The following is a 144179-nucleotide window of genomic DNA, read 5'->3' on the forward strand; positions in this document are numbered from 1 at the left end:
TGTTATGCCTCTGTCCCAACACTGCACCAATGGCATGGTCACTGGCATCACACATTAGTTCAAATGGTAATGTCCAATCTGGTGCAGAGATGACTGGTGCTATGACCAGCTTAGCTTTCAGGGTCTCAAATGCCTGCAGACACTGTGTGTCAAACACAAATGGTGTGTCAGCAGCTAGCAGGTTACTCAAAGGTTTTGCAATTTTCGAAAAATCCTTTATAAACCTTCTGTAGAATCCTGCATGCCCCAGAAAGCTTCTGATTGCCTTAACATTGGCAGGTGGTGGTAATTTTTCGATTACCTCTACCTTTGCCTTATCCACCTCTATTCCCCTGCTTGAAATTTTGTGTCCAGGGACAATTCCTTCAGTCACCATAAAGTGACATTTCTCCCAGTTTAAAACCAGGTTAGTCTCTTGGCACCTTTTCAGGACAAGTGATAGGTGGTTAAGACAGGAGCTGAATGAGTCTCCATATACTGAGAAGTCATCCATGAAGACTTCAAGAAATTTCTCCACCATATCAGAGAAGATGGATAGCATGCATCTCTGAAAGGTTGCAGGAGCATTACACAGACCAAAAGGCATCCTCCTGTAGGCAAACACGCCAGAAGTGCAAGTAAATGCTGTTTTCTCTTGGTCCTGAGGATCTACTGCAATTTGGTTGTAACCTGAATAGCCATCCAAAAAGCAGTAATAATCATGACCAGCTAGTCTTTCTAGCATTTGGTCTATGAATGGTAAAGGAAAATGATCCTTTCTGGTGGCTGTATTGAGCCTTCTGTAGTCAATACACATACGCCACCCTGTGACTGTTCTTGTAGGAACCAGTTCATTTTTTTCATTATGAACCACTGTCATACCTCCCTTTTTGGGGACAACCTGGACAGGGCTCACCCAGGGGCTATCAGAAATAGGATAAATAATCCCAGCCTCTAGTAATTTAGTGACCTCTTTCTACACCACCTCCTTCATGGCTGGATTTAGCCTCCTCTGTGGTTGGACCACTGGTTTGGTATTATCCTCCAACAGGATCTTGTGCATGTATCGAGCTGGGCTAATGCCCTTAAGATCACTTATGGACCACCCAAGAGCTGTCTTGTGTGTCCTTAGCACTTGAATCAGTGCTTCCTCTTCCTGTGGATTCAAAGCAGAGCTTATAATCACTGGAAAAGTATCACCCTCTCCCAGAAATGCATACTTCAGGGATGGTGGTAGTGGTTTGAGTTCAGGTTTGGGAGGCTTATCCTCCTCCTGAGGAATTTTCGAAAATTCCTTTGTTTCCTGTGGTTCTTCTTGATCAGGTTGAGCATCCTTGAAGATGTCTTCAAGCTCTGATTCTAGGCTTTCAATCATATTGATCTCTTCCACCAGAAAGTCAATAATGTAAGCGCCCATGCAGTCATTTGGTGTGTCTGGATGCTGCATAGCTTTCACAGCATTCAACTTGAACTCATCCTCATTGACTCTCAGGGTTACTTCCCCTTTTTGTACATCAATGAGAGTTTGTCCAGTTGCTAGGAAAGGTCTTCCTAGAATGAGAGTTGCACTCTTGTGCTCTTCCATTTCCAGCACCACAAAGTCAGTTGGAAAGGCAAATGGCCCAACCTTGACAATCATATCCTCTATTATGCCTGATGGATGTTTAATGGAGCCATCAGCAAGTTAGAGGCATATCCGGGTTGGTTTGACTTCTCCAGTCAACCCAAGCTTTTTGATAGTGGATGCAGGTATTAGATTGATGCTTGCTCCAAGATCACATAGGGCTGTCTTGGTGCAAGCGCCTTCTAATGTGCATGGTATCATAAAGCTTCCTGGATCTTGAAGCTTTTCTGGTAAGCTTTTCAGAATGACTGCACTGCATTCTTCAGTGAGAAATACTTTTTTAGTTTCTCTCCAATCCTTCTTATGACTTAAGATCTCTTTCATGAACTTAGCATAAGAAGGTATTTGCTCAAGTGCCTCTGCAAACGGAATCTTTATTTCAAGAGTCCTTAGATAATCTGCAAAGCGGGCAAATTGCTTATCCTGCTCCGCTTGGCGGAGTTTCTGAGGATAAGGCATTTTGGCTTTATATTCTTCAACATTAGTTGCTGCAGGCTTGTTCCTTACAGAAGTGGTTGAAGAATCCTTTTTAGAGGGATTACTGCCAGCACTCTCAGGAGTCTGATCCTCCCTTGGCATCTGAACGCCAGGATTGGGTGGAAAATGGGCGTTAAACGCCAACTTTTCCCCCTTTTCTGGCGTTTGAACGCCAGAACTGGGCAGGGAATGGGCGTTTAACGCCAGCTTTCCCTCCCTGTCTGGCGTTTGAACGCCACTAGCATTCCTCTCTGGGCTCTTACTGTCCTCAGAGGGATTTTGAACAGTGGTTTGGTTATCCTCTGTCAATTGTTCCTTATTTGACTTTTTACTCTTTTGAGTGGTGTTGTTCAGTATCTTCCCACTCCTCAGTTGAACTGCTTGACACTCTCCTGTTATCTGTTTAGATATCTGCTGTTTTGCTTGATTCAACTGCAGTTCTATGTTCTTGTTAGCAACTTTAGTTTCATGGAGCATCTCTTTAAATTCTGCTAACTGTTCTGTCATCAGGAGCAATTGTTGATTAAGCTCAATCATCTGTTCTTGAGGACTAGGATCAGTGACTACTGCCATGACTTCCTCTTTTGGAGAGAACTCATTGCTAGAGTATAAATATTGGTTTCTAGCAACAGTGTCTATAAGCTCTTGAGCCTCTTCAATTGTCTTCCTCATGTGTATAGATCCACCAGCTGAGTGGTCTAAAGACATCTGAGCTTTTTCTGTAAGCCCATAATAGAAGATGTCTAACTGTACCCACTCTGAAAACATTTCAGAGGGGCATTTTCTTAGCATACCTCTATACCTCTCCCAGGCATTATAAAGGGATTCATTATCCTCTTGTTTAAAGCCTTGGATGTCCAGCCTTAGCTGTGTCATCCTCTTTGGAGGGTAAAAATGATTCAGGAATTTGTCTGATAACTGTTTCCATGTCTTTATGCTTGCTGTAGGTTGGTTATTTAACCACCTTTTAGCTTGATCTTTTACAGCAAATGGAAACAGTAATAGTCTGTAGACATCCTGATCCACCTCTTTATCATGTACTGTGTCAGCAATTTGTAAGAACTGTGCCAGAAACTCAGTAGGTTCTTCCTGTGGAAGACTGGAATACTGGCAATTTTGCTGCACTATGATAATGAGTTGAGGATTTAGCTCAAAGCTGCTTGCTTTGATGGGAGGTGTACAAATGCTACTCCCATATGCAGCTGTAATGGGGTTGGCATATGACCCCAGAGTCCTTCTGGACTGATCAATCCCACTTAGGTCCATAGTGGATAAAGGGAACTGATATGGATTGCAAATAGATAATAAATTTTTTTTTGAATTAACCGAAAAATAAAATAAAAACAAAAGGAAAATAAAATAAAAAAATTCGAAAATTGAAAGAAAATAAGATAAAAGCAAATTAAAAACTGAATCAATTAGTTAATTAAAAAGATTTTTGAGATTAGCAATTAGAAAGATATGATTGAAAAATTTTTTTATGAAAAAGATTTGATTTTTGAAAAGATAAAAGAGAAAAACAACAAAATGACACCAAACTTAAAATTTTTAGAAAATCAAACACTAATTTTCGAAAATTTTTAAGGGAAAAACACAAAGAGGACACCAAACTTAGAATTTTTACGGATCAGAAAGGGACTAAGGACATGCAAAATCGAAAATTAAAAGAAAAGCAAAAGCATGCAATTGACACCAAACTTAAAATATGAAACTAGACTCAACTAAAAGACTCTAAACCAACAAAATTAAAACAGTCCTAATCTAAGCAACAAGATAATCCGTCAGTTGTCCAAACTCGAACAATCCCCGGCAACGGCGCCAAAAACTTGGTGCACGAAATTGCAATCACACTTTTGCAACCCCGCACAACTAACCAGCAAGTGCACTGGGTCGTCCAAGTAATACCTTACGTGAGTAAGGGTCGATCCCACGGAGATTGTCGGCTTGAAGCAAGCTATGGTTATCTTGTAAATCTTAGTCAGGATATCAGAAATTATCAGGGTTGATTGTGAAAAGCAAAAGAACATGAAATAAGTACTTGTTATGCAGTAATGGAGAATAGGTTGAGGTTTTGGAGATGCTTCATCTTCTGAATCTCTGCTTTCCTACCGTCTTCTTCATCAAACACGCAAGGCTCCTTCCATGGCAAGCTGTATGTAGGGTTTCACCGTTGTCAATGGCTACCTCCCATCCTCTCAGTGGAAATGTTCAACACACCCTGTCACGGCACGTCTATCCATCTGTCGGTTCTCAATCAGGCCGGAATAGAATCCAATGATTCTTTTGCGTCTGTCACTAACGCCCCGCCCATAGGAGTTTGAAGTTCGTCACAGTCATTCAATCATTGAATCCTACTCAGAATACCACAGACAAGGTTTAGACCTTCCGGATTCTCTTGAATGCCGCCATCAATTCTAGCTTATACCACGAAGATTCTGATTAAAGAATCCAAGAGATATCTACTCAATCTAAAGTAGAACGGAGGTGGTTGTCAGGCACGCGTTCATAGTTGAGAATATGATGAGTGTCACGGGTCATCACATTCATCCGGGTTAAGAGCAAGTGATATCTTAGAACGGAAGCAAGCATGATTGAATAAGAAACAGTAGTAATTGCATTAATCCATCAAGACACAGCAGAGCTCCTCACCCCCAACCATGGGGTTTAGAGACTCATGCTGTAAGAAGTACACAAAGAAACGTGTAAAGTGTCATGAGGTACAGATACAATGTCAAAAGATCCTATTAATAGTGAACTAGTAACCTAGGGTATACAGAAATGAGTAAATGACGTAAAAATCCACTTCTGGGTCCACTTAGTGTGTGCTTGGGCTGATTATTGAAGCTTTTATGTGTAGAGACCTTTTCTGGAGTTAAACGCCAGCTTTCATGCCAGTTTGGGCGTTTAACTCCAAGTTTTATGCCAGTTCCAGCGTTAAACGCTGGAAGTTCTGAGGCTGATTTGCAACGCCGGTTTGGGCCATCAAACCTCGGACAAAGTATGGCCTATTATACATTGCTGGAAAGCCCAGAATGTCTACTTTCCAACGCCGTTGAGAGCGCGCCAATTGGGCTTCTGTAGCTCCAGAAAATCCACTTCGAGTGCAGGGAGGTCAGAATCCAACAGCATCTGCAGTCCTTTTCAGCCTCTAAATCAGATTTTTGCTCAGATCCCTCAATTTCAGCCAGAAAATACCTGAAATCACAGAAAAATACACAAACTCATAGTAAAGTCCAGAAAAGTGAATTTTAACTAAAAACTAATAAAAATATACTAAAAACTAACTAAATCATACTAAAAACATACTAAAAACAATGCCAAAAAGCGTATAAATTATCCGCTCATCAGTATACTTGCCGGTTGGATATGTGTGTTGGAAATTCGTTTTTCCACAAAAACACCATCAATAACCATCAAAACTCTTAACCCTCTTTACAAGATACAATATTAATGGCGAGGTATAAATAAATAATAACTAAAATAATATAACAATATCGTATAAGCAAAATGCAATTAAAATCTTCGCAATCTTCTTCATTCGATTCCTGAAAAGGTAAAGTTGTACGGGGTGAGAACCTAACCACATCTTTTCACTGACGGAGGAATTAATGTCGATGTAGAATTTCTCAATAGAATTTTATTCCAAGCACAGTCCAAACCAATAATTAACTCTCAATCAAAGTTTAAAAGGTTGTCACAATACAAACCAAAATAACCAGGAGTAGAATCCCGGATCGTTCTCCCTAGTAATTGCAATCGAGTGCTTAATTATTGGCTATGAAAAAAATCGGGGGTGAGATAGTAATTTACACAAAATTAAATAGCAAAAAAATAAATGGCAATTAACTAACAAATGAAAGGAAGCTCAAATGGTAAAATATCTTGGCAAGGGTTGATAGTTAAGGATAACTTTCCTTGTTACTAACCACAACATGATAATTACATGAGCAAACCCACTTTATCATCCTCAACATCGGAGGAAAGTCAAATGGGCTTAACTAATTCTAATCCACAAGTCCTAGCCAACTCACTAATTAACTTAGTGAAAGACTAGTGTCAATAGAAACAAGACTCGTTAAGATATCCAAATTATCAATCAACTTGGACATTAGTAACTCAAGGTCACCCAAGTTACCAACCCAAGCCAAGAATACAAAATATACTCCATGATTGAAAGAGACATTTTAACAAACACTTAGAATGCATAACAGGAAAAACATGGTAAATTGCAATAATAATAAAATCTAAACTACCAATTGCAAGAAAATAATAACAATAGCTAAAACTAGCATCAAAGGAACATAAAACATCAAATTGCATTAAAAGGAATCAAAATTAGCAAGAGTGTTCATAAACTAAAAAGTGGCACAAATGAAAAATTAACACAAATCATAGAAAGAGAATAACACATACAAGAATGAAATAGTGATTAATATGATGTAACCACACATTAAGGCTAAAAAACTCACAAGATTATGTGTTCTAACTCCAAAACTATGTTCCACAATATATTTCGAGCAAGTTTAATAAAAAATATTTTAACTCAAATCAATTGGGATGCACTGTAGATAAATTTCTTAGAAAAATTTATTATTTTGACTAAACTTATTATATATATGTATATACGAAAAGAAATTCACTAAACTAGGAAAGAGATAATTAAAGCTCTAAAATATATACAAACCAAGAAAATGCAACAAAAAAAAATTAAAAGACATAGTAATAGCAGAAAAAAATTGAAATGTGAAAGTTTTTAGATTAGAAATTTTTTTCACCCAAGATTGTCCGATTAGTCTGACAACCTCCCGACACTTAAAAGTTTGCTCGGTTCTTCGTGCATTCAAAGATGAGCAAGGGGGTACGAAGACATCACAGATCGCCACCTTCAGCTGGTGGGTCATCCGGCTACTGCATGTTCTTTTCTTCTGCTTCCTTTTTTGCTTATAATAACTCCTCCTGAAGAATATAAAACAGACTATAGTAAGATGAGTAAATTTGAACACAAGGAAGCATATATCGTTGGAATGAGGTAATAATCACTAAAATGAAGTGAATTAATAAGTTTTTGACATTAATGAAAATAGTGTGTGAATTCTAAGTTGTGTGCGGTTTAGAATACATGCAGTAGCATTGAAAGCTATGTCACATTTACCCAAAAGAATTATGCAGTTCACTCATTCTAGTGTGCTTGAGATACTTTAAAGACAACTTGTAGGTTAAGATAAACAAACAAGTAATAAAGAAAGATGAAAGAACTCAAGCAAAAATTGAGCGATAGTGAAATGGATTATAAATGTAAATTGGTTGATTTGCAAGAGAATTTAATAAACCAAGGAAAATATGAAACTCACACATCAATCAATGACATACTCGAGGTATGGGGAGATTAGAGTCTTTGTGGTAGAGGTTAGAACCAAAGGCGCAGCATTCTCTGATCCGAAAGATTCTACCTTGTCTGTGGCATTTTGAGTAGGATCACTAAGGATAATGAACTGCATGAGCTTCACCCTCAATTAGAATGGATTCGCACTAACCCTGGGGTTCAGATCTGGAGGAGCACTGGCGACCTCTCAAGAAAGGTGTTGATCACATACAGCCTGCCATAGAAGAAATTATTCACAGTTAGAATATACAATAAGACCGGATTAATCCAGAAGAACAAAGCATCTCCAAGCTTTAACCATCTTCTTATCATTGCATTCACCATCAATTGAGTAACTTTATCTTTATTTTATTTTTGTGCATTTTAAACCAACAAATAACTTTTCTATCCGTCTGACTAAGATCTACAAGATAACTATAGCTTGCTTCAAATCACAATCCTCGTAGGATCGACCCTGACTCACTCTGGTATTACTTGGACAACCCAGTGCACTTGCTGGCTTAATTGTGCTCAGTGTAATTTCGCGCACCAGAAATCCATTCTCAATATTATTCTATTCATTCAAAATCCATATTTTAAAATCAATCTTCATCATCCTTCATTCAAATTCAATCATCATCATTCCTCCGATTCCGTTCATGAATAATTCATACTCAAAACATAATCCTTTTATTAATAACTCAAAATCAAATCATAAAATCATTAAAATTCAAATATTTCTAAATAATTACTTCAATGAAACCTCCCATTTTTATAAAAATTTTAGTAGCATTTCCTCTAAAATTCAGACTATGTCACCCTTCATGGGTCCAACTAAACCATTTCTCAAACTCCTTTCAAATCATTTATGATAAATCAAACAATCCAAATGTAATATCTCAAACCATTTTCAAGTCTTAATATCATTTTCGATAAATCAAAATCATTTTCAATATCAAAACATTTCAAATCTCAAGAAAACTAATTCTACAAACGCCAATTTAACAAAATCAATCAATAACCCAAAATATTCAATCTTCTCAAATAATCAACAATTCATCCAAACAAACAATTACAATAATCCAGAGCAACTCAATCCAATACGTAAGACTCATGAAATTATAAAAAATATATTTTTCACATCAATATATATTTATAATAATTCTGCAATATAAAATAAGGTTTAAGAAAACCCCTACCTCGAAACTCGAAACCCGAAAGCTATACAATGCGTCAACCCCCCCCCCCTTTTCTTGGTCCGCAACAGTGGCAGCCACAACTACAGCTTCATTACATTTCCGTGACAACCGTATCAACTCTAATCGTTAGATGCAACCTCAAAAACTCAACCTGTACCAAGAAAGAACCAAGAATAGAATAACCGTAACTCCAATGACCGACTTTGGCAGCGTTTCCTAGCGACCACAACACCATTTTCCGGCGACAGAGACGCGAAGGCCGTGACAGCAGCAGCAACAGAGCTCCAACAGTGGCGGAACCACCCCGCGACCCCTTCTTTCTCCATGCATGTTATGTTTCTCTCTCTTCGAGCTTCTCTCTACGAACTCTCCTTCTCTAGGCAACTTCGGCGACTACGAGGTTTGGTTACGGCAAGGCAGCGACACGACGGAGCTTTAGTGGCGGTGACCGCACATGCAGGGACGGCTTGCGGTGATGATGGCGACAAGGTTAGCTCCACAAATGGTTGGCAGAATGGTGGCGAGGCGTGGCGATAGTTCTCCCTCTTCTCTCATGTCACGCTTTCTCTCTTCCTCCGTGGGTTGGCGTCGACAATGGCAATGATGACACGACGACCCTCCCTGTGCACAGCTCCCTCTTGCAGATCTCTTTCTCTCTTCCTCTGCTCTCTCCTCTCTTCCTGTTAGTGTGTGTGGGTGTGTGCTAAGGAAGAAAGGAAGGGGAAATGGCGGCTAGGTTTAGGGGGGAAAGGGTGAGTGTGTGTTGTAATAGATTTAGGTTAGGGTTAGGATTTCAATTTGAAATTTTCTAGGTAGTTTGGTAATTTTAATAAAAATTAGGGATATATATTAATTGAAAACTAATTTTAATCCAACAAAATTATATTTAAAAAAAAGGACTATTTATTCATAAACTTACAAATTATTTTTAAATAATTACTCTAATTCAAGAATTAGAGATAATAACAACTTAATTTCCTTTAAAATCATAAAATAAAGCTTAAAATCTAATTATTCAAATTTAAGCATATAAAATTCACATTATTTTTTAAATTTTAAAGTTGTAAATCATAAACAAGAAAATGTTTAGTTTAGCATAAATATCTCTGAAAATATAATTGCGATTAAATATATTAAATCATAAATAATTTATTATTTATTTTTTTTTTCAAAAATCTGGGGCCTTACATCCTTTAAGGTCGGATTTACCAGCGGAAAAATTTTACGGTAAACCCACTTAGTGAAACGCTGCATTTTGGTAACCCGCAATAGTTTACCGTCAGATTTTTTCGATGGTAACTGGGCCGTAGATTCAAAGCGCAAACCCTCTTTCCATCTCATTTGAATTTCACTCTCTCTCTCTCTAACCCTCTCGCCTCCTTCTTTCTCTACCCACTACCCCTCTGCCCCTTCTCTTTCTAACCCTCTTACCTTCCTTGTCGCCGTCGGCCATCCTAAGTCGTCGCCTCTCCCTTCTCTTTCTTCCTTTCTCTCTCTAACCCACTCTAGCTCGGCTCCTGTCACAAAGCCCCTGTTCCTAGCTCATTCCAACTAGCTTCCAACTCTGGCGATCGTTCATTTTCCGCTTCTCGCACCGGCAACATCATAGTGCTGCTTTCATCTTCTTCGTTCCGTTCTATTTTGGCAACCCAAGTTACTACTCTGTTTTTAGTTTCTGTTTCAGTAAATTTTAGTTTCATTAATCTGATTTCTAGTTAGTTAGTTAGAATTAGTTTTCTGTTAATGGATTTTACGTGGTTAGGATAGATTATATTAGGTTATTAAGTTCTGAATTACTTAAAAATATTTGGATTATTTGGATTATGCTTAGTTGTTGCCAATTTTGGATTATTTTTTACTGGTGTTGATTTGAAATTGGGGCTATCAGTTGCTATTTGATCATGATTTTGCATGTTTAATGTTTGTACATGCCAAGTGTTCGTTAATATACCTCTAAGCTTTTAATCCAATTTTTCGTCTAATTCTTGAAAATCAATACTCGTTTGCATGTAATGATTGTTATTATGCATTGATAATAGAATTTTTATTTTTAATTGACAAAAAATTTTAAATTTTTCAATGATTGAGGCATTTATTTAATAGTACAAGGTTAATTAAGTTGGTCCTTTTTAACCCGATTAGGTCATCCATGTATGTTAAATTAGTTTTGGGTTATACTAGGAATAAATTTAAAATGTTGAAACTAATTGGTTCTAATTTCTATTCCTTATTTAGTTTTAAACTTAGGGTACTAAACTTATTTTGGACTTAGGATTTTCTAAAATATTGAACTTAAGTTACTGAACTTGTTTAGTTTCAATTTTTATTAGAACGTGTTTTGATTTCTGTTCTTTATTTAGTTTTGATTTATTCTGATTCTAATTAAAACATGTTTTGATTATTGTTAATTTGTTCTAAACTAGTTATTATATTTTATAAGGTTGATTTATTTTTTTAATTTCTGATTATTGTTGATCATTGTGTTGGTTATTGTTAATTTGTGTTAATTATTGTTGATTTAGTTCTCTTTGTTGGATTTCTAAACTAAGTTTAACGTAGTTAATTAGTATGCTATTTGCAGATATAAAAATAGGTGGAGGTTCATTGGATCAGACTACTGGCCATGGACGTGGTCGTGGTTGTGGTAGAAGGAAGGTTTCTTCTGGAACCCCTGGTAATTTTGGATCCTCTCCCTCTACTCCGACTATCCTGATGACATCACAGGTTGCGGGTTTAACGAACCAACCATTCATCATGGTCCCTAACCCCAACTACATCTCTCCATCTACGGCGACAACGCCTCCTCTAACCGCTCAGTAGCCTGCTGCCATGGTGATGCCACATCCAGTAACAGAAGCTACGACCACAGAGTCCTCTCACGGAAGTGAGGGAGCTCATGCCCCTACACCACCTCCCATCGTACGGTTGACGATTTAGCTTGATGGCGGCATAAGGTAAGTATTACTTTAAGTCTTCTATATTTTCTGATTATTGAATTGCTAAAAATGTCTAATTATTGATTCTAGTTTAGTGGATTTAGGGCTGTAGGTTTGAATGGATGAAAGTGTTTCATGTTTCCTGATTATTGACTTGCTGAAAGTGTCTGATTATTGATTCTAGTTTAGTAGATTTAGGGCTGTAGGTTTGAATGGCTGAAAGTATTTCATGCTTCCTTATTATTGAATTATTGAAAGTGTCTGATTATTGATTCAAGTTTAGTGGATTTAGAGCTGTAGGTTTGAATGGCTAAAAGTGTTTCAGGTTTTCTGATCCATAGAATTAAACAGAGCTCCTAACATTAACCAAGGAGGTTTAGTGGCTCATGACTCACAGAAAAAATAAGGGGTCTGAAAGTGCGGAAGTGAGAAGATCCCCCTAAAGGGTGAATCTTTTCCCTTTTATATCTAACCTAATTTGATTTGAAACTAAAATAAAATAATAAATTCTAAAACGAAAAGATATTGTTTGTAAATAAAAATTACAAAAAAAAAGATAGATAAGATAGTAATTAAAGGCTAAATCCAACAAGAGATGCTATTTTAAAGAGATTAAGTTTGGATCCTTGGAGCTAAACGTGGCGCCCCTAATAGGCAGAGACATTTCTGTTTTTGTAGGCTTACTGGCACTAAACGCCAGCTGGGCGTTTAGCGCCCAAAGAGGCAACTCCAATTCTTCTTCTTTTTGCATAAAACTCTGCCAAATTGCTCCGAATCTCACCTGAAATAAATAAAACACTAAAACTTTCAAAGTATCATTCAAAGAGAATTTTAGCACTAAACTTAAAAATAAGGGAAAATAGGGTAAAGATGCTCACGCATCACAACACCAACTTAAATTGTTGTTTGTCCTCAAGCAACTAAAAACAATATAGGACTGAGAAGAGAAAATGCCCAAGACTCAATTGTTCGTTTAAGCTCATGTCTAATAACTGAGTGGGGCTAACGACACTCTAATTCTGAATAGGTTTTGCATCTCACTATCCTTTTGCTCAGAAATACTGATATCCTTAAGCACTAGAACTCAGATGATATTATGGATTCTCTTCTTTAGGCTCTAATTGATCCTTGAACACAATTTTTTTCTTTTCTTTTCTTTTGGTGCTTTGCACCTTGAGCCTAGCCGTGACTCTAAGTGTTTTGTCTCAAGCTTAGCTTGACACAAGAACACCACAAACACTTAATTGAGGAACTCCTTGAGTTCTAATTTTTCTTTTAATTTCTCTCAGTCAGTGGTGTTCAAAGCCTTTGGCATACTCTGTAATTGCATTTGGTCACAACTCTTAGTGTTCTATATTAAGAATTACTTGACATGTTCCACCACAAGCATATGGATAGGGAAAACCACTATTTTGAGCTTTAGATCATTTTTTACCCTCCTAACCCTTGATGCACAGAGCCTTGGACTTTTCTTTTTCTCTTTTCTTTTTGTTGTTTGTTTTGCTTCAAGGATCAATGTCTTAATTATTTTAGAGAATTCACAATATGTCTCTAAATTCCTGTGCTTCAAGAACCAATATTCTTAACTTCAATATCAAAATATGTATTATTCAGTCATACATTCAGAATTAAAGATAATGCCACCACATCAAAGCAATTAGAATACTCATAATATATAACTCAAGTCTCATGCATTTTACTACTTTTTCTTGGGAATTTTTTAAAACTCAGTGAGCAATACATGAGACATCTTTCAAAATAAACATAAACTATTAAAACAAATAAATAAACTAGAAAACAATAAAAACTCTACTAGTGATCATGTAAAGACTCAAACAAATAACAGGAAATATGATAAAATACTAAAAAATAGAAAATAAGAAAAGGCATAGGGTATGAAACTCAACCACCTCAGTCATGGCGGCTGCTGCTCCCTCCCGGGAATCTTCTCTGGCGCTTCAGCTTCTCCATCTCATGCATGTGTCTCTAATGCTCCTACCTCAGCTGATCCATAGAAGATATCTGCTGTCCAATGGATGTCACCAGCTGAGTCCAGTACTTGTGCAGAGGGAGATAGTTTCCCTGACATAACTCAGGGAGCTCCTGTTGAGGATGAGGAACCGACTCCTGAGGTGGTGCTTATCCAAGCTCCCGAGCATACTTCATACCCCTCCTAGTGATCAGTCTATCAACTGCAATAAGAGTGTCTCTGTCAATCCAGACATTAGTAGCCTCACATAAGAAGAAGATGAGATAAGGGAAGGCTAATCTCGTAGAGGTGGATGCCTTTGCTGCTATGCTGTATATCTCCAGAGGGATCACACAGTGAACCTCCACCTCATTGCTGAGCATGATGCAGTAAATCATCATAGCTCAGTCCACAGTAACTTCAGACCGGTTACTAGTGGGGAGAATGGAGCACTGAATGAACTCTAGCTATCTTCTAGTAATTGGCTTCAGATCGTGCCTTCCCAGCTAGTATGACTGACGCTTGCATCCCTCCTCCATTTTTAAGGACTTAATCCAGTCTTTGATGAACTCTGACCCTCCTAGTGTATGAGTGAGGGTCATCTCTAGATGGAGGCAGTCAAAATATCTCCCTTACTCTCTCCATATTGAACTGTAGGGTCTTCCCTCGGACCATGGTGTGCCAAGTCTTGAACTCAGAATTTGCATCCTTGATGTGCTTGTCAGTCACCCATAAATTAGAATAGAACTCTCTGACCTTCAAAGCTCCAACCTCAGTTTCAGGGGTGGCCAAAACTTTCCAACCCCTACTTCGGATCTGTTTCTGGATCTCAGGATACTCGTCCGGCTTCAAATTAAATCTCACCTCTGATATCACTCTTTTCTTGCTGACAATCTTATAATAGTGCTCCTCATGGACCTTAGTGCAAAACCAATTTACATCATGTGGTATTGTGAAGGGAGATTTTCCCTTCCTCTTCTTTGAAGAAGATTTTCCAACTTTTAGTGCCATCGGAAATGTGGGAAAAGTGAAAAGCGGAGCGCCGCATCACCAAACTTACAGCCTTTCCTCATCCTCGAGCAAATAAAAAGTAAAAGAATGCGAGAAATAAGTAAAGAAAGAAGGAGAGGAAAGGGAGACGATTGGTTAAAGGTGAGAGGAGAAATGATATTTATAGGGGTAGGGGTGCAAGGGTCGGTCATGGGGGGATCTTTGTTGGTTGGAGATATGAAAAAAAAGATATGATGCGAATTTGATGAGATATGATATGAAAATAGATGGGAAAAAGGTGATTTGGTGGTTGAAGATTAGCAGTGAGGAGAGAGAGAGAGAGAGAGAGAGATAGAGAGAGTAAACGGTTAAAAAGTGGTGAAAAATGGAAAGTGACCATATGGAAATTCAAATTGCCCATCTTTTGAATTTAATGTCCCTTTGTTGGCGCTAAACGCTAATGTCGGCGTTTAGCACCCAAATGCTGAAGAGTGCATCCCCTTAATAGCGTACGTAAAATGCCAGAGAGTTTTTTTTAGTACGAGTATGGGTGGCACTAAACGCCCATCTGCCGTTTAGCGCCCTCGATGGGTTGGCTCTCCTTCAAAAATATGCCCTTCATGGGCATTAAATACCCACCTGGCATTTAACGCCAGTCTCTGCCTTCCATCCTGGCATTTAACACCAGCCCCTGGTTGTCCATTACTGGTGCTAAACGCCCAGCTTGTCATTTAGTGTTAGAGCCCTTCCAATCATTCTTACTCCAAGGTGTTCTGTTCTTCCTTATGAGTCTTCCTATCCTTGTTCTCAGTACTTTGCATGATCACAAACAAAATTAAACCAAGGAAAGTTATAAATAATGCTAGAAAATAAATAGAAAATCAAGCTAAATAAATAGAAAGTCAAGGTTGGGTTGTCTTCCAACAAGCGCTTCTTTACCGTCACTAACTTGACGGTCATTTCTGCTAAGTCAGCAGATGGTTGGACCTCTGGCGATCAATCTCGCCCCCAAGATAGTGCTTCACCCTCTGGCCATTAATTATGAACCTATTATCTGAGTTTTCTTTTTGAAGTTCCACATGACCGTATGGTGATACTCTGGTGACCACAAAAGGTCCTGACCACCTGGACTTGAGCTTCCCAAGGAAGAGCTTGAGCCTAGAATTAAAAATTATAACCTTTTGCCTTGGCTCAAATACTCTTAAAGCTATCTTTTTATCATGCCACTTTTTGGCCTTTTCCTTGTAGAGCTTGGTATTCTCGTAAGCAAAGTTCCTGAACTCATCAAGCTCATTCAGTTGGAGCAGCCTTTTCTCTCCAGCAGCCTTGGCATCAAAGTTTAGGAACTTTGTTGACCAATATGTTATGTGCTCCCACTCCACTGGCAAATGAAAGGTCTTACCATAGACTAACTAGTACGGAGATATTCCAATAAGGGTCTTGAAAGCAGCTGGAAACCTCAGCATGTCTACTTGTCTGACGGTGATATAGGGTTGCCACTTTATGATGGACTCCATATCTTTGCAGGAGTGAATCTAACTGTTTATTGTAGAAGTGGCTTCCTCCATCACTAATCAGTGTCCTTGGGACACTAAACCAGCTGAAAATGTATTTTTCTAAGAAGCTCAGCACGACTCTGGCATTATTGGTGGGTAGCGCTACTGCTTCCACCCACTTGGACACATAATCTATCACCACCAAGATGTAAGTGTTCGAGTATGATGGAGGAAAAGGTCCCATAAAATCAATTCCCCATGCATCAAACAATTCAATCTCTGGAATCCCTTGTTGTGGCATCTCATGATTGTGAGGGAGATTTTTGGCTCTCTGACACTTGTCATAGTTTCGTACAAATTCATGTGACTCTTGGAAGAGAGGCGGCCAATAAAAATTACTCTTAAAGATCTTGGCAGTTGTCCTTTCACCCCCAAAGTGACCTCCATACTCAGAACCGTGACAATTCCAGAGGATCTGCTGTGTTTTCTCATTTGAGACACAACGCCGGATCATTCTATCTGAGCATCTCTTAAAGAGGTAAGGTTTATCTCACAAGTAGTATGTAGCATCATTCAAAAGCTTTCTAATTTGTGGCTTAGTATACTCCTTGGGGATGAACCTCATGGCCATATTTGCAAACCATTGAGCCCTTTGAATCATGAATAGCTGCTCATTCAAAAAGGTCTCCGTTATAGTAGTAAGGGGTAGCATTCCTTCTTCAGGTTCAATCTTGGATACATGATCAGCTACTTGATTTTCTGACCCCTTCCTGTCTCTAATCTGTATGTCAACCTCCTGAAGAAGTAGCACCCACCTGATCAATCTTGGTTTAGAGTCCTGCTTGGTTAGAAGGTACTTAAAAGCAGCATGGTCAGTATAAACAATAACCTTAGAACTAATCAAGTAGGACCTAAATTTATCAATTGCATAGATAACAACTGGTAATTCCCTCTTTGTAGTAGTGTAATTCTTTTGCACGTCATTCAAAACATGACTAGGGTGCACGAAATTACAATCACACTTTTGCAATCCGCACAACTAACCAGCAAGTGTACTGGGTCATCCAAGTAATACCTTACGTGAGTAAAGGTCGATCCCACGGAGATTGTTGGCTTGAAGCAAGCTATGGTTATTTTATTATTCTTAGTCAGGAGATCAATTATGATTATCAGTTTGAATTACTAAAAATAGAAGAGCGTGAAATAATTAATTGTTGTGCAATAACGGAGAATATGTTGGAGTTTTGGAGATGCTTTGTCTTCTGAATTCCTGTAACATAATATTCCTCTCATGCAAAAGTGCAAAGTTCCTTCCATGGCAAGCTCTCTGTAGGGTGTCACCGTTGTCAATGCCTACTTCCTATCCTCTTAGTGAAAATGGTCCAAATGCTCTGTCACAGCACGGCTAATCAGCTGTTGGTTCTCGACCATGTCGGAATAGAATCCATTGATTCTTTTGTGTTTGTCATAACGCCCAACACTCGCAAGTTTAAAGCTCGTCACAGTCATCCAATCCCAAAATCCTACTCAGAATACCACAGACAAGGTTTAGACTTTCCGGATTCTCATGAATGCCGCCATCAATTCTAGCTTATACCACGAAGATTCTGATTAAGGAATCTAAGAGATACTCATTCAATCTGATGTAGAACGGAGGTGGCTGTCAGACACACGTTCATGGATTGAGGAAGGTGATGAGTGTCACGGATCACCACCTTCTCCATAGTGAAGTGCGAATGAACATCTTAGATAGGAACATGCATGTTTGAATGGAGAAACAGAAATAATTGCATTAATTCATCGAGACGCTGCAGAGCTCCTCACCCCCAACAATGGAGTTTAGAGACTCATGTCATCAAAGAGTATAAAATTCAGATCTAAAAATGTCATGAGGTACAAAATAAGTCTCTAAAAGTTATTTAAATACTAAACTAATAACCTAGGTTTACAGAAAATGAGTAAACTAAGATAATTGGTGCAGAAATCCACTTCTGGGACCCACTTGGTGTGTGCTGGGGCTGAGACTTAAGCTTCTCACGTGCCTGGGTTGCTTCTGGAGTTGAACACCAAGTTGTAACCTGTTTCTGGCGTTGAACTCCAACTTGCAACCTGTTTCTGGCGCTGAACGCCAGACTACAACATGGAACTGGCGTTGAACGCCAGTTTACGTCGTCTATCTTCGTGCAAAGTATGGACTATTATATATTGCTGGAAATCCCTGGATGTCTACTTTCCAACCCAATTAAGAGCGCGCCAATTGGACTTCTGTAGCTCCAAAAAATTCATTCCGAGTGCAGGGAGGTCAGAATCCAACAGCATCAGCACTCCTTTTTCAGCCTAAATCAGATTTTTGCTCAGCTCCCTCAATTTCAGCCAGAAAATATCTAAAATTACAGAAAAACACACAAACTCATAGTAAAGTCTAGAAATATGAATTTTGCCTAAAAATTAATAAAATTATACTAAAAACTAACTAAAACATACTAAAATCTATATGAAATTACCCCCAAAAAGCGTATAAAATATCCGCTCATCAACTAGCATAGTAAATGACATGCATAAGCTTGTCTTGCCTCTGCCCCAAGATAACCCCTATAGCATAATCACTTGCATCACACATTAGCTTAAATGGCAATTCCTAGTTAGGATGGACTATGATGGGTACAAAGAGAAGCTTTGCTTTTAGAGTTTCAAATGCATGAAAGCAATCATTGTCAAAAACAAAAGGAGTGTTGGCAACCAAAAAATTAATTTGTTTAAAATGAAAATAATATGATTAAGTGTACTTTACTTAGATACGATTAAAAAATAATTGAATACTATGTATAGTAAAAAATTGATATTATTGAAAGATAAAATTAAAATTTATTTCTATGCATCGTTTTTATCCCCAACGTTTTCGTCCTATTTAAATCCCTAATGTTTTAAAATCGTCTCAATTTTGTCCCGCTGTTAATTCTGCTAACGGATTTCTAACGACAAGATAACATTGAGTCAATTTTAAAACATTAGAAACTTAAATAGGACGGTTAAAACGTTAAGAACAACTTTGAAACTTGCTCTAAATGTTAGAGACAAAAACGATACTTTACTCTTAATTAATTGTCTAGGTTAAACATTCACTTAGACCGAACAATATTTGATAATCTTATCATATATCTTAAAAATACATTGCAGATCAACCCTTTAAAATATTTTCATTAAAATTAATAATAATTATTCTCTTCCATTCCGTGAACATGTATATTAGTATATATACTAACGGTATAACCTTACTTATTTCACAGGTAATGATTCTATATATTACAGGATCTCTTAACGTTGTTTTAGGAGCAGAACATAAGAAGAAAATTATTCGGTATTTGTATAATCATCAGGTAATTTAAGTAATTAATTGTTATGGGTAAACTAGCTACCAAGTGCTAATAAAGTATAAGGGGAATTCGTCATTCATTGTTGGCATTTGATCATGAAATATATAAACAGAATGAAGACGGTGGATGGGGACTGCATCTACTAAGTGAGAGTGGAATGTTTGCAACAGCATTGAGCTATATCGCATTGAGAGTACTCGGAGAAGATCCTGAAGACATGGTATTGGCCACAGCCAGAAAATGGATTCTTGATCATGGTGGTTTAGTTGCTATTCCATCTTGGGGAAAGTTTTGGGCCTCAGTAAGAACATCTTTTTTATTTTATTTATTTATTTATTTATTATGATTTTTTTTTTTTTTTGCTAGGGCTAAGTATGGAAATATGTCAAAAATAAATAAAAAACCATTAAATAAACAAAAAATTACAAAAAAAATCATTATTTTCTAAAATAAATAAAATATATATTAAATATTCTATATTTTTGGTGATACTACTGTTACGTGAGCTAATGAGTCATGTATAATAGTTAGTAAGCTAATTAGTTAGGAATTGCGGATATAGGCAGATTTTGTTAGTGAGTGATTAGGGAATAAGTTTGTTAGAGTGCTGACTAGATAGTTAGTTATGCAGCTCATTAAGTTGCTGCTATTTATTAGCTAAGAAAGGTGAATTGAACCTGTTTTTTCTTTATGCAATCAGAAATGAATTCAAGAGTGACAGAGTTGTGATAGTAAACACACTCTCTTTTGTTTTCAAGCTTCGTGAAGTTCTCCCCTTCATCTCCCCTGAACTCACCATTTTAACATGGTGCGGTGAGCGTGGAGGGGAATGATGATAAAAAGGCTGAGGAACTTCGAAAGAAGTCTGCAGCACATTTCTTCATTCTTTGTCTTCTTCTTCTTACAAAATCAATTTTCTCTCATTTTTCTCATCTAATTCTTCTCCTCTTCCCTTAAACTCAATCGATAGAGACTGATGAGATTTGCGTTGTCGTGTATCAATCCGGCACTGGCAAACATTTTTGATCAGCAAGATTGAGGGAAGAAGTTCTGAATCTGCATCAACAAGATTCATTGACTTGATTCTGAAATTAGCGTTTGCGAACAAGAGGCGATGGAACGTGAAGGTATTCCATCGGTTCCTTCAATAGACATTCATGCACTTGCTGTGTTGGTAAATCAGATCAACATGATGAACCAATCAAGCACGAACAAAGGTCAATCAAATCCAGCATTGGATCCGGTGAGTCCTTATTTCTTGCATCCTGGAGAAAATTCAGGATCAGCCATAGTTACTGTTAAATTAGTAGGGAGTAATTTTTAATAATGGGAAAGAGACATGTGGAGAGCATTGAAGTCCAAGAACAAGCTGAAATTTGTGGATGGATCGATTCAAAGACCATCAGAGGATGATGCATTATTTGAAGCATGGGACCGTTGCAACACATACATTGCTTCTTGGATCAATCACTCTCTAAGCCTTGAAATTTCTCAAAGCGTCATGTGGATTAATTCAGCCGAAGAATTATGAAAGGAATTGAAGCATAGGTACAATCATGGTGACATGTATAGAATAATAGAATTGGAAGAAGAATTATTTGCAACCAAACAAGGAGATGCATCAGTAACTGCCTACTATACTAAGCTGAAATCGATTTGGGAGGAATTGAAAAATTTACGTCCAACTCTAAACTGTTCAAGATGTGTGGAGAAGTGCAATTGTGAGGTGAACATAATGAGAGGTTACAAGAAAGAATCTAGAACAGTTAGGCTTTTGAGAGGTCTTAATGAATAATTTTTAACTATGAGATCTCAGATTATGCTGATGGAGCCGTTACCTACGGTGGATGTAGCCTTTACGTCCTTGTTGCAACAAGAACGGCAGTTGAACCTGAATGAAGTAATGGAAGAAAAGGCATTTTTAATCAATTCAAGAAACGAAAATAGTGGCACAAACACAAGAGGAAGAGGTAGAGGCAGAGGGGGAAGAGGCTATGGCAACAATGCAAAGAATGAAAGAGGTTCCAAACAATGTTCTCATTGTGGCAAGCATGGTCACTTGGCAGACACATGCTACAAAAAGCATGGCTTCCCCCCCTCATTTCAAGAACAATGTAGCCATGATCAACAACATGGTTGCTGAAGATGATAATGAAATAAGCAATCAATCTCAGAAGGAAGAACTTGGCAAATCTGAGCCATATTTCACCTTAGAACAAAAGGAGGCTTTGCTTGCTCTTCTAAACAAACAAGATGCACACCTAAAGCATAGCATAGATCAACTTGTCACCATAACTCTACCATCAAACCAATGTATCTTTTATATAATGTCACTTTTTACATTCAGTCCTAAATCCTGGGTCATTGACTCAGGAGCAACCAATCACGTGTCATATGCCAAAAATTCATTTCCAAAATTATACCAAATCGAACCCGTACTAGTCAGCATGCCTGATGGCACAAATACATTAGTCAATACTGCAGGAACAGTTGTGTTTTCTGATCAATTTTCTTTGCTACATGTCTTTTATATTCCAAATTTTAAATTTAATTTGATCTCTGTCTCAAAATTGACAGCCGATTTGAAATGCAAATTGATTTTTGATGAAAATGAATGTGAAATCCAGGACAAAACTACCAAGAGAACAATTGGTGTAGCTGAACAAAGGAGAGCTCTATGCTTTTGAGAACCTCACACCCATTTAAGCTACATCACAAGTTCATCTGCATCACTTGCATCCACACTGTCAGCACAGTCCACACACTTAAAGCACTCTGAACTATGGCATCTTAGATTAGGACATTTATCTAATGATAGAATTGTTGTTATGAAAAAGGAATACAAAGATTTAAAGTTTTCAATTTGTAATAAGCCTTGTGATTCTTGTCATTATGCAAAACAAAAACGGTTGCCTTTTATGTCAAGGATCACTAAGAGCATGAACAACTTTGACATTGTACACATTGACATTTGGGGTCCTTTCAATACCATTTTTGTTTCAGATTTCAAATATTTCTTGACTATTGTGGATGATAAAAGTAGATTCACTTAGTTGTATTTTATGAAATTAAAGAGTGAAGCTAGTGAATTAGTCAAGAATTTAATAAAAATGATTGAAACTCAATTCAGAGTAACAATTAAGAAGATCCGAACTGATAATGAAAATGAATTCAAACTGAACAATTTTTATGTATCCAAAGGTATCATTCACCAAATTTTATGTATTGAAACTCTCCAACAAAATGACATTGTAAAAAGGAAGCATCAACACATTTTGGAAGTCACAAGAGCTTTGATGTTCCATTCTAACATGTCAAAGAAATTTTAGAATTTTGTAGTAGCACAATCAGTTCACATTATTAATAGAATTCCTAGTGTGCTATTGCAAAATCATTCTCCTTATAAAATTTTGAAAGAAAAAGAACCTGATATATCTTACCTCGAAGTCTTTGGATGTCTAGGATTTGCTTTAACAAATTCAGCTCATAGATCAAAATTAGATAAGAGGACTATTAAATGTGTATATTTGGGTGTCAAAGAAGGTGTCAAAGGGCACGTTCTATATGACTTGAAAAGTAGAAATATTTTAATATCAAGGAATGTATCATTTTATGAGCATGTATTTTCTTTTTCATTGCAAAATTCAGTTGACAATAACATTGCTATTGATCTGCACCCATTACTACGTTAAACAATCTAGCATTTGATGATCTATTTTCTGAGTTTCATAGTAGCATTAATTCTCATGCATCACCATCAGTCAATCATTTAGATGAAGGACATCAACATGAGAATATTATACCTGACATCATGCCTGCATCTTCACAGCCAAGTGATTCACCACATCTTAGCATGGCATCTCATTCACCTCAAGAGATTAGGAAGTCTACAAGAAATAGAAAACCCTGCATATCTAGAGGATTATCATTGCATGCCAACTGTGTCATACACCAATTGTTCTTCGAATACAACTCTTAATTCACATGATTCTCATCAATTTTTCTTAAAAAATTTTTAAAATATGTTATATGAGCAAACAACAAATTTCTTTGATCAGTCCACAATTTTGTTTTTTTGAGTCAGAGTCACCTTCACCCCTCCTCCCAATTAATGCATCTTCAATTCTATCCACCACACATACTTCTCAACTCAAATACAAAGAGCCAAAATACTATGCTGAAGCCGTTTGTGATCCTAGTTGACAGGAGGCTATCAATGCTGAATTAACCGCTTTAAGAAAAAATAGAACTTGGACACTTACCAAGCTTCCTGATGGAAAGAAGGCTGTCGGGTATAAATGGGTGTTCCGGTTGAAACTAAAGCATGATAGTTCAATTGATCGCCACAAGGCCAGGCTGGTTGCTCAAGGGTTCACCCAAACAGCAGGGGTGGATTATTTTGAAACATATAGTCCTGTGGTGAAAATAAATACCTTTCGAATTCTCATGTCCATTGCTGCAGTGAGAGGCTGGTTTGTCCACCAATTGGATGTCAACACATTTTTTTTGTATGGTGATTTGGCTGAAGAAGTATATATGCGCTCTCTCCAAGGTCTTCAACTATCCTCACCAGATTTGGTTTACAAACTGGACCATTCTCTTTACAGCTTAAAACAAGCCAGCAGACAATGGAACACGAAATTGTGCACCACACTACTTCAAGCTGGATATTCTCAATCACGACATGACTATAGCTTTTTCACAAAATCAAACAAAGGCAAATTCACATCCATTTTGGTGTATGTCGATGATTTAATACTGGCTGGAGATGATATGTGTGAAATACAGTTCATCAAGCAACATCTACATAATCTCTTCAAGATCAAGGACATTGGGGACCTACAATTTTTTTTGGGATTGGAGGTAGTTCGAAGCAAGAGGGAAATTGCAATATGTCAAAAAAAGTATTGCATCGATCTATTCCAAGACTACAGGTTAATGAAAGCCAAGGCAATCTTAACTCCAATAGACTACACCAGCAAGTTGACAAAGAATACTGAAACTTTATTTAGCTCAACATCTGAATATAGAAGGTTAATTGGAAGGTTACTCTATCTAACCAATACAAGGCCAGATATATGTTATGCGGTTGGAAGATTGAGTCAATTTTTGGAGTGCGCTACTGACAAACACTTTGAGGCAGCTATAAGGATACTTAGATATCTCAAGAATGAGCCAGCATTGAGGCTGTTGTTCCATCTCAGACAGATTTGGAGCCAACCAGTTTTTCAGACAGCAACTGGGGTACCTGTTCGGACACAAGAAGATCAGTATCTGGTCATTGCTTTTTCATAGGTACTTCTATTGTATCCTGGAGAAGTAAAAAATAAAGTACAGTAGCTGTATCATCATGTGAAGCAGAATACAGAGCCCTTATTATGGCCACTAGGGAGACACAATGGATTACTTACATATTAGAGGATTTGCAAGTGAAACTGCAGAAGCCAATTGCTATGTATTGTGACAGCCAATCAACCTTGCATATTGCGGCAAACCCCGTCTTCCACGAGAGAGCCAAACATATAGAGATGGATTATCATGTTGTAAGAGATAAATGGCAAGAACAAGTAATCAAGTTGTTGCCTATTACCACAATTAACCAAACAGTTGACATATTAACCAAAGTATTAGCTCCTAACATGTTTCAAAAATGTTGTAGCAAACTCAGAATGGTGAATGTCACTGATTCTGGTTTGAGAAGGGGTGTTACGTGAGCTAATAAGTCATGTATATAATAGTTAGCAAGCTAATTAGTTAGGAGTTGTGGATATAGGCAGATTTTGTTAGTAAGTGACTAAGGAATAAGTTTGTTAGAATGCTGACTAGATAGTTAGTTATGTAACTCGTTAAGTTGCTGCTATTTATTAGCTAAGAAAGGTGAATTGAACCTGTTTTTTTTTTTATGCAATCAGAAAATGAATTCAAAAGTGACAGAATTGTGATAGTAAACACACTCTCCTCTGTTTTCAAGTTTCGTGAAGTTCTTCCCTTCATCTTTCGTGAATTTACCATTTCAACAACTACATGATGAAATCATTTTAGTAACTAAGTTCAATAAAGTTGGTCTAATAATTTATTGATACAATTAAAATCAATTAAAAAAAAGGAGACACATAAATAAGGAGAAAAAAAAATTTGGTTGGATTTAATTACAAAAATAATTTTTTTATCTAGCATTTTTCCAATTATTTTTATTTTATGGTGTACGATACAATGTGCGGGAATTTACTCAATTTTGATTAAAAAAAAGAAAATTTATGTTTTCCATTATTCATTTATATTAGATTTTAGTGACAAATTTTTAAGATTAGTAGATCTTTTAATAAAAGCAGCTAGTTTCTCAATACCTAATTACTTAACATTAATTATTTAAGATCTACAAAAGTATATTTTAGAGTTAAACACAAATTAATTTAAAACATAAAATACTACAGTCAGTATAAATATTAAAAATAAATATAAGATTGAAATATCAATTAAAATTTAAAATTTAAAGTGTTTGATTGTAATTGATTCAACATATATGGTTTTCAAACAAAAGATTTAAAAAATTAATGAGTATTAAAATTAAAAGTAATTAAACTTGATAAAAACAAATAACTAACTAAAACTCCAATTTTGATAAACCATCATTTAAGTCTAAAAACTCAAAAACAAATTAAATAAACCAATCAAATTCAAACCTAAAAGATTTATATCTTAATTTATACTTTAGACATATTTAGTTTTAATATATATATTGAATTATTTATTTATTTATTACTTTAAATTAAAATTATTTTAACATTTACTTTTTTATGTTATATAATGTTAACTTAATTTCGTGTACTTTTTAAAAAAAAAATTGTCACAATGCAATCTGGTCCAACCATGATTGGCATTTAAAAAAAAATCGTTCTAAACAAGTCTTACAAATAGATTTTATAGAAAAAATTTTCTAATAATACTAACAGGCAACACATGTTTAGATATCATATTTTAAACATTCAACATATTTACATAAAATTCTAGTTTAGTATTTATGGCTAGTCTAATAATTTCATATATTATAATATATACAAAAACAAATTATTTCAAATCACTAAGGTTGGATCTTGCGTGTGGCACATGAAACACTTTAGGATACTTAAAGACTTTTCAAAGTATGTATACAAAACATCTTGCACTTGAACAATAAAATACTCACTAACTTGAACAAAATTAGAGTAGAACTAATAAAGTGAGGTTAAGATGAAGACCTGTTTCTGAAAAAAAAAAGATATAAAAAAATAACAAAATGAGTCTTAAAATTTATTAGTAGTAAATAAAATATCCATGCATGACCCACAAAAAAAAAAATTGTATAAATATTAAATACTTGGCAAAATAAATCTGCTATAATAATAATAATGATAAAAAATTCATTTAAATACATTGATAATGAATCATAGATATCAAATGTTCAAACTTTAGTTTTTTATTTAAAAAAAATCTAAGTAGAAGGTTATCTAATTTATAAAGGTTAGAACTACAGACAAAAATTACATTTAGGTGATTGTTTTGTGTGAATCTAAAACAAACGTGTTCTGCTAATTTTGCAAACATGAAATGAATAGTTATAGTTTTTCATTTTATATGATCCTGAAAATAGAATTATATATAGTCAAGATGCTTCAATTCTAACGTCTACTATCATTAGCTGCAATTTCTATCATAAAGCCTTTCAAAATAGTTTTATACATATATATTAAATACATTATACAACAAACTAATGGTTGTTAAACAAATCAATAAATATTTCATCAATCAGATATTTACTAATATAATAACTAACCTTGTCCAAATTCAATACTAAATTCACATAGAAAGTGAAAATTACAAAGAAAGTATTTAATTGTAATGACATCTATTCAAATGAAGATATTAAAAATATCTTTTTATGAAAATTTTTGTGTAAAAAATGTATTTTGTTTGTTTAGCCACACTTTAAAAAAATAACACTTTTATAATATAACAAAATCAAACCTTACAATTTATCAATAAAAAATAATATCTTTATATAAAAACAATTATAAAATCTTCATAATAGTATCTCCTAATTGTAATTAAGTCTCTCATACATCAAAGTTAATTAATAATCTCAATGCAAAGCATTATGTCATTTGAAATTTCTTTTATAAGATAGCTAACATAAATATCATGCTAACAAATAAGTGAATAAATAACCAAATAATTATTTTATTTCTAATTTTTTTATAACGGAAAAAATAATACAATAATAAAATCTAACTATAGATATAAAATTTATTTATAGACTAAAATCTAAGAGAATTTTCCACTACTTCATGTGTTCTAATAGGCAAAGAATTGAAAATGGTTTCCTTGAGGATCTAATATAACAAACGTATAACAATAATATCATTAATAAGTTAATCTTGACATTAATTGATATAATAGAATCTAATTGCATAAAAAATTTTAAATTCTATCTTATCCTAATTCTAAAGTTTTGAATTTATTAATACTTATAATTACAAACATGACAAAAATTGATGAGAATATAAGTAATTACTAAGCTAAAGAATTATTTTAATGTCTTATTAATTATTAAGATTTGAATTAAAGATTTTTTTTTAAGTTTAGGTTACTTCATTAGGGTTTAAAAATAAGAGCCAACATGGGAGAATATGATTGATAGATCATGAATATTGATTGGGTAGCAGAAAAAGAGTATTGAGTTAGTAAAACAAAAATAGGCTGGAATTTATTATTCAAAAGGGAGGACATGAGGAAGAGAAGTGACTGAGACATTGAGGAAGATGAGTGATTTACTACAATATGTGTATGTCTTGCTGATGCTATAGTAGAAAAACAAAGGAAAAGAGAATTTTAGACTTGACCCAATATCATTTTTATAAACTTTCTTTTATATATAGGCCCTACAAAAACTATAAGTCTAATGTAAAACTTTGTAGAAGTTGGGTTTATGCTGAGAAGTTCTAGAAGTGTATGGTTTATGCATAAATTGTAGCAAGACAAAATATATAGAATGTAAGTTCGGCTGTCAAAAGAAAAATCCTAATACAGAGGTAAAGATTGGAAAAAATATTCTACGAAAAAGTTAAAAGTTTTAAATATTTTGGATGTAAAATATAGGATAATGGAGATATTGAATAAGATGTAAATCATAGGATCTATCCAATCAGGTTGGTCAAAATGGTAGAGTGCGTCTGATTTTATATGTGACAAAACAAGTGCATTTAAAACTTAGAGGTAAATTCTATCGCACTGCTAGACTGACTATGCTTTATGCTACAAAGTATTGGGCGGCCAAAGGGGAGCATAAATATAAGTTAAATGTGATAGAGATGAAGATGTTGAGATGAATGAGTGGTCATATGCGATTAGATAGAATAAGGAACGAAGATATAAGAGAGAATGAGAGTAGTACCTATTGTGAAAAAGGTGGTAAAATCACGTCTCGAATGATTTGGACATGTTAAAAGAAGACTGACAGAACACCCAGTCACGAGGATGGATGAAATGGAAGATGGATAAGGGGTGAAAGCTAAGATAGAGGATGACCTAGGAAAATCATCCATAAGGTAGTCAAACGAGATCTACATGTAAACGGTCTCTCTGTAAACATGATACATGATAGAGATCAATAACGTTGTTTGATCCATGTAATCGACCCTACCTAGTGAAATAAGGCTTCATTGTTATTGTTGTTATATTCAAGGTTTTAAAAACCAAACTGATAATTGAATTAATTGAACTAAATGTTAAAAAGATTTAAAAGTTTAATCGAGATTCAATCAAAGTTTAACCGAATATAATAAAATATATAATTTCTGTTAGAAAAAAATAAATTTTTTATATTTTATTATTATAAATGGTTAATCATCAAAAAATTAAATTGGTCTGATCAATTAATTGATTATTTTGACTTTTTTTATTTTTGATTGATTTATTGTTGTTCCTTTTTTGTCTCGGATATTAATCATAAATCACGTATCATAACTAGATTTATAATCCATAAACTTTTTCTTTTAACAAAAAACTTATAATTTTATCTAGTCTTTATATATAAGTAAATAGTTAACAATTTAAATAAAAAATAATTTATTTTAAAAAAAAATTATTTTGATAAGTCAACCTAATAAATTTTATAGACTTTTTTTAGATTCTATGCCCTGGTCTTTAAACTAATAGACTTTTTAAAAAATCTAAACCCAACTTATTTAATAAAACAAGATGAGTTGAATCGAATCTAAAGCTAAAATAAATCGAACAACCACGAATTCTAATGGAGTAGTCCGGCTCCTTCTACCTCTAATTAATAAGGACCCCCTATGTGTGTGTATGTACTCTAACATTGAACGACAAGAATGATCACACTACTGATATTTCAAATACATGTTTATACAAAGGTGAAAATTCAGGTGTAATCCGCTTCACGTGAAGTTGATAGCTGAGAGCCGTTAGATAATTTAACTGATTTGACTAAATTTTCATCTAACGGTTCTCAGTTATCAACTTTACGAACTGCATCTAAGTTTCACCTTATACAAATTATTTATGTCTTTAAATGAATTGAACAACTTTATATGCATGTATATATTCATATTAACAGTACTACATGCTGTACAATAAATACAAGCCATAACACACATAAGTATACCAAGTTTCTGTATTAAAAAACATGCATCAATAGCTAATCACATTAGGATATATAAAACCTTGAATTCTAATAACATGTCAACTATTCAATTACATGATGCAGAATAGCAAAGTAAAAAAATACAAATGATGCGTTGAAGTGCTTGATACAAGAAGAATCATTACTTATTTAGTTTATATGATATTTTTCGATCAGATATTAGTTATTACATAACAAAACATCATATGAAAACTAATTTTTTTTTGGCATTACTATCAAAGAGAATTTATATGATATAATGTCTAAGAAAAATGACTACATCATTTTGCAGATAGATAAATATGCCCTTAAGTATAGTTTATAATTTAAAATAATTTTAGTGCAAAAAAATTCGTTTTTGAATTTTTGATAGATAATCATCACTTGACCTTTTTAAAGGTATTTGGAGTATATGAGTGGTCAGGCTGCAATCCACTTCCACCAGAATTATGGCTTTTACCTAACTTCAGTCCTATTCAACCAGGTTAGTTTCAAAAGTACTCATATTCTTTAGACTTTGGATTCCATGCATCAATGCGAATTATTATTTGAATTTCAACTCATTTTCTTCTAAAATTATCTTTATATGATCATTTTTTGTTGATATATAAATATTCTTTAATAGAAATAAAAATTTAAGAAAAGAATTTAACAAAATGGTTAATTTTTCTGGACCATTTGATAAATTCAAGTTGAACCATTTAAAATTTTGAAATTAAATTAGGCATAATCAGCAAAATCAAGAAAAAAATTGCATTATTCCATTTATTTTCTTTCCTCAACCAATCCCTAGGTGTATAAGTTGTTTGCGAAACAATATGCTAGGATCCATCATGTGCTACACTCGCTTGATTTTCATGCCTATGTCATACATATTTGGAAAGAAGTTTGTGGGCCCTATCACTGAATTAATCAAATCCTTAAGAAAAGAACTGTACAATGAACCTTATGATCAGATCAACTGGAATAAAGCTCGAAATACAATTGCTAAGGTAAGAGCATAATCCTTCCCATCATTTTATGGAATCCTAAATATTTTCGATCATATTAGCTATTCACAAAAAATTACCTATAAAATTTATTATCTATATAAATATATATTAAAATATAAAATATATATTAAAAATAATATATATGTTTATATAATTTAATAATTAATTTTAATATATATATATATATAATATTTTTAAAATATTTATTTAATGCTTATAAATTTTAAAAATATTTGGTAAACACAGAAAATAATCAGGCTTTTTATTTAAGTGAAAAATTTCTTATGATTTTAAATCATTATAAAAAGAACTATGTTTTTGTGTATTATCTTATAATTTCATAGAAAATACAGAAAAATATATTTTTTTAAATGATTTAAATTAGAAAATAATTTTGTTTTTATTTAAATAAAAAATTGAACCAAACTTATTTATAACAACATAATCAAATTTTTTTATATATAAAAATACTCATTCTGAGTTTATTCTTTTCTTTTTTGTTATGTCATATTTAAAAGTTCTATTTATTTCAAGTACATTCGACTCAATTTTTTTTTGGTTTTATCCAAAGTGTACAATATTTTACATATGTATATCTATGCAGATATAACATATTTTGGGTACATCGAAAATATATATTTTTTTAAACGTTATATATCTGGGATGTACAGTATTCACTTTTTATATTTATTTATTTTTTATTCAATGTATTTTAGATGTGTAATGACAATATAAAAATATATGGTATACATTTCAATAAATAAAGTATTTACATAATTTAAATAAATTAAAAAAAATCCCATTCAAAGCACATCCTAACTCCATGCAATTTTCAGGAGGATCTCTACTATCCGCATCCTCTTATGCAAGATATATTATGGGGTTTTCTTCATCACGTGGGAGAGCCTCTGCTAAAGTGTTGGCCCTTTTCCATGCTTAGAAAGAAGGCATTAGAAATAACGTTTAGTCATATTCAATATGATGATGAGATTACTCATTACCTTTGCTTTGGAGCAGTAGAAAAGGTATATAACAACAAATCGTAAGTATATATTAAAATTAGTTATTAAAATTAGATATTAATATAAAATATATATTTGAAATAAATTACATAATGGTTGATTTTGATATTTAGTTTTAATGTATAATTATATAACAAAAATAATATTAATTATAAAACAAATTTTAGATAGTTAAAATAGTTATGATGCTTTAAAAAAATGATTAAAATAAAAATAATACTTTTTTATTATTTAATAATATTTTTTAAAAAATATTACTAAAAAAGTATTACCAAGATATACCTAATTATAACCACTAGGTTTTATTTATTAATAATAGTTTGATTCATAATATAAGAACAATTAGTCATTATTTGGTGAAAATGCATGGAAGGTACTATCTTTACTTGTGCATTGGCATGAAGACCCCACCAATTCGGAGGCATACAAACTTCATTTAGCTCGAATCCCTGATTATTTTTGGGTTGCAGAAGACGGCTTAAAAATTGTTGTGAGTTAGTCACTCTTAACTTTTTTTTTTCAGCGTCTCTAGATATTTCTTTAGATACATGCATAACATTGCATTAATATTTTAAGTTTTTATGAACACACATCAAATCATCAAATTAACGCACATATTGATTGTTAAATTATAATATTATCATATTCTTATTTAACAATAAAAATATTTATCATAAGGAGACAAGTAATAATAATAATAATAATATGGTGCAACACGCCCCTTTTAAATAGATACAGAAAGCTTGAGTTATTGGTTTATATTCAGCAGTCGTTATTGTTTCTTGGTTTTATTTATTCAATAATGTCACGCTTAGAATTTGAATGCTTTAATATCACGGTTAATAGCACCCTATAAAGTATAAAATAACGGTGTAACATTTTATGCCAGATGTAATTTTTATTCGTAAAAATCGTCAAATGACATTTATATATCGTTAAAAAAATAAATATTTTTTGTTCCTAACATTTAGAATAAGTCTTAAAGTTATCTCTAACATTTAAATCATCCTATTTAAATCCCTAATATTTAAAAATTAACTCAATGTTATCCTACCGTTAGGGATATGTGAACAGAATTGATAGCGAGACAAAATTGAGACGATTTTCAAATGTTAGGAATTTAAATAGGACGAAAATGTTGGAGAAAAAAACGATACATAGAAATAAATTTTAATTTTATTCTTTAATAATTTCAATTTTTTATGGTAACATGTCTCAAGATAAAGATGACAAGAAGAAAAAGTGTAGCACTGAAATCAAGAATGACAGCCAAAGAAGAAGAATATAATGACAGTTTCTCAGATGAAAAAATGGTGCTCTTTGCTAGAAAAATGAGGAGATTACTGAGATTAAAAAACAAAGGCAAAGGAAGTTATTCATCAAAGATTTCAAGAAGAATCAAGCCAAGTTCACATGTCACCACTACAAGGAACCAGGTCACTTCAAGTCAGATTGTCCTCAATTAAGGAAAGGCAAAAAATCAAAGAAGGACCAAAAGAAAGTGATGATGGAAACATAGAAAGACTTGGAAAATGACACCAGTTTTGAAGACTCAAATCAAGAGGCTCAACTATGCTTGATGGCTGATTACGATGATAAAGATGAGGTAGATCTCTCTGAGCTATCTTTTGATGAATTACACTACATTATTAAAGACTTTACTGTGAACTCTAAGAAACTCTTGGAAAAATATATTAAATACAAGAAAGATAATAAAGCATTGAGAGATGAAAACGATTTCTTACTAGAAAAAGTAAAGGCAACTGAAGCTTGTGATGAAATTTCTTTAAAAGAAGAAAACAATGCTTTAAGAGCTGAATTAAAATATTCAAACTCAAGCATACGGTCACTGCCTCCACTGATTTGATTGCTAAAAATAAAAGGTTGAATGAACAAATTAAAAACTTTAATGAAGACTTAGAAAAATTTGTTCAAAGTTCACAAAATCTTGATAAATTACTTGCTTGTCAGAGATTTAGTGGTGAAAGATATGGACTTGGATTCAAAGAGGAAAGTAAGGCTGTTTTCAAATAAAATGTTAAAAAAAACTGAAGCTTCCTCTTCCAAGATTTTCAAACAAAAAATTTTTAGTAAACTTCAAAAATCAGTGAGTAAGAACCATTGCTATAAGTGCAATAGAAAAGGTCATGATCCTCAACAATGCTTCATCTTTCTAAGATCTTTTGGTAATGATAGTAAATTATATAAAGTTGTTCATGATTATAATGCTCTTGGACAACCAACAAGATTTCACATAAGAGGATCCAAATAGATTTGGATACCTAAGGTTAGTTGAAGAACATGCAGGTTTGTCTTACATCTAAGAAGAAATTGGACATGTGGTATCTTGATAGTGGATGTTCAAGGCATATGACTGGAAAGGATACTTTCTTCATCAAACTCGACAAGTATGATGGAGGATTTGTCACTTTTGGAGATAATGGTAAAGGTAAAATAATTGCCATTGGTAAGGTTGGCAAAGATTTTTCTACTTGCATTGATAGTGTCTTTTTAGTAGATGGATTAAAGCATAACCTATTGAGCATAAGTCAATTGTGTGACCTTGGATATGTTGTAACTTTTAGGAAAGTAGATTGTAGGGTCATTAATGAGAAAACAGGGGCTGTTTTGTTTGTTGCAAAAAGAAGTGACAATGTTTATGGTCTCACACTATATGATCTTAAAGTTTAAAATGTGACTTGTTTCTCTTCAATGGAATCTGAAAAATAGATGTGGCATATGTTCCAAATCTCTAAGCTTGTTAAAAAGGGCTTAGTAAGAGGTCCTCCTAATATCAAATTTGATAAAGACATCACTTGTGATGCTTGTCAAATGGGTAAATAAACAAAAACCTCTTTTAAACCCAAGAAAGATGTCTCAACTAAGAAACCATTGAAGCTGTTGCATCTTGATCTGTTCGGACCAACTATAACTCAAAGTCTTGGAAAAAAATTATGGAATGGTTGTTGTGGATGACTACACTAGGTTTGGTTGGGTGTTCTTTCTCGCTCCTAAACATGAAGCATTTTTCGTTTTCGAAAAATTCAGCAAGAAGATTCAAAATGAAAAGAGTTTAAAAATTATTTCAATTAGAGGTGATCATGGAAAAGAATTTGAAAATCAATACTTTAAATCTTTTTGTGTTGAACTAGGCATATCACACAACTTCTCATGTCCTAGAACACCACAACAAAATGGTGTTGTAGAAAGAAGAAATAGAAGTTTACAAGAAATGGCTAGAGCTATGTTGTGTGAATATGAGGTTCCCAAATTCTTATGGGCTGAAGCTGTGAATACAACTTGTTATGTTTTAAATCAAACTCTCATAAGAAAGTTTTTGAAGAAAACTCCATATGAACTTTGGAAAGGACATCCACTTAATTTTAACTACTTTCGTGTGTTTGGTTGCAAGTATTTTGTACTGAATATCAAAGAAAATTTGGAAAAATTTGATCCTAAAACACATGAAGATATATTTCTTGGTTATTCCACAAATAACAAAGCTTATAGTGTTTATAACAAGAACTCCAAACCTGTTGAGGAGACCATGCATGTCACATTCTGTGAGTCTAACTCTATTTCTAGTGTTTGTATAGATGATAGTCCAGGTTTTGATGTTAAAATGACCAAGAATGCTGAGACAGTTCAACAAAATTTGAATCCTCAAGAAACTGCATCTGCAAGGAACGAAAATACTGATTCTACAGGAGACAATTTGGAATTTTCTTCTGTCGCAACAGAAAATCCTAATGCTGAGGCAATTGTTGATCAAGAGGAACCTGAATCCTCAACCTAAACCAGAAGGCCTAGAGAATGAAAATTTCTGAGAAATTATCCTGAAGAATTCATAATAGGTGATCCTTCCAAAGGAATGACTACTAAATCATCTTTGAAAAGAGCCGAATCTAACAACATAGCTCTTATATCAAAGATTGAACCTCAAAATATCCAAGAAGCACTTGCTGATCCATCTTGGGTATTAGCCATGGAGGAGGAATTGCAGTAGTTTGAGAAGAATCAAGTCTGGACCTTAGTGCCTCACTCAAATGGAAAGAAAGTCACTAGCATAAAATGGATTTTCAGAAATAAATTGGGTGAAGATGGAACCATTGTTCGAAACAAAGCAAGATTGGTTGCTCAAGGCTATGATCAAGAGGAAGGGATTGATTTCGATGAATCATTTGCACCTGTAACTCGAATGGAAGCCATTAGATTACTCTTAGCCTATGCGGCTCACTGCGGCTTCAAGCTATTTCAAATGGATGTAAAGTGTGCATTCCTCAATGGTATAATAGATAGAGAGGTCTATGTGGCTCATCCTCCTGGGTTTGAAAACAAAAATTTCCTAACTATGTTTTCAAACTAGCTAAAGCCCTATATGGTTTAAGACAAGCTCCTAGAGCTTGGTATAAGAGGCTTAGCTCATTTTTATTGAAAAATAATTTTCAAAGAGGAACCACTGACAGCACTCTATTTATTAAAAATTTCAATGATCATTTTATTCATGTGCAAGTTTATGTTGATGATATCATTTTTGGTTCAGCTGATGAGACTTTGTGTGAAGATTTTGTTAAGCTATTTGATATGAGCATGATGGGAGAATTAACTTTCTTCCTAGGCTTGCAGATCAAGCAAACTACAGAGGGCATTTTTGTTTATCAAGAAAAATATGCCATGGAACTTGTCAAGAAATTTGGGCTGGAATGTGCCAAGTGTAAAACCCGATTAATTAATAGCTAATTAGTCTATAAATGAGAATTTATTCTAGAAAGCCCAAAATGTGATTTTTGTGGCTAAATATGATAGAGGAGATTGAGACGAAAATTTCGGTACCAATTTTATAGAATTCGGACCAAGATTGGACCGAACGGGCCAAACCGGGCCAACCGGACCCAAAGTGGGCCCTTGGCCCAATATAACTAAACCAAAATCCTAGTTTTCAGCACTCTCTCTCCTCACAACACTCATATTCACGCTGAAATTAGAGAGAAAGGGGGGAAGAACACTCTCTCAAGTTCTCTCCCTTGGTTGATCTTCAAACCACCATAACTTTTGATCCAGAGCTCCGATTGCCGCTCCGTTTGCGGCCACGCGTTCACCGCGGAGAGCTCTACAAAACCCATACAATCAATCTTGAGGTAAGCCACGTGTTGCTGTTCGAAATTCCAACCCTTATTTTCGAGTTTCATGGGTGAAATGTTGAGATTTTGGGTTCTTTGATGTTATAGGACCCAACTCTCTTAAAGGAGAAGGTTAATCTTGTCTCCTTGGACCTTGGATATGGTAAGATTCTCAACCCTAGTGTAATTTTGTTGTTCTATGATGTTTCAATTATTTTTTAATCACATCTAACTAAATTATACTTAATCACATTATTTTTATTCTAAATAAATTTATTTTTTTATAATTTTACTTTTAAAAATATTTACTCATAATGAAATATTTGTAGAATGACTAATACATAAACTTTCTAGAATATATATATATATATATATATATATATATATATATATATAAAATATAAATTGTATATTTTGTCTCTAATATATCAAAATTCTTTAATATTAATTTAGTTCAACTTTATTTTTAATAATTTTAATCTTTTCTTTAATAATTTTAATTTTTTAACGACAAATAATTATTTAATTTATTTTTTAATTTTATTCTTAATAAAAAATAAATTCACTTACAAAAAAATGTAATTAAGAATAAAATTTAAAAAATTATTGAATAATTATTTACCGTAAAAATTCGATATTATTGAAGAATAAAATTAAAAATAAAGTTGAAATAAATTAAATATTAAAAAATTTTGATACATTATATTAGAGACAAAAGGTAGCATTTATACATACTTTATGGTATATATATTATTTTTTTTTCTGCAAGTTTATGTACTAATCATTCTATAAATATTTTATGATGAGTAAAAATCTTTAAAAATAAAATTATAAAAAAATAAATATATTTAAAATGAAACTAATATAATTAAGTGTAATTTACTTAGATGTAATTAAAAAATAATTGATATTATTAAAAGATAAAATTAAAATTTATTTCTATGTATTATTTTTTTCTTAGTTTTTTTATTTAAGTTCCTAACGTTTTGAAATTGGCTCAATATTATCTTTAAGGATAAAGTTACAAAATTAAAAATAGTATAATTAAATCGATAAATATTGTTTAAATTATTTATTTTAATAATTATTATATTTATTTTATTTATTAAAATATTTTTTTTCTCATGATAAAATAGTCTCTTTTAATTTTGGATAACTAAAAATGGGGTCGTTTAACTAATGCAGGCTCTCGGTAGTCAAACGTGGGATGTAGCTTTTTCTATACAAGCAATACTTGCTTGTGATCTAAGTGCAGAGTATGGACCTATGCTTAAGAAGGCACACCAGTTCTTGAAGGCTTCACAGGTAACCACACATTCTTTGCCTTTCGTAAACAACAAACCCCCACCCTCCCAATTCCCTCTCTTCTTCTTCTCTCTCTCTCTCCCTCTCTTTTCGCCGGCGTGCCTGATAATATATATATATATATATATATATATATTGTATTATCGTTAGAATGAATTTCAGCCAAAAATTAAATCTCATTTAAAAATCAGAATACATGAAATAAAAAATTAAAATTATTATTTTCTCTTAACAAAAGCGTGATTATCTTCTTACATTATTTTTTTTTCTCTATTATACTCTTTTTGTTTTAGATACCAAAAATTAAATCTCTAATTTTTTAATTATAGAGATTACAAAACGCAAGAAAAGAATACAATAGAGAAAAAAAAAGATGTGAGAGACAATATATTTTTACTCAAAGAAAATAATAATTTTATTTTTTTTATTTCATGTAATTTCTTTGTTTTAAATCAGATTTAATTTTGACTATTAAATTTAATATTGAAATAATAATAATAATAATAATAATAATAATAATAATAATAATAATAATAATATTCTCACATTTTTATATAAAAAATTTATTTTCTCTCTCTCTCTCTCTCTCTCTCTCTCTCTCTCTATATATATATATATATATATATATATATATATATATAACTGTAATGTGAATTGAAGATGCTTTGGTGGTTATAGTAATTATATACATATTATTAAAATTAAAATTATATTTTTTTATATTTTAATAATATTTTTATTTTTTAAAATAAAAAAGATCACTTTATTAATTTTTAATAATACTTTTTAAAGTATTATAATTATCATAATCACTGATATAACATAATTATACTAAAATGATTCTAATATATTTAGAGTTTTAACTTGGTTAAATGTACTATAATTATTAATTAACAGGAGTATAAATAAATAAACTATCTTAATAGATTTGTGAAGATCCCCCTGGTGACTTCAGCGCAATGCATAGGCATATTTCAAAAGGGGCGTGGCCATTCTCTATGCAGGATCATGGTTTGCAAGTCTCCGATTGCACCGCCGAAGGGCTAAAGGTTAGTTCACCGGAATATATATACCATAACACTGACAAATAATTAGGTGTGTCTTATTGATAATCAACATACAATGAAAATATTATATGCATAAAAACAATAGTTATTAATATATTAGTTGATTTTTTAATTTGTGTATCTCTAACATGATTAATATAATAATTCTCGTATTTTATTTTTAATTTAATTATTTTATATACAGATCTTTATAGTTTTATTATTAAATTTATAATTAATTTTTTATATTTTTTTTCATCAATTAGGTACTTATATTGCGTTTAGTTTTATAATTAGATTTTTTTACGTAAAAAATATTAAAATTAATCGAATATTTTTTTAAAAAATATGTAGTCAAAGATCTAATTAAATTTTTAATTGTAAATATTTTTAATTTTTAAAAAAATATATATTCAATTATTTTTAATACTTTTTATATTTGGAATGAGCTAATTATAAAATTAAAAATAATATAAAAATTTAATTAAAAATAATATAAAAATTTAATTTTAACAAAATAATTAAATTTTTATTTTTTATATAAACAATTATCTACTTAATATACTTTGGATTCTATTATTCATTGATATTAAAATTTGTACGTGTACGCGTGCATGTGACGTTTGAGCCAACACTACTATGGATTCGTTTGGGAAACTTTAAAAGTAATTTTTTTAATTTTTTTTTTACTTATAAAAAGTAGTAGTATTAATGTTTGGTGCAATTTTTAAAATCAAATTGTAACTTTTTAAGAAGCTATTTTAGAGCTTATAGAGAAGTTAAAAAAATGACTTCTCTCAATACTTTTACTTTTCATCACATTTTTATAAAATAAGCACTTTTAGAATTAAAAATTCAAACACAAAATAACTTATTTATAAGTTACTTTTAACAGAGTCATTTATTGTTTAAGTTATTTTATCAAAAAGAGTTTAATTAAGTTGATTACCCAAACTGGACTATATGTTAGTCTTTAACGTAGATATAGTAAATCTGAAAACTTGTAATTAAAACCACACGTTGTTAATATCTCATTGTTCATAAAGAACATCAACTTGATCTTTTGGTGTTGGTGATGAGCTGAAGGACCAATTAGATAGCATTTTGGAAAGCCAATTTCAATTTCATGAGATCAATTTAAATTAATAGGGTAAAATATGTTTTTAACATTTTCGAAAAATTTTAAAAATATATCTAACATTTAATTTATTTTAGTAATGTTCTTAATATTTTTTATAAGTTTCAATTTATCTGTACGCTTAATTTTTTTATAATTAATATATGATCAATATTTTTCTTTTTAATTTTACTATACACATTTTTCAAAAAATTAATGATAAAAATAAAATTAAAATTTATAAAAAATATTAAGAATAATATTAAAATAAAATAAAAGTTAAAAATATTTTTAAAATTTTTCAAGAATCTTAAACGCAAAATATATTTTATCCAAATTAATAAATGAAGGATCGGAGAGATATAAACTATGGGCACATTTTGGATGCGATTATATAGGAGGAGAAAAAGTACTTGCTTTAGAAAAATCTATATATGTACTTCGATTAGGGCACTATATTTTGTGTTTATTTGCACTTTGAAAAAAAATAGAAGTTAAAATAATTTAGTTTTTATTTGTTTAAACAAATGGGTATATAATTGCTTATGGTGTTAAGTTATTATTAATGAAGTAAAAATTAAAAGAGAGAAAATGCGGTGTGATAAAGTATATATCGAAGTAATAATTTTTCTTCACATCAAGTATAAGTTCGTTAAACCAACTTGGTGGTTCAACTTGGATTGAACGAGTAGCAAGTCATTAACAATAAATTTTTAAATGGAATTTCGATTCACGATTTATTAGTTTTTAGCCGATTAAACTAAGAGATATTGTGAAAAAACTAATAAAAGAATAAATTAGTTAACAAATTAATACATTATATTTAAACTCAACAAAACTTAGCATGGTTGTCAATAATATAATGATTATTATATATCTTATTTATTTTTTGTGGTAATTGTATATTTTTTATTATTACTATATGTTATGATAGTAATTATATATTTTTTCTGATTATTAAAAAAGATTTTATCGACAATTGTTAATTATTACTAAAATCTTTTAGCGACAAAATATAAAAAAATTAATATTTAATTGCCGATAAATATATATTAGCACTCTTTTTTATACTAATTAAAAAAAATGAATAAACACTAAAAAAGATTTTTTTAATAGTGTAAAGACTTTATTTAAAGTTAAGTGTCTGTCAAAATATTCTTAAATCATTTTTTAACAGTAGTAAATATTTTTTTCGAATAGTGTAAATATTCTTCTTTTAATAGTAGTAAATATTCTTAAATCATTTTCTAACAGTAAAACATTTTGTCAAAATAATTATTCAGTGGCCGTCAAAATTGCGTATTTTTTTTAAGTGCTTCAATAATTCTCTACCCTTCTATTTTTTATTTATTTTTGTTTATTTAAAAAAAATTCTTTTGCTATTTTGTTTATCAAATAGATCTTAAATATATGCGAAGATAGACTTACGGATTGTTAATCAAGTGTATATATATATATATATATATATATATATATATAGACAATGAGGTTCCCACTTTGTATTATGTCACTTTTTATTATTTCCATGTATATATATTAGTACTGAAAAAATTAATTTCAGTGGTTATTTATTTTGTTTTTAGCGACAATAAAAATAGTGATTAATACATTTATCGACAATTAGACATTAACAGTTTTATATTTTGTCATTAAAAGTTTTTGCGGAAATTAACAATAATTGATAAAAATCTTTTTAGTAGCCACAAAAATATAATATATAATTGTTGCAAAAATAAATAAATTAAATAAGATATATAAAGAGGATTATTCTAAAATAATTATGTTATGGTGACAATAATATTTCAAAAAGTAATTACTAAAATTAAAATAATTTTTTATTGTTATTAAATATTTATTTTTTAAAAAATATTACTAAAATATAAAAAAATTGACTATAATTTTAATAATATTTATATAATCACCGTATAGTCATATAGAATTTCCCATATAAAAATCATTTTGTTATTGTCACAAAATTTATCATTAAAAATAATTTTTGTTATATATATATGGCACACTCACACATGACACATGTATGTGGCTCCTTTTTACTTTTTGCTATCCAACTTTGATATTTGGTTGCTACTAAAATTAAACAGGCTGCACTTCTGTTGTCAATGATGCCAAGTAATCTAGTTGGAGAAAAGATGGACTCAAGAAGATTCTACGATGCTGTGAATATTCTTCTTTCCCTGCAAGTATGTTTTTTTTTTCTATCCATGTTTCATGTTTAGATTCTAAATTAAATTATTTGTTGTTCTTAATCTTGATATAATTTGATTTGACCATTATTGTATAAGTTTTGCTAATACTTAAACTTGTTAAAGGGTTTTGTTATTGGTTCAGGTTACAGAAAAACCTATTTAATAGCTAGACTCGTAATTATTAGATGCAATTTTGATATATCTGTTAATTTCAACTACAGAGCAAGAATGGTGGTTTTTGTGTTTGGGAGCCTCGAAGAACATATCATTGGGTAGAGGTAAACAAAACTAGGATGCATTCGACTACATGATCAATTAATTAACTAAGGATATTTTCCTAAATTATTCCTAATTGAGAAACTCACATTTTTATTGCAGAAATTCAATCCAACTGAAATCTTCGAAAAATGTCTCATTGAGTCAGAGTATGATTATTTATATATTTTTTCTGCATGTCAATATATATATATATATACACTAGTATTTTTATCCGTAATTATATTACGAAAATATAAATCTTTTAAAATTATGTCGGTTTTGTCTTGATATTATAAATTATGGCACAAAAAATTTATAGAATCAAATTATTTTTAGAAAAAGATCGTAAAAGACAAAAGTCTCAATCGGCTGAAAAAACCAGAATCTTCGTAGATAAAAAATCAAATAATAAGATTTTTAGTTATTATTTTCATGTGAAAGAGTTTGATTTATTACTAATAATTAATTCTAATATTCGTTATCTAAAATTTGAAACAATTTAACTCCTATACTTTTGATTAGGTATTAAATCTGCTGCACAAATAGAAATAATTAATTTTTATACTTGTTATTTAAAAATAATATTTTTTTTCTCTATATATAAAAAATATAATTAGATATTAGTATAAAAAAATTATATTGATAGTTATAAAATTAACTCAAAATTAAATTTTTTTAACAATTGAATATTGAGTTTAACTTTTAATCATAACATTAATATTTTCTCTAAATTATATTTAATAAATATTTGAAAGAAGAGGAATGAAAATATAAATTAGAAAGATAAGCAGTGAAATAATGATTTCTTGACATAATATAATCAACTGATGACATTAACACATAAGACTGGCAATATATAGGATAGAGTAGGGTTTAGACTTCATCCTAACCCTATATGTAGGTTTAAATCTCTCTAAAACTCAACCTTATTCTACCTGCAAGTTAAAAATTTTCAACCCTAATCTACCTTATCTGTGGGTTAAAAATCTTTTAATCCTAACTGTTCCGAGGGTTACCTGAAACTGGGTTATCCTTGGGCTTGTAAGTGAGGCCCAAATCCTCAATGGAGCGGGTTTATAGGAGATGAGCCAATAACCACTGCTGAAGTAGTTCCACTTATGATGGTGGATAACCGTCCCTTTATCTTAGGGTTGTTGAGATCTCTCTTCTAGAAGTGAGAGATCCGGGGAAGTAGTTACTTACATGGATAAGTACAAATCATCCGTGGAATTCGACCTTTATAGGGAGGTCAGGTTTCTGGGCAGGTCATCTTCTTATTTGGGCCTTTCAGCTCTATTTGGTACTTGCTAACTTAGAGACGACATTGGCTCTACTATTGAGTTCCCGAGTTATGTGCCTGATCTTAGTTTCAAGAAATTGCTTAAGATGCTCAAGTATTTTTTTCAAGTACCTTTTCATATTAGGATCCTTTTCCTGGTACTCCATTGATTTTATAAGTTATTACTTGGGAGTCACTGAAGACTATTACTTTGGTCGCACCGACTTCTTTGGCGAGTTTCAAGCCTGTGATTAAGGCTTCATATTTGGCCTGATTGTTAGAAGCAGGGAATTCAAATTTTAGGGAGACTTCTATTTGAGTCCCCTCTTCACTCACTAAGATGATGCCAGCGCTGCTTCCGACTTTATTAGAGGATCCGTCTACATAAAGGCTCCAGGTCGTAGAGGCTTCGTTCTTGTCGTCGGTGTATTCTTCCAGGAAGTCGGTAAGGCATTGGGCTTTAATTGTTGTCCGAGTTTCGTATCTCAAGTCGAACTCGGATAATTCTATAGCCCATTGAACCATTCAACCTGCAATGTCTATTTTCTGAAGGATTTGCTTCATGGGCTAGTTCGTTTGGACTCTTATGGTGTGAGCCTGAAAATAAGTTCAGAGTCTCCTGGATGCCAGAATTAAAGTATATGCAAATTTTTCTATCTTTTGATACCTCAACTTGGATCCTTGTAAGACTTTGCTGGTGAAATAAATTGGATACTGTCCGACCTCATCTTCTCAAACTAGTGCCGACGCTACTGCTTTCTCAGTAACAGCTAGGTACAGTACGAGATCCTCTACGACTTTAGGCCGGGTAAGGACTGGTGTCTGACTCAAGAACTTCTTGAATTCTTGAAAAGCTTCTTCACATTCAGGGGTCCATTCAAATTGGCACCCTTTTCTTAGTAGAGAAAAAAGTGGCAAGGATTTTAAGGCCGATCCTGCCAGAAATCTAGCAAAGCTGCAAGTCGTCCATTCAACTATTGGACTTCTTTTATGCAGGTCAGACTCCTCATTCTAGGATTTCTCTACACTTATCGAGGTTAGTCTCAATTTCCCTCTGTGTGAGCATAAATCCCAAAAAATTTTCCTGCCTTTACTGTAAATGTGCATTTTGTGGGATTTAGTCTTATCCCATGCCTTTTTATAGTACTGAAGACTTGTGAGAGGTCGATCAGGAGATTTGCCTCCTCCTTGGTCTTTACCAACATGTCGTGCACTTACACTTCTATTAGGCTTCTAAGGTGGGGTGCAAACATCTTGTTCATCAGTCTTTGATATATGGCGTTTGCTTTTTTTAAACCAAATGGCATAACCACGTTACAGTAATTCACGTTGGGTGTGATGAAGGATGTCTTTTCTTGATCCGACATATACATCGGAATTTGATTGTATCCCGAGTAGGCATCCATGAATGATAGGTACTGGTATCCCGAGCTGGAATCCACTAAAGCATCTATATTGGGAAGTGGGTAGGGGTCCTTTAGACATGCTTTGTTGAGGTTGGTGTAGTCAACACGCATTCTCCACTTCCCGTTTTGATTTTTTACAAACACTACGTTCGATAGCCATGTCGGATATTTGACTTCCCTGATGAATCCGGCCTCTAACAAAACTTGTACTTGTTCTTGGACCACCTGAGCTCATTTTGGTCTGAGCTTTCGTCTTCTTTGTTGGACCAGTCGGAACCCGGGATAGACCGCCAGCTTGTGTGTCATGAGTTCGGAGTATATTCTGGGCATGTCGGCAGCCTTCCAAGCAAATAGATTGGAATTCTCTTTTAGGAGTTTTATGAGGTTGTTTTTTAACTCTGTTCTCATATTGGTTCCTATGTTGGTGACCTTTTTGACCTCTTTTGCGATTTGGACTACCTCTGTCCTTCCTTCAAGCTGTGGCCGTAGTTCTTCCTTTACTCAGACTCCTCTGAGTTTATTTGTATTGACTTCTTTACCATTTCCTCGTAAATTCAGGCTTTCATTGTAACATTTTCTTGCCAGCTTTTGGTCTCTCTTAACGGTGGCAATTCCGTCCTCTATTAGAAACTTCATACAGAAGTGAGTAGTAGAGACCACGACTCCCAAGCGATTTAGAGTTGTTCTGCTAATTAGGGCATTGTAGGCTGAAGCTATATCCATAACAATGTAGTCCACGCTTAGGGTTCTTGATCTCAGCCCTTTCCCAAAGGTGGTATGTAGGAAAATGAACCCCAAGGGTTTGATTGGAGTATCTCCTAGCCCGAAAAGAGTATCCGGGTAGAATTTCAGCTCTTTTTTCTCTAGCACTAACTTGTCGAATGCCAGCTTTAAAAGTATGTCTGCTGAGTTTCCCTGATCTACCAAGGTCCTATGTAGGTGGGCATTGGCTAGTATCATGGTGATGACTACTGGGTCATCGTGCCCAGGCACAATTTCTTGTGCATCTTCTTCTGTGAAAGAGATTGTAAGGAGGTTAGGGCTATCTTTCCTGACTTGGTATACCTCCTTCAAATGCCTCTTCCGAGATGACTTGGTTAGTCCTCCTCCGAAAAATCTTCCTACTATCATGTGGATATCTCATACGAGAGTCTGTGGGGTTGACCTTTTCATCCAGTATCTTCATCATCTCTTTTTCTTTTTCCATGATTGTCCGACCTTTCCATGAGATATCTATCCATCCAACCTTTCCTGGCCAGTTTTTCTGTCACATAGTTTAGGTTATAACAATCATTTGTTGAGTGACCATACAGCTTGTGGTACTCACAATACTCATTACGGCTTCCACCCTTTTAGTTTTTAATTGGACGCGGGGGAGGGAGCTTCTTGGTGTGATAAATTTTTCTGTAAAAATCCACGAGAGAAACTTGTAATGGAGTATAATTGTGGTACCTTCTGGGTTTCTCGGATCCGACTTCTTCTTTCTTCTTGAGCTCCCTCTCTTTTTGTTTTTTGGCTGGTGAGGGTTGATGAACGGACTTTTGTATGGTCTAGAATTTCACAATAAATTCTCGTTGCAAGTATAGTTTCTAAACCAACAATAATCCTTTCATACAAAAATTTGGTTGTCACAAGTAACAAACCCCTAAAAATATAAACCGAAGTATTCAAACCTCGGGTCGTTCTCCCTAGGAATTTCAATAAAATGTTCTTGCTATTGGTTATGAAGTATGTTTGGGGTTTTGAGATAATAGACAAGAAATATAAATGGCAAAGGAAGTAAACTAGCAAGTAAGAATGCTCTTGGCAAGGTATGAGAACTAGAAGTTCTATCCTAGTTATCCTTATCAATTATGATGAGAATTATTCATTGCTCCCACTTGGTTAACCTCTAACTATGGAGGAAAGTCAAGTGGATGAATCAATTTGATTTCTCAAGTCCTAGTCAACTCCTAAGGAAAGACTAGCTTTATTGGAATTCAAATCAATTAGCAACTTCTAATTATCGATCAACAAGAGAGTTTGATAACTCAAGAGTCACTAATTACTCAACCTAAGCCAAGAGGAGAAAATTCTACTCTAGCATCCTTTCAAGCATTCAATCAAACACTTGGAAGGTATCAAAGGAAAGTAAGTTAAAATTGCAAGAAAAGTAAATCTACAATTACTAATAGCAAGAAATTAACAATCAACAAATCAAATCAACAATAAAGGAACATGATTCATAAATTGCATTAAAAGAGAAATAGAAGAAACAAGAGTGCATCAACATAAAAGTAAAGAATTACAAGTAGTAAAGTACAAAACTAGAGAGAGGAGAAGTAGAGGAACAAGAAATTGTAAAGGAAAAGTAAATCAAGGTATGAATTAAACCTAGATCTAGAGAAGAATTAAACCTAATCTTACTCCTAATTTTAGAGAGAAGAGAGAGCTTCTCTCTCTAGAAACTAACTCTAAACTAAAACTAAACTAATTGGTATCTAACTTGTTCATTCCCTTTCAATCCTTGAGTTAAATAGCATCAAAAATGAGTTGGATTAGGTCCAAAATTCTTCAGAGATCGCTGGCCACGAGTTGCCTTTAAGTGAGTCACGTGCAGCATCAATGCGTATACGTACATGACACGTACGCATCTTTAAACGCGTTGCAACTATGGCAAATCTTATATCATTTTGAAGTTCCGGATGTTAGCTTTCTAACGCAACTGGAACTGTCTCGTTTGGATCTTTGTAGCTTAAGTTATGGTCGATTAAGTGTGAAGAGGTCAGGATTGACAGTTTTGTGATTCCTTCATTTCTTCATGAGTTCTCCATTTCTACATGGTTTTTCTTCATTCCCTCAATTCCAATCTTTGCCCTCTAAACCTGAATTTACTTAACAAACATATCAAGGCATCTAATGGAATCAAGGTGAATTAAATTTAGCTATTTTAAGACCCAAAAAGCATATTTTTACTCTTAAGCACAATTAAAGGAGAATTTATAAAACCATGCTATTTTAGTGAATAAATGAGAGATAAATTGACAAAACCCTCTAAATTCAACACAAGATAAACTCTAAAAATGGGGTTTATCAAGGGTACCCAAGTCGCCAACTCGACTCTCGTAGCTTGGCGTTTTCTTCCATATCGATTTACTTTTCAGCTCGCTCTTGTACAACGTTCAGGAAAGTCGGATGTCTTTTTGATATAGATTGGGAGAAGGGTCCATCTCGGAGCCCATTGACTAGTCCCATTAGTACTGCCTCAGTAGGCAGGTCTTGGATTTTCAAGCATGCTTTGTTGAATCTCTCCATGTAGTCTCTCAGGGATTCTCCGACCTCCTGTTTGACTCCGAGTAGGCTAGGTGCATGCTTAACTTTATCTTTATGATTAAAAATCGTGTAAGGAATTTGCGCGCAAGGTCATCGAAACTGGTAACCGACCTAGGTGGCAGGCTATCAAACCACTTCATAGCCGCTATTATCAAGGTTATCGGGAAGGCCTTGCAGCGAGTAGCATATGAGGCATCGACCAAATACATCCGACTTTTGAAATTGTTAAGGTGATGCTTCGGGTCAGTTGTCCCATCGTATAGATTCATGTCAGGACTTTTAAAGTTTCTAAGAACTCTAGCCCGCATGATGTCCTCAATGAAAGGATCTTCTCCCCCAGTGGGGTATCATCCCGAGTTGTGTGGGATTCCTTGCTTCGAAGGTTGGATTCTAGCTTTGAGAGCTTCTCCTCCAGCTCTCTTTGCCGTTTGATCTTCTTCCTCAGGCTCCTCTCTGCTTCGTGCTGTCTCTCTAATTCTTGCTCCAGGTGCTCGAGTCGACCATGATGCCCATGCAGCAATCCCATGAGGTCGATGCTATGAGGTTGTTCTTCCCCTTCAGGGAGACGAACCTCGGGCGGGATTCTCCATTGGTGTTGGTCTCCAGAGAGGCCTTCATCATGTGGTTCCTCCATTCTTGGAAGAGGTATTACTATTGCTTGGTCGTTGTTGACCATGTCCTGGTATTCTTGATTTGATTCAGACGCTATATGTCTATCTTCATACTGATCGTCCGCCATGTAGTGTTAGATCCCAGGTCCCTGGCAAGGGCGCCAATGTTCCGAGGGTTACCTAAAACTGGGTTGCCTTTGGGCTTGTAAGTGAGACGCAAATCCTCAATGGAGTGGGTTCCGACTTGTCCCACATCCTGTGGCCGTCGTCCGAGTTGTTTGAGATAAGATGAGGGGTGGTACCTGTAAAATACTCCGATACTTAAGTCAGCAAAGATCTTAGCAGGTTTTAGTGTATTGGAACTTAAATGTGTCTGAGTGTGTCAGGATATTTATAGGAGATGAGCCAATAACCACCGCTGAAGTAGTTCCACTTCTGGTGGTGGATAACTATCCCTTTATCTTAGAGTTGTTGAGATCTCTCTTCTAAAAGTAAAAGATCTGGGGAAGTAGTTACTTACATGGATAAGTACAAATCATCTGTCGAATCCAACCTTTATAAGAAAGTCGGGTTTCCGGGCAGGTCGTCTTCTTATTTGGGCCTTTCGACTCTTTCGGCCTGGCTCTATTGGGCCTGACTTGTATCTTGGGTCAGGGTATGAACATTAACCGTACCCGTACCCTAAAATTTTTCACTCGAATCCTACTCAATCCTATCTGTAACAATCATTTTTTATATCAAACACAATATCTAATTATTCCATATTTTATAAAATACAAATAAAATAGAAAACAAAATTAAGCCCACGTTAAAATTAAAAGTAACATAATGAAATTGATGTTAAAATTACAAATAACATAAATATGTATCAATCCATCAACTTAATAATACATGTATAAAATTATAAAATAAAAAAGATGTGGATTCAATCTCCATCAACTTTATTATACATATATAAAATTTTAACTACATATTATAATATATTAGGGTACAAGTAAATCGGGTAGAGTTAGACTTAAACCCGCATCCGACCTTATCAATAACTTAACCTGCTCTGCTTTCAAACTGATTCGCTGCGGATCAAGTTGTCGATCCTATCTAAACAGGTTGGACTAAATTTGATACCCACAAATAAGATTAATATTCAACTACAATTTAAAATGTTGCAAAATAAAACATAAAAATTAAGAGATTATTGATGTTAAGTTTAGGTCTTAATTGTTAAATATGTTGTTCATATAGTATTATTTCATATATATATGTTAGTTTAGGATAAAAAATTTTTTAAAAAATATCTAAAAGAATTATTAACAAAAATTTAAACATAAAAATTAACTTTTGATCATATAATAATTTATGACAGATAAAAATAATGTCATTTAATTAAATATAATCAATCTACCTATGTAGTATTTTTTTTATAGCAGTAAAAATGATATTTTTTAAAAAATAATGGTGCATTGCGAAAATTGTTACTAATTTCACTTTTGTAATTTTTGTATTTTCAAAAGTAAAAGTAGTTACTTACGATTTCACTTTTTAATTAATATTTAATTTTTAAACCATACAAATTGCTATTTATGAATTTATTTTGTTAATTTTTAAAAAATAAAAATTATTCTCATAATTTTATTTTTAATTTATTTTTTGAAAAGTAGAAATTTTAACCAAGTTTTACTTTACCCCATATTCTGATAAAATCCAAAAAACGCTCAATATTTTTGTATTTAACACAAAACCCCCAAATATATATAAAGATAAAAGCCGGATAATGTTGGTGTTATGTAAAATAGGTATGTAGAGTGCACAGGATCAGGAATGCAGGCCTTAGCTCTATTTAGAAAGCTATATCCAAATCACAGAAGAAGGGAAGTTGATCGTTCCATTTCCAAAGCAATCCGTTACATGGAAAGCGTACAAAATCCTGATGGCTCCTGGTATTTATCCTTTCTCTTTTTTGCTATTAAGTTATTGTCTCTACTTTTTATTATAATGATTTTTAATTATGTTAGACATTGTCTGAAGTATAAAAATATATAGAAAAATACTCAACAAATATTACATTGGAGTGTGAGAGAGATAGTTATATTGAACTAAATTTTTGTACAGTGATAAATATTAAGATAAAATACTGTTTTACTCTTTAATATTTAGGGTAATTATATTTTAGTTTTTAATATTTTAGTTATTTTATTTTTATTTTAAAATATTTAAAATAATTGTCAAATTTTTTATTAATAATTAACAAAATTGATGTATTATATATTAATAATATTTTTATTAAAGTTATGTTTGTTCATTTTTTTCTCTTACTTTTATTTTTTTAATAAGTCTAAATTTTATTCTCCTACTCCTTTCTTTCTTTTCTTTTTTTTTCAAATTTCTTTTAGAAAATTAATAGCTTAAAAAGAAATAAAAAAATGAGGTTTGAATTTGTCAAGAAGATGAAGGTAAAAGAGGAGTTGAACACGCAAATGTAGCTTTAATAAAATTATTATTAATAGTAATACATCAATTTCGTTAAGTATTAGCGAAGAATTTGACGGTAGAATAATATTGATGTCATTTTAAATATTTTAAGATAAAAATAGAACGATTAAAATGTTAAAAATTAAAATAGAATTCACTTCAAATACTAGGCATCATAACATAACAGTACTTTTTTTTACCCTAAATATTATTATGAAATTGAAATAAATAATTTCCATTCTAAATACATTAATTTATGAATCTATGAATCCATAGAATTTAAAAAAATAAAATAAAATGGGGGTACTATCATCCATAATTAGTAATATATAAACTTAAAGGTAGTGATAATAAAGAAGTCATTTCCTCAATGTTTAGAGAAAGGGCATAAAGGACAAAACAAGATGTGACCAAATGTGGTTATTAATTATACAGGTACGGTTGTTGGGGGGTTTGTTATACAATAGGTGCATGGATGGGTGTAGAGGGACTGATGGCTTGTGGAAAGAACTACCAAAACTGTCGAGCATTGCGCAAAGCGTGTGAATTTTTGCTGTCAAAGCAGCTTCCCAATGGTGGCTGGGGTGAAAGTTACTTGTCATCCTTAAACAAGGTACATTTATTTTGTTTTTGATGGGAATAAAACACAATTTTCTACTTGCAAGAATCAGAGGAGCAACAATATCCACCCATGACAAGTATTAACACCAGCACAATAATATCCAATAGCAGCGGAAAAATCACATAAACCAAAAATTATAAGCAAGCTAACACACCAAGATTTTTAACGTGGAAAACCTCCTCAATGAGAGAAGTAAAAACCACGAGTCACCAAGACCAGGATATAGCTTCACTATGATGAAAAATAGGGTACAAGAGAGTCACAAATTACTGCACAAAACGTGCATACAACAAGCCAAACAACCCAAACTTCAAAGCTTTCAAAACAAGAACAAGAAGATGAAAATATCACAAAAACAGAGCTACTGTGCGTGGCCAATATCTCCAGCTACAGATGTCGAATTGAAGATCCGAACGGTGAAATCAAAGAACCAGATGTGTAGAACACACTGTCCAAATTTGAGCTCGATCCAACGGTTAACGAATCTGCAGTGACCAATTTACAGAGACAGCTTTGTGTATGTGCGAAAATGACTTTCTCTCCTCTCTTCTCTCTAGTGTTTGGTGTTCTCCTTGCAAATGACCTCTCTCTCTCAACCCTAACTCACCTCAGCCACTTCAACTAATCATGAGCTTGGATACTAGCATTTGGGCTTTTTCTCCACATAGGAAGGGAGCCCAAAAACCCAACAAATCTCCCCCTCATGACTATGTGGAGGTAACCGCCAATCCGGCGATTAAGCAACAAACTTCAAACTTCCATCTCGGTAATGCCTTGGTCATCATATCAGAACCATTCTCATCAGTATGAACCTTTTCAAGTTCTAACAACTCAGCATCCAAAACATCACGTATCCAATGATACCTCACATCAATATGTTTGGACCGAGAATGAAAAGTAGAATTTTTACCAAGATGTATAGCACTTTGACTATCACAAAACAACACATACCTCTCTTGAGTAGACCCGAGTTCCTTCAAGAATTTCTTCATCCAAAGCATCTCCTTGCACGCTTCGGTAATGGCAATAAACTCGGCCTCGGTAGTAGACAAAGCAACACATTTTTGCAATCTTGATTGCCAAGACACAGCTCCACCCGCAAAGTTGATCAAGAAGCCTGAAATGGACCTTCTAGAGTCAATATCTCCTGCCATGTCTGAGTCAGTGTAACCAACTAGAATAGGCTTATCACTTCCATAACACAACTTCATGTTAGAAGTACCACGAAGATATCTCATTATCCATTTTACAGCATTCCAATGCTCTCTTCCTGGGTTTGAAACAAAACGGCTAACACAACCAACAGCATGAGCTATATCCGGTCTTGTGCACACCATAGCATACATTAAACTACCCACGGCTGATGCATATGGAACTTTTTCCATGTCTTTCTTCTCTTCATCACTTGATGGACTTTGCTTGCAACTCAATTTGAAGTGTGTAGCAAGAGGAGTACTAACGACCTTTGCTTTCTCCATTTGGAACCTGTGCAACATTGTCTCTATGTATTTCTCCTGTGACAACCAAAGTTTCTTCTCCTTTCTATCACGCTCAATTCTTATGCCAAGAATCTCCTTTGCTGGACCAAGGTCCTTCATTGCAAATGACATTGCAAGTTGCTTCTTCAACATATCAATCCTAGAAGCATTCTGACCAACAATAAGCATATCATCAACATATATCAAAAGGATAATAAAATCATTACTAGCAAACTGTTTAACAAATACACAATGATCAGAAGTAGTCTTCTTGTAGCCTTGTTCTGCCATAACAGACTCGAACTTCTTGTACCACTGTCTTGGAGCTTGCTTCAAGCCATACAAGCTCTTCTTCAGTTTGCAAACATGATCCTCTTTGCCTTTTACCATGAAACCTTCAGGTTGTTCCATGTAAATTTCATCCTTAAGATCGCCATGAAGGAAAGCAGTTTTCACATCCATCTGCTCTATCTCTAAATCAAAACTTGCAGCCAAACTCAAAACAGTCCTAATAGAAGATCTTCTCACAACCGGTGAAAAGATTTCATTATAGTCAACTCCCTTTTTCTGCCTGTAGCCCTTGACCACCAATCTAGCCTTGTACCTTGGACACTGAGAATTTTCTTCATGCTTCAACCTATAAACCCACCTGTTCTGCAAAGCTTTCTTTCCTTTTGGCAACTTCACAAGCTCAAATGTTTGATTATCATACAAGGATTTCATTTCATCTTGCATTGCATCAAACCATTTCTTATTGTCGTCACCTTCCATAGCTTCCGTATAACATTCAGGTTCTCCCCCATCAGTCAAGGTCACATATCCATCAGTAAATGTTACATACTCACTAGAAGGATACCTCGTTGAAGGTCGTCGCTCTCTAGTAGACCTCCTAGGATGGAAACCTGGTGGATCTTCAGGTAGCTCAGGTTGATTATCAGCATCATCATCAACTGGAGCATCAATTGGATCTCCCATCTCCTGGTCATCAGGAACCAAAGGCTCATTTTGTTGCATATGCTCCTGATATTGATTCTCTATTTGTTCTGACGAAGGAGGCGGCTGAACTGGATCTACATCAGTCAAGTCACTGCTCTCTTGTGATTGACTCTTCTTTGCCTTATCAATGTCCTCAATGGTCTGGTCTTCAATAAACTCTACATCATGGCTCCTTACAAGCTTCTTTTCAACTGGATCATAAAGCCTGTAACCAAACTCATCTTGACCATACCCAATAAAAATGCACTGCCTTGTCTTCACATCCAACTTGGACCTCTCATCCTTTGGAAAATGAACAAATGCTTTGCATCCAAAGACTCTCAAGTGACCATATGAGACATCTTTACCCGACCAAACATGATCCGAAACATCATTGTCCAAAGCAATTGTAGGACTCAGATTAATCACATGAGCCGCTGTAAGTAGCGCTTCACCCCAAAAGACTTTAGGTAGCTTAGCTTCAGTAAGCATACACCTAACTCTTTCAATCAGTGTTCTATTCATCCTTTCTGCCAAACCGTTCAACTGAGGTGTTTTAGGAGGTGTCTTTTCATGCCTAATGCCTTGCTGCTTGCAATACACATCAAATGGTCCACAATACTCACCACCATTATCAGTGCGAATACATTTAAGCTTTTTACCTGTTTGCCTCTCAACCAAAGCTTGGAATTGTTTGAATTTTTCCAAAGCTTGGTTCTTTGTTTTTAAAGCATAAGTCCAAAGCTTTCTTGAATGATCATCAATAAAAGTAATAAAGTAAATAGCTCCACTAAAAGACCGTACCTTCAAAGGACCACAAATATCGGAGTGCACCAATTCCAAGAACTCTGATTTTCTTGAAGGTTGATGCTTCTTGAAGGATAATCTTCTTTGTTTGCCAGCCATGCAATGAGAACATTTCTCCAACTCTGCATTCTTCAAACCTGAAATAGCATCCTTTCTAGCCAAATAGCTAAGTCCTTTTTCACTAATATGACCAAGTCGTCTGTGCCACAAGCTACAAACTTCTTTACTTTCAATCGCATTCACACTACCTTTTGCAATCATGGCATGCATCACATACAAACTTGAAGTACCTTTTTCTCGAGCCACCACTAAGTTGCCTTTAGTAAGCTTCCATTGTCCAAAGTCGAAAGTGTTTACAAAGCCTTCATTATCAAGCCTTTTAACTGAAACCAAATTCAAGCGAACATCTGGAGCGTGTCTAACATCTTTAAGTAGTAGCTTCATTCCCATATTGGTCTCAAGACAAACATCTCCTACACCAATAACCTTGGCCAAACCATCATTACCCATCTTAAGCATTCCAAAATTACCTGGAGTATAAGAAGTGAAGAACTCCTTCTTCGGTGTAACGTGTATTGATGCGCCACTATCAATTACCCAACTGAACTCATCATCAGAAACAAGATTGACCTTGTACTCATAATCAGCAATATCAACAGTAAGAAGATCATCTGAAACAGAAGATACACGATCATTACCACCATCATCCTTCTTTTCTTGCTTACCTTTGTTCTCCTTTTTCCAAAGATAGCAATATTTTTGAACGTGACCCATTTTGTGACAGTAGTGACACTCAACATTCTTGTATCTTCCCTTGGATTTGCTCCTGCTTTTACCTCTACCCTTTTGAACTCTATTCTGATTTCTCCCCCTGGTTTCAGTGACTAACATTTCAGAGTGTGACGAAGAATTCTGCGTCTTCCTTCTCATCTCTTCATTTAAAATGCCACCTTTAACAAGTTGCATGCTCACTTTACCATTCGGAGCAGAATTAGTAAGAGAGATACGAAATGTCTCCCAAGAATCTGGTAGAGTATTTAGCAACCACAATCCTTGAACCTCATCTTCAAACTTGATTCCCATGCTTGACAACTGATCCAGAACTCCTTGAAATTCATTCAAGTGATCTAATACTTGTGACCCTCTTTGTATCTTAAATTCATCAACATATTCAACAAGTACAATTTATTGTTGCCAGACTTGGAAGCATACAAGGATTCAATTTGATTCCACAAAGCCCTAGCATGAGTCTCATTAGCAATGTGATTATAAACATTATCATCCACCCATTGCCTAATAAAACCACAAACTTGTTGGTGTTCAAACTCCCATTCTTCATCTGTTTTAGATTATGGTTTTTGTGTAGAAAATACGGGTAAATGTAGATTTTTGACAAACAACAAATCTTTCATTTTGCCCTTCCATAGATGGTAATTAGTGCCATTCAAACTTATCATCCTAGTAGAATTATTTGCCTCCATCTTTCAAGCAAGTTATAACCAAATACCCAAAACCGAGCTCTGATGCCAATTGATAGGAATAAAACACAATTTCCTACTTGCAAGAATCAGAGGAGCAACAATATCCACCCATGACAAGTATTAACACCAGCACAATAATATCCAATAGCAGCGAAAAAATCACATAAACCAAAAATTATAAGCAAGCTAACACACCAAGATTTTTAACGTGGAAAACCTCCTCAATGAGAGAAGTAAAAACCACGAGTCACCAAGACCAGGATATAGCTTCACTATGATGAAAAATAGGGTACAAGAGAGTCACAAATTACTGCACAAAACGTGCATACAACAAGCCAAACAACCCAAGCTTCAAAGCTTTCAAAACAAGAACAAGAAGATGAAAATACCACAAAAATAGAGCTACTGTGCGTGGCTAATATCTCCAGCTACAGATGTCGAATTGAAGATCCGAACAGTGAAATCAAAGAACCAGATGTGTAGAATACACTGTCCAAATTTGAGCTCGATCCAACGGTTAACGAATCTGCAGTGACCAATTTACAGAGACAGCTTTGTGTTTGTGCGAAAATGACTTTCTCTCCTCTCTTCTCTCTAGTGTTTGGTGTTCTCCTTGCAAATGACATCTCTCTCTCAACCCTAACTCACCTCAGCCACTTCAACTAATCATGGGCTTGGATACTAGCATTTGGGCTTTTTCTCCACATAGGAAGGGAGCCCAAAAACCCAACAGTTTTCAATACTGCATCATACTATTACTAAGAGTGTTTAGGTAGTTAAATACCGTATGTAAATCATTTTTTGAAAAATGTTACAAACAGACTAATTTTTTTTTTATCAATATTAATAAATATTTTAGCCAATATTTTATTTATATAATATTTAGATTGAGAGTTTAGAATTCAAAAGTTATTTTATACTTATAAGATTTAGAGTGTCAAACAAGGATTGACAAAAATAATAAATTTTGTTAATGATATAGTATTATTTTAAGTCATATTTCTATAATTGCTTTTATCTTAAATTTCTTAAGTGTCGCCCTTTATATTCGTAATCATATCTACTTAATAATGAATAACTATTATTGTAATTACATTAAATTAAAAATTGATAATTTAATTTAATACTTTAAGATAAATTAACGCTTCACTATAATTTTCTTGTTTTGAAATAAAAGATGATTTTCAAATGTTATATATTACCACTTTCGTATTTTAAAGTTATATTTTAATAATAGTAAATAATAAATTTTAGAAAAGCGGAACATAAAGAGCTTATTATTGCAATATATAGTGGATGGTTATTTATGATAGTTTAACACCATATTTGATATTGTAAATTATTGGTATGTAAAAATTAAAAGCACACATAAATTATTTAAGTATGAATCAGATAACTTATTTTTTATTTGTTTGAGTTTTTTAAAAAAAAAACTATTTTTACAATTTTTTTAAAAAATTTCTTAAAATATAAAAATATTTTGATATTCAGATATCTTATAAAAGTAAATTTTTATCAATATTTTAGTATATCGATATAAAATATTTTTTTATTTATTATATCAAATATCATTTTTTATAATAAAATTATCTTTTAAAAAATATGAAAAGTTTAACTTTTTTTAAAAAAATATTTTTCTAATGATTTTACTTTTTTTTTAAAGAAACTTCCAAACACACTAAAATTTAATAGAAGGTTTTTTTACTTCGAAAACAACTTTTTCTTATGACTTAAAAAACTAGAACCACTTCTTTGAATATTTTAAAACGTATAATTTTGAAATATTTGACCCAAAAATGAATGCTTAAAGTTACTTTAAAAGACTTATGTTTTGATAAATAAGAAATAAATTAAAATATGAATTTAACAAATGATGATTAGAGGGGTTATGTATATAAGACCTAGGCAGATAATGTGGGTATGTCTAAAATGAGCACAATAATTATGTGCTTATTAGATGCTGTATATTTATATAGATAATTAGATTTGATTAGATGAAAATTAAAGATTAATATAAAAGAAGAGCATTTATGGATTCTAATAAATACAGAATATCATAATATATAAATAAATACTTTAAATGGTAATACTTTAATATACAATACTTTAAAGGGTAACAGAATCTTTTATTTTTAAATAATTAAATATAAAACATATAAATACAAAAATATGAGTATTCTTTATTCAATAAGATTAATTATTATGCAAGAAATTTTTATGATATTAAAAAATTATATTAAAATAAAATTTTAAACTGTAACATAAAAATATAAAATAATTAAAATTTTATTTTATATTACTTGACAAATAATTAGATTATTATATTCAAAATTTATTAACTAACTAATTTTATTAAAGATATTATTATATAATATAATTTTTCATCAGAATATTTCAAAAATATAATTTATTTAAAATATTATATATAATACATAAAAATATTAACCTTTTTATTTTTGTCAAATTTTTTAAAAAACAAAATAAACAATATAATTTTAAAAACATGCCTATCAAATTACATATTTACTTATATTATAAAGACATAAACTAATCAAGTTTACGTAAATAAAAATATAAAATATATAAATACAAAAAATTAAAAGTATTTTAAAAATATTATGACATTTGCACTAATTTTTCATATATATATATATATATATATATATATATATATATATATATATATAAATTTGGTTGAGTTAGAGAATAAAAAATTTAACTAAAACAAAAAAAACTTGGAAATAATAAAAATAAAAAATATCTTATTATAAATATATAATTTTAAATATTATATATATATATGAAACTTTAAATGTTAATTTTAATAAATAAAAAATATTTATTTTTTTATATTTATATGTTTTATATTTTTAATTACGTAAATTTGATTAGTTTAGGTTTTACTAATATAAGTAAATATATAATGTGATAAGGATGTATTTAGAATTATATTATTTTTATTCCATTTCGTCTAAAATAAAAATTGAAAAAAATAAAAAATTAATATTTTTATGTATTATATATAATATTTTAAATAAATTATATTTTCAAAATATTTTGATGAAAAATTATTTTATATAATAATATATTTAACAAAATTAGTTAATTAATAAATTTTTGAATATAATATTCTAATTATTTGTCAAATAATATAAAATAAAATTTTAATTATTTTATATTTTTATGTTACAGTTTAAAATTTTATTTTAATATAATTTTTTAATATTATAAAAATTTATTGTATAATAATTAATCTTATTGAATAAAAAATATTTATATTTTTATATTTATATATTTTATATTTAATTATTTAAGAATAAAAGATTCTGTTGTCATTTAAAGTATTGCATATTAAGGTATTGTCATTTAAAGCATTTATTTATATACTAAGATATTCTGTATTTATTACACTCCATCAATGCTCTTCTTTCATATTAACCTTTGATTTTCATCTAATTAAATCTAATAGTCTATATAAATATAGCACATCTAATAAGCACATTATTGTTGTGCTCATTTTAGATGTACCAGATAATATCATTTTGCCTATAAAAGGCTTGTTTGATGAGTTTTTTAGAAAGATTTTTTTAAAAAGTTTTTTCTTTTAAAAAAATATTTTTATAAATCTTTTGAAAAGTAAAAATAATTTAACGTTTAGAAGTCTCATTTAAAATTATTTTATTTATTAATTTATCTATCTGTTACGTTTAAATACCAAATAACAAAATACCTTTTGTCTATCTATTATATTACATTAGAACATTTTTTTATAGCAAAAACTAAGGGTTTGTGTTTTCATTTTCTGTTTTTAATTTTAGTATTTTTAGTTTTTTTGAATTTTATAAAAAAAAGTAAAAATAATAAAATTTTATTTTTTATTTTTATTTTTTTTACAAAATTAACAAATCAGACAACACTAAAAAAATTAAAAATAAAAATCCAAACCAAATGCATCCTAAAGTTCTTTCTTTAAAGATAAAAATTGAAATTTTAAAGAAAAATTTGTTTTTTTTAGAAAATAAATTTTTTTATTTTTTAATATTTTTACTTTTACTAAGAGTTTATTTTTTTTCTAATCATACTAAAAAATGAATAATTTTTTTATAAGTAATTGACATCTAACAGACACTATATACAAAAATAATTGGTTGGCCACAATGTTAATTTTATTGTGAAACAGGTGTATACAAATTTACCAGACAACCGTCCAAATTTAGTTCAAACTTCATGGGCTTTATTGGCCCTTATTGGGGCAGGCCAGGTCAGTAATTTTAGCTCAAACAAACATCATAAAATTATCATCTCATTAAAAAGAATATATATTATCATAAAAAAAAAAAGAATATATATTTTCACAAAAAAAAACCGAATATATATACACACGATAAAGTATTCTTTTGTTTCTAACATTTGTAAATTTTTTTTAAAATTATTCTTAATATTTAATTTTATTTGATTTTGTCTCTAAAAATTTTAATTTATATCAAAATTATATATCCTTGAATCTTAATTCTATTTAAATTGTTAGAGACAAAATTGAATGAAAATAATGTTATAAATATTTAAAAAAAAGACAAATATTAGAGATAATATATATATATTTTCGTAAAAAAGTAGAATTTGATAAAGAATAAAATTGTTTACTAAATTTATAGAGAATATGTAATAAAATTATGAAAGAATAAGAAAATAAAAGATGAAGAATTTTTATTGTATTTGTTATAGAGAACAATGCTATCTATTTATACTAAATTGATTATAATTTTTAAAATAGTTAAAACAACTAAATTCTCTAGATGATTCTGTTAGAGATTGATAAATATAACAAACTTAAAAAAAGATAAGCATAACAAATTTTGTTTCTAAAAGAAAAAGGATGATGGTTTAATACGCCCCACAAGCTAGTGGATGGAAGATGTCAATAATTCACAGTTTGAATAAGATTTGATGAAATGATTGAGGAAGATGTGTGTGGTACGGTGACACAGAGGGAGATGTGTGCAGTGGAGCTAGGGCTTCCGGTGGCAGAAACATAGAAGGAGATATTGTGCTTAAGGGAGAGAGAGCAAGCAGCGATCTTTAGAGAACGCGTAGAGCACGGTAAGAGTGATCTTCAAAGAGTGTGTAGAGCGTGGTAAGAGTGCAAACGGAACTGCTGAAACAGAATGCAGATGAAACTGCCAGAAAAAAGTACAGACGAAACTACCGGAAGAAAGCGTAGACGGAATTGCTAGAAAAAACCGTCAACAAAACTACCGGAAGAAGGTGCAAATAAAACTGCAGAGGGAAGCGCAGACGGATCTCTGGGAAGAAAGCGCAGATGGAACACAGAACTACAGGAAGGAAGTGTAGAAGGAACTGCAAAAAGGAAGTGCAGACGGAATTGCCAGAAGGAGGAGGCGTGTGGCGGCTTGTTGCAACTCCAACGGCGATGATTTTGGGTCTATTGGACTTAGAAGGATAAGACGAAAAGGATGGATTAAAATAAGCGTGGTGATTTCTCAGTGGAAAGATGATAGCTTATATATGCTCCTCAAACAGGATACTAAGACTCTGATACCAAAATAAAACTATGAAAGAATAATAAAAAAAAAGATGAAGAACTTTTATTGTATTTAATATAAAGAACAATGTTACCTATTTATATTAAACTGATTATAAATTTTAAAATAGCTAAAACAACCAAAATCTCTAGATGATTCTGTTAGAGAAAGATAAGCATAACAAACTTAGAAAAAGATAAGCATATTTTGTTTCTAGAAGAAAAAGAATGATGGTTTACACAACTTGTGAACCATCATAATAATAAAACTTAAAGAGTACGCAAAAATAAAGAAGGTTTTGTTATGTATTTCTTAATTGTAAAACTTACAAAGGTAAAGATAAATATATAAGCTGGCATTGTAACCAAATTAATCTATTGGGCTGAATTTATGGGACGGTGTTAAACTTTTTTGTTGTTGTCATGGGCTAAAATGAAAGAGTTGTTTAATATGCCTCCACACGTTGGAGGATGAACGATGTCAAGAATACCGAGCTTATTAAGATTAAGATGGAAGGGCTGAGGAGACAAAGACTTGGTGAAGATATCAGCTAGTTGCCCAGACAGGGAAATGGGGAGAAGTTTCATCACTCCAACTTGAGATTTTTGTCAAACCAAGTGACAATCAACCTCTAAATGTTTTGTGAGTTCATGAAAAATCGGATTAGCAACAATATGAAGGGCACTCTAATTATCACAATATAAAACTGGTGGGCGGATAGGAGAGATGCATAAAAATTGTAACACATTTAGTATCCATTGAAGTTCACAAGTTGTATTGGTCAGTGCACGATATTCTACTTCAGTGGATGAGCGGGTAACGGTGGTTTGTTCTTTGGTCTTCCAAGAGATTAAAAAGCTGCCAAGAAGAAACAATAACATGTTAAAGATTACCGAGTGTCAGAACATCTGGCCCAATTAGAGTCACTAAAGCCAAGAAGCTGAATTTTTTATTCTCTTAGAAAAAAATGTCCTTTGCCGGGACTAGTTTTCAAATATCGCAACACACGCTTGGCAAATTGAAGACGAGAGTTAGTGGGAGATGCCATAAATTGACTTAATTGTTGAGTGTTATACATGATGTCTAGTCGGGTAGTGGTGAGACAGATAAGATGGCCAACTAAATGGCGATAAACAAAAGGGTCAGATAGCAGGGGACTATTATCTTGATATAGTCTTGTGTCACTATCCATTGGATCATAGACAGGTTTAGCACCTACTAAACTAGTATCCTCCAAAAGATCAAGATAGTATTTTCTCTGAGATAAAAAAATTCCTTTTGTTGATTAAGCAACCTCAATACCCAAAAGATATTTTAATGGACCCAAGTCTTTAATTCAGAAGTGTTGGTACAAAATAGACTTAGTAGCAGCAAGTTCAGAAATAGAATTACCAATGAAAATAATGTCATCAACATAGTCTAGAAAGATAGAAATTTGAGTGTCAGTGAATTTAACAAATTGACTATAAGCAGATAAGGTCTGCTGGTATCCATGAGATAGCAAAAGATGAAAAAGTTTGTCATACCACGTATGACTAGATTGTCGTAAACCATACAATGACTTCAGTAATTTGCAGCATTGATTCGGTCAAGGAGATGTAAACCTAGGTGGCAGAGTTATATGAACATCTTCAGAAAGATTTCCATGTAAGAAAGCATTATTGACATTCAACTGATGTATGGGCCGATTCTTCATAGAGGCCAATGCCAAAACTAGTTAGATGGTGGCAGGCGTGACAACAGGGGAGAAGGTTTTTAAGAAATCAACACCTTAAGTCTGGGTGAACCCTTTAGCCACAAGGCGTGCCTTATACCGATCAACTGAACCATCAGGCTTGTGTTTGATGTGATAAACCCATTTACAACCAACCGACTCAACACCTGCAGGACAATCAACAAGACACCAAGTTTTGTCAACTCAAGAGCTTCTATCTCATTTTTCAGAGTACTATGCCAATTAGAGTGTTGATTGACATCCTTAAAAAACTTTGGCTCAACATCATAATGTAGAGATAAAAGAAACTTATGATGAGAAGATGAAAGAGAAAAAAATATATAACTGAAGATAGAGGATACCGGTACTTTGATGGGAGAGAGATTTGTGGAGGTGAGTGAGGAATTGCACAAGTAATCAGAGAGATATGCTGGAGGTCAGTGAAGTCAGTTGGAATGACGAGAACGAGGTTGCTCAGGTGATGAGAAAGGTGACATGAGATAAAGAGCTGATGGTGGACTAATGTCTATTGTGGAAGGAGGGGAGGGTGTGTAACTTGAAATAGATTCGGTGATTATGGGTTCAAGTTGGTTAGGACACGACAGTGAGGAAGAAGAATATGTTGTTGGAGAAAAGAAAGAATTAGATGGAAGTGGGTTAATGGGTATGGGTGAGGGTCCAATTGAAAGACTAACTGAATCTTATTTTTGAGAAGGCGTGTCTGACAATGTTGGGATGGATATATGGAATTAGACATTTTTAGTAAGTAAGGGCAAGATCATTTTATAAAAAAATCACAAAAATACTTATTTTAAAAGGGGAGTGATAGATAACTTTTTATTACAAGAGAAATTATTTTTTTTAACTCTTTTATAAATACTTCAAATAATTTTTTAAAATGTCAGAAATTAATTTTAAAAAAGTAACTACGGAATATTCTCAAACAGGCACAACTAGAAAATGGATAAATACAGACAGATTTAGTCTTTATTACAGACGGATTTTTGGTTACCGACGAAATTACCGACGGATTTTGTCCCTCTGTAAAAGCCCCGTCGGAAATTATTTACCGACAGATTTTTTTTCCGTCGGAAAATTACCGACGGATTTTTACTAGTTACCGACGAATTTTTCCTCTGTAAATTCTCCCTCCATTTCCTGAAGGCGACAAACTTACAGACGGATTTTCAGACGAATTTTCCGTCTGTAATTACTGGCGGATTTTCAGACGGATTTTTTGTCTGTAATTACAGACAGATTTTCAGACGGATTTTCTGTCTGTAATTACAGACGGATTTTCCGACAGATTTTTCGTCTGTAATTTAAATTTTGGAAAATCATGATTACAGACAGAAAATCCGTCTGTAAATCTGTCTGTAAAGTAAAATAGAATTTTTTTTTACTTTTTCTAATTACAAAATAAACTTATTTTCATACAAAATAAATATAAATTTAATACAAATTTTTATCTAATTTATATTCGAATATTTATAATATTTCAAAAAATAAACAAATTCATCGTATTAAAAATAAACAATATTTACAATAAATTATTCAATATGAATTGAAGATACAGCTAAAGTGATTTCATTTGTTCTAGGGTCAGCACTTTCTAAAGAAACGCCACAAGGATCTTCTTTAACCAGAAGGGCAAGAACATTGAGTGAGCTCCATGTTTTTGTCACATTGCTGCTTGAATCTCCCAAAGTAACAGCAAAGACAGCATCAAATCCTCCTGCTCCTGGAACTCCAGCCAACAACACTCCTTCCAAGTTTAGTGTAGCATCTAAAAGTTTTGTTTGTGATTCTGGTTCAATCTGCATGAATTGCAAGAAAAGAGTAGTGATATTCTACCAGCAGATATAACTTATAATCAACATCATTCAAACAGAAGAAGCCTAATAATAAGTGCCAAATCAATGAAAGGCTTGGGTTTCCTCACCCTCGAAACTCAAATAGGACAAAGAACCTAACAGTTGAAACAGCACTAACCTCCGCAAGATGCAGATCTTGGGTTTCCTCACCCTCAATTTCTCTTGCTATTCTTAAGGCTTGTTTTTCCAATTCTCTTGTCTGAGGCCCTTTTTCAAGCTTTGTTATATATAGTTCCTCATTGAATGTGCTTTTTACACCAAACAAGGCCTCATTTGTTTCAACCTGATCCCATCTCCTTGAAAAATATAGAAAAAAATAGCCAATTTAAAACCAAAATGGACAGCCTATGAAGAAATCGAAATAAACAAAGAAACGGGAAAGAAAACCTGTAGCTAAAATAACAAGATTATAGCAACAGCTGCATATGAATATACCATAAAAATCCTTTTCAAAACAATTAAAGATCTTAGAAGGAGCCTTGCTGACAGGTTCTGCACTAAACTTCTGTTCTCTTAAAGAACCATCCTTAATTAAGCGAGCCATTCTAAAAACAATTCCTAGATGAACAGTAATGATGATGTAAGCAGGAAAGGAAGTCAAATTATCCATGATCTACCTCACTAATAATGAAAAACACGAAGCAAGTATATATAAGAATTTTTTTATTATGGGGTGCAGGTGAAGTTATTATTATTAGATAAATATCCACAATGACTTGCTTCTGATTCTCCTCAATCTTGAAAACTATGAACCTGTGAGTCCTTTTTGTCTTGAGCTCCAAAAACCACAACTATGAATCTTAGTATTGTTTGGATCTATATAATTTCCAGTTTGCAGTGAGAATTACCTGTTTATTTAAAGCATCTAAAGTTTCCTCATTAAGATCATTGCTAGCTGTAATACTAGTCTTCCCAAAGCCAGACACCGCGAATTCCTTTTCAATGCAGCAAAAGATCTTCCTGGCTTGACAAGACAAATAGGCAAGGTCATCAGAGTCCAGTCTAATGCCAACTGCTTTGTATCTGCACCACAAAGCAACTAATGTTTTATTTTAGGGGGTTAATGATGCTTAGACACTATTCGAAAGCCAAAACCAATCTGCAATCCTTAAAGTGAAAATAAGGAATACTTAGAAACTAAATTCTTACCTCCTCAAAAGATATTCCATCATGAACTGCCACAACCAAAGAACATTAGTTAGCTAAAGAAACTAATAAATTATACAAATCTTCAGGAATGTGCTGACTTACACCTAAGTATAGAACTAAAGACTGTATGCTGATTTTAATTTCATGATTAATAATGTAAAAAAATTAATCCATGCATCAGTTTCTGAAACTAAAGTATATATATATATATCTGCCATGTAATCTCTATGATCCACTTGCACATTGTTCTTAACAAAAAATGAGTTATAAAAGTTTATTCCTAGAAAGTTCTTTGAGTCCTTAGCCAGATTCGATTTCTTTTTCGTGAAGCAAGGAAGCCTCGAGCGCACGATCTTTTTCATTGTTTCAGGGTAGTCCCCAAATATAAAAGGATGTAGATACCTGTAATAACAGATCATACAAAAAATCTAATGTAGTAGCAAAGCACATAATGTAACAATTAATGTAATATTAAAAACTATGAACTTTGTGCTATATATAATTAACTAGCTGGTCTAGGGTTGTAAGTTTGTAACTTACCACCCATGATAGAAATCTTGAACTCTTTGTGTAGCAGTGATATCTTCACTACTATTTGTTTGTGGAGCAAGACCAACAGTAAGGATATTAAACCCAACAAACCCATTCTGCATCCCCTGCATTTAACACAAATCAAATGAAGATTAGCATTTTGTTGTATTTATATGAAGATTAGCATTTTGAAGTATTTACTTCCAAATTTCAAATAGTAGAATAAACTATTATTTTTTACTATGAAAGATTTGAGCGCTGACAGGTTTAACTATGAAAGATGTAAATTAACTTGATACTCATAAAAGATTGGTTTAATTAGATATAACTAGCCAAAGAACTATCCATTTTTTAAAATTTTGTCGAACTAATCTAATCTTTAAAGGGTATCGAGTTAGTTTGTATCTTTCCTGGTTAGAACTGGCAATAGTTTACCCCGGATAGAATCTCTATAAGGCTAATGAAAGAACAAAGCAGAAGGGTGAATGTGGCACATGAGAAACATTTTTAGTACCTTATACTTGTTCCTATACAATCTATAAGCTGATCCATGTGCTAACAATATAGATATGAATGCTGACAGCTCACTTTGGTTGGTCTCAGCAAAAACACCCTGTAATGATTTTGAGCGCTGCAGGGTGGGAATACAACACACATTATACACTGACAAATATTCTTGATCTCACGACTTTAGAATATAGAATAATGCTATAATACTGATAAATTGGAACAACCGAACAAGTATTTAGAAGGGAAGAAATAGAGATATTTAAGAGGGAGAACCAATAGTTATGGTGATGCTTAACTAAATAAAGATACAGGTCTGCAAAGATAACTCAGAACACAACAATTAGAAAATATTCAACTCGGCTTGTTAATCAAGTAACTCTAAATGACTCGCCTTATCAGTGCTACAAAACTAATTGCGGAAAATAGAAAAATTAATTTTGCAAAGACTTGCATGGTACCTGAAGTTTTCTTAGCCATACTTGAACCAAACTAACAAAATCTTTACATGTACTTTTACTAACTTTTTTACGAAGTGATTTGTCTTTAATCTCATCAAGGGTCTGCAAATCACAGGAAAAACAAAGCACTAAGCAAACATAGCATAAAGAAAGTGAATCAAGCTATAACAAAGCATAAGAATAATGATAACATAAAACCCATAAGGATATGAACAAACTCTGGAAGGAATCTATATCACTATAATCAGAGGATCTATCTTATAATTTCAAGTTTCTCTAACAACTCTATTAGTGGAATCATATATAAAAGCTCACTTTTTACTCAAATTAGACCACCACATTTGTCACTTTTGAATCATGATGTTAATTCTTATATATTATCTGCTCCTTGGCAATTTAGCATTATAATTTCCAAAGATGTCTGGCATTTAGTTTCTCTAGGATACAAAATATGGACAATTTAACATACAAATCAAAACAATATCTATTTGTTAACAGTTATAGACATACTCGCACTAAACACCTTATCAGATGTTGCTGAACTTTTTCTTCCATTCAAATGTGATCTCTTTTTTTTAGTGGAAATAATCAAATAAAATTATGCCATTTAACCTACATAGGGTTTATATACAACAAACTAAATGACAAATATAAGCATCATATAAGATGGTTATATACCATAAATGGGCTAACAAAGGCATGAGAATGAGTGCTGCGAAGGGGAATCCCAAATAACCTTCCTGCTGCAACATTGCTATCAGCACACCACATGAAAAGCCAAGTTATACAAAATTCAATCCAAAATTATATATATAAAATTCTGACATTTTAGCATTTTAATTCCACTGAGTCCATGGTTTTTCCTTTTTCCTTTTCTTTCTTCCTCCCCCTCCGCTATATTGTTGGAAAGAAGATAGCTGTGATAAATTTTGTATATAAGAAGTTACATTATACACGTCACAGTTTATAAAGATTATTCTAATAAATAACCTTTGATATCATTGAGCAATAGATTTTGATTGCCATAGAAGAAGTCAAAGACATGTCCGCAAAATCTGGTGAATATAAAACAAACACATAGACAAGTTGTACCTTCTAACTGCTTGAAGTCATTCTTCAAATTCAAGATCGAAAGTATCGTTGCAAGACTTGCCGTCAAGCTGTGGTGCGGGTGCCTCTGCAGAGAAAAAAAATGAACAAGTATATGTGCAAAAATCATTGACTGTGATTTGAGAAATAAAAGAACAAAAACATAGACTCACATTTACATCAAATCAGAACCACATTGGTCCCCTGCATTGCAAATTACAAAAATCAAAAGCTGAAAAATATATATAGGACTACTAAATTTCAACATCATCAACAACCACCTTAGATTATTTTTCTGTTACATAACTCCTCAATCCAATTGAAAAACAAAAAGAATCAGTAAAGGAAAGAAATATAAATCAATTGAAGAAAAAAGAGTCTCTAAAATCCAAAGAATATTTTTCAGATAATATGTCCAAATGGTACAGATATAAATGATAAAGGACGAGAATAAAGGAATATAGAAACATAAAAAACCAGGTATCGAATTTTTTTTTCCATAGATATTTGCATTACTTAGAGGAGTTACCTCTTTTAAATCACAGGGAAAAAAAAATTTGTACGATACAAGTTCTGTGGAAGAAAAAGAGATAATCTGCTGGATCCATCTCATATCATTGATGAAAATAAATCACCACCAGAATCCATCTCATTAAAATTATTTGAAACAGAGATATGAATGGAGAGAATCAAGCAAGTAATTAAAGACTTGAATTTTTTGTAATTGGGAGGAAGAGTTGAAACTTGAAAAGTTGAAGCTTTCATCATGTGTAGAAACTAGAAAGAACCATGGTGCTAAAGTGAAAATATAAATTAATAAATTAAGCTTTGACATCTCTTAAGAGGCAATATCATAATATAAACATATAAATAAAATTGATTATAATATTATAATTATTTAAACAATGTATGATATATAAAATATGTAAAATACCAACGCAAATGTAACATTATTGTTATCTCCACCGAAAAATGAAGTATTTAATAATATTTCACCAAGGAATAATTGTCTTTAAATATAATGAAACAAGGCTTTTGATGAGCGGATAATTTATACGCTTTTTGGCATTGTTTTTAGATAGTTTTTAGTAAGTTTGAGCTACTTTTAGGGATGTTTTCATTAGTTTTTATGATAAATTCATATTTCTGGACTTTACTATGAGTTTGTGTGTTTTTCTGTGATTTCAGGTAAATTTTGGCTGAAATTGAAGGACTTGAGCAAAACTCTGAAAAAGGCTGACAAAAGGACTGCTGATGCTGTTGGAATCTGACCTCCCTGCACTCGAAATGGATTTTCTGGAGCTACAGAACTTCAATTGGCGCGCTCTCAATGGCGTTGGAAAGTAGACATCCAGGGCTTTTCAGCAATATATAATAGTCCATACTTTATTCGGAGATTGACGACGTAACTTGGCGTTGAACGCCAAGTACATGCTACTGTCTGGAGTTAAACGCCAGAAAAACGTCATGATCCGGAGTTGAACGCCCAAAACACGTCATAACTCGGAGTTCAACTCCAAGAGGAGCCTCAGCTCGTGAATTGATCAAGCTCAGCCCAAACATACACCAAGTGGGCCCCGGAAGTGGATTTATGCATCAATTACCTACTCATGTAAACCCTAGGAGCTAGTTTATTATAAATAGAACATTTATCTATTGTATTAGACGTCTTTTGACCACGTTTCATCTTTGGTCTCAGTTTTATTTTATTCTTCATCTTAGGAGACTATTGATCACGTTAGGGAGGGCTGGCCATTCGGCCATGCCTGAACCTCTTTTACTTATGTATTTTCAACGGTGGAGTTTCTGCACACCATAGATTAAGGGTGTGGAGCTCTGCTGTACCTCAAGTATTAATGCAATTCCATTGTCTTTTATTCAATTCTCTTTTATTCTTATTCCAAGATATTCATTCGTACCCAAGAACATGATGAATGTGATGATTAGATAACCCTCATTATCATTCTCACTTATGAACGTACGTGATTGACAACCACTTCCGTTCTACATGCAACAGAGCTTGAATGTGTATCTCTTAGATTCCCCAACAGAATCTTCGTGGTATAAGTTAGATAGATGGCGGCATTCATGAGGATCCGGAAGGTCTAAACCTTGTCTGTGGTATTCTGAGTAGGACTCTATGATTGAATGACTGTGACGAGCTTCAAACTCCTGAAGGCTGGGCGTGATGACAAGCGCAAAAGAATCAAGGGATTCTATTCCAACATGATTGAGAACCGACAGATGATTAGCCGTGCTGTGACAGAGCATAGGAACGTTTTCACTGAGAGGATAGGATGTAGCCATTGACAACGGTGATGCCCTACATACAGCTTGCCATGGAAAGGAGTAAGAAGGATTGAGTTGAAGCAGTAGGAGAGCAGGCGTCCTTGAGCCATACAGTATCTCCATATGCTTATCTGAAATTCCCACCAATGAATCTGTATAAGTATTCTATCCTTTATTTTCTTATTTCTATTTTCGAAAACCCATAAACAATTTTAATCTGCCTAACTGAGATTTACAAGGTAACCATAGCTTGCTTCATACCAACAATCTCTGTGGGATCGACCCTTACTCACGTAAGGTTTATTACTTGGACGACCCAGTACACTTGCTGGTTAGTTGAACGGAGTTGTGTCCACTCGTGCCAATTTCTTAAATTCCATAATTTCACAGTGAGTATAACTTAAAGAATAGTGATCACAATTTCGTCCACCAAGTTTTTGGCGCCGTTGTCGGGGATTGTTCGAGTATGGACAACTGACGGTTCATCTTGTTGCTCAGATTAGGTACTTTTCTTTTCAAAAATCTTTTTCAAAAAAAAATTTTTCCTTTCTTTTTCGTTTTTACAAACCTTATTTTCGAAAAAAAAAAAAAATAAAAATACAAAAAAATTAGAAAATCATAAAAATCAAAAATATTTTGTGTTTCTTGTTTGAGTCTTGTGTTAATTTTTAAGTTTGGTGTCAATTGCATGCTTTTAAAATTTTTCTTGCATTTTTTCGAAAATCCCATGCATTCATAGTGTTCTTCATGATCTTCAAGTTGTTCTTGACAAGTCTTCTTGTTTGATCTTGATGATTTTTTGTTTTGTATTGTTTGTTGTTTTTCATGTGCATTTTTGCTTTCATATTTTCCATGCATTAAAGATTTCTAAGTTTGGTGTCTTGCATGTTTTCTTTGCATCAAAAATTTTTCAAAATTATGTTCTTGATGTTCATCATGATCTTCAAGGTGTTCTTGGTGTTCATCTTGACATTCATAGCATTCTTGCATGCATTCATGGTTTTGATCTAAAAATTTCATGCATTAAGTATTTTTGTTGTTTTTTTTCTCTCTCATAATTAAAAATTCAAAAATCAAAAAAATATCTTTTCCTTATTTCCCTCCAATTTTTGAAATTTTGGGTTGACTTGGTCAAAAATTTTAAAATTAGTTGTTTCTTACAAGTCAAGTCAAAATTTCAATTTTCAAAATCTTATCTTTTCAAAAACTTTTTCAAAAATCATATCTTTTTTATTTTTTTTATTATTTTCGAAAATTTTAAAAATTATTTTTCAAAAATCTTTTTCTTATCTTTACATCTAATTTTCGAAAATTCACTAATAATTAATGTGATTGGTTCAAAAATTTGAAGTTTGTTACTTTCTTGTTAAGAAAGGTTCAATCTTTAAGTTCTAGAATCTTATCTTGTAGTTTCTTGTTAGTGAAGTAAATAATTTCAAATTTTTAAATTAAATCTTTTTTATCTCTTATCTTATCTTTTTCAAAAAAATAAAAAAAAAATTTATCTTTTTCAAAATTTGATTTCAAAATATCTTATCTAACTTGCTATCTTCTTATCTTTTTCAATTTTGATTTCAAATCTTTTTCAATCAACTAACTAACTTTTTGTTTATTTTTTTATCTTTTTCAAAACCACCTAACTACTTTTCCCTCTTCTATTTTCGAAAATATCTCTCTCTTTTTCAAAAATTCTTTTTAATTAATTAATTGTTTCATGTTTTAATTTTAATTACATTTTATCTCTAATTTTCGAAAATTACTAACTCCTTTTTCAAAATTATTTTCGAAATTTCTCCTCTCTCTTTTCTTTTTCTATTTCATTATTTAATTACTAACACTTCTCTTCACCTCTCTTCATCTAAAAATCCGAATTCTTCTTCATTCTTCTACCCCTTCTTTTTCTACTAACATAAAGGAATCTCTATACTGTGACATAGAGGATTCCTCTTTCTTTTCTTGTTTTCTTCTCTTTCATATGAGCAGGAATAAGGATAAAGGCACTCTTGTTGAAATTGATCCAGAACCTGAAAGGACTCTGAAGAGAAAATTAAGAGAAGCTAAATTAAATTATTCTAAAGGTAACCTTTCAGAAACATTAGAACAAGAGAAGGAGATGGCAGCCGAAAATAATAATAATGCAAGGAGAATGCTTGGTGACTTCACAAAGCCAACATCCAAAATTGATGGAAGAAGCATCTCCAGTCCTGCCATTGGAGCCAATAACTTTGAGCTTAAGCCTCAACTAGTTGCTTTAATGCAACAAAACTGCAAGTTTTATGGACTTCCATCTGAAGATCCTTATCAGTTTTTAACTGAGTTCTTGCAGATCTGTGAGAATGTAAAGACGAATGGAGTTGATCCTGAAGTCTACAGACTCATGCTTTTCCCTTTTGCTGTAAGAGACAGAGCTAGAGTATGGTTGGATTCACAACCCAAGGATAGCCTGGACTCATGGGATAAGCTGGTCACTGCCTTTTTGGATAAATTCTTTCCTCCTCAAAAGCTGAGCAAGCTGAGAGTGGATGTTCAAACCTTCAAACAAAAGGATGGTGAATCCCTCTATGAAGCTTGGGAAAGATACAAGCAGCTGACCAAAAGATGTCCATCTGACATGTTTTCAGAATGGACCATATTAGATATATTCTATTATGGTCTCTCTGAATTTTCGAAAATGTCATTGGACCATTCTGCAGGTGGATCTATTCACCTGAAGAAAACGCCTGAAGAGGCTCAAGAACTCATTGACATGGTTGCAAACAATCAATTCATGTACACTTCTGAGAGGAATTCCGTGAATAATGGGATACCTCAAAAGAAAGGAGTTCTTGAAATAGATACTCTGAATGCCATATTGGCTCAGAACAAAGTGTTGACTCAACAGGTCAACATGATCTCTCAAAATCTGAATGGATTGCAACATGCATCCAACAGTACTAGAGAGGCAGCTTCTGAAGAAGCTTATAATCCTGAGAACCCTGCCATGGCAGAGGTTAATTACATGGGTGAACCTTATGGAAACACCTATAACTCATCATGGAGAAATCATCCAAATTTCTCATGGAAGGATCAACAAAAACCTCAACAAGGTTTTAACAATGGTGGACGCAATAGGCTGGGCAATAGCAAGCCATATCCATCATCTCCTCAGCAACAGACAGAGAATTCTGAACAAAATACTTCTAATTTAGCCAATATAGTCTCTGATCTGTCAAAGGCCACTTTTAGTTTCATGAATGAAACCAGATCTTCCATCAGAAATCTGGAGGCACAAGTGGGCCAGCTGAGTAAGAAAGTAATTGAAACTCCTCCCAGTATTCTCCCAAGCAATACAGAAGAGAATCCAAAAGGAGAGTGCAAGGCCATTGATGTGATCAATGTAGCCAAATGCACAAGGGAGGAGGAGGACGAAAATCCTAGTGAGGAAGACCTCCTGGGACGTCCCTCAAGCAAGAAGGAGTTTCCTATTAAGGATCCAAAGGAATCTGAGGCTCATATAGAGACCATAGAGATTCCATTAAATCTCCTTCTGCCATTCATGAGCTCTGAAGACTATTCTTCCTCTGAAGAGGATGAAGACGTGACTGGAGAGCAAGTTGCTCAATATTTAGGAGCTATCATGAAGCTGAATGCCAAGTTGTTTGGTAATGAGACTTGGGAAAGTGAACCTCCCTTGCTCATTAGTGAACTGGATACTTGGATTCAGAAAACTCTACCTCAAAAGAAACAAGATCCTGACAAGTTCCTAATACCTTGTACCATAGGCACCATGAGCTTTGAAAAAGCTCTATGTGATCTGGGGTCAGGGATAAATCTTATGCCACTCTCTGTAATGGAGAAGCTAGGGATCATTGAGGTACAACCTGCCTTGTTCTCATTACAATTGGCAGACAAATCATTGAGACAAGCTTATGGAATAGTAGAGGACGTGTTAGTAAAGGTTGAAGGCCTTTACATCCCTGCTGATTTCATAATTCTAGACACTAGGAAGGAAGAAGATGAATGCATCATCTTAGGAAGACCTTTCCTAGCCACAGCAGGAGCTGTGATAGATGTCAACAGAGGTGAGTTAGTCCTTCAACTGAATGGGGACTACCTTGTGTTTAAGGCACATGGCCATCCCTCTGTGACAAAAGAGAGTAAGCATGAAGAGCTTCTCTCAGTTTAGAGTCAAGAAGAGCCCACACAGTCAAACTCTAAGTTTGGTGTTGTGAGGCCACAACCAAACTCTAAGTTTGGTGTTAAGACCCCATATCCAAGCTCTAAGTTTGGTGTTGGAACCACACTAACATTGACCTGACCACCTTGAGGCTCCATGAGAGCCACTGTCAAGCTATTGACATTAAAGAAGCGCTTGTTGGGAGGCAACCCAATTTTATTTATCTAATTTTATTTTATTTTGTTTCTTTGTTATTTTTGTGTTTAATTAGGTACATGATCATGAAGAGTCACGAAAAAATCAAAAAAAAAAAATTAATTAAAAACAGAGTCAAAAACAGAAGAAAAAAATTGTTCACCCTGGAGGTAGCGCAGACTGGCGTTCAACGCCAGTAAGATGCACCTGGCTGGCGTTCAACGCCAGAACAGAGCACCATTCTGGCGCTGAACGCCAGAAACAAGCAACAACCTGGCGTTAAACGCCAGGAAGGTGCACAGAGAGGACAAACTGGCGCTGAACGCCAGAAACAAGCATGAAACTGGCGTTCAACGCCAGAAACATGCATTACATGGGCGTTGAACGCCCAGAACGTGCACCAATGGGCGCTTGAACGCCAGAATGATGCATGAAGGCATTTTTACATGCCTATATGGTGAAGGAATGGTATTTCTTTTCACCTCAGGATCTGTGGACCCCACAGGATCACCTCAGGATCTGTGGACCCCACAGGATCCCCACCTACCATATTCCCACCTTACCTCCTAATCCTATTTTTGTGATTTGAATTCCCCATGTCACAATTCCCAATCTTCTTCATCAATCACCTCAATTCCTCTTCCCAATCACCCCTTTAACCATTCACATCAACCCACTCTTCCCCATAAACCCCACCTACCTTCATAAAATTCAAATTCAATTTCCCACCCATTCCCACCCAAAATGGCCGAACACCCACCCTCCCCTCTCCCTATAAATACCCTTCCTTTCTCCTTCATTTTCACAGAACACAACCCCTTCTCCTCCCACATAGCCGAACCCACTTCTCCCCCTCTCTACCATATTCTCTTCTTCTTCTTCTTCTCTTCTTTTCTTTCTTGCTCGAGGGCGAGCAATATTTTAAGTTTGGTGTGGTAAAAGCATAAGCTTTTTGTTTTTCCATTACCATCAATGGCACCAAAGGCCGGAGTATCCTCTAAAAAAGGGAAAGGGAAGACAAAAGCTTCCACCTCCGAGTCATGGGAGGTTCCAACACGGTTCTGAGTATCTCTGAGGCTCCATGAGAGTATCTCTGTCAAGCTAATGACATTAAAGAAGCGCTTGTTGGGAGGCAACCCAATGTTTTATAGTTAACTATTTTCTTTTGTTATTTTATCTTTTTTGTAGGTTGATGATCATAAGAAGTCACAAAAACAATGAAAAAATCAAAAACAGAATGAAAAACAGGAAGAAAAACAGCACACCCTGGAGGAGAAGAAGCTGGCGTTCAAACGCCAGTAATGCTAGCTGTTGGGCGTTTAACGCCCAGTCTGGCACCATTCTGGGCGTTTAACGCCAGAAAGGGGCACCAGACTGGCGTTAAACGCCAGAAAAGGGCAACAACCTGGCGTTAAACGCCAGGAATGGGCACCAGCCCGGCGTTTAACGCCAGAAATAGCTCAAAACGTGATTTTGAGCAACAATTGGTGCAGGGATGACTTTTCCTTGACACCACAGGATCTGTGGACCCCACAGGACCCCACCATCACTCTCTCTCTTCTTCCTCCATTCACCAATCACCTCAATACCTCTTCCCCAAAAACCCTTCACCTATCAAATCCCATCTTTCTCTTCACCACTCACATCCATCCTTCATAAATCCCCACCAACCTCACCCTTCAAATTCAAACCACTTTCCCTCCCAAAACCCACCCATAATGGCCGAACCTCTACCCCCCTCTCTCCTATAAATACCCTTCTTCAACTCTTCATTTTCACACAACCTAAACACCCTTTCTTACCCTTCTTGGCCGAACACACTACCATCTCCCTCTTCCTCATTTCTTCTTCTTCTACTCTCTTCTTTCTTTCTTTTGCTCGAGGGCGAGCAAACATTTTAAATTTGGTGTGGTAAAAGCGTTGCTTTTTCGTTTTTCCATAACCATTTATGGCATCCAAGGCCGGAGAAACCTCTAAAAAGAGGAAAGGGAAGGCAAAAGCTTCCACCTCCGAGTCATGGGAGATGGATAGATTCCTCTCAAGGGTGCATCAAGACCACTTCTATGAAGTTGTGGCCTTGAAGAAGGTGATCCCCGAGGTCCCCTTTTCACTCAAAAAGGGTGAATATCCGGAGATCCGCCATGAGATCCGAAGAAGAGGTTGGGAAGTACTTACCAACCCCATTCAACAAGTCGGAATCTTGATGGTTCAAGAGTTCTATGCCAATGCATGGATCACCAAGAACCATGACCAAAGTGTGAACCCGAATCCAAAGAATTATCTCACTATGGTTCGGGGGAAATACTTGGATTTTAGTCCGGAAAGTGTGAGGGTGGCGTTCAACTTGCCTATGATGCAAGGAGATGAGCATCCTTACACTAGAAGGGTCAACTTTGATCAAAGATTGGACCAAGTCCTCACAATCATATGTGTAGAGGGCGCACAATGGAAGCAAGATTCAAGAGGAAAGCCGGTTCAATTGAGAAGGCATGACCTCAAGCCCGTGGCTAGAGGATGGTTAGAGTTCATACAACGCTCAATCATTCCCACTAGCAACCGGTCCGAAGTTACCATAGACCGGGCTATCATGATCCATAGCATCATGATTGGAGAAGAAGTGGAAGTTCATGAGGTTATAGCCCAAGAACTCTACAAGGTGGCGGACAAGACCTCCACTTTGGCAAGGTTAGCCTTTCCTCATCTCATCTGTCACCTCTGTTATTCAGTTGGAGTTGACATAGAAGGAGATACCCCCATTGATGAGGACAAGCCCATCACCAAGAAAAGGATGGAGTACACAAGAGACCCCTCTCATCAAGAGATCCCTGAGATACCTCAAGGGATGCACTTTCCTCCACAAAACTATTGGGAGCAACTGAACACCTCCCTAGGAGAGTTGAGTTCCAATATGGGACAACTAAGGGTGGAGCATCAAGAACACTCCATCATCCTTCATGAAATTAGAGAAGACCAAAGAATCATGAGGGAGGAGCAACAAAGACAAGGAAAAGACATTGAGGAGCTCAAGCACTCCATAGGACCTTCAAGAGGAAGGAAGAGCCGCCATCACTAAGGTGGACCAGTTCTTTGATTTCCTTGTTCTTTATTCTTCTGTTTTTTCGAATTTTTTATGCTTTATGCTTATCCATGTTTGTGTCTTGTGATCATTAGTGTCTTAGTGTCTATGCCTTAAAGCTATGAATGTCCTATGAATCCATCACCTCTCTTAAATAAAAACGTGCTTAATTGAAAAGGAAAGAGTAGCATGAATTCTGAATTTTATAATAGTTTAATTATTTTGATGTGGTGGCAACACTTTTGTTCTCTGAATGTATGCTTGAACAGTGCATATGTCTTTTGAATTTGTGGTTCATGAATGTTGGCTCTTGAAAGAATGATGAAAAAGGAGACATGTTATTGAGGATCTGAAAAATCATTAAAAATGATTCTTGAAGCAAGAAAAAAGCAATGAATACAAAAAAAAAAGAAAGAAGCAAACGAAAAAAAAAGAAAAAAAAAGAGAAAGAAAAAGAAAGAAATAAAGTTGTGATCCAAGGCAATAAGAGTGTGCTTAAGAACCCTGGACACCTCTAATTGGGGACTTTAGCAAAGCTGAGTCACAATCTGAAAAGGTTCACCCAATTATGTGTCTGTGGCATGTATGTATCCGGTGGTAATACTGGAAGACAGAGTGCTTTGGGCCACGGCCAAGACTCAAGAAATAGCTATGTTCAAGAATCATCATACCTTACTAGGAGAATCATTAACACTATCTGGATTCTGAGTTCCTAAAGAAGCCAATCATTCTGAATTACAAGGGATAGAGTGAGATGCCAAAACTATTCAGAGACAAAAAGTTAAAAGCCCCGCTCATCTAATTAATACTGATCTTCATAGATGTTTTTAGAGTTCATTGCATATTCTCTTCTTTTTATCTTATTTGATTTTCAGTTACTTGGGGACAAGCAACAATTTAAGTTTGGTGTTGTGATGAGCGGATAATTTGTATGCTTTTTGGCATTGTTTTTAGTATATTTTTAGTATGATCTAGTTAGTTTTTAATATATTTTTATTAGTTTTTAGTTAAAATTCACTTTTCTGGACTTTACTATGAGTTTGTGTGTTTTTCTGTGATTTCAGGTATTTTCTGGCTGAAATTGAGGGATCTGAGCAAAAATCTGATCCAGAGACTCAAAAGGACTGCAGATGCTGTTGGATTCTGACCTCCCTGCACTCGAAGTGGATTTTCTGGAGCTACAGAAGCCCAATTGGCGCGCTCTCAACGGCGTTGGAAAGTAGACATCCTGGGCTTTCCAGCAATATATAATAGTCCATACTTTGCCCAAGATTTGATGGCCCAAACCGGCGTTCAAAGTCACCTCAAGAAATTCCAGCGTTAAACGCCGGAACTGGCACCTAATTGGGAGTTAAACGCCCAAACTGGCACTAAAGCTGGCGTTTAACTCCAAGGAGAGTCTCTATACGAAATTGCTTCATTGCTCAGCCCAAGCACACACCAAGTGGGCCCGGAAGTGGATTTTTATGTCATTTACTCATTTATGTACTAGTTTTCTATAAGTAGGACTTTTTAAAAAGCTTTTAGGGAGACTTTTGGTAGCTATCTTTGTTTTATGCTATCTTAGACCTTTGGGAGGCTGGCCATTCGGCCATGCCTAGACCCTGTTCTTATGTATTTTCAACGGTGGAGTTTCTACACACCATAGATTAAGGTGTGGAGCTCTGCTGTACCTCGAGTATTAATGCAATCACTATTGTTCTTCCATTCAATTCCACTTGTTCTTCATCCAAGATATCACTTGTTCTTCAACATGATGAAGGTGATGATTGACGCCCATCACCATTCTCACTCATGAACAAGGTGACTGACAACCATTCTTGTTCTACACGCATCTGAGACTTAGTGAATATCTCTTGGATTCCTGATTGCACGATGCATGGTTGATCGCCTGACAACCGAGTGCTCGCCTGACAAACGAGCCAACTATTCCGTGAGATCAGAGTCTTCGTGGTATAGGCAAGAACTGATGGCAGCATTCAAGAGAATCCGGAAGGTCTAACCTTGTTTGTGGTATTCTGAGTAGGATTCAATGACTGAATGACTGTGACGTGCTTCAAACCTGTAACCTACTGGGCGTTAGTGACAGACGCAAAGAGAGATTCTATTCCGGTAGGGAGGGAACCAAACCGGTGATTGGCAGTACTGTGACAGAGTGCGTGCATTAGCTTTCACTGCGAGGAAGGGAGGTAGCTGCTGACAACAGTGAAACCCTACACGAGCTTGCCATGGAAAGGAGTAAGAAGGATTGGATGAAGGCAGTAGGAAAGCAGAGAGACGGAAGGGAAGGCATCTTCATACACTTGTCTGAAGCTCTTACACCAATGATATACATAAGTATCACTATCCTTATCTTTATATTATTTTCGTTCATCATCATATACAATTGAGTTTGCCTGACTAAGATTTACAAGATGACCATAGCTTGCTTCAATGCTAACAATCTCTGTGGGATCGACCCTTACTCACGTAAGGTATTACTTGGACGACCCAGTGCACTTGCTGGTTAGTTGTGTGAAGTTGTAGTGATCACAATTTCGCGCACCAAGTTTTTGGCGCCGTTGCCGGGGATTGTTCAAGTTTTGAGCAAGCTTTTGGTAACAATGCCTGGGATTGTTCTAGTTTGGACAACTGACGGTTCATCTTGTTGCTTAGATTAGGTATTTATTTTTTTCGAAATTCTTGGAGATGAATCCTAGAGTTTCATGATGATTTGTTGAAATCTGGCTGGCTGAGAAGCCATGTCTAATCTGATTGGACCGAGGTTTCAACTTATCACCACAAGAGCTTGTTGATTCTCATCAATTTTGCTTTTGGAGCAGTGATCTGCTAAGGCTTGGCTGACCTTTGGTCATGTCTAGTGTTTTGGACCAAAGCTTTCCTTGAAAGCTTGGCTGGCTGTGAAGCCATGTCTAATTCCTGGACCGGAGTCTTAGACTAGCATTGCACTGATTCCTGGAATTCTCATTAAGAATTTTGATACCTTTTCCCACTTAATTTTCGAAAAATACAAAAAAAATTTACAAAATCATAAAAAAAAAACCAAAAATATTTGATGTTTCTTGCTTTAGTCTAGTGTCTCATCTTAAGTTTGGTGTCAAATGCATGTTTTTGTTATATTTTTCGAATCCATGCATATATTTCTTTGTTTTGATCTTTGAATTCTTCTGGCTTGAGTGTTTATGTGTCTCATATAGTGTCAGTAGTACACAAACTGCTAAGTTTGGTGTCTTGCATGCATTGTTATTTGATTCTTGTTGCATTTTGATTATTAAAAATCCAAAAATATTTTTAATTTGTGTCTTTTCAAGTCAATAATACAAAGAATTGAAGATTCAGAACATACTGCAGAGGAATTATACAGAAAAAGCTGAGCATTCAAAAATGCCCAGTGAAGAAGGCAGACTGGCGTTTAAACGCCAGCCAGGGTACCTGGTTGGGCGTTTAACGCCCAAAAAGGGTGCATTTTGGGCGTTAAACGCCAGAATGTATATCATTCTGGGCGTTTAACGCCAGGATGGTGCTAGGAGGAAGATTTTGTTTTCAAAATCAATTTTTTTTCAAGTTTTCAAAGTTTTTCAAAACCAAATCTTTTTCAAATCATATCTTTTCAATCAAATGTTTTCAAAATCAATTTCTTTCCCTTTTCAAAGATACTTACTAACAATTAATGATTTGATTGAACATTTTTTGCCTTTTCTATGAAGGAAGGTTTTATGTTTCAATCATATCTTTTCTTGTTAGGCAAGTCACTAATTTTCAAAATCATATCTTTTCAAATTGTTTTCAAATCATATCTTTTAAAATTGTTTTCAAATCATATCTTCTCAATCACATTTTTTTTAACCAATCATATCTTCTTAATCACATCTTTTTCAAAATAGTTTTCAATCAAATCTTCTTTTTAATTTCTAATTTCAAAATCTTTTTCAAAAATCATTTTATTTCTTTCCCACTTTCATTTTTCGAAAATTAAGTGATGTTTTTCAAAAACATTTTCAAAATCTTCCACTGAATTTTCGAAAATTCTCTTCCCTCCTTCCCACATCCTTCTATTTATGGAGTACCACTCCTTCTAAATGCACAATTCGAACCTTATCTAATTAAAGTTCGAATTCTTCTTCTCCTTCTTCTTTCTATTTCTCTTTTCCTCTGACACTTCAAGGAATCTCTATACTGTGACATAGAGGATTCCACATTCTCTTTTTCTCTTCTCTTTCATATGAGCAGGAGCAGAGACAAAGGCATTCTTGTTGAAGCTGATCCTGAGCCTGAGAGAACCTTGAAGCGAAAGCTAAGAGAAGCTAAAGCACAACTCTCTTTAGAGGACCTGACCGAGTTCTTCAAGGAAGAAGAACACATGGCAGCCGAAAACAACAACAATGCCACAATGCAAGGAAGGTGCTGGGTGACTTTACTGCACCTACTCCTGATTTCTATGGGAGAAGCATCTCTATCCCTGCCATTGGAGCAAACAACTTTGAGCTTAAGCCTCAATTAGTTTCTCTAATGCAACAGAATTGCAAGTTCCATGGACTTCCAATGGAAGATCCTCATCAGTTCTTAGCTGAATTCTTGCAAATCTGTGACACAGTCAAGACTAATGGGGTTAACCCTGAGGTCTACAGACTGATGCTATTCCCTTTTGCTGTAAGAGACAGAGCTAGAATATGGTTGGATTCTCAACCTAAAGAAAGCCTGGACTCTTGGGAAAAGCTAGTCAATGCCTTCTTGGCAAAGTTCTTTCCACCACAAAGATGGAGTAAGCTTAGAGTGGAAGTCCAAACCTTTAGACAGAAGGATGGAGAATCCCTCTATGAAGCTTGGGAAAGATACAAACAATTGATCAGAAAATGTCCTTCTGACATGCTTTCTGAATGGAGCATCATAGGTATTTTCTATGATGGTCTCTCTGAACTATCCAAGATGTCTTTGGATAGCTCTGCTGGAGGATCTCTTCATCTGAAGAAGACGCCTGCAGAAGCTCAAGAACTGATTGAAATGGTTGCAAATAACCAATTCATGTACACTTCTGAAAGGAATCCTGTGAACAATGGGACTAGTCAGAAGAAAGGAGTTCTTGAGATTGACACTCTGAATGCCATATTGGCTCAGAATAAGATATTGACTCAACAAGTCAATTTGATTTCTCAAAGTCTGTCTGGAATGCAAAATGCACATGGCAGTACTAAGGAAGCTTCATCTGAGGAAGAAGCTTATGATCTTGAGAACCCTTCAATAGAAGAGGTGAATTACCTAGGAGAACCCTATGGAAACACCTATAATTCTTCATGGAGAAATCACCCAAATCTCTCATGGAAAAATCAAGAGAGACCTCAACAAGGTTTCAATAACAATAATGGTGGAAGAAACAGGTTTAGCAATAGCAAGCCTTTTCCATCATCTTCTCAGCAACAGACAGAGAGTTCTAAGCAGAATACTTCTGACTTAGCAACAATGGTCTCTGATCTAATAAAGACCACTCAAAGTTTCATGAATGAAACAAGGTCCTCCATCAGAAATTTGGAAGGACAAGTGGGTCAGCTGAGCAAGAAAGTTACTGAACTCCCTCCTAGCACTCTCCCAAGTAATACAGAAGAAAATCCAAAAGGAGAATGCAAAGCCATAGACATGGCCGAATATGGAGAGGAAAGAGAGGAGGAGGACGCCACTGAGGAAGACCTCAGTGGGCGTGTACCAATCTCCTCTGAGTTCCAATGGGAATCTGAGGCTCAAAATAAGACCATAGAGATTCCATTGGACTTACTTCTGCCATTCATGAGCTCTGATGAGTATTCTTCCTCTGAAGAGGATGAGTATGTCACTGAAGAGCAAGTTGCTAAATACCTTGGAGCAATCATGAAGCTAAATGACAAGTTATTTGGAAATGAGACTTGGGAGGATGAACCACCTTTGCTCACCAAAGAACTGGATGACTTGTCTAGGCAAAAACTGCCTCAAAGAGGCAGGATCCTGGGAAGTTTTCTATACCTTGTACCATAGGCACCATGACCTTCAAGAAGGCCTTGTGTGACTTAGGGTCAAGTGTAACCTCATGCCCCTCTCTGTAATGGAGAAATTAGGGATCTTTGAGGTGCAAGCTGCTAGAATCTCATTAGAGACGGCAGACAATTCAAGAAAACAAGCTCATGGACTTGTAGAGAATGTTTTGGTGAAGATTGAAGACCATTACATCCCTACTGATTTCATAGTCCTAGAGACTGGGAAGTGCATGGATGAATCCATCATCCTTGGCAGACCCTTCCTAGCCACAGCAAAGGCTGTGATTGATGTTGATAGAGGAGAGTTGATCATTCAAGTGAATGAAGAATCCTTGGTGTTTAAGGCCCAAGGACATCCCTCTATCATCATGGAGAGGAAGCATGAAGAGCTTCTCTCAAAACAGAGCCAAGCAGAGCCCCCACAGTCAAACTCTAAGTTTGGTGTTGGGAGGCCACAACCAAACTCTAAGTTTGGTGTTGAACCCCCACATTCAAACTCTAAGTTTGGTGTTGGGAGGTTCCAACACGGTTCTGAGTATCTCTGAGGCTCCATGAGAGTCCTCTGTCAAGCTAATGACATTAAAGAAGCGCTTGTTGGGAGGCAACCCAATGTTTTATAGTTAACTATTTTCTTTTGTTATTTTATCTTTTTTGTAGGTTGATGATCATAAGAAGTCACAAAAACAATGAAAAAAGCAAAAACAGAATGAAAAACAGGAAGAAAAACAGCACACCCTGGAGGAGAAGAAGCTGGCGTTCAAACGCCAGTAATGCTAGCTGTTGGGCGTTTAACGCCCAGTCTGGCACCATTCTGGGCGTTTAACGCCAGAAAGGGGCACCAGACTGGCGTTAAACGCCAGAAAAGGGCAACAACCTGGCGTTAAACGCCAGGAATGGGCACCAGCCCGGCGTTTAACACCAGAAATAGCTCAAAACGTGATTTTGAGCAACAATTGGTGCAGGGATGACTTTTCCTTGACACCACAGGATCTGTGGACCCCACAGAACCCCACCATCACTCTCTCTCTTCTTCCCCAATTCACCAATCACCTCAATACCTCTTCCCCAAAAACCCTTCACCTATCAAATCCCATCTTTCTCTTCACCACTCACATCCATCCTTCATAAATCCCCACCAACCTCACCCTTCAAATTCAAACCACTTTCCCTCCCAAAACCCACCCATAATGGCCGAACCTTTACCCCCCTCTCTCCTATAAATACCCTTCTTCAACCCTTCATTTTCACACAACCTAAACACCCCTTCTTTCCCTTCTTGGCCGAACACACCACCTTCCCCCTCTTCCTCATTTCTTCTTCTTCTACTCTCTCTTTCTTCTTTTGCTCGAGGACGAGCAAACATTTTAAGTTTGGTGTGGTAAAAGCGTTGCTTTTTCGTTTTTCCATAACCATTTATGGCATCCAAGGCCGGAGAAACCTCTAAAAAGAGGAAAGGGAAGGCAAAAGCTTCCACCTCCGAGTCATGGAAGATGGATAGATTCCTCTCAAGGGTGCATCAAGTCCACTTCTATGAAGTTGTGGCCTTGAAGAAGGTGATCCCCGAGGTCCCCTTTTCACTCAAAAAGGGTGAATATCCGGAGATCCGCCATGAGATCCGAAGAAGAGGTTGGGAAGTACTCACCAACCCCATTCAACAAGTCGGAATCTTGATGGTACAAGAGTTCTATGCCAATGCATGGATCACCAAGAACCATGACCAAAGTGTGAACCCGAATCCAAAGAATTATCTCACTATGGTTCGGGGGAAATACTTGGATTTCAGTCCGGAAAGTGTGAGGGTGGCGTTCAACTTGCCTATGATGCAAGGAGATGAGCATCCTTACACTAGAAGGGTCAACTTTGATCAAAGGTTGGACCAAGTCCTCACAACCATATGTGAAGAGGGCGCACAATGGAAGCAAGATTCAAGAGGAAAGCCGGTTCAATTGAGAAGGCATGACCTCAAGCCCGTGGCTAGAGGATGGTTAGAGTTCATACAACGCTCAATCATTCCCACTAGCAACCGGTCCGAAGTTACCATAGACCGGGCTATCATGATCTATAGCATCATGATTGGAGAAGAAGTGGAAGTTCATGAGGTTATAGCCCAAGAACTCTACAAGGTGGCGGACAAGACCTCCACTTTGACAAGGTTAGCCTTTCCTCATCTCATCTGCCACCTCTGTTATTCAGTTGGAGTTGACATAGAAGGAGATACCCCCATTGATGAGGACAAGCCCATCACCAAGAAAAGGATGGAGTACACAAGAGACCCCTCTCATCAAGAGATCCCTGAGATACCTCAAGGGATGCACTTTCCTCCACAAAACTATTGGGAGCAACTGAACACCTCCCTAGGAGAGTTGAGTTCCAATATGGGACAACTAAGGGTGGAGCATCAAGAACACTCCATCATCCTTCATGAAATTAGAGAAGACCAAAGAATCATGAGGGAGGAGCAACAAAGACAAGGAAGAGACATTGAGGAGCTCAAGCACTCCATAGGACCTTCAAGAGGAAGGAAGAGCTGCCATCACTAAGGTGGACCCGTTCCTTGATTTCCTTGTTCTTTATTCTTCTGTTTTTCGAATTTTTTATGCTTTATGCTTATCCATGTTTGTGTCTTGTGATCATTAGTGTCTTAGTGTCTATGCCTTAAAGCTATGAATGTCCTATGAATCCATCACCTCTCTTAAATAAAAACGTGCTTAATTGAAAAGGAAAGAGTTGCATGAATTCTGAATTTTATAATAGTTTAATTATTTTGATGTGGTGGCAACACTTTTGTTCTCTGAATGTATGCTTGAACAGTGCATATGTCTTTTGAATTTGTGGTTCATGAATGTTGGCTCTTGAAAGAATGATGAAAAAGGAGACATGTTATTGAGGATCTGAAAAATCATTAAAAATGATTCTTGAAGCAAGAAAAAAGCAGTGAATACAAAAAAAAAAAGAAAGAAAGAAGCAAACGAAAAAAAAAAGAGAAAGAAAAAGAAAGAAATAAAGTTGTGATCCAAGGCAATAAGAGTGTGCTTAAGAACCCTGGACACCTCTAATTGGGGACTTTAGCAAAGCTGAGTCACAATCTGAAAAGGTTCACCCAATTATGTGTCTGTGGCATGTATGTATCCGGTGGTAATACTGGAAGACAGAGTGCTTTGGGCCACGGCCAAGACTCAAGAAATAGCTATGTTCAAGAATCATCATACCTTACTAGGAGAATCATTAACACTATCTGGATTCTGAGTTCCTAAAGAAGCCAATCATTCTGAATTACAAGGGATAGAGTGAGATGCCAAAACTATTCAGAGACAAAAAGTTAAAAGCCCCGCTCATCTAATTAATACTGATCTTCATAGATGTTTTTGGAGTTCATTGCATATTCTCTTCTTTTTATCTTATTTGATTTTCAGTTGCTTGGGACAAGCAACAATTTAAGTTTGGTGTTGTGATGAGCGGATAATTTGTATGCTTTTTGGCATTGTTTTTAGTATATTTTTAGTATGATCTAGTTAGTTTTTAATATATTTTTATTAGTTTTTAGTTAAAATTCACTTTTCTGGACTTTACTATGAGTTTGTGTATTTTTCTGTGATTTCAGGTATTTTCTGGCTGAAATTGAGGGATCTGAGCAAAAATCTGATCCAGAGACTCAAAAGGACTGCAGATGCTGTTGGATTCTGACCTCCCTGCACTCGAAGTGGATTTTCTGGAGCTACAGAAGCCCAATTGGCGCGCTCTCAACGGCGTTGGAAAGTAGACATCCTGGGCTTTCCAGCAATATATAATAGTCCATACTTTGCCCAAGATTTGATGGCCCAAACCGGCGTTCAAAGTCACCTCAAGAAATTCCAGCGTTAAACGCCGGAACTGGCACCTAATTGGGAGTTAAACGCCCAAACTGGCACTAAAGCTGGCGTTTAACTCCAAGGAGAGTCTCTACACGAAATTGCTTCATTGCTCAGCCCAAGCACACACCAAGTGGGCCCGGAAGTGGATTTTTATGTCATTTACTCATTTATGTACTAGTTTTCTATAAGTAGGACTTTTTAAAAAGCTTTTAGGGAGACTTTTGGTAGCTATCTTTGTTTTATGCTATCTTAGACCTTTGGGAGGCTGGCCATTCGGCCATGCCTAGACCCTGTTCTTATGTATTTTCAACGGTGGAGTTTCTACACACCATAGATTAAGGTGTGGAGCTCTGCTGTACCTCGAGTATTAATGCAATCACTATTGTTCTTCCATTCAATTCCACTTGTTCTTCATCCAAGATATCACTTGTTCTTCAACATGATGAAGGTGATGATTGACGCCCATCACCATTCTCACTCATGAACAAGGTGACTGACAACCATTCTTGTTCTACACGCATCTGAGACTTAGTGAATATCTCTTGGATTCCTGATTGCACGATGCATGGTTGATCGCCTGACAACCGAGTGCTCGCCTGACAAACGAGCCAACTATTCCGTGAGATCAGAGTCTTCGTGGTATAGGCAAGAACTGATGGCAGCATTCAAGAGAATCCGGAAGGTCTAACCTTGTTTGTGGTATTCTGAGTAGGATTCAATGACTGAATGACTGTGACGTGCTTCAAACCTGTAACCTACTGGGCGTTAGTGACAGACGCAAAAGAGAGATTCTATTCCGGTAGGGGAGGGAACCAAACCGGTGATTGGCAGTACTGTGACAGAGTGCGTGCATTAGCTTTCACTGCGAGGAAGGGAGGTAGCTGCTGACAACAGTGAAACCCTACACGAGCTTGCCATGGAAAGGAGTAAGAAGGATTGGATGAAGGCAGTAGGAAAGCAGAGAGACGGAAGGGAAGGCATCTTCATACACTTGTCTGAAGCTCTTACACCAATGATATACATAAGTATCACTATCCTTATCTTTATATTATTTTCGTTCATCATCATATACAATTGAGTTTGCCTGACTAAGATTTACAAGATGACCATAGCTTGCTTCAATGCTAACAATCTCCGTGGGATCGACCCTTACTCACGTAAGGTATTACTTGGACGACCCAGTGTACTTGCTGGTTAGTTGTGTGAAGTTGTAGTGATCACAATTTCGCGCACCACCCACTCATCTAATTAAATTAATACTCATTGGTATTTTGGACTTTATAGTATATTCTCTTCTTTTTATCCTAATTGATTTTCAGTTGCTTTGGGACAAGCAACAATTTAAGTTTGGTGTTGTGATGAGCGGATAATTTATACGCTTTTTGGCATTGTTTTTAGATAGTTTTTAGTAAGTTTGAGCTACTTTTAGGGATGTTTTCATTAGTTTTTATGATAAATTCACATTTCTGGACTTTACTATGAGTTTGTGTGTTTTTCTGTGATTTCAGGTAAATTCTGGCTGAAATTGAAGGACTTGAGCAAAACTCTGAAAAAGGCTGACAAAAGGACTGCTGATGCTGTTGGAATCTGACCTCCCTGCACTCGAAATGTATTTTCTGGAGCTACAGAACTCCAATTGGCGCGCTCTCAACGGCGTTGGAAAGTAGACATCCAGTGCTTTCCAGCAATATATAATAGTCCATACTTTATTCGGAGATTGACGATGTAACTTGGCGTTGAACGCCAAGTACATGCTGCTGTCTGGAGTTAAACGCCAGAAAAACGTCATGATCCGGAGTTGAACGCCCAAAACACGTCATAACTCGGAGTTCAACTCCAAGAGGAGCCTCAGCTCGTGAATTGATCAAGCTCAGCCCAAACATACACCAAGTGGGCCCCGGAAGTGGATTTATGCATCAATTACCTACTCATGTAAACCCTAGGAGCTAGTTTATTATAAATAGAACATTTATCTATTGTATTAGACGTCTTTTGACCACGTTTCATCTTTGGTCTCAGTTTTATTTTATTCTTCATCTTAGGAGACTATTGATCACGTTAGGGAGGGCTGGCCATTCGGCCATGCCTGAACCTCTTTTACTTATGTATTTTCAACGGTGGAGTTTCTGCACACCATAGATTAAGGGTGTGGAGCTCTGTTGTACCTCAAGTATTAATGCAATTCCATTGTCTTTTATTCAATTCTCTTTTATTCTTATTCCAAGATATTCATTCGTACCCAAGAACATGATGAATGTGATGATTAGATAACCCTCATTATCATTCTCACTTATGAACGTACGTGATTGACAACCACTTCCGTTCTACATGCAACAGAGCTTGAATGTGTATCTCTTAGATTCCCCAACAGAATCTTCGTGGTATAAGTTAGATAGATGGCGGCATTCATGAGGATCCGGAAGGTCTAAACCTTGTCTGTGGTATTCTGAGTAGGACTCTATGATTGAATGACTGTGACGAGCTTCAAACTCCTGAAGGCTGGGCGTGATGACAAGCGCAAAAGAATCAAGAGATTCTATTCCAACCTGATTGAGAACCGACAGATGATTAGCCGTGCTGTGACAGAGCATAGGAACGTTTTCACTGAGAGGATGGGATATAGCCATTGACAACGGTGATGCCCTACATACAGCTTGCCATGGAAAGGAGTAAGAAGGATTGAGTTGAAGCAGTGGGAGAGCAGGCGTCCTTGAGCCATACAGTATCTCTATATGCTTATCTGAAATTCCCACCAATGAATCTGTATAAGTATTCTATCCTTTATTTTCTTATTTCTATTTTCGAAAACCCATAAACAATTTTAATCTGCCTAACTGAGATTTACAAGGTAACCATAGCTTGCTTCATACCAACAATCTCTGTGGGATCGACCCTTACTCACGTAAGGTTTATTACTTGGACGACCCAGTACACTTGCTGGTTAGTTGAACGGAGTTGTGTCCACTCGTGCCAATTTCTTAAATTCCATAATTTCACAGTGAGTATAACTTAAAGAATAGTGATCACAATTTCGTCCACCAGCTATATATGCTCAATGATTTGCCTTTAGTTAAATAATCTCTTTAAGTATGGATACTTAATTTCTTAAACCACCAAAGAAAGCTTTCTCATGAAAGAAGATATTCAAATCCATACAGTCATATTCAGATATATATATTCTAGGAATTATATTCTAAGATGCTATCACATTTTAAATTCAAATAAATATATGACAAATTAAATAATTGACATATAAGTACTTGGCCCTTAAACAAAAGTAGTATGCAGTAGTGTAAAGGTTTTTGTAATGTAATTTTATTTTTCTAAAGAACAGAGTGGAGCATATACAATAATCCAATAATGAAAACAAAAAAGAGTGAGGTGAGTGATGTGTCACAAAATCTTAATACGACAAACATCTCATTCATTCTCTCATTTTCAACGTTATTAACATACAAATGCATGTTGAGAAAGGTTACTATAAAACAATACAATACACACTGTCCTGCGAGAGATATATATATAAAGCTGTTGTGTTGTATATGTATAAAGACAAATATCACTGTCCCTTTCTTTTTCACCAAAATGGCCAAACCATGTAAGTGGTGCTACCTTTTATTTAATTTTTAGAGAAAAAATGAAGAAATTAAACTATATAAGATAAAATAGGAAAGCTTTCATCAATGTGAAAATAAAAAAGGAGCTAAAGTGGATTGTTGATCAAAAACTGTTCTTTGGTGCTCAAATCTAAGGAATCAGAATGGAGTTGTCAAGTGGAAAAGATGGAAGCAGATATCAGTACTTTCAAGTCTACACTGAACACCAAAGAACAAGAAATAAGGGAGCTTCAAACAGAACTTGAAAAATGTTTTTGTGCAATTGAAGAGAAACATATGGAACTCTTGATCTTTAAATCGCAACTTGCAGAGGCTGACTCCAAATCATTTTTGGCAGAAACTGATAAAGCAGTTTGTATCAGTGAGAATGAAGATTTGCTTTGTCTCAGTACAGAGCATATGAGATTGAAACCATATAAGCACACATAAACACACCTAAGCATGATCAAAATGAACATCAAAACCCAGCTAGGCATTTTGTCAAGCACTAACTGTGCATTACACTTTCAATGTGATTCACTCAGTAATAAGCATACATATACTCCAAATCCAACACTGGAGAAAAAGGAGCTGTTCACAACACTGGAGAAAAAGAGCATTTACTCACCGGCTGCGAGGAAGAAGGGCAGTGGCAGAAACACAACAGCGACACAGAGAGAGAAGGAGAGCGCTCGAACAGAGGAGATGGCCAACGAGCTTCCAAACGACGGCGAGGGAGCTTCCAATCACGGCAACACAACTTCCTACGATGGCGACAGATCTTCTACGGTGGCGGTGGAGGCTGTGTCTGTGTAGGGGCTGCGGTGGCTGCGCCGCTGCGGGGCTGCGAGGTTGTGGGGGTTGCGGGGAGCTGCGAGGGCTGATGCGGGGGCTGCGTGGCTGCAGTGGCGGCAGAGACTGCGGTGGCTGTGGGCGGCGGGCTGCAGGGCAAAGAGCTCGAAGGATGTGGGCAAAGAGTTCGAATAGAGTGTGAATGGGATTTTCCGACAAAGACCTATAAAATTAGGGTTTTCAATATTTCCGACGGATTTAATTTAAATTACAGACGGATTTTCCGTCTGTAATAATTTAATAAAAAGCGCGTTTTGTCTACATAATTACAGACGGAAAATTCGTCTGTAACTATTCCACGGGAAAAAAAAATTAATTTTTTCGACGGAATTATAGACGGATTTTCTTTTCCGTCTGTAATTTATGCTAATCTATTTTTTTTGTTTTCCGACAAAAAAATTCCTCTGAAATTCCGTCTGTATTTCAATGGGATAAAATCCGTCGGAAATATTCGTCTGTAATAACTAGTTTTCTAGTAGTGAGGACCTAAGAGCAGTTAACCATCTCCAACACTTAAGTAGGAAAAAAGCCTTAACTTATATGAAAAAAGTAGAAATAAGTTTATTAATAGATGCAAAGTCTGTGAATTTGCACGGGTGTATTTATAATTATATATATAATGTGTGTTGTGTCTTGTGTGTATTGAGTTGATATTATAATGTTTTTCTGTAAAAAAGGCTGAGATAGATCCAACACCCATTCATCGTGGAATAAAGTTGATAATCAATTCGCAAATGGAAGATGGAGACTTCCCACAACCGGTAATTATATTCCTTCAATTCCAACCCAATATTGTATTGTTAATTTACAAGCAATCTATTAGACGTTTAGGGTTGTCCAAAACCCTTTTGAGAGTGAAAATATATGAAATTCAATTACCAATTAAAAAAATGTATCAATAACATTTTAGAGTTATCAAAATAAATTTATCACGTTATATCATTTCAACAGATATATTATTGACATTAAAAAAAACACTTCATGAATAGCATAAATCAACAACCAAATTATTCATTATTTATTTATGTATATAATTTATGCATATTATTTCACATATTTTTTTAACATGGTCAACTATTAAAATAGTCAAATTCTTTGCAGTAGAATAATCAGTCTTGTTTTACGTATCTTGATAATAAATAAAAATTTGACTTGATTATATTATTTATGAAGTTTGATTATCTGTGTATATATATTATTTCTAAATTTTTTTTGAATATGTTTAAATTGTAAATATATAATCATTTTGTATAGTCACAAAAAAAATATAATCATTTTGTATTTCAATATGTATCTCAATAAGAATAGCTAATTTGTTTGTAACCATAGACTGTATGATTGATCCCTAAATTCCCTTAGATATACTTTCATCATCCACCATCAAATTGGTTTTAAACTTGAATTTAAGTAAGAGAAAAGATGAGAAAAAATATATTAAAAGAGGTGTTCAATTTGTTGGATATCCTGTATATACTAAAAGAAATTCTGTTACATATATATTTTGTTAACACCTGGACGTGACTCATTAGATGTACTTTATTTGATGAAAAAAAATAAACCAAAAATACAGGAGGAAACAGGACTATTTTTTAGGACTGGTATCCTCAACTACGCAGCGTATCGAAACATCTTTCCCATATGGGCTTTGGGAGAATATCGTCGCCGAGTTTTATCTGCATGAACACCAATAATACATTAACTCTATTATATTTCATGTCCTTCATTCACCATGTTTGCTTTGTTTAATTTATATAACATTGATGTGTGTAATTTATCTACTATGTGATATGTTGGTACTTAAATTAACTGTATTGTTTCGTCTAAAATGTTATTTAGATCAAGCAAATGCTAGAAGTTTCAAGTTGTTTGTGATAATGTTTGAAATAATCAAACTTATTAATTATCATGCTTTAATTATATTATCAAGACATGAGTAATGTTAGATGGTCATTAAATTCTTCCATACAATAACTATTTAAGAATTAATGAGAATTTTATGAGTTTACTTAATAAATGAAGTGTTTTAATATTTTATTCATTAGTTATGTTATATATACAAGTTATTTTGCCAATTAAGTCCAATTAAGTTGGTCCAGATCCAACAAAAATTAACTTTAAATTAGAGAGCGTGTAAATACGCGCTTCCACAACTGTTCAATAGTACAAACATTAATATAAAAAACGCTTCTTTTCCCTCGATCAAAACTGAAACGATTAAACTCAAAATCTTCCCGAAAACTCAGAAATCTCAAAGCTATGTTCCAAAACTTCATAAAAAAACACAAAAATAGAAGATGAAAGATTATTGAAGGTACTGTATATTAACTAATCTTTTAATTTTTCACATTTCTCCTTCGCATTTTCGTTCAATTTAATATATTAATTTTGTGTTCTTGCGTTAAAGTACATATTACTATTCTCATTAAATTGTTCATTTGGTAATAACATTATTATTAGACCGGTAGAAAAATATTACGTAGTGTTTCTCGTATAGTTTAACCTATATATACATATGTTTGAGGGATTTGAATGTGTTTTTGTGCATGTTTGAGTATTTGCATGTTTTGAATTGAGTTCGTGTGTTGTAATCAGTAACAACTTTCGGTGTATTTTGTCTAAACTGAGGTGCACGCACTTGATGTTGTTGTCCTCTTTTTATTGTAATTAGGCAACAAAATATTGTTGTAGTGCTTTTGATGCTATTTTGTGCATGTTTGAGTGATTTCACTACAAGAAAAATACTGTGTACTATCGAATTTACCGTTAGATTGAATTTGATGGTATAAACGGGGCCGAAAATTGTTCACGGGCAGATTATTTTGTCCGACGTTAATTACCGGTGGATTTTCATCGGATTTTTAATGAATTTGTTGAGATTAAGTTGCTGATTACCATTGGATTATTCCGATGGTAACTTTGGCGCCATATTATGTGTTTTGGCACCTAATTACTGTCAGATATTTTTGCCGGTAGATTTTTTTTTCACAATTAAGCTACAATTAATAGTCAAGTTAAAATTCTTGTTAACATAATTAAGGCATAATTTTCAAATTACCAGAAATCAACTAATAATTTTATTAAATATCAATTATCTGAATATAATAAAATGTCATAGAAGTAGAATACAATGAAATAGTCATAAAATAAATTAAAATTCGAGACTCAACATGTCCTGGTGATCATTGTCATCATTGCCGTCTTCCTTTTGCTGAGGCGGTAGATTAGGTTCCAATGTCGGTGCCCCACCAACAGTGCCGCCGCTACCTCCAGCTCGCATATGCTCATTGTACACTTCCATCTGCTCTCGAAAATGCTCTAGCCACTCTAGCTTCTTCATCTTCTACGAGTGATAAACCCCATTTGTAGGGTTTATCTTGTGCTTGATTTAGGAGATTTTATAACCTTTTACCCACATTTATTCAATGAAATAGCATGGTTTTGTATATTCTCCTTTAATTGTGCTTAAGAGTGAAAACATGCTTTTTAGGTCTTAAAATGGCTAAATTTAATTCACCTTGATTCCATTAGATGCCTTGATATGTTTGTTAAGTAATTTCAGATTTAGGAGGCAAAGATTGGATAAAGAAAATAAAGGAAAAGCATGTAAAAATGGAGAACTCATGAAGAAATGAAGGCATCGCAAAAGCTGTCAACGAGTTGATGGCTTTTGTGTCTCACTTCCATGCACAGAAGCTCCTATGTGAGCTTCTGCACCTCCTCCCTCAAATTGACAACTTCCTCGGGATCGGCAAGGCTGGTGGCAGAGGCAGATGAAGCCGCCAATGCTGAGGTGCAAAGGCCACTGACGAAGAATGACCCAAACCTAAAGTGGAAATTCTTGTGGGGCTCAGAGGTGGTCTCACACCAGACCCTATCAGGATTTACCATTGAGATATCAGAGCCAGGGTCATTGTTCCCACTAGGTGACTGAGATTGCTGGGTCGTGTCCTCCAGTCTCTGTGTATAGTCCTCCTATGTAACACACGTTGTAATTAGAATAATATTTGATTGACTTTAAACAGAATAAATTTCAAACTCAGAATTCAATGAAACTCACATATCGATTCACAGACCACTCATAAGCAAATCTCTTCTTGTTGACCTTCAAAGTATGAGTATACTTGAAGGTCTCTGCCAGTGTCGCCTCACCATCCAATGACTTAGACTACACATATTGAAATCAACCAAGTAAATATATCAAGAAACAACTAATTCAAGTAATAATCAACAAACATAGTGAACTACTTACCAGCATACTCTTTGTCTTCATGAAGGTTGCCGACCCACCCGTATACTTCGACGACCTCAGCGAAGTCCTATTAGTGACGTTCGTCAGACGGCGATACTTGAACCCCTCGTCAGTTCTAAAATGGGCCTCCAGTTCCTTATTAATAGATAGGCGGATCCAGGTCATTAGGTGGTCGCACCCCTGACGAACGTTGCTTATCATTTGCTGAAGTCGTTTAGCTGCTCGGTGATCATAGATCTTCGTGATCATGAGATTATGTTCCATATCCCATATGAATTTCAACTGCATAAAGTGATTCAATAGCATTAGTTAGTTGAAATAAAATACAGTTGGAATACATTTAATTCAACAACATTGGGATCTTACCGCCTACTTCTGAAACTATCACTCTGTAATCTCAGTATGGATCTTCCTATAGATCAGCCACAAGTAGTCGTAATGGACTTAATCACCTCAGAGATCTCCTGTGTACATGCATCATTTTTTGGTGGAAACCTATCAAAGAAAAAACTTAAGGTTAACAAATACATAAAAACACATAAACCTTCACTACAAGATTTTTATTTATTTGTGGCAGTTTTTTTCTTATTTTTGGAGGTTTATAATCCCCACCAAATGATTTGTGGGTGTTTCTAAAACCCCCTAAAATTTGAGGTGCTACGAGGTCTTTTTTGCGAGTTTTTAAAAATCTCCATAATCCATTCAGTGGGGGGTTTTATGTATTTTTTGTGGGGGGTTTTTTATTAGACTTCTGTGGCGATTTTAAATCATTTTTATGGCAGTTTAAAACCCCCACAAATTGATTTTTTAATTTAATAAAAATTAACTATTTTGTGAGATTTTCAAACCTCCACAAATTCTATAATTATTTATTAATTTTTAATTTCAAATCATCCATTAATCTCATTTCATTTACATACTCTCAAATTAAAAATTTATTTTTTAATATCAAAATTTAAAAACTAAATATTTTATAATACAATTCTTCAATACAAGACATAACTCTCTCTATATATAAATTCTCAATGTCAATAGTTCCAAATATAATTACATATGGTATTGTTCTACATAACTATTACTGTTTTTCTTTAAAAAGTAAAATAAACAACTTTATATTTTAATATCATCTAATTACATAAAAGTCTCAAATAATTGTCCCTGTCGTTGCTATCACAAGCTGATCTCCTAGCATCAAAGGGAGTAGTAGGCTCGCTTTAACATCATTAGCTTATATGTAAACATAAGATGTTATTAGTAATTTCGGTAAAGTTAAGCATCAAGATGAGGTCTATGGTACATGCAAAGAATTTAATTAAAAAGTTCCTATGTTATTAGTAATTTTGAGAGCATACAACAAATAATATAAAGCCATATTTATATATGCTTTGATCTAATCCAATCCAATAACTAACCGATTTTTCTTCGATTATTATAGCACTATGTTGAAGGGACATGGAATCTTGGGTTTTGGATTCTTTGTCATTGGTTTATGGCATCTATGCGAAGTATATGGCTGATCTTGCAACATAGTACAATTGGATATACCAACAAAAATCCAAGGTCCTTCATTGATCATGCACCCTACTTCGCCACCAACATTGATCTCAGCAGTACACTGTAATTTGTGCACAAAACCAAGCTCAGCATTGAAACATGCATAAATGGGGGAATAACAAATTAAGAAAAGAGTGGGAACATACCTGTCCAGACTGGCAGTCCCAAACTCTGAGAGTCTCATCAATACTTGTAGTATAAAGCTTTTCAAAACCAGAAGGTAGAGCTATTCCACTCACAACTGTTCAGTTCAACACAAAACTAACCCATCAACTTCAAGAGCGATCATGATTATGTTACTAAGATTGTTTTACTTTTACCTTGGTGTGGCCTTCAAGCTAAGTCAGTAAAGAGAAACCATCCCCACAACTCCAAGAATGAATGAACTTACACCTCTCACCATAACCACAACTCCCCTGCACCCAGTAATTACATACTTTATCAGTCTTCCTAACTGCTCTATGATTACCTCCATCGCTGCCATGGCCCCACGTCAAAGTTCCATTCATAAAATTGAGACAAAAGTATTAATTGAAATAAAACCAGCCTCACGTAAACATGCAGCTAAAATTGAAAAGTCAGCAAAACAAAGAGATAACACTATCATCATGCAATTTAGATTTCAAAGAGAACTACAGATAATCATCTTTTTTTGGAAGGCCAAGAGATGCAAGCTTCATATTCATATTTAAGATGTGCAAGTTTTATTTAGGGGGGTTTTGTAAACTGCTACAAATAGATGATGTTGGGGAGGTTTTTAGAAACTTCCATTATAAAACATCCGCCAATTAGTAAGAATCTTGTAGTGGGTGTTTGAGACGTTTCAAATTTGTTCTCAGTCCCACACCAAATATTTGGAGATATACATGCATTAAAGGGGTGAATAGGATGTTAGAACATGCTTCTAAACTTGTTCTTCTTCATGGACAAGATTTACATCATATCTTGGAACTTCTTGCACATGTTCACAAACCAATGTTTGAGCTTTAGCAGCTTCATCCATCCAATTTATTCTTGCAATAAATGTTAATAACAAAATAAAGCAGTGAACAACACCAATCAAGAGCCCTACAAACAATCCAGCAAAACCTACATGAAGCTTAAACGCAAAAACCAAATCCAAAGAAAATGCTATGAAATAGCATCCACAAAGACATTGAGAATGTACCAGGAAGAGCTATGAATGCATCAGCATGTTTAGCCATTATTGACTTCCTTTCATGCATGTTTGCAACTGTTTTCACTTCTCCAAAGGTTTTTCTAGATATCTAAACGAGGGATTTGATCAGCATAAGCTTTTCATAAGTAAAAATCTGGATCAAAAGATTCACTTACATGATCATATAGTAACTAAAGATGGAATTTGGTACACGAAATCATGATACGCAACTTCGTGCAGCTGACCAGCAAGTGCACTGGGTCGTCCAAGTAATACCTTACGTGAGTAAGGGTCGATCCCACGGAGATTGTCGGCTTGAAGTAAGCTATGGTCATCTTGTGAATCTCAGTCAGGCGGATTCAAATAGTTATAGAGTTTTGATAAATAAAAGAACGAAATAGAACATAAAATAGGATAGAAATACTTATGCAATTCATTGGTGGAAATTTCAGATAAGCATATGAAGATGCTTTGTTCCCTCTGAGCCTCTGCTTTCCTATTGCCTTCATCCAATCATTTATACTCCTTTCCATGACAAGATGTATGTAGGTGGATCACCGTTGTCAATGGCTACCATCCATCCTCTCAATGAAAATGATCCTCTACAGTTTCTCGCATGGCTAATCAGCTGTCGGTTCTCGATCGTATCGGAATAAGATCCATTGATCCTTTTGCACACTGTCACTGTGCCCCATGATGAGCGGATATTTTATACGCTTTTTGGGGATAATTTCATATAGATTTTAGTATGTTTTAATTAGTTTTTAGTTAAATTTTATTAGTTTTTAGGCAAAAATCATATTTCTGGACTTTACTATGAGTTTTTGTGCTTTTCTGTGATTTCAGGTATTTTCTGGCTGAAATTGAGGAAGCTGAGCAAAAATCTGACTTAGGCTGAAAAAGGACTGCTGATTCTGTTGGATCCTGACCTCCCTGCACTCGAAATGGATTTTCTGGAGCTACAGGAATCCAATTGGCGCGCTCTCAATGGAGTTGGAAAGTAGACATCCAGGGCTTTGCAGCAATATATAATAGTCCATACTTTGCGCGAAGAGAGACGACGTAACTTGGCGTTGAACGCCAAGTACATGCTGCTGTCTGGAGTTAAACGCCAGAAACACGTCATGATCCGGAGTTGAACGCCCAAAACACGTCATAACTTGGAGTTTAACTCCAAGAAAAGCCTCTACTCGTGGATAGCTTTAGTCTCAGCCCCAGCACACACCAAGTGGGCCCCAGAAGTGGATTTCTGCACCAATTATCTTAGTTTACTCATATTCTGTAAACCTAGGTTACTAGTTTACTATTTAAACAACTTTTAGAGAATTATTTTGCACCTCATGACATTTTCAAATCTGAATTACATACTTTTTGACGGCATGAGTCTCTAAACTCCATTGTTGGGGGTGAGGAGCTCTGCAGCGTCTCGATGAATTAATACAATTCCTTTATTTTCCATTCAAACACGCTTGTTCTTATCTAAGATGTTCATTCGCGCTTAATTATGGAGAAGGTGATGATCCGTGACACTCATCACCTTCCTCAATCCATGAACGTGTGCCTGACAACCACCTCCGTTCTACATCAGATTGAATGAGTATCTCTTAGATTCCTTAATCAGAATCTTCGTGGTATAAGCCGGATTGATGGCGGCATTCATGAGAATCCGGAAAGTCTAAACCTTGTCTGTGGTATTCCAAGTAGGATTCTGGGATTGAATGACTGTGACGAGCTTCAAACTCCTGAAGGCTGGGCGTTAGTGACAGACGCAAAAGAATCAATGGATTCTACTCCAACCTGATTGAGAACCGACAGATGATTAGCCGTGCTGTGACAGAGCATAGGAACGTTTTCACTGAGAGGATGGGAAGTAGCCATTGACAACGGTGACACCCTACATAGAGCTTGCCATGGAAGGAGCCTTGCGTGTGTTGAAGGATTTCAAGGAAGAGTTGAAGTTCAGAGGACAAAGCATCTCCAAAACTTCAACATATTCCCCATTACTGCATAACAAGTATTTATTTTATGCCCTTTTCCCTTTCTTCACTGAACTTGAAAAATACTGTTGTTGGCATCCTGACTAATATTAATAAAATAAATATAGCTTGCTTCAAACCAATAATCTCCGTGGGATCGACCCTTACTCACGTAAGGTATTACTTGGACGAGCCAGTGTACTTGCTGGTTAGTGGTACGAGATCATAAGAAATTTTGATTTTGATATTGGGATTAAGATTTCGTGCACCAAGTTTTTGGCGCCGTTGCCGGGGATTATTCGAGTTTGAACAACTAAAGGTTTATTTTATTTCTTAGATTAGGAATAATTTATTTTTATTGTTATAGAGTCATTAAATCTTGATAGGATAGTTTCTTTTCAAAAATTTCTTTTCAAAATTTATTATTCTTCTTAATTGATTGCTAATTTTCGTGAGTTTTAGTGTCTTATTCTAAGTTTGGTGTTAATTGCATATTTTACAATTTTCTTTAAATTTTCGAACTTGTGTTCTTTGTTCTTCATTGATCTTTAAGTTGTTCTTGTTTATTTTTCTTGTTTGATCTTGAGTTTTTCTTGTTTTGTGTCTTTTCTTGTTTTTCTTGTGCTTTTTCAAAACATTAACTTTCAAAAATTATACTTTTATCCATAAAAATAACACATCTTTAAAATACGTTACATTTTTAGCTCAGTTGGTTATAGCGGGGGTATATGTTCTTAACAATTGGGCACTTTCTTTTTAAAATCCTTTTTCAAAAATAATTTTTCTTGATTTAATCTTGTGCCAAACTTTAAGTTTGGTGTTTTCTTGTTAATCTTTTCATAATTTTCGAAAATTTTATTAAAGTTTTCTAAAAATTTTAAGTTTGGTGTTCTTCCTTTTGTTCTTGGTGTTCTTGTGAATCTTTAAGGTGGTCTTGAGTTTTTCTTGTGTCTTGATCTTAAAATTTTTAAGTTTGGTGTTCCTTGGTGTTTTCCCTCCAAAATTTTCGAAAATAAGGAGCATTAGATCTAAAAATTTTAAGTCTTGTGTCTTTTATGTGTTTTTCTCTTTCATCATAAAATTCAAAATTCAAAAAAATATCTTTTTTAACTAATTTTGAACTATTTTTTCGAAAATTTTTTATAAAAATTTAGATTTCAATTTTAAAATTTTTCAATTCTTATCTTTTTAAGTTTTTAAAAAAAAAAAATTTTATCTTTTTCAAAAATAGCCTAACCACTTTCTCTCTCCTCACTTTTTCAAAAATCTTCACAAAATATTTTCAAATTCTTATTACTTTTTTTATTTCAATTTTCTTATTTTATCTTATTTTTATTTTGGTTTTTATTTTATTTCGAATTTTTTATTTATAAACTAAAAATTTAAATCCACATTACCCCTTTACTCCAACATGGACATAAGCGGAAATGAACAGTCCAGGAGGACTCTGGGGTCATATGCTAACCCCACTACTACTTCATATGGGAGTAGTATCTGTATACCCTCCATTGGAGTTAGTAGCTTTGAGTTGAATCCTCAGCTCATTATCATGGTGCAGCAAAACTGCCAGTATTCCGGTCTTCCACAGGAAGAACCTACAGAGTTTCTGGCACAATTTTTACAAATTGCTGACACAGTACATGATAAGGAAGTAGATCAGGATGTCTACAGATTATTACTGTTTCCATTTGCTGTAAAAGATCAAGCTAAGAGATGGTTAAATAACCAGCCTAAGAACAGCATAAAAACATGGAAACAGCTGCCAGAAAAATTCCTGAATCACTATTTCCCTCCAAAACGGATGACACAGCTACGGCTAAGCATCCAAGGCTTCAAACAAGGAGATAATGAATCCCTTTATGATGCCTGGGAGAGATACAGAGAGATTCTAAGAAAATGCCCCTCTGAAATGTTTTCAGAGTGGGTGCAATTAGACATCTTCTACTATGGGCTTACAGAAAAAGCTCAGATTTCTCTAGACCACTCAGCTGGTGGATCTATACATATGAGAAAAACAATTGAAGAAGCTCAAGAGCTTATTGATACAGTTGCCAGAAATCAGCATCTGTACCTAAACAGTGAATCTTCCATGAAAGAAGAAGCTAAAACAGTAACGGCTGAACTCAATCCGGTAGATCAAGCTAATGAATTCAATCAGCAGCTGGACTTTCTAACCCAGCAACTAGCCGAATTCAAGGAAATACTCCAGTAAACAAGAATGGCTAACAGGAATATGGAAGTACATTTAAAGCAAACAGAAAAGCAACTATCAAAACAAATAACAGAAGAATGCCAAGCAGTTCAATTAAGAAGTGGGAAAACATTAAATACCTCACTTCAAAGCAGCAGGAAGCCAAGAAATGAACAAATGGCTGCTCAAAATCCCTCTGAGGACAATCAGAGCCTAGAAAGGAATAATGCTGGCGCTGAACGCCCAGACCATGCTCATTCCTGGCGTTCAACGCCAGAAACAAGCATGAATCCGGCGTTGAACGCCCAAAGGAAGCACAGTTCTGGCGTTCAGACGCCAGTAACAAATAAGGAGTTGGCGTCTAACGCCACTCCAGCTTCCACCCTTGGCATTCAAATGCCAGTGGGGGATCAGTCACATACAAGTGCTGATAACAACCCTTCTAAAAAGGCTTCCCAACCCACTTCTGTAGGTAATAAACCTGCAGCAACTAAGGTTGAGGAATATAAAGCCAAAATGCCTTTTCCTCAAAAACTCCGCCAAGCGGAACAGGATAAGCAATTTGCCCGCTTTGCAGACTATCTCAGGACTCTTGAAATAAAGATTCCGTTTGCAGAAGCACTTGAGCAAATACCCTCTTATGCTAAGTTCATGAAAGAGATCTTAAGTCATAAGAAGGATTGGAGAGAAACTAAAAAAGTTTACCTCACTGAAGAATGCAGTGCAGTCATTCTGAAAAGCTTACCTGAGAAGCTTAAAGACCCCGGGAGCTTTATGATACCATGCACATTAGAGGGTAATTGTACCAAGCAAGCTCTATGTGATCTTGGGGCAAGTATCAACTTAATACCTGCATCTATTATCACAAAGCTTGGTTTGGCTGAAGAAGTCAAACCAACCCGGATATGTCTTCAACTTGCTGATGGCTCCATTAAATACCCATTAGGCGTGATTGAAGACATGATTGTCAAGGTTGGGCCATTTGCCTTTCCTACTGACTTTGTGGTGCTGGAAATGGAGGAGCACAAGAGTGCAACTCTCATTCTAGGAAGGCCTTTCCTAGCAACTGGCCGAACCCTCATTGACGTCCAAAAAGGGGAAGTAACCCTGAGAGTCAATGAGGAGGAGTTCAAGTTGAATGTTGCCAAAGCCATGCAATATCCAGACACCCCAGATGACTGCATGAGTATTGATATCATTGACTCTCTGGTAAGAGAGGTCAATATGGCTGAGAGTCTCGAATCAGAGCTAGAAGACATCTTTAAAGATGTTCAGCCTGATTTGGAGGAATCAGAGAGAATAATAGAACCTCTGAAAATCCCTCAGGAAGAGGAGAAACCTCCCAAACCTGAGCTCAAACCATTACCACCATCCCTGAAATATGCATTTCTAGGAGAAGGTGATACCTTTTCTGTAATCATAAGCTCTACCTTAGAGCCACAGGAAGAGGAAGCACTAATTCAAGTGCTAAGGACACATAAGACATCTCTTGGGTGGTCCATCAGTGATCTTAAGGGCATTAGCCCAGCCAGATGCATGCACAAGATCCTATTGGAGGGTGACGCTAAGCCAGTGGTCCAACCACAAAGGCGGCTGAATCCAGCCATGAAGGAAGTTGTGCAGAAGGAGGTCACTAAATTACTAGAGGCTGGGATTATTTATCCTATTTCTGACAGCCCCTGGGTAAGCCCTGTCCAAGTCGTCCCTAAGAAGGGAGGCATGACAGTGGTTCATAATGAAAAAAATGAACTGGTTCCTACAAGAACAGTTACAGGGTGGCGTATGTGTATTGATTATAGAAGGCTCAATACAGCCACCAGAAAGGATCATTTTCCTTTACCATTCATAGACCAGATGCTAGAAAGACTAGCAGGTCATGAATACTACTGCTTCCTGGATGGATATTCAGGTTATAATCAAATTGCAGTAGATCCCCAGGATCAAGAGAAAACGGCATTCACATGCCCATCTGGAGTATTTGCATACAGAAGGATGCCATTTGGCTTGTGCAATGCACCTGCAACCTTTCAAAGGTGCATGCTCTCTATCTTCTCTGATATGGTAGAGAAGTTTCTGGAAGTCTTCATGGATGACTTTTCAGTATTTGGAGACTCATTCAGCTCCTGCCTTAACCATTTAGCACTTGTTCTGAAAAGATGCCAAGAGACCAACCTAGTTTTAAACTGGGAAAAATGTCACTTTATGGTGACTGAAGGGATTGTCCTTGGGCATAAAATTTCAAACAAGGGAATAGAGGTGGATCAAGCTAAAGTTGAAGTAATTGAAAAATTACCACCACCTACCAATGTTAAGGCAATCAGAAGCTTTCTGGGGCATGCAGGATTCTATAGGAGGTTTATAAAGGATTTTTCAAAAATTGCAAAACCTTTGAGCAATCTGCTAGCTGCTAACACGCCATTTGTGTTTGACACAAAGTGTCTGCAGGCGTTTGAGACCCTGAAAGCTAAGCTGGTCACAGCACCAGTTATTTCTGCACCAGACTGGACATTACTCTTTGAACTAATGTGTGATGCCAGTGACCATACCATTGGTGCAGTATTGGGACAGAGGCATAACAAGCTTCTGCATGTCATTTATTATGCTAGCAGTGTTTTAAATGATGCCCAGAAAAATTATACAACCACAGAAAAAGAATTACTTGCAGTGGTTTATGCCATTGACAAGTTTAGATCCTACTTAGTAGGATCAAAAGTGATTGTGTATACTGACCATGCTGCTCTTAAATATCTACTCACAAAGTAGGATTCAAAGCCCAGGCTCATAAGATGGGTGTTTCTTCTGCAAGAGTTTGATATAGAAATAAGAGACAGAAAAGGAACAGAGAATCAAGTAGCTGATCACCTATCCCGGATAGAACCAGTAGCAGGAGCATCCCTCCCTCCTACTGAGATCTCTGAAACCTTTCCGGATGAGCAATTGTTTGCTGTTCAGGAAGCTCTGTGGTCTGCAGACATTGCAAACTATAAGACACAAGGTTCTCCTTTTGTAACCATGGAGAGGAAGCATGAAAAGCTTCTCTCACTGCAGAGTCAATCAAAGTCCCCACAGTCCAACTCTAAGTTTGGTGTTGGGAGGCCACAACCAAACTCTAAGTTTGGTGTTGAACCCCCACATTCAAACTCTAAGTTTGATGTTGGGAGGTCCCAACCTTGCTCTGATTATCTGTGAGACTCCATGAGAGCTCACTGTCCAGCTAAGGACAATAAAGAAGCGCTTGCTGGGAGGCAACCCAGCCAATCACAAAATTTAATTTTATTCGTTTTGATTAATTAATTGATTTTTACAGGTATATGTCAAAGTATCTTCAAGGTAAAATAGCAATTGATTGGATTCACAGAGTTACAAGGGAATTTGGAAGCTCACTGGCGTGAAAAAGCCAGTAAGAAACATTTTGGGCGTTGAACGCCCAAAAGAAGCACCCACTGGGCGTTCAATGCCAGTAAGGGTAGCCATCTGGGCGTTAAACGCCAGAAAGGAGCATCTTCTGGGCGTTGAACGCCAGAAAGAAGCACCTTCTGGGCGTTTAACGCCCGAACCACAGCATCCTGGGCGTTTAGAAAAACGCCCAGTGACAAAGGACTTCCTGGCGTTCAACGCCAGAAAGAAGCAACAGCTGGGCGTTGAACGCCCAGGAGAAGCAACATTTGGGCGTTAAACGCCCAAAACATGCAGCGTTTGGGCGTTTAACGCCAGGATGGTGGGAAGGAGGTAATTTCGTTTTCAATTCAAATTTTTTTTTTCAATTTTCGTGTTTCAATTCATAATTTCTTGCATAAACATGTTTCAAATTATCATCCCTCAAATCAAATTAGTTTTCTAAAAACCCTAATTTCTAAAATCCCTTTTTCAAAAATATCAAATGTATCTTAATTCATAAACACAAATCTTTTTCCAATCCAATTCTTTTTCAAATCTTTTTAATTTCTTCTCATATCTTTTTCAACTCATCTTATCTTTTTTCGAAACTGCCTCTCCTTTTATTCCCCTCTTTTCCTTTCTTTTGCTTGAGGACAAGCAAACCTCTAAGTTTGGTGTGATTTGCCATGATCACTGAGCTAAAACTCATTAAGATCATGGCACCTAAGGGAACAGGAAGAGCAAGGATGTGAACTTAAGGGAGCTGAAGCGTCAGAAATTAATTCTTGAAGGCACCCCACAGACTAGAGGAACATCCACTTCCCAAAATACAGGTTGTTAAGTTCTAATTCTAGCATTAACTCTGTGATAGTATTATTATAGGATTTTACCTTAGAAGTTATATAGGAGTAGTAGTAATTAGCACATCTATTTTGGTTTTATTTCCAATTAAGTTATAACTTATTTTTCTCATCATCATCAAACATGAATAAAATAGTAGAATTGTAGAATAAAGAGGCAATTTAATTTTTTCGAGTTCTTAATAAGGAATATTCTAATTATTTATATGTGGTGGCAATACTTTTTGTCTTCTGAATGAATGCTTGAACAGTGCATATTTTTGATATTGAATTTTATGAATGTTAAAATTGTTGGCTCCTGAAAGAATGATGAACAAGAGAAATGTTATTGATGATCTGAAAAATCATGAAATTGATTCTTGAAGCAAGAAAAAGCAGTGAAAAAAATTTTTTTTTCTTGCGAAAAAAAAAATGCCAAAAAGAGAGAAAGAAAAAGCAAGCAGAAAAAGCCAATAGCCCTTAAAACCAAAAGGCAAGGGTAAAAAGGATCCAAGGCTTTGAGCATTAATGGATAGGAGGGCCCAAGGAAATAAATCCAGGCCTAAGCGGCTAAATCAAGCTGTCCCTAACCATGTGCTTGTGGCATGCAGGTCCAAGTGAAAAGCTTGAGACTGAGTGGTTAAAGTCGTGATCCAAAGCAAAAGAGTGTGCTTAAGAACTCTGGACACCTCTAATTGGGGACTCTAGCAAAGCTGAGTCACAATCTAAAAAGGTTCACCCAATTATGTGTCTATGGCATTTATGTATCCGGTGGTAATACTGGAAAACAAAGTGCTTAGGGCCACGGCCAAGACTCATAAAGTAGCTGTGTTCAAGAATCAACATACTAAACTAGGAGAATCAATAATACTATCTGAATTCTGAGTTCCTATGGATGCCAACCATTCTGAATTTCAAAGGATAAAGTGAGATGCCAAAACTGTTCAGAAGCAAAAAGCTACTAGCCCCGCTCATCTAATTAGAATCTGAGCTTCACTTGAAACTCTGAGATATTATTGTTTCTTAATTTCTTTTCATCCTATTTTATTTATCTAGTTTCTTGAGGACAAGCAACAGTTTAAGTTTGGTGTTGTGATGAGCGGATATTTTATACGCTTTTTGGGGATAATTTCATGTAGATTTTAGTATGTTTTAATTAGTTTTTAGTTAAATTTTATTATTTTTTAGGCAAAAATCATATTTCTGGACTTTACTATGAGTTTTTGTGCTTTTCTGTGATTTCAGGTATTTTCTGGCTGAAATTGAGGAAGCTGAGCAAAAATCTGACTTAGGCTGAAAAAGGACTGCTGATGCTATTGGATCCTGACCTTCCTGCACTCGAAATGGATTTTCTGGAGCTACAGGAGTCCAATTGGCGCGCTCTCAACGGCGTTGGAAAGTAGACATCCAGGGCTTTCCAGCAATATATAATTGTCCATACTTTGCGCGAAGAGAGACGACGTAACTTGGCATTGAACGCCAAGTACATGCTGCTGTCTGGAGTTAAACGCCAGAAACACGTCATGATCCGAAGTTGAACGCCCAAAACACGTCATAACTTGGAGTTTAACTCCAAGAAAAGCCTCTACTCGTGGATAGCTTTAGTCTCAGCCCCAGCACATACCAAGTGGGCCCCAGAAGTGGATTTCTGCACCAATTATCTTAGTTTACTCATATTCTGTAAACCTAGGTTACTAGTTTACTATTTAAACAACTTTTAGAGAATTATTTTGCACCTCATGACATTTTCAGATCTGAATTACATACTTTTTGACGGCATGAGTCTCTAAACTCCATTGTTGGGGGTGAGGAGCTCTGCAGCGTCTCGATGAATTAATACAATTCCTTTATTTTCCATTCAAACACGCTTGTTCTTATCTAAGATGTTCATTCGCGCTTAATTATGGAAAAGGTGATGATCTGTGACACTCATCACCTTCCTCAATCCATGAACGTGTGCCTGACAACCACCTCCGTTTTACATCAGATTGAATGAGTATCTCTTAGATTCCTTAATCAGAATCTTCGTGGTATAAACCAGATTGATGGCGGCATTCATGAGAATCCGGAAAGTCTAAACCTTGTCTGTGGTATTCCGAGTAGGATTCTGGGATTGAATGACTGTGACGAGCTTCAAACTCCTGAAGGCTGGGCGTTAGTGACAGACGCAAAAGAATCAATGGATTCTACTCCAACCTGATTGAGAACCGACAGATGATTAGCCGTGCTGTGACAGAGCATAGGAACGTTTTCACTGAGAGGATGGGAAGTAGCCATTGACAACGGTGACACCCTACATAGAGCTTGCCATGGAAGGAGCCTTGCGTGTGTTGAAGGATTTCAAGGAAGAGTTGAAGTTCAGAGGACAAAGCATCTCCAAAACTCCAACATATTCCCCATTACTGCATAACAAGTATTTATTTTATGCTCTTTTCCCTTTCTTCACTGAACTTGAAAAATACTGTTGTTGGCATCCTGACTAAGATTAATAAAATAAATATAGCTTGCTTCAAACCAATAATCTCCGTGGGATCGACCCTTACTCACGTAAGGTATTACTTGGACGACCCAGTGCACTTGCTGGTTAGTGGTACGAGATCATAAGAAATTTTGATTTTGATATTGGGATTAAGATTTCGTGCACCACCCCACATTCATGAGTTTGAAGCGCGTCACAGTCATCCCATCCCAGATCCTATTCAGAATACCACAGACAAGGTTTAGACTTTCCAAATCTCAAGAATGCTGCCAATTGATTCTAGCTTATACCACGAAGACTCTGATCGCACGGAATGGAAGCTCTGTTGTCAGGAGAGGCAACCATGCGTCATGAACTAGTAGGCCAAGAGATACACACTCAAGCTTTCACAGATAGAACGGAGGTGGTTGTCAGGCACACGTTCATAAGGGAGGATGACGATGAGTGTCACGGATCATCACATCCACCAGGTTGAAGTACGAGTGAATATCTTGGAACAAGAATAAGCTTGAATTGAATAGAAAACAGTAGTAATTGCATTAATTCATGAGGAACAGCAGAACTCCACACCTTAATCTATGATGTGTAGAAACTCCACCATTGAAAATACATAAAAATAAGGTCTAGGCATGGCCGAATGGCCATGCCTCCCAAATAGCATGAAACAACCGAAAAAGGGTTCAAAGACTTGATCCCAAGATCAAAGATGATCAAAAGATGATCAAAGGATCAAAACACAATAGTAAAAGGTCCTATTTATAGAGAACTAGTAACCTAGGGTTTACAGAAATAAGTAAATGATGCAGAAATCCACTTCCGGGGCCCACTTAGTGTGTGCTTGGACTGAGCATTGAAATTTTCATGTGCATAGGCTTCTCTTGGAGTTAAATGCCAGCTTTGGTGCCAGTTTGGGCGTTTAACTCCAATTTTGGTGCCAGTTTGGGCGTTTTACGCCAGAATTTTTATGCTGACGTGGAACGCCAGTTTGTGCCATCAAACTCGGACAAAGTATGGACTATTATACATTGCTGAAAAGCTCAAGATGTCTACTTTCCAACGCAATTAAGATTGCGCCAATTGGGCTTCTGTAGCTCTAGAAAATCCATTTCGAGTGCAGGGAGGGCAAAATCCAATAGCATCTGCAATCCTTTTTCAACCTCTGAATTAGATTTTTGCTCAGGTCCCTCAATTTCAGCCAGAAAATACCTGAAATCACAGAAAAACACACAAACTCACAGTAAAGTCTAGAAATGTGATTTTTGCATAAAAACTAATAATTATATACTAAAAACTAACTAAATCATACTAAAAACTACGTAAAAATAATGCAAAAAAGCATATAAATTATCCGCTCATCACAACACCAAACTTAAATTGTTGCTTGTCCCCGAGCAACTGAAAACAAAATAGAATAAAAAGAAGAGAATATATAATGAATCTCACAATATCAATGAAACTTAGTCCCAATTAGATGAGCGGGGCTAGTAGCTTTTTCTTCTAAACAGTTTTGGCATCTCACTTTATCCTTTGAAATTCAGAATGATTGGCATCTATAGGAACTCAAAATTTTAGATAGTGTTATTGATTCTCCTAGTTCAGTATGTTGATTCTTGAACACAGCTACTTTATGAGTCTTGGCTGTGACCCTAAGCACTTTGTTTTCCAGTATTACCACCGGATACATAAATGCCACAAACACATAACTGGGTGAACCTTTTCAGATTGTGACTCAGCTTTGCTAAAGTCCCCAGTTAGAGGTGTCCAGAGTTCTTAAGCATGCTCTTTCTGCTTTGGATCACGACTTTAACCACTCAGTCTCAAGCTTTTCACTTGGACTTGCATGCCACAAGCACATGGTTAGGGACAGCTTGATTTAGCCGCTTAGGCCAGAATTTTATTCCTTTAGGCCCTCCTATCCATTAATGCTCAAAGCCTTGGATCCCTCTTTACCCTTGTCTTTTGGTTTAAAGGGCTATTGGTTTTTTCTGCTTGCTTTTTCTTTCTTCTCTCTCTTTTTTTTCTTTTTTTGCCACTTTTTCTTTTTCAATGCTTTTTCTTGCTTCAAGAATCAATTTCATGATTTTTCAGATTATCAATAACATTTCTCTTTGTTCATCATTCTTTCAAGAGCCAACAATTTTAACATTCAATAAACTTTACTATAAAAAATATGCACTGTTCAAGCAGTCATTCAGAAAACAAAAAGTATTGCCACCACATCAAAATAATTAAACTAATTTCAAGATAAAATTTGAAGTTCAAGTGCTTCTTGTTCTTTTGTAATTAGGCATATTTTTCATTTAAGAGAGGTGAAGTATTGATGGAATTATTCATAGCTTTAAGACATAGACATTAGACACTAATGATCATGTAATGAAGACACAAACATAGATAACACGTAAAGTATAAAAATCAAAAAATAGAAAAATAAGAACAAGAAAATCAAAGAACGTGTCCACCTTAGTGATGGCGGTTAGTTCTTCCTCTTGAAGATCCAATGGAACGCCTGAGCTCCTCTATGTCTCTTTCTTGCCTTTGTTGCTCTTCCCTCATGGCTATTTGATCCTCTCTAATTTCATGGAGAATAATGGAGTGCTCTTGGTGCTCCATCTTTAGTTACTCCATATTGGAACTCAAATCTCCCAAAGAGGTGTTGAGTTACTCCCAATAGTTATGTGGAGAAAAATACATACCTTGAGGCATCTCAGGGATTTCTTGATGAGGGACTTCCTCATGCTCTTGTTGAGGTCCATGAGTGGGCTCTCTTATTTGCTCCATCCTCTTCTTAGTGATGGGCTTGTCCTCTTCAATGAGGATGTCTTCCTCTATGACAATTCCAGCTAAATTACATAGGTTACAGATAAGATGAGTGAAGGCTAACCTTGCTAAAGTAGAGGTTTTGTTAGCCACTTTGTAGAGGTCTAGAGATATGACCTCATGAACCTCTACTTCCTCTCCAATCATGATGCTATGGATCATGATAGCCCGATTTACAGTCACTTCGGATCGGTTGCTAGTAGGAATGATGGGGCATTGGATGAATTCTAACTATCCTCTAGCCACGGGTTTAAGGTCATGCCTTCTCAATTGAACTGGCTTGCCTTTGGAGTCTTTTTTTCACTGAGCTCCTTCTACACATATGTCCATGAGGACTTGGTCCAACCTTTGATCAAAGTTGACCCTTCTAGTGTAGGGGCGTGCATCTCCTTGCATCATTGGCAAGTTGAATGCCAACCTTACATTTTCCGGACTGAAATCTAAATATTTCCCCCAAACCATTGTAAGCCAATTTTTTGGGTTCGGGTTCACACTTTGATCATGGTTCTTAGTGATACATGCATTAGCATAGAACTCTTGAACCATTAAGATTCTGACTTGTTGAATGGGGTTGGTGAGAACTTCCCAACCTCTTCTTCGAATCTCATGTCGGATCTCTGGATACTCATTCTTCTTGAGCATGAAAGGAACCTCAGGGATTACTTTCTTCTTGGCCACAACTTTATAGAAGTGGTCTTGATGGAACTTTGAGATGAATCTCTCCATCTCCCATGACTCAGAGGTAGAAGCTTTTGCCTTCCCTTTCCTTTTTCTAGAGGTTTCTCCGGCCTTAGGTGCCATAAATGGTTATGAAAAAACAAAAAGCAACGCTTTTACCATACCAAACTTAAAAGGTTTGCTCGTCCTCGAGCAAAAGAAGAAAGAAGGGAGAAGAAGAAGAAATGGAGGAGAAGGAGAGTGAAGAAAGGTTCAGCAAAGGAGGGGAGAAGTGTGTATGATGTGTGAAAATGACGGAGTGATGATGGGTTTATATAGGAGTAGAAGAGAGGGGTGTCTGTGTGTGAGGGTTGGGTTGGGAGGGAAAGTTTTTGAATTTTGAATGGTGGGGTAGGTGGGGTGTTTGGGGAAGAGTGGATAGAGGTGATTGGTGAAGGGTATTTGGAGAAGGGTGTTATTGGAATGTGTGAAGAAGAGAGAGAGTGAGTTGAGGTAGGTGGGGATCCTATGGGGTCCACAGATCTTGAGGTGTCAAGGATTTCTCATTCCTGCACCATTCAGGCATGTAAACGCCCTCCGAGTGCTAATCCTGGCATTAAAAACGCCAGATTGCTGCCCATTTCTGGCATTTAACGCCAGCTTTTCTTCCCTTTCTGGCGTTAAACGCCAGCTTAGTGCCCTTTTCTGGCATTAAACGCCAGTCTGGAGCCCTTTTCTGGCGTTAAACACTAGTCTAGTGCCCTTTTCTGGCGTTAAACGCCCAGAATGGTGCCAGACTGGGCGTTTAACGCCCATTCTGCTACCCTTACTGGCGTTTAAACGCCAGTAAGGTCCTCTTCCAGGGTGTGTTATTTTTAATGCTATTTTTGAGTTTGCTTTGATTTTTGAAGTTGTTTTTGTGACTCTACATGATCATCAACCTAAAGAAAATATAAAATAACAATGGAAATTTAACATAGATAAAGAAAAATTGGGTTGCCTCCCAATAAGCGCTTCTTTAATGTCAATAACTTGACAGTGAACTCTCATGGAGCTTCACAGATATTCAGAGTATGGTTGGGGTCTCCCAACACCAAACTTAGAGTTTGAATGTGGGGGCTCTATTTGACTCTGTATTGAGAGAAGCTTTTCATGCTTCTTCTCCATGTGTACAGAAGGAGATCCTTGAGCCTTAAATACAAGGTAGTCCTCATTCACTTGAAGGACCAACTCTCCTCTGTCAACATCTATCACAGCTTTTGCTGTGGCTAGGAAGGGTCTTTCAAGGATGATGGATTCATCCTCATCCTTCCGAGTGTTTAGGATTATGAAGTCAGCAGGGATGTAAAGGCCTTCAACCTTTACCAAGACATCTTCTACAAGTCCATAAGCCTGTTTCTTTGATTTGTCTGCCATCTCTAGTGGGATTCTTGCAGCTTATACCTCAAAGATTCCCAATTTCTCCATTATAGAGAGTAGCATGAGGTTTATGCCTGACCCTAGGTCACACAGAGCCTTCTCAAAGGTCATGGTGCCTATGGTATAGGGTATTAAAAACCTTCCAGGATCCTCTTTCTTTTGAAGTATGTTCACCTAAGCCAATGTACTTAGTTCATTGATGAACAAGGAGGATTCATCCTTCCAAGTATCATTACCAAATAACTTGGCATTCAGCTTCATGATTGCTCCAAGGTACTTAGCAACTTACTCTTCAGTAATGTCTTTATCCTATTCAGAGGAAGAATACTCATTAGGGCTCATGAATGGCAGAAGTAGGTTCAATGGAATCTCTATGGTCTCTATATGAGCCTCAGATTCCTTTGGTTCCTCAGGAGGGAACTCCTTTTCATTCAGAGGACATCCCATGAGGTTTTTCTCACTGAGAATCACGTCTTTCTCACTCTCTCCAGGCTCGGCCATGATTGGTCATGGTTATGGCCATGCACTCTCTCTTAGGATTTTCTTCTGTATTGCTCGGGAGAGTGCTAGGAGGAGTTTCAGTAACTCTTTTACTCAGCTGACCCACTTGTGCCTCCAGATTTCTGATAGAGAACCGTGCATCATTCATGAAACTGAGAGTGGTCTTGGATAGATCAGAGACTATGTTTGCTAAGCTAGAGAGGCTTTGCTCAAAATTCTCTGTCTGTTGCTGAGAAGATGATGGGAAAGGCTTGTTACTGCCAAACCTGTTTCTCCGACCATTATTGTTATTGAAGCCTTGTAGAGGCTTCTGTTGATCCTTCTATGAGAAATTTGGGTGATTCCTCCATGAAGAATTATAGGTGTTTCCATAGGATTCTCCCATGTAATTCACCTCTTGCATTGCAGGATTCTCAGGGTCATAAGCTTCTCCTTCAGAGGAGGCTTCTTTAGCACTGCCAGATGCAGCTTGCAATCCAGTCAGATTCTGAGAAATTATATTGACTTGCTGAGTCAATATTTTGTTCTGAGCCAATATGGCATTCAGAGTATCAATCTCAAGAATTCTTTTCTTTTGAGTTGTCCCATTGTTCACAGGATTTCTTTCAGAAGTGTACATGAATTGGTTATTTGTAACCATTTTAATGAGTTCTTAGGCTTCTGCAGGCGTTTTCTTCAGATGAATAGATCCGCCTGCAGAATGGTCTAATGACATCTTGGATAACTCAGACAGACCATCATAGAAGATACCTATGATGCTCCATTCTGAAAGTATGTCAGAAGGACACCTTCTAATCAATTGCTTGTATATTTCCCAAGCTTCATAGAGGGATTCACCTTCCTTCTATTTGAAGGTTTGAACTTCCACTCTAAGCTTACTCATCTTTTGAGATGGAAAGAATTTAGCTAAGAAGGCATTGACTAGCTTTTTCCAAGAGTTCAGGCTGTCTCTAGGTTGTGAGTTCAACCATATACTAGCTCTGTCTCTTATAGCAAAAGGAAAAAGCACAAGTCTGTATACCTCGGGATCAACTCCATTGGTCTTAACAGTGTCACAGATTTGCAAAAATTCAGCCAAGAACTGATGAGGATCTTCCAATGGAAGTCTATGAAACTTGCAATTCTGTTGCATCAGAGAAACTAATTGAGGCTTAAGCTCAAAGTTGTTTGCTCCAATGGCAGGAATAGAGATGCTTCTCCCATAGAAATCGGGAGTTGGTGCAGTAAAGTCACCAAGCACCTTCCTTGCATTGTTGGCATTGTTGTTATTTTTGGCTGCCATGTCTTCTTCTTTTTTGAAAACTTCTGTCAGGTCCTCTCCAGAGAGTTGTGCTTTAGCTTCTCTTAGCTTCCTCTTCAGAGTCCTTTCAGGTTCAGGATCAGCTTCAACAAGAATGCCTTTATCTTTGTTCCTACTCATATGGAAGAGAAGAAAACAAAAAAAGTATGGAATCCTCTATGTCACAGTATAGAGATTCCTTGATGTGTCAGAGGAAAAGAAGAATAGAAGGATGAGATAGATAAAGAAGAATTCGAACTTATAGAGAGAAAGGGGGCCAAATTATCAAAGGAGGATAAGTGTTACTGATTAAATAGAAAGGGATGGGAAAGAGAAGAAATTCGAATATTAAAATTAGAATGATTAATTAATTAAAAATATATTTGAAAAAGTTGTTAGTGATTTTCAAAAATTGGGAGGGAAAAAGTGATTAGGTGGTTTTGAAAAAGATAAGAAATAGTGATTAGTTGAAAAAGATTTGAAAATAATTTTAAAAAGATAATAAGTTAGAAAAAAAATTTGAAATCAAATTAAAAGAGATATGATTGAAAAAGATTTGATTTAAAAAAAAAAGATATGATTGAAAAGATATGATTGAAGAAGATTTGATTTTTAAAATTGATGACTTGACTAACAAGAAATTAAAGGATATGATTCTAAAATTCAAATATTGAACCTTTCTTAACAAGAAAGTAACAAACTTGAAATTTTTGAATCACAACATTAATTGTTAGTAAGGATTTTCGAAAATATTAAAAGAAAAATGAAAAAGATTTGATTTTGAAAAAAATATGATTGATAAGGGAGGATATGAAAAAGATAAGATTTTGAAAAAATAGTTTTAAAACTTGAAAAATTGAAAAAGATTTGAATTGAAAACAAAACTACCTCCTTGGTGCTATCCTGGCGTTAAACGCCCAGAATGGTATCCATTCTGGCGTTTAACGCCCACTTAGCTACCTCCTTGGGCGTTAAACGCCCAGCCAGGGTACCTGGCTGGCGTTTAAACGCCAGAATTCCTTATTCACTGGGCATTTTGAACGCCCAGCTTTTTCTCTATGATTCCTCTGCTATTTGTTCTAAATCTTCAATTCTCTGTATTATTGACTTGAAAAGACATAATTTTGAATTTTTTTTGAATTTTTAATGATGAGAAAAAAAAACAACAGAATGAAATTAAACATGAAAAACTAAGATCAAAACAAGGAATGCATGCAAGAACACTTTGAATGTCAAGATGAACTTCAAGAACATATTTTTGAAAATTTTTAAGAAAAAAAAAGAAATGCAAGACACCAAACTTAGAAATTTTCATACTAGAGATACTAACAAATTGAGAATGCATATGAGAAACTACAAAAGACCCAAAGCAAGAGAATTTAAAGATCAGACAAAAAAAATCATCAAGAACAACTTGAAGATCAATGAAGAACACAATGCATGAGTTTTCAAAAAATGCAGTGATTATTAAAAATATGCAATTGACACCAAACTTAGAATGTGACCCTAGACTCAAACAAGAAGTACAAAATATATTTGATTTTATGATTTTATAATTTTTTTTGTATTTTTTTTCGAAAATTATTTTGAAAAAGAAAATAAGAAACTCAAAATTTTTAATACGAATTCCAGGAATCATGCAATGTTAGTCTAAAGCTTCAGTCTAAAAAGATTAGACATGGTCAACCAAGCTTCAGCAAGACATTACATACAACAACCAAATTGATGGGAATCAACTAGCTCCCGTGATGATAAAAGTATCATCTGAAACTCTAGAATTCGTTCTTAAAAATTCTGAAGAACAAAATAAAAAGAAATATACCTAATCTAAGCAACAAGATGAACCGTCAGTTGTCCAAACTCGAACAATCCCCGGCAACGGCGCCAAAAACTTGGTACACAAAATCGTGATACACAACTTCGTGCAGCTGACCAGAAAGTGCACTGGGTCGCCCAAGTGATACCTTACGTGAGTAAGGGTCGATCCCACGGAGATTGTCGGCTTGAAGCAAGCTATGGTCATCTTGTAAATCTCATTCAGGCGGATTCAAATGGTTATAGAGTTTTGATAAATAAAAGAACAATATAGAACATAAAATAGGATAGAAATACTTATGCAATTCATTGGTGGAAATTTCAGATAAGCGTATGAAGATGCTTTGTTCCCTCTGAGCCTCTGCTTTCCTATTGCCTTCATCCAATCATTCATACTAATTTCCATGGCAAGCTGTATGTAGGTGGATCACCGTTGTCAATGGCTACCATCCATCCTCTCAGTGAAAATAGTCCTCTACGGTTTCTCGCATGGCTAATCAGCTGTCGGTTCTTGATCGTGTCGGAATAAGATCCATTGATCCTTTTGCGCACTGTCACTGCGCCCCACAGTCGTGAGTTTGAAGCGCATCACAGTCATCCCATCCCAGATCCTACTCGGAATACCACAGACAAGGTTTAGACTTTCCGGATCTCAAGAATGCTGCCAATTGATTCTAGCTTATACAACGAAGACTCTGATTGCACGGAATGGAAGCTCTATTGTTAGGAGAGGCAACCATGTGTCGTGAACCAGTAGGCCAAGAGAGACACACTCAAGCTCTCGCAGATAGAACAGAGGTGGTTGTCAGGCACGCGTTCATAAGGGAGGATGATGATGAGTGTCACGGATCATCACATCCACCAGGTTGAAGTACGAGTGAATATCTTGGAACAAGAATAAGCTTGAATTCAATAGAAAATAGTAGTAATTGCATTAATTCATGAGGAACAGCAGAGCTCCACACCTTAATCTATGATGTGTAGAAACTCCACCATTGAAAATACATATCGGCCATGCCTCCCAAATAGCATGAAACAATCAAAAAAGGATTCAAAGACCTGATCCCAAGATCAAAGATGATCAAAGGATCAAAATACAATAGTAAAAGGTCCTATTTATAGAGAACTAGTAACCTAGGGTTTACAGAAATAAGTAAATGATGCAGAAATCCACTTCCGGAGCCCACTTGGTGTGTGCTTGGGCTGAGCATTGAAGCTTTCACGTGCATAGACTTCTCTTGGAGTTAAATGCTAGCTTTGGTGCCAGTTTGGGTGTTTAACTCCAATTCTGGTGCCAATTTGAGCGTTTTACGCGAGAATTTTTATGCTGACTTGGAACGCCAGTTTGGGCCATCAAATCTCGGACAAAGTATGGACCATTATACATTGCTAGAAAGCCCAAGATGTCTACTTTCCAACGCAATTGAGAGTGCACCAATTGGGCTTCTGTAGCTCCAGAAAAGCCATTTTGAGTGCAGGGAGGTCAGAATCCAATAGCATCTGCAGTCCTTTTTCAGCCTCTGAATCAGATTTTTGCTTAAGTCCCTCAATTTCAGCCAGAAAATACCTGAAATAACAGAAAAATACACAAACTCATAGTAAAGTCCAGAAATATGATTTTTGCATAAAAACTAATAATTATATACTAAAAACTAACTAAATCATACTAAAAACTACCTAAAAATAATGCCAAAAAGTGTATAAATTATTAGCTCATCAGAATTGTACCTCATGATGCAACAGAGCTTTAGGAATCACTCTAACCCATAAAAGATAAACAAATGAAGTTCAAGAAAGTTTAGAAAAAATTTACAATAAAAATAGTATATAACACTATATAAGTCATTAGTCCTAATCTTTTTCCGCTATAAACCAAATGAATCTTTTTTTCAACCTTTCAATACAACAACTATAAATAAAACACTTGCAAGAGTTTAAATATTAAGTTAAATAAGATAATTTGGGTTATTATTTTCCTAGTATTCCCAAGAAACAGAAATATAACATTTTAAAATTAACACTGGGTAAGAGAATTTAAATAAACTAACGCTTCTGGTAATTTATTACAGGAATATATTATCCAGTAATTGGTAGTTATCGAAGCATAACCATAATCTTAATTTGCACTTTTGCAAAATCACATCAAACATCAGATACACATGAGAGTGCAAAATCCACGACACAAATGAGTTCTAATGTAATAATTCCTAAAAAATAATTAATACTAGGGGAGGGGGCGAGGGAGTAGAAGTTACCTTGACGGCAAGAAGTCCAAGTGCAAAAGCATTCCCTTTCTCAACCTCATGCTCAAACGTCAATAGCTTCTGAACGAAGTCTTCTTCCGTCACGGGAGGAGCTTGGAGGTGCTGAACTAAAGCCAGAATAGCTCCCCCTTGGACAATCATGTTCACCACTTCCTCTGCAAGACACAACCACTAAAGGATTTACACCTAGAGACATGCATGACTGGATTTGTCAAAAATCGAAACGAAGGGAGCAACATACTAGGAGATCGAGGAAGAGGAATGATGATTTACCATTTTATCAAGATCGGCGAGTGCGTGAGTGGCGCTCTTGGTGGCGGCTCAATCTGACTCCTTCCATGAGAAAGTGGAGTTGAGAATGAAAACTTGCACCTAGACGTCGACATGGATGGCGTCGCGGGCGTCGCCGGTTACTCTCCCTCTAATCTCAGACGCTACGACGAGCTTGATGGTGACAATGGCAAAGAGATGAATATGGTGACGGCGAGTAGATCTAGGCTTTAATTTTCACTATTCTTCCTCTTCGAATTCTTTTGGGAAAGTTTTTGTTTGGAGTTAAATTTGTTTGGATTTAATGAGAGTAAGTTAGGGACTGACTATTTGTTTGGACAATTGGGCTCAAAAATTTAAACTAACATTAACTAATGGGGGTTTCATATTTTGCCATAAATAAAATAAGTTATGGAGGTTTTCTAAAACTTCCACAAAAAAAATTTCCATAAACAAGCAGGAATCTTGCAGTACTTATCCGTATAGAAGACATTAAAATTTTAATAACTCACGCCTGCATGTCATCATGCGAAATTCGAATCAGTATGATGGGAGGTGGACGTAGGGCATCTTACTGGGACACATTAGTTGAATCACCCACAGCGGAATCTGTCGCTGGATTTATAGGGGAGCGTAGCAGAAGGAGGCATGTAGTTCTAGTTCGGGTTCGGGACCATGATGAACTGCTGGTCTGCTGGACCTGCCTGTGACATCACAGGGTTGACAGGATAGTCAGAGTAGAGGGCGATAACTAAGTAGTCTCACTGGGGATTTAGTGGAAACCTTTCCTTTACCATGATCACGAGGTCCACTCAATCTACCTCTACTACCTGTCATCATGTTTGCAAAGAAACTACATTATTAACACTAATTAGCATATATACTACACGAATCCTTCAATATTTACATTATTCCAAAAAAAAAATTGGCATAACCTCCCCTAAAATTGGACTTGTATCCACCTTTATGGTTCCCATAAATCCAACCAACCTCAATCCACAACATCACTCAACAAAACTTAATTAAATTCATAACATATCTAGTAGAATATATTAACTTGTTTATACATTAAAAATGCAACAATCTCATTAATTCTTAGAAGTTAGTACACATAAATAAGAGTATACAATATAGCACGCACTTTTACTTAACATATACATGTATCTATCTCTATTTGAAACCATAGTGCTAAATTTGAAGTTCGATTAATGATCATGTAAATTTACTTGAAAGTGCATCTTAATTATTGATATCAAGCTTAACTTACTCCTAAATCCTAAAGTAGCATATGATAATCAAATCCTAAATCCTAAATTAACATATAACCAAATCCTAAGTAACAATTAACTTAACCTTAATCCTAAAATAGCATATAATAATCAAATCTTAAATCCTAAATTAACATATAACTAAATCCTAAATTAACAATTAACTTAACTCTAAATCCTAAATTAGCATATAATAATCAAATCCTAAATCCTAAATTAACATATAACTAAATCCTAATTAACAATTAACTTAACTCTAAATCATAAATTAGCATATAATAATCAAATCCTAAATTAACATTTAACTAAATCCTAATTAACAATACTTAACCCTAAATCCTAAATTAGCATATAATAATCAAATCCTAAATCCTAAATTAACAAATAACTAAATCCTAAATTAACAATTAACTTAATTCTAAATCCTAAATTAGCATATAATAATCAAATCCTAAATCATAAATTAACTTAAACAAAAAAAAGAGTAACCATGGAACTTGAGGAGCTAACAGAGGAAAAAAACTTAGGGGAGGGAGATGTAGTGGCGGTGTAAGATCCGCAATTAATCGAACCGGTTAATTAAGTGGTTATATTGCCCAAATTTGATTCCAAAAAGTTAGAGTGAGAATTTGAGGTTTTAAACATCATTTTTGGATTCAGTGGGTCTTTTCGAGTCAGAAAACTGCAAACCGGCAGTTGAACCGGTTGAACCGGTTCAAGTTTGCCCGGTGCTACGCGAGAAAAAGTGGAAACAGTAAAAAATCTTAGAAAAATAGTAGAAATGAAAAACCGGACGTTAATTTTAAAGGTTTGGCTCGAAGTTGGGCCAAACGGGCTAAAAACGCTAACAGGTTGAACCGGGCCCAAGTTGGGCCCAAACCCAACATATATAAAGGTTCATTTAATGAACCCTAGCCTTATAAACACACATACACTTCAGAAATTGAGGAAGGGGAGAGAAGAAGAAGGAAACCCTCATCACTTCAATCTTCCCAAGCTCATATCTTGAGCTATAGAGCTCCGATTTGCGTGCCATCAGCGGCTACGCATTCCTTGTGAAGAGCTCTACAAAACCTATCCAAGAAACTCTAGAGGTAAGCTCGAAATTCTTCCAATTCTTCTTTTCAAAATTTCAGGTATCTAGGGCTTGGGGCTAAGTGAATTTTTGTGATTCTTGGTGTTTAGGTTCACTTTAATCCTTGCTTAGCTTTGGGTTTTAATATCCAAATCTATGGAAAAGGTAAGATGTCTTGAATTCTTGTGAACTTTTGATTTATGATGAGCCCTAGGTTGATTTTGTGGAGATTCATATGTATATAGCTTGATTATTGTGAGTTTGGAGCTTATTGGTGCTTGTTGGAGCTATATTGGTGGTTGAATTTTGGTTGAAAGCTCAATTGGTTCATATTGGGAATCGACCAAGGTATGGTTTTGGTTTCCTCTATGTAGTATATAATATTCATGGACACTTAGGCTAGTGACCCATAGGATGGGATTGGATTTGAATGGTTGTTGAATTGTTGGATGTGATTTTATGATGATGTTTGATGAAATGATGATTAATAGTGATACGATGAGAATAAATGAATTGTGAAGTTGAGGAGTGAATTATGCTGATAAATGAGAAATTGGTGTTGATTGATTGGTAATGTAGTTGGAAATTGTTGACAAAGTTTGATATATGAGATATATTGATATGGATGTTGTGGATGAGAAAAAGAGAGGAAAAATGTGGTAATTTTGGTGTGGTATGACATAGAGGGTTGATTTTGATGAAATGTGGAGTTTAGAAATGGTTTGGTTTGGTTTTGGTTGTGTTTTGCAAAGCAATTGTGAAAGTTGTGATTTTGGGTAAAAGTGAAATTTTGGTGAACTTTGTTTGATCATAACTTTTGCCTCGATTTTCAAAATTCGTTGAAATTTGTTTAGGATTAAAGATCTTTAAAAACCCTTTAAATTGGTATAAAGATTGTGAAATTTAGAATTTTGTAGAGGAAGTTATGATCATTCAAAAATTGGTGTTGAAAATTGGAAATTTTGCAAAGTTACAGAATTCTGAGTTTTCTGGTATGTGTGCACGCACACTCTGCGTAAATGATGACCTGTGCGCACGCACAGACCTATGCGTCTGCACACGCAGAGGCAGGCAGTTTGCTTGCAGCACTGGCACAGTCTGTGCGCACGAACACCGAAGGAAAAATTGCAACCTGTGCGCACGTACACGTTGGGGAGGCCAGTCTATTGGGGGCGCTCGCACAGGTTGTGCGAGTGGACAGACCCTTTTATGTTTTGACACTTGTGCGTACAGTCACTGGTGCACAAAATTATGATCTCAATGGCGCCAACAACTTGGTACGCACAATTGTAATCTCAACTCTTTTTCACAACTTCGCACAACTAACCAGCAAGTGCACTGGGTCGTCCAAGTAATAAACCTTATGCGAGTAAGGGTCGATCCCACGAAGATTGTCGGCTTGAAGCAAGCTATGGTCATCTTATAAATCTCAGTCAGGCGGATTCAAATGGATATGGAGTTTTGATAATTAAAAGATAAATAAACATAAAATAAAGATAGAGATACCTATGTAATTCATTGGTGGAAATTTCAGATAAGCGTATAGAGATGCGTTGGTCCTTCTGAATTTTTGCTTTCCTACTGCCTTCATCCAATCCTTCATACTCCTTTCTATGGCAAGCTGTATGTTGGGTGTCACCATTGTCAATGGCTACTTCCCATTCTCTCAGTGAAAATGGTCCTCTATGGTTTCTGTACGGCTAATCAATTGTCGAATTTTTCGTCTCGGATGAAAAATACCATGCACAGATATCGTATGGCTAATTAGCTATTGGTTCTTGATGAGCGGATAATTTATACGCTTTTTGGCATTGTTTTTAGTATGCTTTTAGTATGTTTTAGTTAGTTTTTATTATATTTTTATTAGTTTTTATTTAAAATTCACTTTTCTGGACTCTACTATGAGTTTGTGTGTTTTTCTGTGATTTTAGGTATTTTTTGGCTGAAATTGAGGGACCTGAGCAAAAATCTGATTCAGAGGCTGAAAAGGGCTGCAGATGCTGTTGGATTCTGACCTCCCTGCATTTGAAGTGGATTTTCTGGAGCTACAAAAGCCCAATTGGTGCTCTCTCAATTGCGTTGAAAAGTAGACATCCAGAGCTTTCCAGAAATATATAATAATCCATACTTTGCCCGAGATTTATTGGTCCAAATAGGAGTTCCAAGTCAGCTTCAGAATTCCCGGTGTTAAACGCCGGAACTGGCACAAAAGTGGGAGTTAAACGCCCAAATTGGCACAAAAGCTGGCGTTTAACTCCAAGAAAAGTCTCTATACATGGAAGCTTCAATGCTCAGCCCAAGCACACACCATGTGGGCCCGGAAGTGAATTTTTACGTCATTTACTCATTTCTGTAAACCCTAGGCTACTAGTTCTCTATAAATAGGACCTTTTGCTATTGTATTTGGGGGATCTTTCAATCTTGGGATCATCTTTTAATCATGTTTTTATGATTGAACCCTCTTTGGGAGATTGTCCATTCGGCCATGCCTAGACCATGTTCTTATGTATTTTCAACGGTGGAGTTTCTACACACCATAGATTAAGGTGTGGAGCTCTGCTATAACTCGAGTATCAATGCAATTACTACTATTCTCCATTCAATTCATCTTATTCTTGTTCTAAGATATTCATTTGCACCCAAGAACATGATGAATGTGATGATTATGTGACGCTCATCATCATTCTCACTTATGAACGTGTGCCTGACAACCACTTCCGTTCTACATGCAAACAAGGCTTGAGTGTGTATCTCTTGAATTCCTTAATCAGAATCTTCGTGGTATAAGCTAGAATCCATTGGCGGCCATTCTTGAGAATCCGGAAGGTCTAAACCTTGTCTGTGGTATTCTGAGTAGAATTTAGGGATTGAATGACTGTGACGAGCTTCAAACTCGTGATTTGGGGCGTTAGTGACAGACGCAAAAGAATCACTGGATTCTATTCCGACATGATCGAGAACCGACAGATGAATAGCCGTGCTATGACAGAGCGCGTTGAACATTTTCACTGAGAGGACGGGACTGTAGCCATTGACAACGGTGATGCCCAACATACAGCTTGCCATGGAAAGGAGTAAGAAGGATTGGATGAAGACAGTAGGAAAGCAGAGAGACGGAAGGGACAAAGCATCTCCATACGCTTATCTGAAATTCTCACCAATGAATTACATAAGTATCTCTATCTTTATTTTATGTTTTATTTATCTTTTAATCATTAATCCTCCATAACCATTTGAATCCGCCTGACTGAGATTTACAAGATGACCATAGCTTGCTTCATACCAACAATCTCCGTGGGATCGACCCTTACTCGCGTAAGGTTTATTACTTGGATGACCCAGTGCACTTGCTGGTTAGTTGTGCGAAGTTGTGATAAAGAGTTGAGATTGCAATAACATAGTAAAGTCCAGAATCCAACAGCATCAGAATCCAACAGCATCAGCAGTTCTTTTTCAGCTTCTGAATCAGATTTTTGCTCAGGTCCCTCAATTTTAGCAAGAAAATACCTGAAATCACAGAAAAATACACAAACTCATAGTAAAGTCCAGAAATGTGAATTTTTCTTAAAAAATAATAAAAATATACTAAAAGTAGCTAGATCCTACTAAAAACTATCTAAAAACAATGCCAAAAAGCGTATAAATTATCCACCCATCACAACACCAAACTTAAATTGTTGCTTGTCCCCAAGCAACTGAAAATAAAAAAGGATAAAAAGAAGAGAATATACAATGAATCTCACAATATCAATGAAAATTAGTCCCAATTAGATGAGCGGTGCTAGTAGCTTTTTGCTTCTGAACAGTTTTGGCATCTCACTTTATCCTTTGAAAATCAGAATGATTGGCATCTATAGGAACTCAGAGTTTCAGATAGTGTTATTGATTTTACTTGTTTAGTATGTTAATTCTTGAACACAGCTACTTTATGAGTCTTGGCCGTGGCCCTAAGCACTTTGTTTTCCAGTATTACCATCGGATACATAAATGCCACAGACACATAACTGGGTGAACCTTTTCAGATTGTGACTCAACTTTGCTAAAGTCCCCAGTTAAAAGTGTCCAGAGTTCTTAAGCACACACTTTTTGCTTTGGATCACGACTTTAACCACTCAGTCTCAAGCTTTTCACTTGGACCTTCATGACACAAGCACATGGTTAGGGACAACTTGATTTAGCCGCTTAGGCCTGGATTTTATTTCCTTGGGCCCTCCTATCCGTTAATGCTCAAAGCCTTGGATCCCTTTTACCCTTGCCTTTTGGTTTAAAGGGCTATTGGCTTTTTCTGCTTGCTTTTTCTTTTTCTTTCTCTTTTAAATTTCGCCACTTTTTTTTTCTGCAAGCTTTTTTTCTTTTTCACTGCTTTTTCTTGCTTCAAGAATCAATTTCATGATTTTTCAGATTATCAATAACATTTCTCTTTGTTCATCATTCTTTCAAGAGCCAACAATTTTAACATTTATAAACTTCACTATAAAAAATATGCACTGTTCAAGCATTCATTCAGAGAACAAAAAGTATTGCCACCATATCAAAATAATTAAACTAATTTCAAGATAAAATTTGAAATCCAAGTACTTCTTGTTATTTTGTAATTAGGCACATTTTTCATTTAAGAGAGGTGAATGATTCATGGAATTATTCATAGCTTTAAGACATAGACACTAGACACTAATGATCATGTAATGAAGACACAAACATAGACAAACATAAAGCATCAAATTCGAAAAACAGAAAAATAAGAACAAGGAAATGAAAGAACGGGTCCACCTTAGTGATGGCGGCTAGTTCTTCCTCTTGAAGATCCAATGGAACGCCTAAGCTCCTCTATGTCTCTTTCTTGCCTTTGTTGCTCCTCCCTCATAGCTCTTTGATCTTCTCTAATCTCATGGAGAATGATGGAGTGCTCTTGGTGCTCCACCCTTAGTTGGTCCATGTTGTAACTCAAGCCTTCCAAAGAGGTGTTGAGTTGCTCCCAATCGTTGTGTGGAGGAAAATGCATCCCTTAAGGCATCTCAGGGATTTTATGAGGAATTTCCTCATGCTCTTGTTGAGGTCCATGAGTGGGCTCTCTTGTTTGCTCCATCCTTTTCTTAGTGATGGGCTTGTCCTCTTAAATGAGGATGTCTTCTTCTATGTCAATCCCAGCCAAATTGCATAGGTGACAAACGAGATGAGGAAAGGCTAACCTTGCCAAAGTGGAGGACTTGTCAACCACCTTGTAGAATTCTAGAGGTATGATCTCATGAACTTCCACTTCCTCCCCAATCATGATACTATGGATCATGATGGCTCGATCCACAGTCACTTCAGATCGGTTGCTAGTAGGAATGATGGAGCGTTGGATGAACTCCAACCATCCTCTAGCCACAGGCTTAAGGTCTGGTCTTCTCAATTGAACCAGATTGCCTCTCGAGTCTCTTTTCCATTGAGCTCCTTCCACACATATGTCCATGAGGACTTGGTCCAACCTTTGATCAAAGTTGACCCTTCTAGTGTAGGGACGTGCGTTTTCTTGCATCATTGGTAAGTGGAACGCCAACCTTACATTTTCCGGACTGAAATCTAAGTATTTCCCCCGAACCATTGTAAGCCAATTCTTTGGATTCGGGTTCATACTTTGATCATGGTTCCTAGTGATCCATGCATTGGCATAGAACTCTTGAACCATTAAGATTCTGACTTATTGAATGGGGTTGGTGAGAACTTCCCAACCTCTTCTTCGGATTTCATGTCGGATCTTAGGATACTTATTTTTCTTGAGCATGAAAGGGACCTCAGGGATCACCTTCTTCTTGCCCACAACTTCATAGAAGTGGTCTTGATGGACATTTGAGATGAATCTCTCCATCTCCCATAACTCAGAGGTGGAAGCTTTTGGCTTCCCTTTCCTCTTTCTAGAGGTTTCTCCGGCCTTAGGTGCCATAAATGGTTATGGAAAAACCAAAAAGTAATGCTTTTACCACACCAAACTTAAAAGGTTTGCTCGTCCCTGAGCAAAAGAAGAAAGAAAGAAGGGGGAGAAGAATAAAATGGAGGAGATGGAGGGAGATATAGGTTCGGCCAAGGGGGTAGGAGAGTGTTTGTGATGTGTGAAAAATGAAGGAGTGAAGAGGGGTATTTATAGGGAAAGAGATGGAGAGTAGCCGAATAGAATTGGGTGGGTTTGGGAGGGAAAATTGGTTGAATTTGAAAGTGAGGTAGGTGGGGGTTTTTGGGGAAGAGATATGGAGGTGATTGGTGAAGAGAATATAGGAAAGAGGATAGGATTTGATTGGTGAGTGGTGTTTTGGGTAGAGTGTTTATAGATATGTGTGAGGGAGAGAGAGAGAGAGAGAGGTGGGGTAGGTGGGGATCCTGTGGGGTCTACAAATCCTGAGGGGTCAAGGATTTGTCATCCCTGCTCCAATTAGGCGTGTAAACGCCCTTAGTGTGCAATCCTGGCGTTTAACGCCAGATTGCTACTTGTTTCTGGCGTTAAATGCCAACTTTTATTCCCTTCCTGGCGTTAAATGCCAAGTTGCAACCTATTTCTGGCGTTTAACGCCAGTTTGTTGCTTCTTTCTGGCGTTTAACGCCAGTCTGGTGTTCTTTCTGGCGTTAAACGCCCAGAATGGTGCCAGATTGGGCGTTAAACGCCCATGCTGCTACCCTTACTTGCGTTTAAATGCCAGTAAGTTTCTCCTCCAGGGTGTGCTTTTTTTATTGCTGTTTTTTTTATTTTTCTTTAATTTTTGCAGTTGTTTTTGTGACTCCACATGATCATCAACCTAAAAAGAAAATAACATAGATAAATAAAATTGGATTGCCTCCCAATAAGTGCTTCTTTAATGTCAATAGCTTGACAGTGAGCTCTTATGGAGCTTCACAGATGTTAAGAGCATTGTTGGGGCCTCCCAACACCAAACTTAGAGTTTGAATGTGGGGGTTCAACACCAAACTTAGAGTTTGACTGTGGGGGCTTTGTTTGACTCTGCATTGAGAGAAGCTTTTCTTGCTTTCTCTTCATTGTTATAGAGGGAGATCCTTGAGTTTTAAACACAAGGTAGTCCTCATTCAATTGAAGGATCAACTCTCCTTTGTCCACATCAATCACAGCTTTTGCTGTGGCTAGGAAGGGTCTTCCAAGGATGATGGATTCATCCTCATCCTTCCCAGTGTCTAGGATTATGAAATTAGCAGGGATGTAAAGGCCTTTGACTTTTACTAGCACGTCCTCTACCTGTCCGTAAGCCTTTTTGATGGATTTGTCTGCCATCTCTAATGAGAATTTGGTAGCCTTTACCTCAAAGATTCTCAGTTTCTCCATTACAGAGAGTGGCATTAAGTTTATGCCTGACCCCAAGTCACACAGAGCCTTCTCAAAGGTCATGGTGCCTATGGTACAGGGAATTAAGAATTTACCAGGATCCTGTTTCTTTGAGGTAACATCTGCCTAACCAAGTCATTCAGTTCATTGGTGAGCAAGGGGGGTTCATCCACCCAAGTCTCATTACCAAATAACTTGGCATTCAGCTTCATGATTGCTCCAAGGTACTTAGCAACTTGCTCTTTAGTAATATCTTCATTATGTTTAGAGGAGGAATAGTCATCAGAGCTCATGAATGGCAGAAGTAGGTTCAATGGAATCTCTATGGTCTCTAGATGAGCCTCAGATTCCTTAGGTTCCTCAAATGGGAACTCTTTTTTGTCCAGAGGACGTCCCATGAGGTCTTCCTCACTGGGATTCATGTCCTCCTCCTCCTTTCTAGGTTCGGCCACACCAAATAGGGTTATGGCCTTGCACTCTCTTTTTGGTTTATCTTCTGTATTGCTTGGGAGAGTACTAGGAGGAGTTTCAGTGACTCTTTTACTCAGCTGGCCCACTTGTGCCTCCAAATTTCTAATGGAGGACCTTGTTTCATTCATGAAACTTAGAGTGGCATTAGATAGATCAGAGACTATGTTTGCTAAGCTAGAGGGGCTCTGCTCAGAATTCTCTATCTGTTTCTGAGAGGATAATGGAAAAGGCTTGCTATTGCTAAACCTGTTTCTTCCACCATTATTAAAGCCTTGTTGAGGCTTTTATTGATCCTTCCATGAGAAATTTGGATGATTTCTCCATGAAGAATTATAGGTGTTTGCATAGGGTTCACCCATGTAATTCACTTCTACCATTGCAGGGTTCTCAAGATCATAAGCTTCTTCTTCAGAAGATGCTTCTTTAGTACTGTTGGATGCATTTTGCAATGCATTCAGACTCTGAGAAATCAAATTGACTTGTTGAGTCAACATTTTATTCTGAGCCAATATAGCATTCAGAGCATCAATTTCAAGAACTCCCTTCCTCTGAGGCATCCCATTACTCACAGGATTCCTTTCAGAAGTGTACATGAAGTGGTTATTTGCAACCATGTCAATGAGTTCCTGAGCTTCTGCAGGCATTTTCTTCAGGTGAATAGATCCACTTGCAGAATGGTCCAATGACATCTTAGACAATTCAGACAGACCATCATAGAATATATCCAGGATGGTCCATTCTGAAAGCATGTCAGAAGGACACTTTTTGGTAAATTACTTGTATCTTTCCTAAGCTTTATAGAGGGATTCACCTTCTTTCTGCCTAAAAGTTTGAACATCCATTCTAAGCTTGCTCAGCTTTTGAGGAGGAATGAACTTGGCTAAGAAAGCCGTGACCAGCTTATCCCAAGAGTTCAGGTTATCTCTAGGTTGAGAGTCCAACCATGTTCTAGCTCTGTCTCTTACAGCAAAAGGGAAAAGCATAAGCTTATAGACCTCGGGATCAACTCCATTGGTCTTAACAGTATCACAGATCTGCAAGAATTCAGTTAAGAACTGAAAAGGATCTTCTGATGGAAGTCCATAAAACTTGCAATTCTGTTGCATCAGAGAAACTAATTGAGGCTTTAACTCAAAATTGTTTGCTCCAATGGCAAGGATTGAGATGCTTCTTCCATGGAAGTTGGAATTTGGTGCAGTGAAGTCACCAAGCATCTTCCTTGCATTGTTGTTGGGTTCGGCCATGTCTCATTCTTTTTCGAGATTCTCTGTAAGGTTTTCTTTGGATTGTTGTGCTTTAGCTTCTCTTAGCTTCTTCTTCAGAGTCCTTTCAGGTTCATGATTTGCTTCAACAAGAATATCCTTGTCCTTGCTCCTGCTCATATGAAAAAGAACAGAACAGAAAAGAAGAGGAATCCTCTATGTCACAGTATGGAGATTCCTTTATGTGAGTAGAAGAGAAGAAGAATAGAAGAGGAAAAATTCGAACACAGAGAGAGAAGAGAAGAGGGTTCTAATTATGAGTAGAAGAGAAGTGTTAGTAAATATATAAATAAATAGAAGGAGATGAGAGAGAGAGGAGTTTTCAAAAATAATTAAGAAGAAAAGGAAGATAATTTTGTTTTTATTTTAAAATATAGTTAGAATTCGAAAATTAAGAAAGGAATAAAATTAAAAGTTAAAACAATTAGTTAAATAAAAAGATTTTTGAAAAAGAGGAAGGTGATTTTCGAAAATTAGAGGGAGAAAAGTAGTTAGGTGGTTTTGAAAAAGATAAGAAATAGTAAAGCAAACAAAAAATCAATTAGTTAATTGAAAAAGATTTGAAAATCTATTTTGAAAAGATAAGAAGTTAGAAAAGATTTTGAAATTGATTTTGAAAAAGATATGATTTGAAAAAGATATGTTTGAAAAGATATGATTGAAATATATTTTGAAAAAGATTTGAAAAAGAAATTTAGAAAGATTTGAATTTGAAAATTAAAGTTAATGACTTGACTAACAAGAAATCAAAAGATATGATTTTAAAATTTAAAGTTTGAATCTTTCTTAACAAGAAAGTAACAAACTTGAAATTTTTGAATCAAAACATTAATTGTTAATAAAGTTTTCGAAAATTATGAAATAAAATTAAGAAAAAGATTTTGAAAATTAATTTTTAAAATTTTCAAAAATAATAAAAAAAATGAAAAAGATTTGGTTTTTGAAAAAGATTTTGAAAAGATAGGATTTTTGAAATTGAAATCTTGACTTGACTAACAAGAAACAACTTATTTTAAAATATTTTTGACTAAGTGAACCCAAAGATTTCGAAATTTGTGAGAGAAATAAGGGAAATATATTTTTTTATTTTTGAACTTTTAATGATGAGAGAGAAAAAGAAAAGATATCATTTTTGTGTTTTTCTCTTTTTTTTTTCAGTAAACAGCAAGATTGACACAAGACATGAAAACTTAAGATCAAAACACATAATGCATGCAAGAACACTTTGAATGTCAAGATGAATACCAAGAACACTTTGAAGATCATGATGAACACCAAGAACTTATTTTTGAAAAAATTTTTAAGAAAAGAAAAACATGCAAGACACCAAACTTAGAAATTTTTCATGTTTAGACACTAATAATTCTAAAATGCATATGAAAAACAAGAAAAGACACAAAACAAGAAAAATTAAAGATCAAACAAAGAAAATCCTCAAGAACAACTTGAAGATTATGTAGAACACATGCATGAATTTTTCGAAAATTTTTAGAAAATTAAAAAGATGCAATTGACACCAAACTTAAAAATTGACACTAACTCAAACAAGAAACACAAAATATTTTTGGTTTTTTATGATTTTATAAATTTTTTTGGATTTTTTGAAAATTATTTTTAGAAAAACGAAAAAGAAAAAAAATTTTGAAAGATTTTTGAAAACTTTTTGAAAATAAAATAATGGTTAAAACAAGCAGAAAATTACCTAATTTGAGCAACAAGATGAACCGTTAGTTGTCTAAACTCGAACAATCCTCAGCAACGGCGCCAAAAACTTGGTGCACAAAATTGTGATCTCAATGGCGCCAACAACGTGGTACGCACAATTGTAATCTCAACTCTTTTTCACAAGTTCGCATAACTAACCAGCAGGTGCACTGGGTCGTCCAAGTAATAAACCTTATGTGAGTAAGGGTCGATCCCACGGAGATTGTCGGCTTGAAGCAAGTTATGATCATCTTGTAAATCTCAGTCAGGAGGATTCAAATGGTTATAGAGTTTTGATAATTAAAAGATAAATAAACATAAAATAAAGATAGAGATACTTATGTAATTCATTGGTGGAAATTTCAGATAAGCGTATGGAGATGCGTTGTTCCTTCTGAATCTCTGCTTTCCTACTGCCTTCATCCAATCCTTCATACTCCTTTCTACTTCCCGTCCTCTCAGTGAAAATGGTCCTCTATGATTTCTGTACGGCTAATCAACTGTCGGATTTCTCGTCTCGGATGAAAAATACCATGCACAGATATCATATGGCTAATCAGCTGTTGATTCTCGATCATGTAGGAATAGGATTTACTATCCTTTTGCATCTTTCACCATGCCCTACAGTCGCGAGTTTGATGCTCGTCATAGTCATCCCATCCCAGATCCAACTCGGAATACCACAAACAAGGTCTAGACTTTTCGGATCTCAGGAATGCTGCCAATGGATTCTAGCCTATACCAGGAAGATTCTAATCTCAGATTCAGATGCCCCATTGTCAGAGGGGAGTCAATGTGAATCGTTGATTAGAAACCCAAGAGATATACATTCAAGCTTGTTTTCATGTAGAACGGAAGTGGTTGTTAGTCACGCGTTCATGAGTGAGAATGGTGATGCGTGTCACATAATCATCACATTCATCATGTTCTTGTGTACAAATGAATATCTTAGAATAAGAATAAGCATGAATTGAATAGAAGAACAATAGTACTTTGCATTAAAACTTGAGGAATAGTAGAGCTCCACACCTTAATCTATGATGTGTAGAAACTCCACTGTTGAAAATACATAAGTGAAAATAAGGTAGGCATGGCCGTGAGGCCAGCCCCCAACGTCTAAGGACTAACAATGATCACAGATATTCAAAAAGGTCGTCCTCAGAAGAAAATACAATAGTAAAAAGTCCTATTTATACTAGACTAGTTACTAGGGTTTACAGAAATAAGTAAATGATGCAGAAATCCACTTCCGGGCCCACTTGGTGTGTGCTTGGGTTGAGCATTGAAACTTTCATGTGTAGAGGCCTTCTTTGGAGTTAAACGCCAGTTTGTGACTTATTTCTGGCATTTGACTCTAGCTTGTAACTTGTTTCTGGCGTTTAATGCTAGAATAGGGCAGAAAGCTGGCGTTGAACGCCAGTTTGCGTTGTCTAAACTTGGGCATAGTATGGACTATTACATATTGCTGGAAAGCCCTGGATGTCTACTTTCCAACGCAATTGAGAGTGCGTCATTTGGGTTTTTGTAGCTCCAAAAAGTCTATTTCGAGTGTAGGGAGTTCAGAATCCAACAGTATCAGCAGTTCTTTTTCAGCCTCTGAATCAAATTTTTGCTCAGGTCCCTCAATTTCAGCCAGATAATACCTGAAATCACAAAAAAACACACAAACTCATAGTAAAGTCCAGAAATGTGAATTTTGCTTAAAACTAATAAAAATATACTAAAAAGTAGCTAGATCCTACTAAAAACTATCTAAAAACAATGCCAAAAAGCGTATAAATTATCCGCTCATCACTCACCCCTGTGCGTACGCACACTATTAAAAATTTCCTGGGCGTGCGCACGCACACCTTTGTGCGGATGCACATGCCCTGTTTCTCAAATTTTACTTTGTTTTCAACTATTTCACCTTCCCGACGAGGTTGTAAGCTTCTATAACACCTTTTTAAGACTTTTGGACATATTTTTGGGTGCTCAAACATGGAAAATGTCTTAAGGGTTTTAGACACTATTCTTTGGAAAAAGTTAGCAAACAGAGTACTAGATTTTTGTTGTGCTGGGGAAGGTTTGATGATGTGTGAAGAATGGTTGATGGATGCGATGCGAAACTTAGGAACTGAAATGTGTATGAATAGTGGTTTAAAGGAGTCGAGGACTTTGAATGAAGTGATGGATCAATCTTGTACTAAAATTTTTTTTGAAAAACCACTATACCACTTTTCATTGAGATTATAAGACGCTATGCGCCTGGCAGGGGCCGAGGTTGGATCCCGCCTGTCGAGGAAGCGACGGCGGCGTAAGGGTGGTGGTTCGTCCCTCTTGCGCTTATATGTGAGGTCGGTGGCAATAGATCCCGCTCACATCCCTTCGGATCATCAGAGCGTATAGGCGCAAAACCCTGGATAGTGTTCCGAGCACTTCTCGGGGGTTCCTACACCATGAATCCAAAGGGCAACATCTCCATGAAGATGTGTCGGGTTGGCAATTGAACCGACAATGTGATATCACAGCTAGTAGGGCAGGCATTCATCATATGCATTTTCTACCTGTTTGTATGCTTTGCCGACATGATATTATTTTCCCTATCTGTTAAACATGTCTAATTGCTACTTGTGTTAATTGCTGTATATGCCTCTACTTGTGTTTTACTTGTATTGTATATACTTGTGCTTTATTAGAGTTGAGGGGGTTCGGAAGGCGGTGGCGATGGGATCGCATGGCGGATCGGTTGGTGAAGGCTGTGGGACATCGGTGTTTGATTAGAGTAGAAAATTCTCTAAGATAGATTACCCCATTATGGTAGTACGCTTAAGTTGTATTAAGGAATTACATATCATGCTATTTTGTTTTAGAATTCCTTAAGCTTGAATCTTGTGATGGATATAGAGTCTAAGATTGCCTTTGGCGTCCCGGGGTCTTATATTCTACATCATTGGGAACTGTTACCATATTGAGAACCTCTGGTTCTCAAACCATATTCTGTTATATTTTTCAGATGCAGGTCGCAACCCACCTCAGTGAGTTGTCTGATTGGTGACAGGAGCGGAGGATCTGGATCATCTTTTGGGGTCTTTTGATTTATTATATATATATGTCTCTCACTTTTGTATTTTACTTTGGCTAGAGGCTTGTATTGAGAGAACAAAACTTGTATAAGCTATTTTTTACTGTCCGGTTCCATACATGGTCTGTATATGACTAGCCGGCTTAAACTCCGCAAGTCGTGGCTAGTGTCTTATGATATTATACTATTATACTATGATGTTTTGTTACTCGATACCTGTTTCTGGTACTTTAAGCTAGAACCTTCGCTAGTATGTATTGCGCTTTTCAAATCCTGTTTTTGAGCTATATTCTTCATCGGACTTCTAGATATTATTAATTCCTTCTATATATAATATATGTATAAGCTTAGAACTGTCGTAACCTTTGATTAACCTTTGCTTTACGACGCGAGGTAAGGCTTAGGCTAATTAGGGTGTTACAGGCGGTATTGGACATCAACGGTGGCACACGAACACACACACCCACAGAGAGAGAGAGAGAGAGAGAGAGAGAGAGAGGGAGTCGTGGCTGACGGAGGGGACAGGAGGAAGGATAGGCTAGTTTGGGTGAAGGGGAGAGGCAATGACGATAAGAAGGGCTGGCAGCGGCAGTCTGACGGAGAGGCTGGGAGAGGAGAGGGTTAGAGAGATAGGTAGAAAAGAGGTTAGAGAGAGGGAGAGAGAGAGAGAGAGGACATTTCAAAATGAAGGGGGAGAGGGTTCACGCTTTCAATTTTAGGGCTTGTTACCGTCAGATTTACTGGCGGATAAATCCGATGGTAACGCATCCTGGTGACTGAAATGTAGCGTTCTACTAAAATGGGTTTACTGGGAAATTTTTCCATCGGTAAATCCCATGCTACATTTTGCGCATATTTTTCCCGTTTTCCCTTCAAATATTACTAGAAAATTTACCGACAGAAATTAAAATCCACTAGTAATCATTTGACCTGTTGAATTCTACATGAAAACCATCTATAAGTCTGTTAGTAAATCCGACGGTATCCAGCATTTTTCTTGTAGTGTTTCAATATGTTTTTGTCCATTTTTGAGGGGGTTTTGTTCATGTATTTGTTGTACTTAGCCTATGAAAATTTGTTGTATTACTTTTGGTAGCATTTTATACATGTTTGATTGAGTTATATGTGTTTTTGAACTGATATTGGGTGATGCAATCAAGCAGTAATAGTAGTGTATTTCGTTTGTCTTTCGATGTATTTCATGTGAATAAGGTGCACTTGGTGCTGTTGTGCACGTTTTTTGTAACTAGGCAATAGAATCTTGTTGTAGTGCTTCTGATGTTATTTTATGCATGTTTGAGTAATTTCAATGTGTTTTTGTCCAATTTTTTGGGATTTTGTCATGGATTTATTGTAACTAGCCCATAAAAAATTTGTTGTAGTGCTTCTGGTGTTATTTTGTGCATGTTTGATTAAGTTGCATGTGTTTTTGAATTAACATTGGGTGATGCAATCAAGAAATAATAACGGTGTATTTGGTTTGTCTTTCAGTGTATTTTATGTGAATTGAGGTGTACTTGGTGTTGTTGTCATCTTTTTATTGTAACTAGGAAACATAATATTGTTGTAGTGCTTCTGATTTTTTTTTCATGTTTGTGTGATTTCAATGTGTTTTTGTCCATTTCTGAGGGATTTTGTTCATGGATTTGTTGTAACTAGCCCATAGTAATTTGTTGTAGTGCTTCTAGTGTCGTTTTGTGCATGTTTGATTGAGTCACATGTGTTTATGAACTGACATTATGTGATGCAATCAAGAAATAATAACAGTGTATTTGATTTGTATTTTGGTGTATTTCATGTGAATTGAGGTGCAGTTGGTGTCACTACTACATAATTGACTTTTACTAACATTTAAAAAATGTTACAAATTATATTAAAATGTTACCTATGTATATTAGTAACATTTTAACAAATGTTAAATATACCCTATGTTACTAAAGAGTTTTACTAATATTTTTCTAAAGATTTAATAACATTTAGTAAAAATGTTACAAAAGATATTCTATAGTAATATTTTGAGAAATGTTACTGATGAGCGGATAATTTATACGCTTTTTGGCATTGTTTTTATATAGTTTTTAGTAAGTTTAAGCTACTTTTAGGGATGTTTTCATTAGTTTTTATGTTAAATTCACATTTCTGGACTTTACTATGAGTTTGTGTGTTTTTCTGTGATTTCAGGTAAATTCTGACTGAAATTGAGGGATTTGAGCAAAACTCTGAAAAAGGCTGACAAAAGGACTGCTGATGCTGTTGGATTCTGACCTCCCTGCACTCGAAATGGATTTTCTGGAGCTACAGAACTCCAAATGGCGCGCTCTCAACGGCGTTGGAAAGTAGACATCCAGGGCTTTCCAGCAATATATAATAGTTCATACTTTATTCGAAGAATGACGACGTAACTTGGCGTTAAACGCCAAGTACATGCTGCTGTCTGGAGTAAAACGCCAGAAAAACGTCATGATCCGGAGTCAAACGCCCAAAACACGTCATAACCTGAAGTTTGACGCCAAGAAATGCCTCTACACGTGGATTGATCAAGCTCAGCCCAAACACACACCAAGTGGGCCCCGGAAGTGAATTTATGCATCAATTACTTACTTATGTAAACCCTAGTAGCTAGTCTAGTATATATAGGACCTCTTACTATTGTATTAGACATCCTGGATTGTTTTCTATCCTGTGATCACGTTTAGGGGGCTGGCCATTCGGCCATGCCTGGACCTCTTGCTTATGTATTTTTAACGGTGGAGTTTCTGCACACCATAGATTAAGGGTGTGGAGCTCTGCTGTACCTCAAAGATTAATGAAGTTCTATTTTCTTTTATTCAATTCCTCTTTTATTCTTATTCCAAGATATTCATTCGTACCCAAGAACATGATGAATGTGATGAGTTAATAACCCTCATTAACGTTCTCACTCATGAACGCGAGTGATTGACAACCACTTCCGTTCTACATGCAAAGAAGCTTGAATGTGTATCTCTTAGATTCCCCAACAGAATCTTCGTGGTATAAGCTAGATAGATGGCGGCATTTATCTGGATCCGGAAAGTCCAACCTTGTCTGTGGTGTTCCGAGTAGGATCCTGGGAATCCGAAAAGTCTCACCTTGTCTGTGGTATTCCGAGTAGGATTCCGTTCATGAATGACTGTGACGTGCTTCAAACTTTAACCTGCTGGGCGTTAGTGACAAACGCAAAAGAGGGATTCTATTCCAGTAGGAGCGGGAACCAACCGGTGATTGGCCGTACTGTGACAGAGTGCGTGCATTAGCTTTCACTGCAAGGATGGGATGTAGCTATCAACCATGGGTGATGCCTCCAGACTGGTTAGCTGTGCGAGTGACAGCCGCACAGGTTATTTCCCCGAGAGGAATGAAAGTAGCCACAGCTGATAGTGAACCCCTATACAAAGCTTGCCATGGAAAGGAGTAAGAAGGATTGGGTAGAAGGAATAGGAGAGCAGGCGTCCTAGAGCTCTACAGCATCTCCATTCCGCTTATCTGAAATTCCTACCAATGAATCTACATAAGTATTTCTATCCCTTTTATTATTCCTTTTTATTTAACAATCCAATTATCACTATTACCCTTTAATCCGCCTAACTGAGATTTGCAAGGTGACCATAGCTTGCTTCATACCAACAATCTCTGTGGATTCGACCCTTACTCACGTAAGGTTATTACTTGGACGACCCAGTACACTTGCTGGTTAGTTGAACAGAGTTGTGAAGAAAATAAACAGTGCCCTAAGAGTAAAATCATACAAGACCAAAAAGTCAAATCACAATTTCGTCCACCAAGTTTTTGGCGCCGTTGCCGGGGATTGTTCGAGGATGGACAACTGACGGTTCATCTTGTTGCTCAGATTAGGTAATTTTCTTTTCAAAAATATTTTTCAAAATTTTTCTTTTTATTTTTCGTTTTTCAAAACATTATTTTCGAAAAATATTAATAAAAATCCAAAAAAATTAGAAAATCATAAAAAATCAAAAATATTTTGTGTTCTTGTTTGAGTCTTGTGTTAATTTTTAAGTTTGGTGTCAATTGCATGCTTTAAAAAAATTTTTCTTGCATTTTTTCGAAAATCCCATGCATTCATAGTGTTCTTCATGATCTTCAAGTTGTTCTTGATAAGTCCTCTTGTTTGATCTTGATGTTTTCTTGTTTTGTGTTGTTTGTTGTTTTTCATGTGCATTTTTGCATTCATATTTTCCATGCATTAAAGATTTCTAAGTTTGGTGTCTTGCATATTTTCTTTGCATCAAAAAATTTTTCAAAATTATGTTCTTGATGTTCATCATGATCTTCAAAGTGTTCTTGGTGTTCATCTTGACATTCATAGCATTCTTGCATGCATTCATTGTTTTGATCCAAAAATTTCATGCATAAAATGTTTTTGTTGTTTTTCTCTTTCATAATTAAAAATTCAAAAATCAAAAAAATATCTTTTCCTTATTTCTCTCCAAATTTTCGAAATTTTGGGATTGACTTGGTCAAAAATTTTCAAAATTAGTTGTTTCTTACAAGTCAAGTCAAAATTTCAATTTTAAAAATCTTATCTTTTCAAAATCTTTTTCAAAAATCATATCTTTTTCATTTTTTATATAATTTTCGAAAATTTCAAAAATTATTTTTCAAAATATTTTCAAAATCTTTTTCTTATCTTTTTATCTAATTTTTGAAAATTAGCTAACAATTAA

At 35.3% G+C, this 144179-nt stretch overlaps 1 protein-coding gene, 1 long non-coding RNA gene and 2 other non-coding genes across 4 annotated transcripts; 2 read left to right on the plus strand and 2 right to left on the minus strand.

Moving 5' to 3' along the window:
• Positions 1-19322: 19322 nt before the first annotated feature.
• On the plus strand, positions 19323-96157 carry LOC130961503 (lupeol synthase-like). The gene is made up of 16 exons (XM_057887435.1): positions 19323-19409; positions 19519-19707; positions 30487-30571; positions 30913-31079; positions 31916-32104; positions 32475-32591; positions 38407-38526; positions 39453-39575; positions 42789-42887; positions 43115-43171; positions 43272-43318; positions 51553-51696; positions 52664-52841; positions 61772-61852; positions 95154-95237; positions 96047-96157. The coding sequence occupies exons 1-16, from the start codon at positions 19323-19325 to the stop codon at positions 96155-96157; spliced, it is 1878 nt and encodes a 625-aa protein (XP_057743418.1).
• Positions 68244-68992, minus strand: LOC130961504 (uncharacterized). The gene is made up of 3 exons (XR_009079587.1): positions 68917-68992; positions 68412-68527; positions 68244-68273 (listed from the first exon to the last, which is right to left on the minus strand). It is a non-coding gene; the product is annotated as an uncharacterized LOC130961504 (long non-coding RNA).
• Positions 84940-85047, minus strand: LOC130964475 (small nucleolar RNA R71). Its single transcript, XR_009080568.1, has one exon. It is a non-coding gene; the product is annotated as a small nucleolar RNA R71 (small nucleolar RNA).
• Positions 96158-134189: 38032 nt separating the features above from the next.
• On the plus strand, positions 134190-134297 carry LOC130965016 (small nucleolar RNA R71). The gene has a single exon (XR_009081075.1). It is a non-coding gene; the product is annotated as a small nucleolar RNA R71 (small nucleolar RNA).
• Positions 134298-144179: the final 9882 nt, after the last annotated feature.

This window comes from Arachis stenosperma, chromosome 2 (genome assembly GCF_014773155.1).
Source record: "Arachis stenosperma cultivar V10309 chromosome 2, arast.V10309.gnm1.PFL2, whole genome shotgun sequence".
Classification (NCBI taxonomy): domain Eukaryota; kingdom Viridiplantae; phylum Streptophyta; class Magnoliopsida; order Fabales; family Fabaceae; genus Arachis; species Arachis stenosperma.

Coding starts and splice junctions, on each gene's coding strand:
- LOC130961503 (XM_057887435.1), top strand. CDS start 19,323: ATGATTCTATATATTACAGGATCTCTTAACGTTGTTTTAGGAGCAGAA. Junction 32,105..32,474: donor GCTTTGGAGCAGTAGAAAAG/GTATATAACAAC, acceptor AATGCATGGAAG/GTACTATCTTTACTTGTGCA. Junction 32,592..38,406: donor AAGACGGCTTAAAAATTGTT/GTGAGTTAGTCA, acceptor TAACTAATGCAG/GCTCTCGGTAGTCAAACGTG.